We start from the raw sequence: 144179 nt of genomic DNA, 5'->3' as shown, positions 1-144179 counted from the left end.
CCAAGACTATGCTAATTGTGTCACTGAAATTCTGCTCTGTGGAGGCGTGAACAAAACTCAAATATTCTGATAAAACACAGGCTCTGCTTCCATCTCCACAAATTTGGCCTGAGTACTTGCAAGCATTTTTAGTTTTTATTTTGGATTCTTACTAGTATTTCTCTTTGATATGATAGCAAATGAGTTGTGCAAACATTTATAATATAGAAATCATCTTATAAGTTCATAAGTGATAGGAGCAGAATTAGGCCATTAGGCTCATCAAGTCTACTCTGCCATTCAAGCACGGGTGATATATCCCTCCCTCCTCACCCCACTCTCCTGCATTCTCTCCATAACCTTGACATCTGTACTAATCAAGAAACACCAGTACTAATCAGGAAATCGGGATGCATCACAGCCTGGTTTGGGAACAGCTCAATCTAGGACTGCAAGAAGCTGCAGAGCATTGTAAACTTAGCTTAGACCATCACACAAACCAAACTCCCTTCCATTGACTCCACCTACACCTCACGCTGCCTCGGCAAGGCCAGCAGCATAATCAAGGACCAGTCTCACCCCGGCCACTCCCTCTTCTCCCCTCTCCCAACAGGCAAGAGGTACAGGAGTTTGAAAGAACACACCTCCATATTCAGGAACAGTTTCTTCCCAGGTGTTACCAGGCAACTTAACAGTCCTTTCATCAGCTAATGTGCAGTCCTGACCTCCCCTGTCTACCTCATTGGAGACCTTTGAACTATCTTTAATTGCATTGTGGACGGCCTGATTGTTTTCATGTAGAGTCTTGTTATTTACTGGATAGCACGCAAACAAAAGCTTTTCACTGTACCTCGATACATGTGACAATAATAAACTAAACTAAAGTATCATTTGGTGGCTACATCTCACTTCAGGTTTTTGACTAATTCAGAGCACTACACTGAAGGAAGGACAGTAATATGTTGGTAAGGATACAGAGGGTTACGAGGATGGGTCGCAGTAGCTTAATAGAATGGATTACCAGTGATGGGTTACATGCAGTTGTTACCCCTTGGCAATCAATGTCCCCAATATTTGGAAGTATTCTTATTCAGGTACCCAAGATAAACTGCTTTCAACTGTGAAAGGAATTGTTACATTCTGAGTACAATCTGCTTAAAAAGATGTTCAGAAGGGAACTGGACTTAAACTTTAAAATAAGAGAAAGTAGACAACAGACACAAGGAATGACCAGGAGAGAGGTGCTTATTGGATGGCTCTGTCAATGGGGCAGCACTTAGTCAGTGGCTGAATGACTTCTATCTGTGCCATTAGATTGTGATTGGAAGCAAACCAGAGATTGGTTGTTAAAAGGAAAGCCAACTGCGGTAATCCCCAGTCACGAAATGTGGAGTCTGGAATGTAAATATTCTATTTAAGATTTAAGATGTTCTTATATTTCAGTAAATGGCTGTTGTTTATAATTGTTGCATGGGAAAGGAGACTTGAATTATATAACAGCTTTCACAACTCATCCGCCCAGATCAGAAATAACTCCTCGGTTTAATACCCCTCCAGAAGAACGTGCTGGTTTGGGTCTATTAGTGTCACGTGAAACGAGGTACAGTGAAAAGTTTTGGTTTGCTTGCCCTCCAAACAGGTCAGATATACCATACATGAATACGATTAAGTCAAACTCAAGTACAATCGGTAGAGCAAAGGGGAAGATATGTGTGAAGAATGTAGTTCTCAGCATTGTAGTTCCATAGACATAGAAACATAGAAATTAGGTGCAGGAGTAGGCCATTCGGCCCTTCGAGCCTGCACCGCCATTCAATATGATCATGGCTGATCATCCACTCAGTATCCCGTACCTGCCTTCTCTCCATACCCTCTGATCCCCTTAGCCACAAGGGCCACATCTAACTCTCTCTTAAATATAGCCAATGAACTGGCCTCGACTACCCTCTGTGGCAGGGAGTTCCAGAGATTCACCACTCTCTGTGTGAAAAAAGTTCTTCTCATCTCGGTTTTGAAGGATTTCCCCCTTATCCTTAAGCTGTGACCCCTTGTCCTGGACTTCCCCAACATCGGGAGCAAACTTCCTGCATCTAGCCTGTCCAACCCCTTAAGAATTTTGTAAGTTTCTATAAGATCCCCTCTCAATCTCCTAAATTCTAGAGAGTATAAACCAAGTCTATCCAGTCTTTCTTCATAAGACAGTCCTGACATCCCAGGAATCAGTCTGGTGAACCTTCTCTGCACTCCCTCTATGGCAATAATGTCCTTCCTCAGATTTGGAGACCAAAACTGTACGCAATACTCCAGGTGTGGTCTCACCAAGACCCTGTACAACTGCAGTAGAACCTCCCTGCTCCTATACTCAAATCCTTTTGCTATGAAAGCTAACATACCATTCGCTTTCTTCACTGCCTGCTGCACCTGCATGCCCACTTTCAATGACTGGTGTACCATGACACCCAGGTCTCGCTGCATCTCCACTTTTCCTAGTCTGCCACCATTTAGATAATAGTCTGCTTTCCTGTTTTTGCCACCAAAATGGATAACCTCACATTTATCCACATTATACTGCATCTGCCAAACATTTGCCCACTCACCCAGCCTATCCAAGTCACCTTGCAGTCTCCTAGCATCCTCCTCACAGCTAACACTGCCCCCCAGCTTAGTGTCATCCGCAAAATTGGAGATATTGCCTTCAATTCCCTCATCCAGATCATTAATATATTTGTAAATAGCTGGGGTCCCAGCACTGAGCCTTGCGGTACCCCACTAGTCACTGCCTGCCATTGTGAAAAGGACCCGTTTACTCCTACTCTTTGCTTCCTGTTTGCCAGCCAGTTCTCTATCCACATCAATACTGAACCCCCAATGCCGTGTGCTTTAAGTTTGTAAACTAATCTCTTATGTGGGACCTTGTCGAAAGCCTTCTGGAAGTCCAGATACACCACATCCACTGGTTCTCCCCTATCCACGCTACTAGTTACATCCTCTACTAGTTACATCAGACAAACTCTGATATCCTCAATTGGGTAGAGATGAATTAGACAGAACCCTACTTTGTGGAAGGATCATTCAGAATCCTGATGACAACACTATTTGAAGACGAACAATACTGCCTGATATCCTGGCCAGGACTTACTCCCCAATCAACATCACTGAGGCAGATTCTTGACCGTGCATTTGTTCTTGTTATAGTGTCATTGATTCATAGTCATTGATACATCGATGCAGACCTTTCAGCCCACTGAAGCTGCACTGACCGGCAGCCTCCCTTTATACCTATCCCACACTAATCCTCATTCATCCACTTTCCCAGATATGACCATTCACTGACACACCAGGGGCAATCTTAATTAGTCTACCAATAATAATGGGATCCTGTTGCATCTAAAATGGCCATGACATTTGAGGCAGCACAGTGGCGCGGTTGACAGAGCTGCTGCCCCACAACACCAGAAGAACAGGTTCGATTTGGATCTCGGGTGGTTTCTGTGCGGAGTTTGCATGTTCTCCCTGTTACAGCGTGGGTTTCCTCTGGGTGCTGAGGTTTCCTCACACACCCTAAAGACATGCAGGTTAATTGGCCGCTATAAGTTGCCCCCGGTGTGAATGGAGGGAATGCAAAAGTGGGATAATATAGAAAGAGTGTGAGCGGGTGATCGATGGTCTGCCTGGACTCAGTGGGCTGATAGACCTGTTTCCATGCTGTATCCTTCAATCAATCAATTAATTTCTGACGTGACGGTCTGAAGAAGGGTCCTGACCCTGAAACATCACCTATGTATATTCTCCAGGGATGCTGCATGACTTTTCTGAGTTACTCCAGCATCTTTAATATAAACCAGCATCTGCATCTCCTTAGATAGACGTAGAATGCTGGAGTAACAGGCAGCATATCTGGAGAGAAGGAGTGGGTGACGTCTCGGGTCGAGATCCTGCATTTCCTTGTCATCCCGTATTTAGGTATATTGGAATAAGAAAATCTAAATGTACTTATGGTGACAGCACGTCCGATGAATTAAACTTTTTAAAAAAGGCACAAAGTGCTGGAGTAACTCAGCGGATCAGACAGCATCTCTGGAGAACATGAATAGGTGACATTTTGAGTCTGGACCCTTCTTCAGAAGTGTTATGCATGGCCTTTAAGCATCCATTTCATCACGTAACTGTGAACGAGTTTGCATGGTGGCACCTTGTAGCCTTATCCATGATCTCTAGCTTCTGACCGAGGACTTGTAGGTTAGTAGCACCAAACTATGAATCATGTTACAGGCCATGCCAGTCTTTGCTGTAAACTGAAAGTATCTGCCACAGAATAAATGGAACGACGCAATTAAGAATCGTTGCACAAAGAAAACCTCTCTCAGAAGATGAAAAGCACATGCAGGAATTCCGATTTCTGTGCCCGAGCTGCTGAATCTCCCTTGGTTTGTTATTGGACCTAGTTGTCATAATTGGATTTCAGTTGGCAACATTAATTCAGTTGCTGACCACAAGTTATGCAACAACGCTGTTGACTTCTGCTCCTCCCTCACTTAGTCTGTCAGTTCCTTCAACTTTACTCTGAAAGTTAAGCGCGGATGCAACGATTCAAAGATACTTTATTGTCGTATGTACCCGTGTACATGTACAGTGAAATGCTTTGTTTTTTGCAGACAAAGTCACACAGCAGACCTCACCTAGGCAGTGCACAAGAGTCGCCACGTTTCCTTTGCCGACACAATTACGAAAAGCTCATTGAACAGCCATATCTTCTGTTTGCAACGGTGAACCAGGTCTGCCGCCACACGTGGCAGCCGGCAACTCCCCGCCGTGTCCCCCCCATCGCTTTCAGCAACACCCCTCAGGCTCTTGCAGTGCATTCCAGGGTCCATCCATTATGGTCTGGTTACACGCGCCTCCCTGAGTCAGATTATAACAATAGGATCATTACAGCACAGTGTGGGGGGGGTGGGAGGGCATCAGCTCATTTGATTGCGGTGGCTTTTTATAACCACAATCCAGCTTGCCCTATTTGTGGACTGTTTGGCCTCGGTACTGCAATGTTTTTAACATCATCTCCATTCTCAAAGCCACAATTGAATCATCTTCCCATTCCCACACTGACCTTTCTGTCCTGGGCCTCCTCCACTGTCAGAGTGAGGCCACATGCAAATTGGAGGAACAACACCTCATATTTTGCTTGGGCAGCTTACACCCCAGCGGTGTGAATATTGGCGTCTCTAACTTCAATTAACTCAAGTTGCATTGTCTCTCTCTCCGTCCCTCCCCCCACCTTAGTCATCCGAGTAGTTTCACTGTCGTCCTGCTTAGTTTCAATGTTTGGATCCACTCGTTACTCCTTTTCCACAGCCAACAATGGACCATTGTGGGCTCCACCTTTCCTTAATCATCGTTGCTGGCTTTGATTTGTTCTTTTGCATACCTTTCATTCATTTGCTCTTTGTACCTTTTCATTTCTCTAATTTCCGTCTCCCCTGACTCTCAGTTTGAAGAAGGGTCTCGACTTGAAATGTCACCTGTTCCTTTTCTCCAGAGATGCTGCCTGACCCGCTGAGTTATTCCAGCATTTTGTGTCTCGCACAATTGAATCAGTTCTCCTCTTACAGCTGTACTTACCAACTCCTGGCTTCTTGGGAAAAGCTTTGGTAGACACAAAATGCTGGAGTAACTCAGCAGGGGTGAGGCAGCATCTATGGAGAGATGTTTGGGTGACCTTTTGGGTTGAGATCCTTCTTTAGACTGATGTCAGGGGAGGGGGCGGGACAAAGTTAGAATATATTCGGAGATATGGGGGGGGGGGGGGGTTTAATGGGTGATGTGGGAGAAGAGATTGCAAGTATTTGGGATTGCCTTGTGAGCTGGCATTGACTCGATGGGCTGAATGGTCACCTATTTTGCCATAAGGAAACTTGAAATATGAAATCCAGGAGCTTCCCTGATGACAAACTGCACTACGTCCAAGCCTTTATGTTCTGGAGTGGACACCGTACCCCAGCTGTAGTGTGTGGGTTTATGCGTTATATCTTCCTTGTTTGTGTACTTTATACTTCCGCTGTGAAGCCCAAGATCCCGTTTTTTCAACCCGTACTGCCATCTTCAAAAGTTTGTCCGTACACATTGCTGAGTCTCTGTGTATCTTTAGGCTATATAGCCGCTCCTTATTCTTCGTACATGTGGGTTTGAGTCCCACCCCAGACGCAAGCACAAACTTGCGGGCAGACACGCCAATGTAGTCCTGAGATATTGCTAAGCTGTTTAAGACACCCCTTATTCATCCTACGTGTGGTGGGTGCGAGTACCATCCCAAGCAGAAGCACAAACTCGTGACTGCAATGATGTCCTGAGGGATTGCTAATCTGTTTAAAACGCCATCGTCAGGATGTAACATTAAACTAGTTGTGTAGGAAAGAAATGCGGATGCTGGTTTAAATCGAAGGTAGACACAAAATGCTGGAGTAACTCAGCGGGACAGGCAGCATCTCTGGAGAGAAGGAATGGGTGACGTTTTGCGTCGAGACCCTTCTTCAGAACATTATTCAGACCTTCTTCAGAAATTAAACCAGTTGGCTCAGTTCATGTAAAATAAGCATAGGCATAAAACACTGGAGTCATTCTGATCGCAGATCGGAGAGTAGTATCTGGTCTTGACATGAGACGTTATTTCTCTATCTCTTTCCACACTTGCTCTCTGAGCTGCTGTGCATTTCCGATATGTTGTGGGGTCAGGTTTCCAGCATTTGCGGTTATCATCATTTTGGATGTAAAAGAAGGTGTTGCTCAACTTCAAAGAAGAATGGAGAAGTTCACCCTAGCTCCCTGGCCCCTATTAATCACTCAAATCAGCATCACTAAATCAGATTAGCCTGGCAGCTTGCTATCTGCAAATTGTTTATAGTCATGGAGCCCTCTGCCCCAACTCATCCATGCTGATTATGTTATTGCGTTAATGAGCCTGTAAAACAGCAGTAAGTAAGGATCTCATTGTTCCATTGCTGATACACATGACATTTAAGCACTTTTGACTGTTATATCGACTCTCTGCGCTAGTCCCATTTGCCTGTTGGCTCAGATCCCTCCAAACCTTTCCTATCCATGTACCTATCCAAACGTTTTAAATGTACCTGTCTCTACAGCTTTCTCTGGCAGCTCGTTCCATATAGTCAACATCCTCCATGTGAAGAAGTTGCCCTTATTAAAAATTCCCCTGTCACATTTAACCAACGAGTTAAATGAGTGGTTTCTTGAAGGGCCTGTCCCACTTTCACGACCTAATTCACGACCTCTGCCGAGTTTGCCCTTGACTCATACTCGCAGCATGGTCGTAGGAGGTCGTAGGTAGGTCGTAGCAGGCCGTGATGCTAGTCGTAGGTACTCGTGGCATCAAGTAGGTCGGGGCTTTTTTTCTAGCATGATGAAAAATGTCCTTTCCGTGTTCTCCAGAGGTGCTGCCTGCCTGAATTACTCCAGCACTTTGTGTCTTTTTGTTAGCGTAAATCTTCAGACATGTTGTCGCCCTAAGTACAGTTATATTTTCTGATTCCAATATTCCTAAACCCCTTTGAATAAAATGTGATAACAAGGAACGGCAGATGTTGCTTTAAACCAAAGATAGACACAAAATTCTGAAGTAATTCAGTGGGTCAGGCTGCATCCCTGGAGAACACGGATAGGTGATGTTTAGGGTCGGGACCCTTCTGAAGAAGGGACGAAAGGAGGGTTCAGACTTGAAACCACCTGTCCAGGATTTTGTCCAGGGATGCTGCCTGACCCGCTGAGTTACTCCAGCACTTTGTGTCCCACTTTGAATAAAGGTGAGCATACGATTTGCCTTCCTAATTCACAGTTTTACCCTAGTATTGCCTCTTGGCTAAAAAAAAATAGTTCAAGGAGATGAGGAGAAATTTATTTAGTCAGAAAGTGGTGAATCTGGAATTCATTAAACTTGTGGAGGCCAAGTTAATGGATATTTTTAAAGGTGGAGATTGATAGATTCTTGATTATTACGGGTGCCAGGGGTTATGGGGGGGTAAGGCAGGAGAATGGGGTTTGGAGGGAAATATAGATCACCCATGGTTGAATGGCAGAGTAGAGTTGATGGGCCGAATGGCCTAATGCTGTTGTTGAATATCTCAAACGACAAATGTAACTATGGTTTTCCACTAATTTATTTATTGCCTGTGGTACGTCAAATTTATCGGGTCGCCGTATTCTCTCTGTGAAATACTGCCAGCTGAGAGAGAGCAAGGCAACGTGACTCACTGCCCTGAAAAATAAATAAATAATCAGCAGCATTTGGAGGAGGCCGCCTACTGCCAACACCAGCCGTCTGCTTCAGGCTTGAACTGGCTGGCTGCCAGCACACACAGTCCCAGAGTTGCAGAGTGTTCTTTTGTTTGAAGATGCCTGCGAGTCACGTAATGCCTGTGCTCTGAACGTGAGCTTGTGCAGGAAGGCCCTCCCACTGCTCCATTAATAGTGTTGCCTGCCTCACCCCCAACCATTAACTAAACCCCCCCCGCCCTCCAACTGCCCCCCTCCTCCCACCACCCCTCCCCCCCGCCCTCCAACTGCCCCCCTCCTCCCACCACCCCTCCCCTCCGCTCCGTCAAAACCCTCCTCCGGCTCTCACTCTGCCAGTACTAGCGCAGGAAGTTGCCCGGAGTGCAAAGCTTTAATTGCCCTGTGTAAGTGTGTATCCTGCCTGCTTCCTTGCAGGCTCTCGCGATCTCCTTTTATTTTTGCTGCTTCCCATCCAGCTGTTGCCTAACTGTAAAAAAAAAAGCTGCCTCGCCAGAGAAACCGCGCCCTGCACAGTCAGACCAGAGCGTGCACAGCACTTGGATTGGTAAACAAGACGGAGGGTTGGCGGGGAAATACTCCCTGTCACGCCGACAGTACGGTCATCAGCGAGGCAGATGGTCCGCCTTCAAATATTGCAGCCCACCAGTTAATTACAATGGGAGGGTCAAAGAGCAGTGGATTAGGGGAAGCACATTTTTTTTTTCGGCTTGTTTTGTTTTGAGACAGCCAAGAGGAGTTTCTGCTCTCTCTGCAGTGTTCATCGCCGGATTCATCCCGTTTTTGTAGATGATTTGATTTTTTTTTTTTCCTTCCCTTCTGCCGGGGGTTATTGCAGAATTCAACCATGAAGATCCAGGAGCCCCCAAGCCAAAGCGACGTGGCCAGATTGCCCAGGACCCCCGAGCCAGCCACAGCAGAAGGGAGCGCCCCGCTGGACATCCCACGCCTGGATCTGACTGGCTTGTCGGACGAGAAGGAGATGGGAGGTAACCTTTTAGAGTGCGGCTGCAAGCCATAGGCAGATGCTTCCTCAACAGGGGAGTCTGCAAAATCGCTCGCTCAACTGCTTTCTGGAAGTAGCAGAAACTCCAGTAATAATCCAGGGGGGCACGATTTATCTTGCGTCTTAAACCCAGCTGAACCCTCGGGCTGCTGTTCATTTCTCTGCGTCTCGTGAGTTGTCGGAGGGCTTGCTTTTATAATTGTGTAGCTAATTGAAAGGTTTGCTTAAAAATAATTGGCTGGAATTATGGAATGTCTTAGCATTCCGGGAGTACAGTAACTTACTGTGTCGGGAAGAACTGCAGATTGACACAAAATGCTGGAGTAACTCAGCGGGTCGGGCAGCATCTCTGGAGAAAAGGAATAGGTGACGTTTTGCTTCGAGACCCTTCTTCAGACAAATTTAGTAACTTACTGTTTTTTTTATAAACCATTTTTGAGTGAAATGGATGGATATTTCGGATTTACTCACCTGTAGAGTTGGATTGGGTTATCAATGCAGTGTGTGCCTTCAGGAATTCTGTACAGTGCAGGATGCACTGCTCATGTGCTTTATTTCAATGAGTCCCTAAGCTCTGATGGAGTGAAATTTAAGTGATTGTACATAACTAGATGCAGGGCAACCAGAAAAACACAGTACATAAACACGGGCAATAGAGGCAAACAGAGAACTGTACATACACGGACAGACCTACAGACTGATCACACTAAAATCGACACATATTATCAAATTCACAAAACACACTAATACACTGAATGCACATACAGATAAACACGAAGTGAGCATGCTTGGACACAGAGGTGAAGCTGCATACACTCAATGTGATACATGCAATCGATCACGTACACAAACAATCAATACAAGCTCGCTGGTAAACCCACGCACACAACCACACACACACAAAAACACAACTAAGCCAATCCCGCGCTCTCTCCTGCCCTCTTCCTGTCTCCTCTGACCTTGCTCTTTCCCTCCCTCTCTCACTAACCTCTCCCCCTCTCTCACTATTCCTTGTCCTCTCCCCCTGTCACTCCCTCTCGCTCTGCACCACCTCTCTCACCACCCTCCCCCTCTCACTATTCCTTATCCTCTCCCCCTCTCACTCTCCCCCTCTCTCCGCACCCCCTCTCTCACCACCCTCTCCCCTCTCATTAACCTCTCACTCTCTTCTGCTCCTTTCACTACTCTCTCTTCCTTTGTTATTGCTTCTCTCTCCCAATCCCTTCACTCTCACTACTCCCTCTGTTCTCTCTCCACTCCCCTCATCCTTCTCTCAATCTCATTCATATCCCTCCATCTAGCTTTTCTCCATCTGTCTATCCACACTTTTTCCTCTCTCTACATCTCTCTTGCCTCCTCTTTCATTCTCTCCCGCTCCCCTCTCCCCCCTCCCCCCTCCCCCCCTCCACTCCCTCTCTTGCAGACACAGCCCACTCTCTAACTATTTCTCACCCCCCTCCCTCACCCCATTCCCCACTCCTCGCTCTCTCCCCTCTCTCGCACTAAACTCACTTTCTCCCTCCTCCCCCTTTCTCTCTTTCCCCCTCTGCCCTACTCTCTTTCACCCCATCCATTTCTTCCTCTCCCTCTCTCCCTTCTTCTCTCTGTCTCTTTCACTCCACTCCCTTTCTCTCTCCCCTCCCCCCCCGCTCTGTCTCTCTCTTCCCCTCCCCAACCCTCTCACCCTGCCTCTCCCTCTCCCCTCCACCCCCCCCCCCCCGTGTTGTCCCTGGATGAAAGAGATGTCTGTAGGCCACGGTTTACAAGATGACCAGCAGTGGGTCATGTGCGTTCTCCCACAACAGCAGAACCTTTAGTCCTGAGATGGGTTGTTACTGTTCCAGAGCCTGTCTCGGCGTCGCCGATGTGGAAGAGCCCGGAAGCAGAGTCTGAGGAAGCTCGCCTGTCACCGCAGGCCGGGAGACTGATCCGTCAGCTGCTGGAAGAAGACTCTGACCCCATGTTGTCTCCCCGTTTCTACGCCTACAGTCAGAGCCAGCAGTTCCTCAATGACACAGAAGTGCCCCCCTCACCCCCAAATTCACATTCCTTCATGAGGTGAGTGTGGACGGAGGGAGGAAGGGATGTAGAAAGACTCTTGGACTATTTTTGACCAGACTTTACTGGCTTTACCTTGCACTAAACATTATTCCCTTATGTATCTGTACACTGTGGATGGCTCAATTGTAACCATGTATAGTCTTTCTGCTGACTGGTTAGCACGCAACAGAAATGCTTTTCACTGTACCTCAGTACATGTGACAAGAAAATAAACTAACCTCTGATGCACTTCCCTAGTGTCAACCTCTCCAAATCATTGACATTTTTGCTTCTGGACATTAATTGGTAAAGAACTGGCTTTATATAGCATCTAATACAAGAGATCTTAGACCACTTGGTAACTGGTGAGGTGCTTTAGATCTGTGGTCACGATAAGAATTTGTGCACAGCAAACTTTAATAAATAACTGTGTGCTGCTGACTACCTGGTGATAGATATTGTCCAGGACCAAGTTAACCTCTCTGTTAATTTAGAGATTTGGCATGGAAGCAGGCCCTTCGGCCCACCGGGTTCACGACATCCAATGATCACCCACCCATACAATAGACAATAGGTGCAGGAGCAGGCCATTCGGCCCTTCGAGCCAGCACCGCCATTCAATGTGATCATGGCTGATCATCCCCAATCAGTACCCCCATTCCTGCCTTCTCCCCATATGCCCTGACTGCTATCTTTAAGAGCCCTATCTAGCTCTCTCTTGAAAGTATCCAGAGAACTGGCCTCCACCGCCCTCTGAGGCAGAGAATTCCACAGACTCACAACTCTCTGTGAGAAAAAGTGTTTCCTCGTCTCCGTTCTAAATGGCTTACCCCTTATTCTTAAACTGTGGCCCCTGGTTCTGGACTCCCCCAACATCGGGAACATGTTTCCTGCCTCTAGCGTGTCCAAACCCTTAACAATCTTATAATTGTTTCAATAAGAACCCCTCTGATCCTTCTAAACTCCAGAGTGTACAAGCCCAGCCGCTCCATTCTCTCAGCATATGACAGTCCCGCCATCCCGGGAATTAGCCTTGTAAACCTACGCTGCACTCCCTCAATAGCACGAATGTCCTTCCTCAAATTAGCGGACCAAAACTGCACACAATACCAGGTGTGGTCTCACTAGGGCGCTGTACAACTGCAGAAGGACCTTTTTGCTCCTATACTCGACTCCTCTTGTTATAAAGGCCAACATGCCATTCACTTTCTTCATTGCCTGCTGTACCTGCATGCTTACTTTCATAGACTGATGAACAAGGACCCCCAGATCCCGTTGTACTTCCCCTTTTCCCAACTTGACGCCATTTAGATAGTAATCTGCCTTCCTGTTTTTGCTACCAAAGTGGATAACCTCACATTTATCCGCTTTAAACTTCATCTGCCATGCATCTGCCCACCCACACATACACTAGTTCTATCCTATAAACTAGGGACAATTTACAGAAGCCAATTAACCTACAAACCCGCATGTCTTTGGAATGTGGGAGGAAACGGAACTCCCGGAGTAAAACCCACGCGGTCGCAGGGAGAACGCACAAACTCTGTACAAACAGTGCCCATAGTGAGGATCAAACCCGGGTGTCTGGTGCTGTAATGCAGCAACTCTACCACTGTGCCACTATAAACTTTGTTCTCTGATTACTGACCCTCCAGCCAAAGGGGAAATCTTGTCCTGTTTTTCGAACCCCTTCCTCGTGACCTTTTCTGCTTCAGTGAGAGCCCTAGCCTCTCCATGTCCCTTATATAATTTCAAACAGACCTACCCCCTTAACTTTGCTTGGAGAGGGAGCAATTGTGCTGACCCAGGGCTGCCTAGGAACTGTTCCAGATCATAGATAGACATTCCACTGCGCAGCTATTTTTACCAAAGTGCAACAAACAAGCTATCTTATGATGATCAGTGAATAAACCAAAGACAAGATGTGGAGATATCTGTCTTTAACATGGCAAATTTTGATGATCTGAAATGCCCTGCACTTGGCATCAGATTCAATAGTAACGCCCAAAAGAGAATTTGATAAATGTTTAAAAAGTCATAAGAAAAGTACAGGACTTTGGGGGGGGGGGGGGGGGGGGGGGAGGATTGCGACAGGGACTGATTAAACACTTCCATTAGTGACTTAAAATCAAAAATCTGAAAACGCTACAAATCTAAAATAAAAACAGAAATTGCATGGAAACATTTAATGAGGAATGATAAATAGAATTAATGTTTAAGATTGGCATCAGATTAATTGGAATCCCTTGCCCAGAGTAGGGGAATCGAGGACCAGAGGACATAGTTTCAAGGTGAAGGGGAAAAGATTTAATAGGGATCTGAAGGGTACCTTTTTCACAGGTAGTTGAGGCTGGGACTATCCCAACATTTAAGAAACAGTTAGACGGGTACATGGATAGGACAGGTTTGGAGGGATATGGACCAAGCACAGGCAGGTGGGACTAGTGTAACTGGGACATGTTGGCCTGTGTGGGCAGGTTGGACTGAAGGGCCTGTTTCCACACTGTATCACTTTATGACTCTATAACTCTAAGATTGGCAGTTCTTCATGAGACTGAGCTTTGACCATAGCTTTGACCAAAAGCATGAGCTCTGATTTTCTTTCCACAGTCTTTCATCAGTGAGGGCTCTCAGTGCAGAAGTTGGGGCATTATGTTAAAGTTGTATAAAACATTGGTGAGGCTGCATTTGGAGTATTGTGTTCAGTTTTGATCACCCTGCTGTAGGAAGGGTACTGTTAAATGGAAAGTGTGCAGAGTAGTTTTACGAGGATGTTACTAGGTTATAGGGTTGGGCAAGGTAGGACCCTTATACCTTGGAGCACAGGAGGCTATGGGTTGATCTTATAGTGGTTATAAAATCATGAGGGGAATAGATGGGGTGAATATGCAGTCTTTTACCCAAGGTAGGGGAATCAAGAACTAGAGGATATGGCTTTAAGGTGAGAGGGAAAAGATTTAATGGGAACCTGAGTGGCAACGTATACACTCAGGGGGTGCTGGGAATATGAAATGAACTGCCAGAGGAGGTAGTTGAGGCAGATACTATATCAGCATTTAATAGATACATGGACATGGACATTGTTCCGAAAGGATTTGAATGATATGGTCGAAATGCCGGCAAATGGGACTAGCTTAGATGGGACATCTTGGTCGGCATGGACAAGTTGGGCCGAAGGGCCTGTTTCCGTGCTGTCTGACTATAACTTGTAACAGAATTTTCTGTTTTTAGTTCAATTAAAGAGCTAGCACAGGCATAGAAGGCCAAATAACCTCCTTCATGCCCTCCCAACTCTTATTTGGTGTTCCTAAATATACCTCAGTGCAAAGTTCAGTGATTATTTATTTTTCGTAAGTAGGATCCCCTGCTGTTATCAGACTACTGAACGGCCCTCTCATAAGCTAAAGGTGTAGTCACGATCTCATCCTACTCGTTGTGGCCTTTGCACTTTATTTTAATCTCGACTTTCTCTGCAGCTGTAAAACTGTACTCTGCACTCTGTTTCCTTTCACTTTGCACTTCCCTGATGTACTCATGTATGGTATGATTTGACGGGATAGAATGCAAAGCAAGTGTTATTGAGTCAAATACAGAGTGGAAACAGGCCCTGTGCCCACACTGACCAAGATGTCCCATCTACACTAGCTTTAGGCTTATATCCCTCTAAACCTGTCCTATCCACGTACCTGTCCAAATGTTTCTTAAACGGTGCGATACTACCTTTCTCAACTACCTCCTCCGGCAGCTTTTTCCATACGCCCACCATACTTTGTGTACAAAATGTTATCCCTCAGGTTCCCATTGAATCTTTCCCCCCTTAACTTATACCTATGTCCTCTGGTTCTTGATTCCCATACTCTGGGCGTCTACCCGATCTAAATGGGCTTGCCCCCTCCTACATTAAAAGTCTTCTCACCCACCACTCCACCTCCAGGTCCCTCAGATCGGCCGACTTGGGGCTGCTAAATATCCCGCGGTCTAGGCATAAGCTTAGGGGCGACCGCGCCTTTGCAGTTGCAGCTCCTAGACTGTGGAACAGCATCCCCCTTCCCATCTGAACTGCCCCCTCCATCAACTCCTTTAAGTCAAGACTAAAAACTTATCTATACTCCCAAGCCTTTCCTGACGTCCACTGAGCAAGGGCTATATGTATGTACTAGACCAAGTGCAGACCCGTTGGGTCAGTTCCCCCAACGTGCGGTTGTGGGGGGGGAGGCGGCATGCAGCGTCACACACACTAACTATCCCCCCCCGCACTCACGCTAATTACCCCCCTTGATATTATATTAATATTATTAATTTGCTCCTTTTACCCCAAAACCACCCTATCTACTGACGCATAGCCCCCAACTTGCAGTCACATCTAGAGAGGGAGGGGGGGGGGGTTAGAGAGTGAGGGCAGAGAGAGAAGGGGCAGAGACAGAGACACAGAGAGGGGCAAGAGGGATGGGGGGTGGAGAAGAGGGAGGGTGGATGAGGGGGGAAGGGAGGGGAGGAGAGTGAGGGGGAGAGGTGGGGAGCAGGGAGGGGGGAGGGAAGAGGGTAGGGGGTGTGGAGGGGAGGGTGGGGGAGGGGAGAGAGAGGAGGGAGAGAGGAGGAGGGGAGGGGGAGAGGTGGGGAGCAGGGAGGGTGGAGGGAAGGGGGTAGGGGTGTGTGGAGGGGAGGGGGGTTTAGGGGAGGGATGGTGGGGGAGGGGAGGAGGGGGGGAGAGAGGAGAGGGGGGGAGAGAGGAGAGGGGTGAGAGAGGAGAGGGGGAGAGAGAGGAGAAGGGAGAGGGGGGGAGAGGAGAGGGGGTAGAGAGGAGAGGAGGGAGGAGGGGGGAGAGAGGAGAGGGGGGTTGATGGGGAGAGAGAGGAGGGGAGAGAGACAGGGGGGGAGAGAGAGAGAAAGAGAGAGGGATGGGGAGAGAGAGGAGGGGAGAGAGAGAGAGAGAGGGTGCCTTTTTACTTCAACCCAAACAACCATTTGCAGGCAGTGCTTTTTTCTTCAAACTAACCATATTTTCCATTTTCAAACCACATTATGGGTACTCACAGCTGTTCAGTGTTATTCAGAGCTCTGATTGAGGCACACCACTTGCAGAGACTGATTGAGGCACACCACTTCCTGGTTTTATAGTCCCTCCCCCTCCCTCCAGCAGGGGCAGCAGAGAGAATGGGGAATTTTGTAAAAACATTAATATCTCTGTCATTTTTCATCGACGGGAAAAATCCTCGGCACACATGCGGCGGTGAGCGAGTTTGGCCACCTCTGAGTGAGGTGGCCAAAAATGACGGCCGCAGGTGGCGGCGTTCTCTCGGAAATCGCAGCACAGAAGGCCAAAAGCGGTCAAGAAGAGAGATTTAGTAATATAGATGTATGTAGTTTATGTTTGTTTATACTATTTTTATAACAAATGTAAAGCACTTTGGCCAACGAGAGTTGTTTTTTAAATGTGCTATATAAATAAATGTGACTTGACGACTTGATTCCTCTATTTTCTCTGTATGCTGGTACACGGGACAATGATAAGCCAATACCAATAATTAAATTTGTGGCAATAACCTTTATTTGGTGAATAGTTTAAATGCAAAGAGCCAATGCCGTGCAACTGGATCTCTTGCTATCTTATTGACAGGCCTCGGAGCTCATCCCTCGGTTCCTATGACGACGAGCGGGAGGAACTGACCCCAGCACAGATGACCCGGAGGATCCAGAATTTGAAGAAGAAAATCAGGAGGTTTGAGCAGAGATTCGAGGAAGAGAGGAGATATCGAGTAAGTCTGCCTCACGGCGCCAGAGACCCGGGTTCGATCCTGACCTCGGCTCATGATTGTATGGAGTTTGTACATTATCCCCGTGACCGTGTGGGTTTCCTCTGGGTGCTCAGGTTTCCTCTCGCATTGCAACGATGTGTGGATCGGTGGGTTAATTGGCCTCTGTAAAATTGCCCCAAGTATGCAGGGGAGTGGATGAATATAGAACTAGTGTGAACGGAAGATCGATGGTCGGTACGGACCCGGTGGGCCGAAGGGCCCGTTTCCATGCTGTATCTCTAAACTAAGTCATGTCAAAAGGGTGGCAGAGTAGTGCAGCTGATAGAGCTGCGTCCTCTCAGCACCGGCGACCCAGTTTGATCCTGACCTCGGGTGCGGTCTGTGTGGAGTTTGCACCTGTGACCTCGTGGGTTTCCTCCAGGTGCTCCATTTTCCTCCCACATCCCAAAGATGTGCGAGTTTGTAGGTAAATTGGCCTTTGTGAAATTATCCCCAGTGTGAAAGTGGGATCACATAGAACTAGTGTGGACGGGTGTAATCAGTGGGCCAAAGGGCCCGTTTCCATGCTGTATCTCGAAACAAGTCCTGTCAGAAGTCTGGAGAGAATGTGGAAGCTGTGTTAACTTTGGAGCCATGCAGCACGGAACCAGGCCCTTCAGCCCATCCCGTCCATGCCAACCATAGAGTGCCCTCTATACTAATCCTGTTCTCCAGCTGTTGGTCTGTCACCTTCCAAGGCCTACACTCCTTAGATCCTGTTATGACATGCAGCACATGTAATCAATGCACTGTTGACACGAATATAACATTGCTTCACCTCTTGCCCTATATCTTAGCAAGTGTGATAACCCACACCTGAGATTGTTTATTCGTTTACAAAATGCAGTCGGCATCTATTGTCCGTCCCTTGAGAAAGAGGTTGAACCACTGGTGAAGGTGCTGTTGCTCAGGGAGTTTCAGGATTTAGACTCGGTGATACACAGGAACAACATATCTCCAAGTCAGGACGGTGTGTGACTTGGAGGGCAACCCGCACAGAGGTGGTGTTCACATATGTCTGCCGCCCTTATTCGCAACTTTTCTATCCTAGAACTTCACAATTCACAACTCTTTATCTTTTTGGCACACGCCTGTTTTGTTTCCATCTCTGGCCTTTGTCCAACAATCTGCCTCTGTAGAAAACCCCTTGCCGATGTTCACTTACCAACACCGCACCTTGTCCTGCCCTCCTCTCTTCCAGCTTCCTTTCCGCCTCCACTGCAATCAGTCTGAATAAGGGTCCTGTCCGGAAAAACGTCACCTATCCATGTTTTCCAGCAATGCTGCCCTAACCCACTGAGTTACTCCAGCACTTTGTGTCTTTCTTTGGTATCTGCAGTTTCTTGTGTCTGAAGAACGATCCCAACCAAAAATTACACCTATCCATGTTCTCCAGAGATGCTGCCTGACTCGCTGAGTTACTCCAGCATTTTGTGTCTTTCTTTGATAATCCAGCATATGCAGTTCCTCACTTTACATTTTGTCTGCTGCCCTTGCTGTTTGAGGTGATGAAGGTTCACAGGTTTGGAGGTATTATCCTTGGTCAGTTACTGCAGTGCACTTCATAAATGCTTCACCCTGCAGCCACAGTGTAGAGGGAATAATAGTAGAAGAGGTAGACAGGATTGACCAACAATGGGCTTCTGTGTCGAGCCTTTGAATGAGTAGCATCAGATCGACCAGGTAAAGGGCATTACATCATGCTCCACACTAGCCTTGTAGTTGACAGAAAGATGTTCGGGATCAGGAGGGAAGGATAAAAGACAGGAAAGGCTGAAAAATACAAAAAATACAAACTCCTTTTGCCTTCCCAAGTTCAAGTGAGTTTATTGTCATATGTCATAGTAGGCATTGACTACAAAACAGATCAGTGTGTCCATATACCATAATATAAATATATACACACATGAATAAATAAACTGATAAAGTGCAAATTTGTAGATGGGCCCCCTGCATTTTCCAGCATCTTCTGTTGTTATTTAAAATTTCCAGCACCTGCAATATTTTGTTTTCTTCAGTCCTTGGTGCTTCAACCAAGATCAGCAGGTTCAGTGTGAGATGTCGGACCTGATGAGTACACAGGGCTTGATAAGCTGAAGCAGAAATCTGAAGATAAGTCGCAAACCAAAACGTCACCTCTCCATGGTCTCTCGAGATGATGCCTGGCCCGCTGGGTTACTCCAGCACTTTGTGGGTCTTTTCTTACCAAGCCAATCCCCTGGCTTTGTGTTTTGCTGCCGTTTCCCATTCGAACCCAGTACTGATGGAGATCTAGCTAACAGTATGGTGATATCTCTCTGATCCTGATGTTCCTACCAGCCTATCTCTAAAGCAGGATTTTGTTTCTCCATTAACTCCGCAGCCTTCGCACAGTGACAAAGCCTCAAACCCCGAAGTACTGAAATGGATGAACGAACTCGCCAAACTCCGCAAGCAATTGAAAGGTAATGTGGACTTCCAAAACTCTCTCCCTCAACCTCTCTCATTGAGTCACACAGCATGGAAACGCCCTTCAGCCCAACTTGCCCACGCCGACCAACATGTCCCACCTCCACTCGTTCCACCTGCCTGCAATTGGCCCCTATCCCTCTAAACCTGTGCCTGTCTACATGTTTCTTAAACGTTGTTATAGTACCTGCAAAACATTGCGATTGTACTTCTCTCGTCTCTCTTTCCCTCTGGAAATAGCAAGGAATGGGACTGGTGAGATCGCTCTTGACTGAGCAAGTATCGACTCAATGGGATCATTGGCCTCCCAATCCATGCTGACTCCAACATGTAGTGTTATTTGATTGAGTGAGATCCCTCCTTTTCCCTCCCCCTGCGACCCTGAGCTACAACAGAGATAAATCAGCTGATTATTTCTCCCAAGACCAAAGTTGTCCTAATTTCTCCATGTCATTGGTTTAGGTTAATTTAGAGATACAGCTTGGAAACGGGTTCTTCGGGTCACCGAGTCCACGTCAACCATTAATCACTCGTTCACATTAATTCTATGTTCTAATCAACCTACTAACCCGCACGTCTTTAGGATGTGGAAGGAAACCGGAGAGCCCAGAGGAAACCCACTTGATCACAGGTTCAAACGCCACATAAACAGCAGCTGAGGTCAAGATCAACCCCCAGGGCTGTGGCAATGTGAGGCAGCAGCTCTACCAACTGTGCCACCCACTGAGGCAGCAGCTCTCCCAGCTGTGCCACCCACTGAGGCAGCAGCTCTCCCAGCTGTGCCACGATGCCACTCACTGTGAGGCAGCAGTTCTACCAGCTGTTCCACCCACTGAGGCAGCAGCTCTCCCAGCTGTGCCACCCACTGAGGCAGCAGCTCTACCAGCTGTGCCACCCACTGAGGCAGCAGCTCTCCCAGCTGTGTCGCCGTGCCATCCACTGTGCTTGCTGCTCAGTTTGCTTCTTTCTCTTGCATTGTGCGTCTGCGGCAGACACGAAGCTGAAGGTGTCCGAGGAAGACGTCATCCCCCATGCGAGACAGCGCAGCAACACCTTGCCCAAGAGCTTTGGGTCGCAGCTGGAGCGGGGTCCCGAGAAGGAGCAGGACAAGAAGCCGGAAGCGACGGAGAAAGTGCAGAAGCCCTCGATGGAGACGACGCTCGACACCATCCTGAAAAAGCTGCAGGAGAAGCGGGCCGAGGTGAATCGACCGGAAGATATAAAGGTAACCATTGTGTGGTAACCAGCTCCACTCCGCCCCAGTCTCCGAGTGTAAGGCTGCAGTTCACTGTCTCCCTCCACGGACTTGCCTGTAAAACAGCCCAAGGAAGGTGCCTTCCTTCAGATTACACATTAAACTTCTCTCTTGGGTGGTCGTAAAACATCCACGGCTCTGCATCAATTCAAGAATTCATCCCCCTCACCCTGTCCAATACTTATCCCGTCACCAATACGTGGCAGTCTACCAGTTAAATAGAATGTAGCACTGTACAGCACAAAGACTGCACTGATTCCCTTACTCTGGGTAAAATACTTCATTTACCCTATCTATTCCCCTCACTATTTTGTACACCACCATAAGGTACATCCTCCTAAGGAATAGAGTCCTAGCCTGCTCAACCTCTCCCTATAGCTCAAGCCCTCAAGTCCTGACAACATCCTCGTAAATCTTCTCTGCACCCTTCCAGATTAAGAACCTCTTTCCTCTAACAAGATTGAACACAATACTCCAAATGCGGCCTCACTAATGTCTTGTACAACTGTAACCTTATCTCCCAACTTCTATACATGAACATAGAATGGTACAGCACAGGAACAATCCCGTCAGCCAACAATGTCCATTCTAAACATTGGGACGACAGATGGCACAATGGGCTAAGTGTTCGGCTGGCGACCGGAAGGTAGCCGGTTCGAATCCCGCTTGGAGTGCATACTGTCGTTGTGTCCTTGGGCAAGACACTTCACCCACCTTTGCCTGTGTGTGAATGTGTGTGAGTGATTGGTGGTGGTCGGAGGGGCCATAGGCGCAGATTGGCAGCCACGCTTCCATCAGTCTGCCCCAGGGCAGCTGTTGCTACAGAAGTAGCTTACCACCACCGAGTGTGACTGAGGAGTGAATGAATAATGCGATGTAAAGCGCCTTGAGTATTAGAAAGGCGCTATATAAATCCCATCCATCATTATTATTATTATAAACATGATGCCACGTTAAACTAATCTCTGCCTTCAGGTGATTCATATCGCTCCATTCCCTGCATATCCATGTGCCTATCCAGAACCTCTTAAATGCCACGATCGCATCTGTCTCCACCGCACCTGGCAACATCTTCCAGGCACCCACCAGTCTCCGTGGGGAAAAAAAGCTTGTCCCACAAATTTCCTTTCAACATTCTTCCTCTCACCTTAAAGCTGTGCCTCCAGTTTTTGACATTCCCCCCCCCCACCACCCCCCAAAATGTCCACATGCCTGTCTTCATTTTGTAAACTTCTGTTGGATTTTCCCTCAGCCTCGATGCTCCAGACCCTGTAAACCAGGCGGCATTCTGGTAAACCTCTTCTGCACCTTCTCCAAAGCCTCCACATCCTTCCTGCAATGACCTGTGTCTTTATCACTACCATTCTCCCATAGAAACAGCTGGCCAGTAATTGTAGAGCATTGCTGGCGTGTATTCACCAAGGTGTACGTCTCTCCCTGAACAGGACATGACACGAGATGAGATAGGTAACGAGAAGGTCGCCCTCCAGAAGGGGCTTCTGTACTACGAGAGCATCCACGGGAGGCCGGTAAGTGCTTTCCAAGCGTTACTTATAGCACGGAAATAGACCATGTGGCCCAATTAATCAACTCCCATGCTTATGGCCTCAGCGTTTCCTTCCAGGTCTTTTCTTGGAACTATTTCCTGACATTGTTAGAGTAATCGAGTCATATAGCATGGAAACAGGCCCTTCGGCCCAGCTTGTCCATGCCAACCAAGGTGCGCTGTCAACACCAGTCCCACTTGCCCATGTGTGACCGATATCCCTCTAAACCTTTTCTATCCAGGTACCTGTCCAAATGTCTTTTAAATGTTGCTGTAGTTCCTGCCCCAACTACCTCCTCTGGCAGAGCTCATTCCATATACCCACCACCTGCTGTGTGAAAAAGCTGCCCCTCTGATTGCGATGTGCCGATTTGCTGGAATTCTGGAAGTTTCAAAAGCATGTTGATTTTAATCTTTTGCAGGCAAACTTTGGTTAATTAAGTGATAAGGTCACGAGATAGTATTGATTTATTATTATAACATGTACCAAAATATAGTGAATAATCTTGTTTGCGTACTATGTAGTCAAATCATCCCATACAAGAATACAATCAAGGCATACACAAGTACAACTGGTAGTGCAAAGAGAAAAATACCAGAATATAGTGTCACAGCATTATAGTTTAGAGATACAATGTGGAAACTGGCCCCTCGGCTCACCGAGTCAGGCCGGCCAGTGATCCCCGTACACTAGCACTATCCTACACGCCAGGGACCATTTACAATTTTTACCAAAGCCAATTAACATACAAACTTGTAGCTCTTTGGAGTGTGGGAGAAAACCGGAGCACCGGGAGAAAGCGCATGCGGTCACCGGGAGAAGGTACAAACTCCATACAGATGGCACCCGTAGTTAGGATCAAACCCGGAACTCTGGCGCTGTAAGGTAGCAACTCTACCGCTGCACCACCATGCTGTTACATTTGCAGAAAAAGTGTAGATTTAAAAAAAGTGCAATGATCACAATGAAGTAGGTTGGGAAGTCGGGAATACACCCTTAGCTTATGAGAGCACCGTTCAGTGGTCTGATTACAGCTGGGACGAAGCTGTTCCTGAATCTAGTGGTTCGTGCTGTCAGGCTTTTGTATTGTCTGCCTTGAAGGAGAGGGGAGGAGAGGGAATGACCAGGGTGTGCATGGTTCTGCTCTATCCTGGCTGCTTTCCTGAGTTGGGGTTTATTGGGGGTGGGGAGGCTGGTTTGTGTGATAGACTAAGCAACATGCAGAACTCCCTGCAAACCCTTGCTGCCTTGGGCAGACCTGCTGCCAAACCATGCTGTGAAGCAACCCGATGGGAAGCTTTCTACGGTGCATCCGTGGAGGTTGTTAAGCGCTGGATGTCGAGCCCAGATTTAAGATGTGGGCCTTGAGGCGTGGCGGTGCTCTTGGAGCAGAAAGCTGACATCCCGACTTATTTGCAGGTGACAAAGGCGGAGAGACAGATAATGATGCCGCTTTACGACCGATACCGACTGGTGAAGCAGATTCTGTCGCGGGCAAGCACCATCCCCGTGATTGTAAGTAAGCGCGTGAGTGTAACAGGACATGGCACGGGTGGCGGGTATGGTGATTGGTCCCGGACCAGTGGATGGGGGTCTAACCTTGAGGCTAAAGCCCCCGGCACCTTGCTGGGCGAGGGGAAGGGACAGCAGGTGTGAGGCCTGGCCTCAGGAGTTGACTACAGTGGAGTCCTTGTCCATGCCAATGAGTCTAGGGGTAGACACAAAATGCTGGAGTAACACAGCGGGTCAGGCAGCAACTCTGAAGAAAAGGTTATCCTGAGGTCATCTGTTGCTGGCCCTGATTTGTTCTGGCCTTTTCTCGCCTCCAGTTTTGACCCCACCTCCACCTCTATCTTTCAGTCTGAAGAAGGGTTCCGATCTGAAAAGTCACCTATTCCTTTTCTCCAGAGATGCTGCCTGACCAGCTGAGTTACTTCAGCATTTTGTCCATCTTCGGTACAAATCAGCATCTGCAGTTCCTTCCTACACAATGTGTTTAGGAGCCTGTTTGTGTTTTTATTTTAATTGAAACTGCAACTACGAAATAAACTCAAGACTAGTTTGATGATCTAACAGGTTTTACCAATTAGTTTTGGCACAGTCACTGTGTTTTGGGTGTAACGTATTATGAGGCAGATGTTTTGATTTAGACTTCAGAGATACAGCGCGGAAACAGGCCCTTCGGCCCACCAAGTCCACGCTGACCAGTGGCCACCCTGTACGCTAGTATTATCCTACACAAGGGATAATCCACTTTTTTTTTACCAAAGCCAATTAGCCTGCAAACCTGTACGCCTTTGGAGCACCGAAGAAATCCCGGAGCACCCGGAGAAATCCCACTAGATCACAGGGAGAGCGTACAAATTCCTTAGACAGCACACATAGTCAGAATTGAACTCGGCTCGCTGTCGCTGTAAGGCAGCAACTCTACTGCTGCACTACCGCCCTGCCACTGGAACTCTGAAACAAAACATAAAATGCTGGCAAAATGTACAGGATGCCGGGCTGCTTCTGTGGAGAGAAAAACTGGTTGATAAGCTTGCAGCAGAACTGGATGATGTTGGAGACTGAATAGTTTAAAACCAATACACAGCCTGCGCACAACTGTGGTATTGCTGCCTCCCTGCACTCTTCCCCAGATCTGCTGCCTGTTGCTTTTCTGTGGTTAACCCTGGTGCCCTATACCATTGTCTCTTCTGCATTTAAGGGACAACATTGGCCTTTATTGCCAACGTTAAACGTTCAGATGCCAAGTGAATTGAATGTGTAGAGGCAGACAATACTCTCAAACATGTGTAGTGTTTAGGTTAGAGATGCAGCACAGAAATAGGCCCTTGGACCCAAGGAGTCCGTGCCGACCAGTGATCCCTGTACACTGACACCATCCTACACACGTGGACCAATTTACAATTATTACCAAAACCAATTAACCTACAAGCCTGTATGTCTTTGGAGTGTGGGAGGAAACCGGAGCACCCGGAAAAAAACCCATGCAGTCACGGAGAGAATGTCCAAACTCTGCACAGACAGCACTCGTAGTCAGGATTGAACCCGGGTCTCTGGTGCTGTGAGGCAACAACTCTACCGCTGCGCCACCATGCTGCCCCATGTGGCTAAAGATACATTTATTCCCTACCCTTCCGTGGTGTGCCTGATGTTTGCTTTAGTTATTTCCATATTACCTTGTTTCTTTATGATATAGAAGGGAACCACTCGGCCCATCGAGCTTATACTGGCTTATAATCCCATGGCCCTACTACCTTTTCCTGTAGTTTATTCTGCCCACATTCTCATCAACTTTGTGTAACTGTCTCCTGATCTTGTCACTCGCCTTTACACTAGTTGGCAATTAATCTGCCAACCCCAGACAGCTTTGGGTTGCGGTAGGAGACTGGAGCACCCGGGGGAGAACCACACCATCGCATGGAGAATGTGCAAACTCCACGCATGCAGCACCGGGGGTCACGATTAAACTAGGGTCAGTCACCGGAGCTGTGGGACCGCAGCTGCATCACTATTCACTCCTTCATCCTCCGTCTGTGCCACTTTCCTCCTCTCTACCATGAGGCAGTCCCGGTGAGGTCTCAGAGGTAGAAGCTACCTGTCTCTCCCGAGACTGCCCCGTCCGCACTATGCACGGTGCATTCAGCCGGTCGCCCTGTGATAAGCAAGCTGCAGTGGGGGACGGGACGCTAGGGGGTCTGCTGTTGGCCTGAACAAATATAACCTGCCTGTTAACACCCACCACAGGGTTCCCCTTCGAGCAACCGGCGAAGCCCTTTGCTGCAGCCAATAATCGAGGGCGAAACAGCTTCCTTCTTCGAGGATTTGAAGGTGAAACTCTCCCTCCCAACCTGCCCCGGATTGCTGACTAATCACTGATTTGCCCAGTTGCAATCCTGTTGATTTCCTTGATTGTTACCACGCTGAATGATTGTGTGTCCTGCCTGCCAGTAAATCCTGAGAATCATTAATAGCAACAAGCAGGCTCTAACCTGATCTGATTTTGTGATGGCTTCTTAATGACACCCTAATCAAAGTGCAGGCATGAAATCATGTTGATTTGGCGTTTCGTTAAAGGATGGTTTCAACTAAAATTAGACGGAAAAGGTTGTTAGCTCCAACAAGCGCCCATTCCCTCGCCATCCTTATGCCTAGAAACTTATCTCTGGTGGTCATGCTAAACGCACGTCATTACAGCAGTATATTCTGCTTGAGATATTGGTTCCATTGAAGCATATTTGGCTCGAGGACTGCCCAATAAATTTCTAGGCATTTATGTTTTCATAATAATTGGCACGATTCATAATACTAGCCTCTATGATGTCAAGCTATTATTGCTGGCATATGTCTAAACCTTTGGTTCTTTCAATTAATATCAATACTTGCTCATGGACAGTGACCTGGCTACAAGTGCTGTTGGCCAAAACAGGAGACCAGTCCTAAGGTGAGATCATCCAGGCACTACAGGACTTATAGGACATTTCAATGCACCAGTGACATACATTTCATGAAATGGAGCATCATTGATTCTCATGTTTGGCCACTCATCACTATCTTAGTCATACAGCATGGCACACCGAGTCCGCGCCGACCATCGATCACCCTTTCACACAAGTTCTATGGTTATCCCACTTTCGCATCCACTCGCTACACGTTAGTGACAATTGCGATGCGGGTGGAAGCCAGAGCACCCGGAGGAAACCCCCACACAGTCACAGGGACAATGTGCAAACTCCACACAGGCAGCAGCCGAGGTCAGGATTGAACCCGGGTCTCTGGCGCTGTGAATGGGCAGCTGGACCAACTGCACCACTGTGCCGCCATTCTCTAGCGCTCCACAGCATATTTCAAAAGATTTTTTATTTCATAGCACAAAAAAAAAAAATAAATGTTTCTTACTTGGAAAAGAATAATTCAACACATTGATTAAACATCAGAGCCTTTGGAGAACAAATGGAGAAACCATGGGTCATTAAACCTAGGCATTGCATTCCAGTAACTCGCCACTCTCTGTAAAAAAAAAAAAAAAACCTCACCCCAAACATCTCCTTTAAACTTACCCCCTCTGACCTTAACCTATGCCCTCTAGTCCTTGACATTTGCACCCTGGGGAAAAAAGGTCCTGAATGATCCACCCGATCTATTGCTATATTTGTGCAGCCAGTATTTACCCTTCTTCCCAGTCAGAAGATGCTTCCACTCGCGAGTCATGGTTCCATGGTGCTTTATTGTCATGTGTGCAACGGTGTGTCTGATGTTCAGAGTGATAAGAGCCCATTCAAAGCCATAACATCTATCAACATTTTAATCTAACCAAAGGAAATATTTATGGGATAATCACTATTAAGCCTTGAACTCTAAGCAGACAGTGCAGAGAGCCATGGACTCCAGTTAGGTAGATAGGAAACAGTCTTGGCATCGTCATTGTAGGCCCAAGAGCCTGTTCTTGAGCTAAACTGTTCTATGCTCTGTTCTATGTTCAGCTGATGTTGAGCCGTAGAAGATCATGACCCAAATCCCAATGTCACACAAGGTGATGCAGACCCATAGAAATCTCACTTAATCCACCACCGGCTCCATATACTGTAGTAGGGATCTGAACCATGTTTGCTTTGATGGAAACTTGGGGCACGATTATCACCCGACTTCTGGCTGGTTTTACCATGCATTAATAGATGTTACAAATGAAATGCAGTGGAGAATTCTGTGGCATCTGACAATTCAACCAATTTGCACACAGGTAGGTGTAAAGTGGCCTTGTTATCTTCTGATTTTTGTCGCTGTGTAAGAACTGCACTGATTGTTAATTTTTGATTTTGCGGCATTATTCCAACCTTGATATTGGAGATTGTTCATATTCCAAGAGCCTAATCAATTAGTAATTTTTGGTGGGTGGGGGGGTATATCATTAATGTTTGAGTCACCTGTGCACGAGTGTTGGTTGCATGACTCTGTGCATGCAGTGATAACACCTGCATGGTGTGCAATTGGCCAGGGAACGTTTGCCGTGGTTATCGACAGTCTACAAAGCTGATCTGCGGGCATCACAACGACTATCTGGAGATCACTGCTCTAGCCCCATGTTAGTTCTTAACGTTGGCGAGGCCGCACGTGGAGCACTGTCAAAAGACACAAAGTGCTGGAGTAACTCCGCGGCTCAGGCAGCATCTAGTTCATAAGTTCTAGGAACAGAATTAGACCATTTGGCCCATCAAATCTACTCCTCAATTCAATCGTGGTTGATGTATCTTTCCCTCTCAATTCCATTCTCCTGCCTTTTCCCCACAAACCCTGATACCCGTACTAATCTTTCTGGAGAACATGCATAGGTGATGTTTCGGGACAGAATCGCGATTCCCCCTCCCCCCCCCCCCCCCCCACACATCACCTGTGTTCACCTATTACCTGGCACGCTCTGTCCTGCCCCTCCTCTCTCCCAGATACGGGTTTACAAAATATTTTCAGATTGATTTCCGGATCTCAACCCAAAACTGGCAACTAGGTGTGAGTCCATGTGCGGCACTGGGGAAAGGGGAGAAAGGAGGGGGCGGGGATTGAGGAGGGAAGTTACCTAAAATTGGAGAATTCAATGTTCACACCAGTGGGTTGTAAGCTACCCAAGCGGACTATGAGGTGCTCTTCCTCCAATTTGCGGTGGCCTCATTCTGGCAATGGAGGAGACAGGCCCATATGGGAATGGGAATTAAAATGGTTAACGACTGGGAGATCCTGTAAGCCTTATGCCCTGTCCCACTTAGGAAACCTGAACGGAAACCTCTGGAGACTTTGCGCCCCACCCAAGGTTTCCGTGCGGTTCCCGGAAGTTGCAGGTGGTTGCCGGAGGTTGCAGGTGGTTGCCGGAGGTTGTCGGTGGAAGCAGGCAGGGAGACAGACAAAAACCTCCAGGAACCGCACGGAAACCTTGGGTGGGGCGCAAAGTCTCCAGAGATTTCCATTCAGGTTTCCTAAGTGGGACAGGGGCATTAGTGTTCGCAAGTTAGGCCGAGCACAAGTGTTCGGCGAAACGGTCGCCGAGTCTACCCTTGGACAATGCTTGAACAAAATGTAACCAAGTTAAACACAGTGAGCATTACAGTGGGTGCCGACACTCTTGGCGTGTCCCATGGCAAGGTTGTCAATGTGTACTTTGTTGCTTTGAGTCTGTTGGAGCCAAGACGTAAAGAATTGTCCTTACATTGCGAGTGTTTGGAATACTCTGTCTCAAAGAGGATTGGAGGTTTGGAGACGGGTGGATTGAACGTTTGTGAACGCTGAACAAATCGGGGGAATGTGGGAACCCAGTGGGAAAGTGGATCGGCACGGGAATATCCGTGTTGTTGAGGTTCGAGGGGTTGATTGACTTCTGCTCATCTCAGGCAAGAGTACCATTGTAACCTCACCGATCCTGCCAGTCATCCCACATAGCATTAACCCCCTTCCCCTGGTGGGGTTTTTTTGTGTTGTATTCTTCTGCTTCACGGGGTTTCTCTTTCAGAGCACTCTTCACCTCACTGGCCTTGTCCCTGTCACTGTCGTGGGTCATGGAAGACCTTTGTCATGGTGCCAGGCCCTTCAGCCCAACTCGCCTATTCCAAGATTCCCCATCTGAGTAGTTCTATTTGCCCGCATATAGGCCTTATCCTCTAAACCTTTCCTATCCATTAACCTATTCAACTGTTATTCAACCTAAACATTGTTATTGTACCTGCCTCTACTACCTCCTCTGACAGTGTGCTCCAAATACCCACCCCTCTCTGAGTGAAAAAGTTGCCCCTCTGGTTCCTATTAAATCTTTCCCTTCTCACCGTAATCCTATGTCGACTGGTTCTTGATTCCCCTACCCTGGGTAAATGAGTCTGTGCATTCATCTTATTAATTCCCCTCATGATATTATACATCTCTATAAGATCACACCTTAGCCTCCTGCACTCCAAGGAATAAAGTCCCAGATTGCCCGACTCTCCCTGTAGCTTAAACCCTCGAGTCCCAGCAACACCCTCATAAATCTCTGCACTTTTTATGACATCTTTCCTTTGCCAGGGGGACCAAAACTGAACACAGTCCTCTCGCAACAGTCTGAAGAAGGGTTTCGACCCGAAACGTTGCCTATTTCCTTCGCTCCATAGATGCTGCCTCACCCGCTGAGTTTCTCCAACATTTGTTTCTACCTCTAGCAACGGTACTGTTGTACTGTCACCAATGTCTCGTGCAACTGCAACATGACATCCCAACTCCTATGCTCAATACCCTGACTGATAAAGGCCAATGTACTGAAAGTGTTCTTGACCACCCTAGCATGGATAGGTATGTGCGATTTTGATGCTTTAGCCATTACAGAAACCTGGCTAAGAGAGGGATAGGATTGGCAGCTTAATATCCCAGGATGTCACAGGTAGATAGGATGGTAAGGTATGTGTAATTATCCAGCCATCTTCTCTGCATTCACTTGGGCCCAGGTTCAGCCTTTGGTCTCGGTCCCTTGAGCCCAGCTGGCACTCACTGCCCAGGAGCGTGGGTGACATACAGCAGTGAAGGTCTGTAGGGGAGCTCGCGGTTTTGCTGAGGAGGCCGGCGTGTGCTTCCAGACGCAATGTCCCACGGACCCCGGTGGGGCGGGCTTCCTTGCTGTGCTAACCTTGCGGCGATGTGCTTCTGCCATTCAGGAGGAGGAAGACGGCACCGAAGGCGACGGCAACCCCAAAATGGACTTCACGGTGACGGCAAAGCCGGGCTTCACCATCCGCAGCTTCCTGGACCAGCTGGACGACAGCGCGGATGGCTTCACGTCACCGGTGGACGAGAAGGCACCGACTCGATCCAGCCTCGACCTACGGCTCTCAAACCTGCACTCTGCCTCCATGTGAGTACAACGACATGGATCGGGGGGGGTGACCTACACGGAGTGTTGGATCATTTTCTCTGGAACGCCAGAGGCTGAGGGGAGACCCGATAGACGTACATAAAGTTATGGACAATAGGTGCAGGAGTAGGCCTTTGGGCCTTTCGAGCCAGCACCGCCATTCAATGTGATCATGGCTGATCATCCCCAATCAGTACCCCGTTCCTGCCTTCTCCCCATATCCCCTGACTCCGCAATCTTTAAGAGCCCTATCTAGCTCTCTCTTGAAAGTATCCAGAGAACCGCCTCCACCGCCCTCTGAGGCAGAGAATTCCACAGACTCACAACTCTCTGTGTGAAAAAGTGTTTCCTCAACTCCGTTCTAAATGGCTTACCCCTTATTCTTAAACTGTGGCCCCTGGTTCTGGCCTCCGCAGCATCGATAGGGTAGACAGTCAGAACCTTTTTCCTCATGGTGGAAATGTCAAAGACTAGGGGGCATTGCTTTGAGGCAAGTATAGAGGTTGGGTGTATAGAAGTTGGGAGTTGTACAAGACATTGGTGAGGCCACATTTAAAATATTGTGTTCAGTGTTCGGCACCATGTTATAGGAAAGATGTTGTCAAGCTGGAAAGGGTTCGGGGAAGATTTACCAAGATGTTGCCAGGATTCGCGGTCCAGAGCTATAAGAGAGAGATTGAGCAGGCCAGGGCTTTATTCCTTGGAGCGCAGGAGGATGTGGGGTGATGTTATAGAGGTGTACAAAATCATGAGAGTCTTTCACCCAGAGCCGGGGAATTGAGAACCAGAGGACATAGGTTTAAGGTCGGGGGGCGGGGGAGGGGGATGTAATGGGAACCTCAGGGGTAACCTTTTCGCACAAAGCGAGTGCTGGATGTATGGAACGAGCTGCCAGAGGAGGTTGTGGAGGCATATACTATCGCAATGTTTAAGAAATATTTAGACAGGTACATGGATAGGCTAGGTTTAGAGGGATATGGGCCAAATGCAGGCAGGTAGGACTAGTGTAGATGTGGCATGCTGGTCGGTGTGGGCAAGTTGGGCCAAAGGGCCTGTTTCCACACTGTATGACTCTATGTGAGAGGGACAGAGTTTAGAGGAGATGTGCCAACCCATGTTCCGATCTAAAAGTCTCTTAACCGCCACAATCGTCTCTGCTTCTACCACTACCCTTGGCAGCACGTTCCAGGCAACCAGTACCCTCTACAAGATTTTACACGTGGGGGGCTGATGGAGGCAAATATGGTAGTGGCATTTAAGAGGCTTTTAGATAGACACATGACCATGCAGATAGTGGGGGGGGTACGGACCAGGTGCTGGCAGAGGAGTCACAGAGTCAGACAGCATGGAAACAGGCTTTTCGGCCCAACCTGCCCACGCTGACCAACATGCCCCATCTGCACTAGTCCCACACGCACACATTTGGCACATATCCCTCGAACCCTACACTATCCATGGACCTGTCCAAATGTTTTTTAAATGTAATGATGGTACCTGCATCAACTACCTCCTCTGGCAGCTTGTTCCATACACCCACCACCCGTTCTGTTCATGCTGGAAGAATTCCCTAATTAAACAAGAAAGAGAAAACGTGGAGCTTCTTTCCGGGAGAACTTTGATTGCTAAAGCTTTCCGAGGTATTCTTTGAAATATTTTTAAAACGCCATTGAATGATGGCAAACTAAACCCCATCAATGGAAAATCAGTGGCTTTGCGATCATCATTCCAGCTGCCATTTCTTGTCAAATCCACCCTTATCTTCCGCTGAGATAGCACTGACTGCGGGCTTTGGTTGCACTCTGAGCACACGACTCGAGCTTCCGCACCTGTTCTCTACTTTCTGAACTCTCTTTGACATTGTTTACCCCAAGTCGGAGAGCCCTCCAGAGATTTGAGCACAAAACTCTCAGCTGATTTTCCAATTGCGTCTCCCTGTGGTAAAGTTGCAGCCCTTTCAACGCAAACGCAGCGTTTCTGGACTGACATTTCAACCTGTTTTTTTGCAGGCCTGAACTCCTGGAGCAGTTGCAAGAGGCAAGAGCTGACAAAAAGCGTCTTCGCAAAACCCTGAGAGACTTCGAAGACACTTTCTTTCAGGAAAACGGAAGGTTGGCTAACTTTTCACTCGAAACTTTTAGGCGAATGAAATTTACTGGATAGCAGTTGATGGTTAACACATAGAACATAGCACAGGAAGGCCCCTTCCGCCCACAATGTTTTTTGTGCCGAACATGATGCCAAGTTAAACTGATCTTATCTGCCTGTTCATGATCCATATCCCTCTATTCCCTGCACTTTTGCGTGCCTGCCCAAAAGCCTCTTAAACACCACTATTGTACCTGCCTTCACCACCATCCCTGGCAATGTGTTCCAGGTCCCCACCACTCTCTGTGCAAAATACTTGCCCTGCACATGTCCATTAAACTTTCCCCTCTCACCTTCCCCTTACAGATATGCCCTCTCGTTTTGAACATTTCCACCTTGGGGGGGAAAAAGGATCTGACCACCCTCTCTATGCCTCTCCTAATTTTATACACTTCTCTCGTCTCCCCTGAGCCTCCGACGTTCCAGAGAAAACAATCCGAGACTTTCTACTCTCTCCCTGTAGCTGAAACCATCTAATCCAGTCAGCATTCTGGTAAACTTGAGTCTGAAGAAGGGTCTCGACCCGAAACGTCACCTGTTCCTTCGCTCCATAGATGCTGCTGCACCCGGTGTGTTTCTCCAGCATTTTTATCTACCTTTAACCTTTCAGTTTAGTTTAGTTTATTATTGTCACAAGGTTCAGTGAAAAGCTTTTGTTGCTTTTGTTCAGTCAAAGAAAAGATAATACATGATTGCAATCAAGCCACCCACAGCATACAGATAAAGGTTAAATGGTGCAAAGTTTATTGCAAGACAAGCCCGGTTAAAGATGGTTCAAATCCTTTTTCTCGGATCAGACCACAACTAAATGTTCAGATATGAATTTTAGGCGCCATTCATTTCTGTGTTTCAGAAATAGACTAAGACCAAAACAATGTGGATGAATTTATGTTCATTGAACAGAATGCTTAATGAATACGTGGGAGTTCTCCAGATTTGGTGCAACAGAAACAATAAATGTATTAGGTCTCTGGGGCATCTTAGATGTTGTCAGATGCAAGTGTAGCATGTAATGGCAGGGGTGTATGAGATCACCCAGTATTGCACTTGCCTGATCAACTCCAACCCACCTCAGTGCTGCTGGTGTGAGTTTGTTTTGTTTGAATTAGCTGCAGGCGGTACAGTGACGCAGTGGTAGAGCTGCTGCCTTACAGCGCCAGAGACCCGGGTTTGATCTTGACTACGGGTGCTGTCTGTACAGAGTTTGTACGTTCTCCCTGTGACCGCGTGGGTTTGCTCCGGGTGCTCCAGTTTCCTCCCACATTCCAAAAACGTGCAGATTTGTCGGTTAATCGCCCTCTGTAAATTACGCCTAGTGTGGGATAGAATTAGTGTACGGGTGATTGCTGGTTGGTGGGACCTGGGGCCGTAGGACCTGTTTCCACGCTGTATCTCTTTCTTTTTTTTTAAACACTTTTTGTGTCGAGACTGGAGAGGTTGGGTGTGATTTTCCTGGAGTAGGTTGAGAGGGAACATGATTGAGGGATATAAAATTATGAGCGGCATCGGGAAGATAGACTGCAGGAACATTTCCCTATCAAAACTAGTTGAAACTAGAGGATATAGATTCAGAATAAAGAGATTTAGGGACGATGTGAAGGGGGCTTTTTTTAGCGGTGAATGGTATGTGGAATGCACTGCCTGCGAATGGTGGAAGTGGAGACACCAACACCATTTAGGAAATGTCTAGATCTACATTTGAATCGATTCACATGGTGGTGCAGTGATAGAGTTACTGCCTTACAGCGCCAGAGACCTGGGTACGATCCTGACCACGGGTGCTGTCTGCACAAAGTTTGTACGTTCTCCCTGTGACCGCGTGGGTTTTCTCCGGGTGCTGCGGTTTCCTCCCACGTTCCAAAGACGCACCAGTTTGTAGGTTAATTGGTTTCGGTAAAAATTGTAAAACTGTCCCTGGTGTATAGGATGACATTTTAAAACTGTCCCTAGTGTATAGGATAGGATAGTGTAGGGGGTGATCACAAGTTGGTGCAACTCAGTGAGCCGAAGAGCATGTTTGCTCACTGTATCTCTAGAGTCTAACAAAAAGACTAAAGTCTAAAACATTAGCCATAGAAGGCTACTAAACAATGACTGGAGGATAGGATTAATACAGATGGGTTAGTGTGGACATGGCGGGCTGAATGGCCTGTTACACATACCATGACTAATTTGCTTTCAGAACAATGGCCACAAAGTCCCCGTGAGTGCGAGTGTGATGGGCAATGTACAAATGTACATTGTTTTTTTACCTTTAGCATGAAAATGGAAGAGATGGGGATGGCTAGAATTACAAAATGTAAAATTCAATACCTGTGCGCTGACAATACTCTTTTGTTTCGGGTAGAAGTGTGCAGAAGGAGGATCGAACCCCCATGGCCGAGGAATATGGTGAATACAAGCACGTCAAGGCCAAACTGAGGCTACTGGAGGTGCTCATCAGCAAGCAAGACCCCTCAAAGGTCATATGAATGTGCAAGGACACCAGGGCAACTCTTCATTGCCTCTGTCATCACTTAGCGGAAGGTCCTACCGGGATGAGGAGGTGATGTGCTGGATTCTCCCTGGGTTTCTCCAGAGGCAGATGACCAGAGACGGCAAGATAGCCACACAGGAGGAACTGCCACACAACCACCACCTGTGCTTCGAAGGAGGGCTTTTTTTCCTGAAGGAACCCATCTCAACTTCATCCCTCTTGGAGTGATGGTGGGGAAGAGATGGCGAGGCGGGGTGAAGGAAAAAAAGACAATCCCTCCCCCCCCCACCCTCCCCAACCACCGATTGCCTTCTCCATTGCAACTCTGTGATCCCAGAATGAATTCCGACCTCCACATGATCACCGTGGACTGTGCCTGCGCTTGGAGGTCAAGAAAGGTCATCCGGTTGGCCACTCAGATTGGGCGTGGCCTGTGTGAAGACTGACACAGGAACCCAGGAGGCTGGGTCACAACCCAACTTTAAAAAGCATGAAAGAATTACATGCAACTGCAGGAACTGAACGACTCAAGAGATTATTATTGTACTGAATTTATCGGCAGCATTTAAAAACATCTCCATTAAACGGGGACTTTTTTTTCTTGCTCTGCGGGATGTTTTAATAATACTTACCAAAAAGACAATCGATGGAATGAATAGTAGACTGCGTCCCGATTTGTGTGTGCGACTTTTTATTGTTGGAAGAAAACGGCAGCAGAGTTGCGTGCTCTTTAGATGCCGACTGATCTTGTAAGCTTGTCGAATTATTAGAACGAAACGCCAAGGTTTGGGTGGAGACAGGAGATGCAGATTTTCGGAAGAATTATACATTTTGAAGGTCGAGGGCTTTATGTTATTAGCCCACCTTTTAGCTGCAGTTTGCTGGCGAAAGCAGGAATAATTGTGTGATCTAGCTTTATAACCCTTTACCTGCACAGTGGAAAATCCACCTCATTGCTGATTCATCTGAAAGTATAACATTTTTCTCAGCATTATTGGAGTTTCTGTCTAAATATGCTTGGTTAGGAGCAAAACTAATTTTTGAGACCATAGCCACAGCTCTGGTGATATTTTACTAACACACTAATCCTTCCAAAGGATAGGTAAAGACATGTCCATGTCTCATGGACATCAGCCTTTCTAACCAAGAGGTGCCTCGTCTCCTCCCTATGTTACCACTGGAAGCTGGAAGCTGTCCACCTTCCACACTTATCAGTAACCACAGCTCTGCAAAGAGGGCAGCTAATGTTGCATAACATTGCCTAACAAGAGCTGACTACTTTTTCGAGAGTGAAGAGTGAAGGAGAGCATGGTTCTTGGTGAACAGTATCATTTAGGGACCTGTATCCATCGTCTCCAGTAATTCTGCTTTTTGTAATGTATACATTCTGTGTTTGTAACGTCACATCCACTACACGAGGAGGTAGGGATTTGATCGTGATCACTGAATTGGAGACGCAGAGTGCCACACTTAGTCACTTTGGCTTTTGCCAAGGATAATAGACGATATTGACTTCCATCCCAGGACACTAGCAACCAACCTGGGCAGATGGAAAGACCAAGGAGAATACCAGGAAGCCCCAGTCTGAGAATATAAAGTTTAACAGGGTAGTTGTAGGAAGGTGAGTGAAACCAAATCTTTTCCCCAGGGCAGAAATGTCAAAAACTGGAGGTCATAGCTTTAAGGTAAGAGGGGCAAAGGAAAGGAGATATTTGGGGTAAGTTTGTGCACAAGGGTTGTGGGTGCCTAGAATGTGCTGTCGGGGTTGGTGTTGGTATTGGAGGCAGATTCGATTGTAACATTTAAGAGGCTTTTAGATGGGCATGTGGATATGCAGGAAATGGAGGGATATGGATCATGTACAGGAAGAAGAGATTAGTTTATCTTGGCATCGTATTCGGTACAAACATTATGTTCCTCTACTGCATTGTTGCACGTTCAAACACTAATGTGTTGAATCAGTACTCTGTTCACAGGGATTGAGGAAAGGGGTCAGCTCAGCCTTTCCTTGCCAAAATGACCAAGATGCAGCAGCAATGCCCTTGATCCTAAATGCTAATAAATCCCCATATAATCGACATTGTGTCACACCCCACTCCACCCAATCACACATTAACCTTCCCATTCAAGCGATGATCACAATATACGTTTGTGCGTAAACATCTTAGCAGGTTTTCAGATGTTAATTGTGTCATGTAACTGAAAGTTGTTGCTTTTACAATGTACCTTCAGAAGGGAGATGAGGAAGAATTTCTTCAGCCGGAGAGTGGAGATTCCTTGGAATTCATCGCCACAGATGTGGCTGTGGCGGTCAAGTCATTGGGTGGAGACTGACAGCTTCTTGGTTAGTAATGGCATCATAGGTTACAGGGAGAAGGCGGGAGAATGCGGTTGAGAGGGAAAGATGGATCAGCCATGGCAGAGTAGACACGATGGGCCAATCGCAACAAAAGCTTTTCACTGTACCTCGGTACACGTGACAATAAACAAAACTAAACTGAACAGCCTAATTCTGCTCCTCTGACTTATGAGCTTACACACGAACACACATTAATGCTCATTATCCCAGGTTTACTAAGACGTTACTAACATAATGAAAGTGCTGCAGTCAGAGAGATTGTACCTGCAGATCCTTTTAACCCCATCCTCTGACTCCACTTGGCCTTGTCCTCATTGAACTCCATCAAATTCCTCATCGGAAGCCCAGTTACATCCAAAAATCCCTGCTGTTTTCGACCTATTGATATTGTAGCTTTGTGTGATGAGCTGGGATGGTTCAGACAGTGTCAACAAAGGGCTGGGGTTCCAATCTAACAAATCCCTAAAAGTAATAAATTGTGCAAAATCTCTGGAACATCTGGATGAAGTTTCTCTTTCTGGTTTTGCTTACCCTTGGAAAAATCCATCTGCGTCTTTATTGAATTGGTAGAAAGAGGACTGTCGGACCATTCCTTGGAGCGCAGGAGGCTAAGGGGTGATCTTATAGAGGTCTATAAAATCATAAGGGGAATAGATAAGGTGAATGCACAGAGTCTTTTGCCCAGGATAGGGGAATCAATAATCAGTGTGCATCGGTTTAAGGTGCAAGGGGAAAGATGTAAAAGGAACCTGAGGAGCAACCTTTTCACTCAGTGGCCGGTGGGTATATGGAATAAGCTGTTGGGAGGCATAACAATAACAATGTTTAAAGACATTTGATAGACACATAAAGCTGGAGTAACTCAGCCGGACGGGCAGCATCTCTGGAGAGTAAGACGTTTCGGATCAAGACCCTTCTTCAGACTCCTAAAGACATTTGGACAAGTATATGGGTAGGAAACGTTCAGCGGGATGTGGGCCAATTGTGGGCAAATGTGTCTAGCTTAGATGGGGTCAGCATGGACAAGTTGGGCTGAAGGGCCTGTTTCTGTGCTGTACAACTCTAAAAGGAATTTGTGTGCTCAGTATAAACACGTTTCAGATTTAACAGATATAGAAAGGGTTTGATGATAGAAGCGGTAGCAGAGTATGGAACGTCTGCAGATGCTATATGGTCAACGCTGCCAATTCAACATTCCTGTTACTTGCACCCGCAGGTTTATCACTGCATTCTGAAAAAGCCTAACATTGTGAGACTAAAAGACCATGGTCAACCATTATTACAGCTGGCCCCATTCTGGGCAGGTCCACTGAGCTTTCGGTCACAGCTCACAATGGACAGTCATTGATAAACGAGCCAGATCTCCATTGAATTAAAGGGCAAGGAAAACACCTGGATACTGCATAAATAAATGTCAATGAACTGATGCACATCAGATATCTGCAATTTGTATTTGGGGAGATTACATTTCTACAGAGTAGCATAATTTCTCTCCTGCTGCTAATCTTGGACAGGTTTTGCGGAATTAAATGGATACAATTTAATTCACTTACAGTTACAGGATTATAATCTCTCTGGTCAGTAGAACTTTGCGGGAGGTTACCTCCGGACCAAGACAGCACAAAGCCAGGGGGACCTATTGAGAGAGCACCTGTATGCTGCAACTGGATACCAGAACAACTGTCTGGTGTGTATGCCAGGTGGAAAGTTTGACTGCGAGTGGGTGTGGGCAACGGTACACAACCCCACCCATCATCCCCACTAGGTAGGCACAATTACATATCCATTTGTTTCCCTGACTGAAGGGCATTGGCACATCCGACAATTCCAACAGAGACACGGGCAGTGACTGAGAGACATGGACAATGTTGGGTATAGTGGTGAGACATGGACAATGTCAGGCACCTGTAGTGATAAGACATGGACAATGTCAGCTATCTAGTGGTGGGGCATGGACAGAGTCAGATTTCCACAGTGGTGAGACATGCACAATGGCAGGTATCTGTAGTGGTGGGACATGGATGGTGTCAGGTTTCCACAGTGGTGGGACATGGACAATGCCAGGGAGCGCTGGTGGTGGGACATGGACAGTGTCAGGGAGCGCTGGTGGTGGGACATGCACAATGTCAGGTAGCTATAATGGTGGGACATGGATGGTGTCAGGTTACCCCAGTGGGACATGCACAATGTCGGGTAGCTATAGTGGTGGGACATGGATGGTGTCAGGTTACCCCAGTGGGACATGCACAATGTCGGGTAGCTATAGCGATCCCAGACAGAGAGACATGAATAGTGTCAGCTATCTGTTGCAGTCCTTGATGGAGAGCCACAGACAGTCAGCTTTCTGTATGTTGTTTTTTTTATCAAAAATATTTATTCAAATATTAAAACAATATATACAGTATAGTAAAAAATAAAACAGAACCCACCACCATAATACACGACAAACGATAAACTATTATACAACTATCTGACAATCCTTGTCAAGAATGCATCCAACCCCCAGCGGTCCCTTCTGTATATTGTTGACCTTGTCAGAGAGACGGGGACAGTGTCAGCTAGCTAGCGGTCCTTGAAGGAAACATAGACGGTCGGGTATCCGTAATGGTGAGAAATAGACAGTGTCAGGTATCTGTAGATTTTCTTGACTGTGTCAAGTATATTAACAGGACTTAGAGCGATATAGGTCAATGGCGGCAAATAGGACTAGCCCAGTATTCCAACATGGTCAGTGTGAACAAGGCAGGTCAAAGGGCCTGTTTTCACTCCCTACAATTCTATGACTATATTCCTGTCCCTGAAGGGGATCAATGCAATCAGACATTTATAACCATTAACTGACAGAGCGACATGGTTAACATTGTGGATGATTTTGGCTGAATTATTGACATGGCTTCCTGATGTGTACGTCTGTGTAGGGGGGTGGGCAAGAATAGTTGAAACAATATGCTACTGTGCTTCTCAGGTTTCCTCCCACATCAGTTTAGTTTATTGTCACGTGTGCCTCGGTACAGTGAAAAGCTTTTTGTTGCGTGCTATCCAGTCAGCAGAAAGACAATGCATGATTACAATCGAGCCATTTACAGTGTAGTTACATGATAAGGGGATAACGTTTAGTTATTCTTTGATCATGTATCTATATACACTGTAAACCTTTAAGAATGTCCTTGGGCAGAAAGCTTCTAAATTCTTCCAAATTCCCTTCTCACCTGATGACCCCATTATTCTGCAGTGAGCACCCTGTCTTTATTTATACAATATTGGCAATTGCAAAGATGTTTCTTCAAAAGACTTGTTACACAAATGGAATTCATTGAAATTACAGAATGATTGAACATTGAGTGAAATCTGTAACTCATTCATCGCGTAAGGAACCTGGGGAATGGGGGAACCCTATAGATCTTCCAAATGTGGATTTTCATTGAGTAAAATGACCAAGATGGAGAAATGAGAGGTGGATGGAGAAGTTATTATATATATATATAGAGGTTAGTCATGACAAGAAAGGTGAAACGGACTTCAGGAGATGAATAGTAATTTCTAATCTGAGCACAAACCTTGTGAAGACATTAAAGGCTATTGCTCTTCATATTGGGGAAACAAAAAACCTTTTCCATGCCTATATTTTCCATCCTTTTCTGCCCCCACCCCCCCTTCTAAATTCCTGTATCCATTTGTAATTGGATCTTCAGGTTGCCCGGGGTAATATTTATACCCTGTCCGTGCTTGGTGGGAGGTTGTAGTTTCAGTGTGCGTGTTTAACAAGCAGAGTTCGAGCGATACTTTGCAGTAATTGCGATTTTAATGGAAATATATTCACGAGTCAGGGTGTAAAGTGAAGCTGCAAATGGGGGAAGAGAGTCACATTTACAACTCGGTCCAGTTCTCCACCCTCCCAATTCCCATGCATTGCCACCTTGAAACGGCATGTACATTGACCCTCCCTCACAGGAGGTGCGCAGGTCTGGTGAATGCTGTTGACTGCAATAGGGAGAGGCAAACTGTGCTGGAAACGCCACTAAAAAATGCGTCCACTCAGTCTTTATCTAACCCTCAGAAGAGCTATCTGCTACCAAGCCTGAAACCTCCTCAAGTTGTAACAATTGACCCGAAACTTGCAGGGTTAAATGAGTCCCTGCAGAAATATTCAAAATAGCAGATCAAATTGAACCCTGGGCTAAAATAAACTGGAGATTCAGTGATATGTCAGTACCAGCTGGTGTTATATGTAGGGCTGCGTGGAATGTGATTGCTAGCTTCCTTGTTCTCTTCCTATCTGAATCACATTGATGGCCTCGGCACGCTTCTGCTGGTCTCTCCAGCTCAATATTGCTCTCTCACGCTGTCGTGTGTGGGTTTTTTGTCTGTGTTTATTGTGACTCATGGAAGGATTGACCAGATTTGCAAGTTGCCCTTGGCACTGTGTCAATGCGTACAGGAAGACACCTTAATAAAACAGACATTACTGTTGATAATGTAGATCTTTGAATGTAGGCACTGAGAATGGAAAATTATGGATATGTACATATCTGTACATGAAAGTGATTGTATTTTATATCAGAAAATATAATATTTTTGCTGCAAATAGCATAATTTTCCTTGTGTCTGACTCATTATCTTTATCAGTTTAGTTTAGCATTCAGCAGGCACATCGTGGGCTAAAGGGCCTGTTCCTGCACTGTATGCTCTATGTTCTAACCCACAAGCCTGTAGAACAAATCTTAGGGCAGCACAGTGGAGCAACAGTACAGTTTGCTGCCTCACAGCGCCAGAAACCCGGGTTCTATTCCTGACTACGGGTGCTGTCTGTACGGAGTTTGTACATTCTCCCTGTGACTGCGTGGGTTTTCTCCGGGTGCAGCGTTTTCCTCCCACACCCTAAAGACTTACAGGTTTGTACCTTAACTGCCTTCGGTAAGTTGTAAAATGTTCCCCTAGTGTGTGTAGGTCAGTGTACGGGGTGATCGCATGGACTTGTGGACTTGATGGGCCGAAAGGCCTGCTTCCGCGCTGTATCCCCGCGTCTAAACACTCAAGAATTTATTTTACGGTCTGCCCTTTCAGATCTTCGGTTCAACCGAAACAACATGTTTTAACCGGTGCTTTGGGGCTTTACTGATTAATTCTTTGAAAGCTTCTATTGATCCTGACTACGGGTGCTGTCTTTGTGGAGCTCATACGTTCTCCCTGAGACTGTGTGGGTTTTCTCCGGGTGCTCCAGTTTCCTCCCACATTCTAAAGACGTACAGGCTTGCAGGTTAATTGGCTTCTATAAATTGTCCCTAGTGTGTAGGATAGTGTTAGTGTCTGGAGATGGCTGGTCGGCGTGGACTCGGTGGCCAACGGGCCTGTTTCCGTGTAGTATCTCTAAATAAATCTCTAAACTAAACTAAAGAAAGGGCGTTAGACCAAAGCATTGACTGTTTTTCGGAAACTTCTACAGAAGCTGCCTGACCTACTGGGAAAATACATTCTGTCCAGGGCATCTTCCATTGCCAGAGTGAGACCACACGCTAACTGGAGTAACAGCACCTTATATCCCGCTTGGGTAGCTTACATTCCAACGGTATAAACTTTGAATTCTCCAATTTTTGATACCATCACTTTTTTTTTTAAACCCCTTCTCTTCCCTGTGCTCCAACTCTGGGGCACATCCATTTCTCCCACTATCCTGCCTCCCTTTCCCCTTACAACTGTCCCCTTCCGCCTATATCCATCCCTGGGGCTCGACATTTCAACTCTCATCACTCCTTATCTGACATCCTTTTGTCTTCCTTTCCTCTCTGGCTTTGATCCACCCATCTCCCACTCAAACCCTTCACCTACATCCACCTATCACTTGGAAGGCTTTGTTCCTCTCCTCTCCCCCCCCCCCCCATCCCCACCCTTTGTTGTAGCTTTCTTCTCTTCACCACCCCTACTGCAATCTAAAGAAGGATCAAGACCAAAAACATCACCCATCCCTTCCCTGCAGAGATGCTGCCCGACCCGTTGAGTTACGCTGCGTTACTCCAGCACAAGGAGATACATACATTCATTTCCCAGCAGAAGTCACCAGATGGGAGACCGGAGTTGAATCTTGTTGGAGCTCGCCCCTGCTGTTTTAATAAGCCGCAGCAGAGATGGACCGAAGCGTCTGTTTCTATGCCGTATGACTCTAAGGCACAGATGGGGCGGAATTTGTGACAATGTCACCTCACCAACGTATGTATTGTCTTTCCGCTGACTGTTTAGCACGCAACCAAAGCTTTTCACTGTACCCTGGTACACGTGACAATAAACTAAGCTGAACTAGTGCTCCTAGCAAACAGTAATCTAGTAAACAGTGCTCCTCCCAACCACCCACTCGAGCTGCAGCATCACTGTGGTTCTGTTGTCAATAACTCAGCCCGAAGGCAAGATCAAATCCCACAATGACAGCTCAGCTATTTCAATTCAAGTAACCAAATGCTGGCCTTTTTGTGACTGCACTTAAATTGTTGGAATTGCCTTCCAATCGGAAAAACATGCCACACAGTCTGAATGAAATTAGGGAAGGAAATAAATACAACGTTTGTCTCTTCCCAAACGCGCACACACATATACACACACACAAACAAATACACACACACACACACACACACACACACAAATACACACACACAAACACGCACGCACACGCACACACACACACACACACACAAACACGCAGTGTGGCCAAAGACGTTAAAAACACCTTAGAACGTAGCACAGGACAGGCAGCACAGGAACAGACCCCTTGGCCCTCAATGTCTGTGCCGAACATGATGCCACGATAAACTAATCACATCTGCCTTCACGTGATCCAAAGCCCTCCGACTCCTGCTTAACCATGTTCCTATCTAAAAGCCTCACAAACACCACTACCACAACTGCCTCCACCACCACCCCTGGCAGCATGTTCCAGGCACCCACCACCCTCTGTATGAAAAACTTGCACCCACATCTCCTTTCAAATTTGTAGACACAAGGAACTGCAGATGCTGCTTTACAAAAACAGATACAAAGAGCTGGGGTATCTCAGTGGGTCAGGTAGCATCTCTGGGATGGCACAGTAGCGCAGCGGTAGTGTTGCAGCCTTACAGCACCAGAGACATGCAGGTCTGATCCCGACTATCGGCGCTATCTGTATGGAGTTTGTACATTCTCGCTGTTACCGCGTGGGTTTTCTCCGGGTGTTCCGGTTCCTCCCGCACTCCAAAGACGTAGGGATTTGTAGGTTAATTGGCTTCTGTAAATTGACCCTAGTGTGTAGGATAGTACTAGTGTATGGGTGATTACGGTTAGTGGGACAAAGACCTGTTTCCACGCACTATCTCTAAACTAAGCTTGCTGAATTACTCCAGCACTTTGTATCTTCTTTTAAAGGTTGTCCCTCTCATCTTAAAGTTATGCTCTCTCGTCTTCAACATTTCCAAGCTAAGAAAAAGGTTCCGACAGACTACCCTATCTCCCATAATTTTATATACTTCTATCAGCCTCTATTCAGGGAAAGCAATCCAAGATTCTCCCACCTCTCCTTGCATCTATTACCCTCCAATCCTTGCCTATCAGGAATTCCTAAAACTTAACATCATATAAAATACAGGAAGTTCTCTCCAAAAAACACAATGATAATGGGCTAGAAACATAGAAAGTAGGTGCAGGAGAAGGCCATTCGGCCCTTCGAGCCAGCACCACCATTCATTGTGATCATGGCTGATCGTCCCCTATCAATAACCCGTGCCTGCCTTCTCCCCATTAGCCTACCCAATACTATTTCTCGCCTAATGAAAATTTCTTTCAGTTCCTCTACCCCCTTAGATCCTCTGTCCTCCAGTACATCTGGGAGATTGTTTGTATCTTCCTTAGTGAAAGACTTGGTGATTCTCAGGGATAAATATCTGTAGCAAACACAAACTGCTGGAGGAACTCAGCAGGTCAGGCAGCATCTGTGGGAGGGAATGGATAGGTGATTGTGTCAGGACCCTTCTTCAGACTGTTCAAATCTAATCAATAATCATACTTTACCTACACATTCTATTTACAGACCCACCACAACGCCTCACTGGCAGGCAACTTTAATTGCAATGTGATGTGTTTACACGAGTAGTTTCCATACTAGGATGTTGACATAGTTTTAGTTTAAAGATACAGCGTGGAAACAGGCCCTTCAGCCCCACAGAGTGGAATCTATTGCCACAGACGGCTGCGGAGGACAATCCAATAGATATTTTCAAGGCAAAGATTGGTACATACTTAATTAGTATGGGTGTCAAGGGTTTTGGGGAGAAGGAAGGAGAATGGGGTTAGGTGATAGAGCCATTGAAAGACTTGGATAGTGAATGTGGAAAGAATATTTCCACTAGTGGGAGAGTCCAGGACTAGAGGTCATGGCCTCAGAATTAATGGGCGTTCCTTTAAGAAGGAGATAAGGAGGAATTTCTTTAGTCAGAGGATGATGAAACTGTGCAATTATTTACCACAGAAGGCTGGGGAGGCCAAGTCAGTGGATATTTTTAAGGCATAGATAGATTCTTAATTAGTACGGATGTCAGGGGTTATGGGGAGAAGGCAGGAGAAAGGGGTTAAGAGGGAGAGATAGATCAGCCATGATTGAATGGCGCAGTAGACTTGATAGGCCGAATGGCCTCATTCTGCTCCTATCATTTATGACATGATTGAATGGGGGAGTAGACTTGATGGGCCAAATGGCCTAATTCTGCTCCTATCACTTATGACATGATTGAATGGGGGAGTAGACTTGATGGGCCAAATGGCCTAATTTTACTCCTATAACTTATGAACTGATGACTTTGTAGTGGGAACAGAACCACTCTCTGCATGTTCTCTGGCTAGATCGATATTTGTGCACCAGTACTCATCGGTGAAACACCTCCCAAGGAAAATAAAACTCCCAACCGGTGAAAAGTATGTACAAAACCAATCAACAAACCATTTGGCTTTATTTATCTTTTTAAAAAGTCCAGCGGCATTAAAACAAGAAAAGGATCCATAGACAGCCAGATCTAAATCATTAGCTTTATCTTGTGAAAAATCAGAGAAAGTGGAAAAGAACGCTAACCGTTCTGGCCGTTAGGTTTGGAGAAAGGTGACATTTATGACCAGGTCCTCTCAAGCCAGAAGATCTGCAACCCACACTGACCAAACTTTGCAAAGCATTCAGTGAGATCGTAGTCAGATGCCATCTCATTTTATAACAGGATAAAGAGTTCCCCACATGCTCTTAATGTAGCAGTCGGATGGTGCGCAGCAATTAAGCATCTGTTACACCATGAACACAGTAAAGGCAGCTTATAATGGCCAGATCACATACAGGTATATTCCCTTTACAATTAATTATTCCACACGCTTAGCTGAAGGCTGCACTCTAAATGCAATGGCTAGTAATCCCTTGATGTGCAGTGCGGGGCATGGAAGTGGTCGCTGGTTAACATAGTGGAGTTGGTCTGAAGAAGGGTCTCGACCTGAAACATCACCTATTCCTTCGCTCCATAGATGCTGCCTCACCCGCTGAGTTTCTCCAACATTTTTGTCTGCCTGGTCAACGTACGATGAGCGTTTGATGGCACTGGGCCTGGGGGGGGGTGGGGGGGACCTCTGAAACTTACTGAATAGTGAAAGGCTTGGATAGAGTGGATGTGGAGAGGATGCTTCCATTAGTGGGAGAGTCTGGGCCTAAACAGCATTGCCTCTGGATAAAAGAACATATCTTTAGACGGGATGAGGAGGAATTTTTTTAGCCAGATGGTGGTGAATCTGTGGAATTCATGGCCACAGACGGCTGTGGAGGCCAAGACATTGAGCATCTTTAAAGCAAAGATTGATAGTTTCTTGACTGGGAAGGGCGTCAAAGGTTTATGGGGAGACATTGGGTACAAGGTGGCGGTTGTCAGATTTTTGATTATTGAGGGTGTCAAAGGTTATGGCGGGAAGGCAGGAGAATGGGATTGGGAGGTAAAGATAGATCAGCCACGATTGAATGACGAAGTAGACTCGATACGCCAATTGGCCTAATTTTGTTCCTATAACTGATGGGGAGCAGAGGCCTGCCTCTCTTCTTTATTGCTCTGTGCCCTGGGACTGGTACAGAGGTGAGAGGCTGTGCATGCACTCCAAAACCACCAACGCCCAATTTCAGATTGTGTGTATCTACAATGAAAGCAGCAAGCACCCAATGGTTAGCCCACCATACCACAGCTATGAGGCGAGGAGGAACTTTAATGGAGAAGCATGGGTCAAGTTTTTTTTTGTTACATTGAGTGATGGGGGCCTAGAACGCACTGCCAGGGGTGGTGGTGGAGACAGATATGATCGTGGCATTTAGATAGGCACATGGAAGTGCAGGGAATAGAGGATTATGGATCATGTACTGGGTAGATGAGATCAATTCAGCTAGGCATCAGGTTTGGCACAAACACTGTGCCAAAGCGGCAGTTCCTGTGCTACATTGTACTAAATTCCTCCAAACTAAGCAGGTGAGACAAAGGTTGTCTCAATATCGGGGCAGGGATCAGGTTCCAGGGAGCCGTGCTCACTTGAGGCACTCCAGGCAGAAGCTGAATGTCGACAATGTGGTGGGGAGGTTGAGCTCAGGGATGCGAAGGTGAATATTGGTGATGGGGAGGGGTGTGGGAGGGTTCAGTGGGACTGAGAGCAGATCACTCTTCCTCCATCTCCAGTTAAGCCAAGAGACAAGCCTCTCTTTAACCAAGCTTTAGACTTTAGAGAAACAGCGCGGTAACAGGCCCACCGAGTCCACGTCGACCAGCGATCACCCCGTACACTAGCACTATCCTACACACTAGGGACAATTTATAATTTTTACCAAAGCCAATTAACCTGCAAACCTGCATGTCCTTGGAGCGTGGGAGGAAACCGGAGCACCCGAGTCACACGGTCACGTGGAGAACGTACAAATTCCACATCGACAGCACCCGAGGTCAGGATCGAACCCGTGCCTCTGTTGCTGGGAGGCAGCAACTCTACCGCTGAGCCACAATGCCACCCTTATGGGAAGCTGTTGACAGGTGTTCGCGTGGCCTCTATGATAGCTCGCAGTAGCCTCGATCCCTCCCCTCCCCAAGAAAACCCACTATTGATGAGCGAGGACCTCAAACATGCATTTAAATCCATTCACAAAGGTCCTAATCAGCACTGATTTTCAGGCAGGGGCCTTGGGCGCCTATATTGCGGCCCAAACCAATTGCACTCATGATTTGTAACAAGGATTGAGAGCCCATTACAAGCAAGCAAGTGACATCCACATTCCAGGCTATTCTTTGGTCGTGTTGCCATAGAGATTCCAGCAAGTCAAGGGAGCGTCATTAAAACCTGCAGACTGCCAAGCCAAATCTGTAATCAATTCTCCTCATTCATAAGACTGATATCAATCCAGACAAACGAACTTAATGCTGAAATATATCCCACAGCATTGGAAAAAGATGTGTTTAAAATGGACCCGATGGTTTGGACTTACTGCCAAATGATGACATTATAAAAAGAATCTTTTAAAACAGGAAGGGACGAGACTGAACTTTGTAAAATAGTCTTTGATAATAATAAAGTGCTTATTGGATCGATATATACCCTTGTACTGAAAAAGAAAATAAAAGAGTTCGTCTCATACCAAGCTAAACCCTTCATGGTGGTCTATAGCCTGGGTGAGTTTGGTGCTGAGTTTTGCTTTAGTCTGGTACTTGGGGAGATCGAGAAGGTTGTAGCAGGTGTGAGCCACCGGGAGATAGCAGTCCCCTCCTGCAGTCGGCTGTATGGTCATCTGAATGCTTGACATGCCATAAATGGGAATGCGATCACTGCCGGTCAGGAACACTACAGGGTAGAAAGTGAGAGAAAGAAAAAGGTTCAGGTTAGAATCGATCGGAAATAGCAATCGCAAAGGGCCTCCCAAAGTACATCAGCAGATAGGGCAACACAGCGGTGCAGCTGGTAGTGCCGCTGCTTCACAGCTCCCAAAGACCCGCGTTCGATCCCGACCTCAGGCACTGTCAACTTGAGGGTTCCTAAGACGCTGGAATAAATAGGCATGCCAGAAGGGACTAATTGGACAGGAAAAGTATGTTTCAGAGGGGAAATAAATTTACAGCTTCCTAACCTAAACCTTCACCAATCACCAGGCCAGTAATTTAGTGAGATGTTGAACGAACAATGAAAAAGATCAGATGTATATCAGACTTACACAAGAAAAGCTTCTTTTTTTCCAATGGAAACTCGTGGAAAACTTCCCAAAATATTTTAATAGTCGGATGTGCAGGATGGTAATCAGCTTTGTATATCGTACTCTAGTTTAAAAAAAATCAAACAAAATATTGCATGAGAAAACTGTACACCTTGGAGATTTCTCGCAAACACATGCACGCCGACCGAGAAACATATGCACTTACATAGAAACTCACACACACATATAATTGACACACACAGGTACATGAGTGCATCGCATATTAAAGTAGGTAGCAAGATGCTTGGGTTATCTGGTGTGCCTTTCTCCCAATTGGCTACATAGTCACTTCCGCTCGATATATTTTACTGTATTAAAGCTCTGCAGCCCATGAAGCTCATTATCACCCTCTAGTGCTCAGCTGATTAATACCACTCTGGAAGCTGAAGACCAAAACAGAATTAGCCCAATTGGGCTGTTTATATAAAGCCGCTTTTAACTTTTTAGCAGATGCAGTCTGTGGATTTCTAGTTACATTTTCTTTCTCCCCAAGAAGTTGTTCATCTGTCAGCAGAATGGCTACACAGGAGACTGCAGAGGCAGAAATCTTCAGCAAAATACAAAATGCTGGAGGAACTCAGCGGGTCAGGCAAGGAAATAGACAGATGATGTTTCGGGTTGAGACCCATCTTCAGACTGAAGAATTTCCCAGCACATTTCTCAATTCTCTCCAAAGATGCTGCCTGGCCTGTTGAGCTCCTCCAGCACTTGGAGTATGGCTGTAAAATGGCTGCCTCGTCCCACTCTGTGTGACTTGAGGCTTTGTTAGCGACTTTGCCCTGCCTGATCTGTTTGGACTGAGCTTGTGTTCATCTACCTCGTTCTATGTAAAGGGACAGAGTTCCTGCTTGTTTCTCAGAACAAGTTGGATCAAGCCATTTTGAAAGAAAGGACTTTCTTTGTGCTCATCTTTGACCCTTGATTATATTTCTCACGAGACCAAGCCATCGCTGTGCCCCAAAAGTAACTTTTGCATTCCGAACATGAGCTTCCTTCCAATAAAAGCTCATCTCTGCTTTCCCTCCTTCTGCTTTTGACTAAGGGTTTAGCGCAGAGAAAAGGCCAGCAAAGGGAGCTACTCTCTGTGGTCATTGAGAGTTCTTACCATCTCCAGCTCCTTCCAGTTGTAGCTGGTGTTTCCAACCACCATGGCCATCAGTTCACTGGGCTGAAAGAGCTGAAGTACCTTCCCTCCGCAGACCTTTAGGAAACCGCTGGAGAAAGCCGCGAAGAGCTCCTGGATGGAAGTGTTGAAGATGTAGTTCACGTAGGCTTGAACAAATTCCTTCCTGAGGACCAAGAGGAGAAGTGGCCGCGAGGATTAAAAGAGAAACATGGCAAATGATCGACATCAGTCAATAAACATCCTGGACTAGGGTGAAGTCTGCCCACCACGATATGTACTGTATGAAGGGGATAAATTTAAGACCTCTAATAGGTTCTGCATCTCAAATGTACATGACCTGACATCATCGTAGAATTGTTTTCTTTATTATTGTCACGTGTACCAATGTACAGTGAAGAGTTCTTATTTGCGTACTATCCAGTGAAAGAAAAGATGATGCATGTTAACAATCAAGCCGTCTCCAGTGCACAGATAAAGGATTAAGGGTATAATTTTTAACGCAAGATAAAGTCTGATAAAGTTTGATTAAAGATAGTTCAAAAGGACTCCAATGAGGTTGATGGGAGGTCTGACTGACATATCTCTTAATGATTTACCTTATCTTTTAGACTAGGCTATATCTAACCACAAAAGAGGCTATATCTAATTTTTAAAAACTGGAGGAAAAGCACCTCAAATTCCATTTGAATATGAACCAATTTTAAGCAACCGGTTACCAAAAGTATCTCCCCCTCCTTTTACCCCCCCCCCCCCCCCACCCATCCCTCTGCCCAACCTGGACTTGTAGCTATTTCTCTCCTTACCTCACCCCTTCCACCTATATACCATCCTCTGCCTTCACAATTCTCACCTCTTGCTTTCCTATCTCACACCTTTTATCTTCTCATCTTTGCCCTTTGTCCAACCATCTGCCTATCAAAAAACATCTTCACCTGTATCCACCTATTACTCAGTAGGCTTTGCCCTGTCCCCACCTCTCTTCCAGTTTTCCACACCCCGCCCGCCCAAAACAATCAATTCTGAAGAAGAGTCTCGACCAAAAATGTCACCCAAGGTGCTGGAGTAACTCTGCGGGACAGGCAGCATCTCTGGAGAGAAGGAATGGGTGATACTTCGGGTCGAGATCCTTCTTCAGACTGATGTCAGGGGAGAGGGAGACAATTAACCTACAATTTACACAACCCAATTAACCTACAAATAGTGATGTTATGTTGCAGTTGTAGAAGACGTTGACGTTGGTGAGGCTGCATTTGGAGTATTGTGTTCACTTTTGGTCACCCTGCTAAACTAAAGATGCCATTAAGCTGGAAAGAGTGCAGAGCGGGTTTATGAAGATGTTGCCAGGACTCGAGGGCCTGAGATACCGTGAGTGGTCAGTCAGCCTCAGGCTTTATTCCTTGGAGCACAGGAGACTGAGGGGTGATCTTACAGAGGTATAGGTCTTTTGTAAAATCATGAGGGGCATAGATAGGGTGAATGCAGGTCGTCTTTTTACTAGGATTGGGGGAATCAAGAACTAGAGTGCGGAGGTGTACGAGGGGAAAGATTCAACAGGAAGGTGCGGGGCAGCTTTTCCACTCAGCGAGTGGTGGGTACATGGAACGAGCTGCCATAGGAAGTGGTTGAGACAGATACAATAACAATTTTTGGAAGGGTATATGGATAGGAATTTGTTTTTCTGGCCTTATTTTCAGATACACCAACAGGTGGAAACAAGTTTTTTGTATCACTCCGATCAAGCCCCATCATAAGGTTCAAGTTTATTATTGTCACGTGTACAGAGGTACAGTGAAAAGCTGTGTTTTGCTTGTTATCCAAACAGATCCAGATAACACCATAGATACAATCAAGTCAAACTGAACCACAATGGGCAGAGCAAAGGGGAAGATACAGAGTGCAGAATGTAATTTGCAGCATTGTAGCGCATCAGTTCCACAGGGACAATTTACAATATTTACCAAAGCCAATTAACCTCCAAACCTGCACGTCTTTGTGGGACAAAACTGAAGCACCCAGAGAAAACCCATGCAGTCACAGGGAGAACGTACAAACTCCATACAGACAGCACCTGTAGTCCGGATTGAACCCGGGACTCTGGCTGTAAGGCAGCAACTCTACCAATGCACCACTCTGCTTTTATGTATGGTATCATCTGATCTGTTTGGATAATGTAATTTCCCTTTCCAGATTTTGGTTATTGATGGAGGCGTGCTATTTCACCCCTAAAAATATGAGCTCCTTCCTCCGACAGAACTCAATGAAGACAGAAGCAGACTCACCTGTTCTCCTTCTTCACGGGTAGGTTCTTACCGCCAGGGACCAATTCCTGCAGCTCCGACACGCCATAGTTTACTCGAAGAATCTGACCATTTCAATGTGGAAAAGAATTAAAAACTAGAGTAAAGAATAACAAAAGCATAGAGGGTCATCCTAGCCTGCTATCTCTCCAGTTGGTGATAGGATGGTTCAGTTGCCTGATAACAGCTGGGAAGAAACTGTGCATGAATCTGGAGGTGTGCATTTTCACACTTCAGTACCTCTTGCCTGATGGGAATGAGGAGAAGAGAGAGTGTCTGGGGTGAGGCTGGTTCATGATTATACTAGTGGTCTTGCTGAGGCAGCGTGAAGTGTAGATAGTCAATAAAAGAGAGGTTGGTTTGTGTGATGGTATGGCCTACATCCACAATTCTCTATAATTTCTTACGGTCTTGGATGGAGCTGTTCCTAAACGACTGTGGAGGGCTCATGGCCCTGACCACGGGTGAACAAAGGAGGAGGACTGTATGTTATGGCCTTCCACCACAGTGAAGAATGTTGATTCCACTGTGGTGGATGTTCATGTTGTATTCTATTGTGTATTGTGCTCTTTTTGATTGTATGGCTGCATGGTGTCAAATCCACTGCACCTTAATTGGTGCATGTGGCAATAAATGTGAACTTGAAAAAATGTGCAAACTCCACACAGACAGCACCCAGTCAAGATTGACCTGTGAGATTGGTCTCTGGCGTGTGAGGCAGCAGCTCTACCAGCTGTGCCACCGTGTGGTTGCTCTATAAAGGGTCAGTAATGCTCAATGAGTTACATCTGCAATCCCACTGGCAATTTAAAGCCAAACAGGACCTGCTTTGGAGGGCAATGATGTGGCTAGTTAAAGCATGCAGCCCCCAGTTACACTCCCACAGTTCAACTCAAGGCAAGTTGTTCAGGCAAACAGCCCTTACCGCAAACGTAAGGCAGAAGGTATCTTCAACATCATCACCAGGGTAATCCAACAGTTCTTGCAAGCTCCTGAAAGCAAAGTTCCTGAGTTGATTTGTGAAAATTGTTTGTGTAGTTTAGAGATACAGCGTGCAAACAAGCACTTTGGCCCACCGAGTTCATGCTAACCAGCTATCACCGTCCACCAGTTCTATCCTACACATTAGAGACAATTTACAGAAGCCAATTAACCTACAAACCAGCACGTCTTCGGAATATGGGAGGAAATAGGACAAAAACCACATGGTCAACGGGAGAATAAACAAACCCTGTACAGACAGCACCCGTAGTCAGGATTGAAGGCGGGACTCTGGCTAAGGCAGCAACTCTACTGCTGCGCCACTCCACGTAAACTCTGCAATTGTAACTTATGGTGCTCAGGTCCAGCAAACCGAAGGCAGAGATAACTTGGGAGTGAAATATCTTTAAAGTTGGATGTTTTGCTAACAACACTTCAGTCCCCATGCTATAATCACATGGATTACATTGTCTCAGGATATGCAGGACATTAACTAATTCAGAAATAGAAACTATACCGAATCGCAACAGGAAAACAGTATTCACTCATTGTGCCGAATCCACCATTTAATAAGCCTGTGGCGGAACTTTTACCTCAGCCCCACTTCCCTTGATTTTGTTAAATATCTATTTATAGATTTATATTTATATTCAAAAAAACCTATTGATCCTTGCCAAGTGTACTCAGTGAGTTACTCGAGCACTTTGTGTCTATCTTTGTTATAAACCAACATCTACAGTTCCTTGTTAATACAAATGTCCTCCCCTACTGAGTTACTCCAGGGCTTTGTATCTTTTTTTGTAAATCAGCATCAGCAGTTCCTTGTATCTCTCATAATATTATTACATTCAAAAGTCGGGTGCAAGTACACACATTTATGCCTACAAAATGGCAGAACTAGTTTCCTCTCTCCCTCCATTTACAATAAGTGTTCTTTGTTATCTGTCTTATGTGCTATTGATGTCATTCATTCAACACTGTGGAACCATCGCTACTATGTTGACTGTTGTGTACTTCCTGACAAAATCACCTGAACAAAAACATCTGTAAAAACAGAACACATTCATTACCCGAGGACAGTCTGTATCTGACTGCTGTGTCATGGTACCTGAAAATGCTTCCCTAGAATGTACCCAAAACCCCTGCATCAATTTTACATCACTGGCGGTATAGATAGGGAAAACCTTCTGTAGGTTTTCTGAAACATCAAAAACCAGATGTTGAAGCAACATTTTATTCAATTAAATATTTGTCTTAAAATTATGTCCAATTGTACAATAATAACATTATTAAAAAAAACGGGGCAGGTACATGGATAGGAAATGTTTAGATGGATATGTAGCAAATGCAGGTAAATGGCATCTTGGTCGGCATGGACAAGTTGGGCTGAAGGGCCTGTTTACGTGCTGTATGACTGACTGGCTAGAACGCAACAAAAAAACGTTTCACTCTGCCTCGGTACATGTGACAATAATAAACTGAACTAATTCCATTGGTTTTGGTGCATTTTTATGTCTGAGTGAAAAAAGTGAAAACCCTCTTCGCAAGATTACAAACTGCATTGAAGGGAAAATTCTCTCCCTGCCTCATAGCCACACAATGGTTTAGACGTGCGAGAATTAAACAGGACACTCACCTGCCCTCTGTGGGGGAGAGCTCTTTCAGGTTCTCCAGGGAAGGTGGGACGTCCAGCAGTTTCTTGTACAGCACCAGCGGGAACTGCAGGTCCACCACTGTGAAATTGTAAATGGCCAAGCCGCACAGGATCCCGATCAGGTGGAACCAGTTTAACTCCACGAACGTCTGGGGTTTGGGACAGGAGAGAAGGACAAGGTCAGGCAAATAAATCAGAGATCCGGCTGAGGCAAAATTACAAGACTAGCATCCGGAGGTTTCGAGATACAGCATGAAAACAGGCCCTTTGGCCCACTGAGTGCATGCCGACCAGCGATCACCCATGCACTAGCTTTCTTCTCTGCTGTAAAAATTCTATGATAGGTTTTATTGAAAAAGGGTGCCGAGGGATAAAGAGTTAAAGCTGTTAAATGTAATCAAGGCACAGATAGACAATAGACAATACATGCAGGAGTAGGCCATTCGGCCCTTTGAGCCAGTACTGCCATTCAATGTGATCAATCATGATCAGTGAATTCAATGACTGGCAGAATAGAAAAACATAGAAACAAGGAACTGAAGACACTGGTTTTCCAAGGAAAGACACAAAATGCTGGAGTAACTCAGTGAGTCAGGCAGCATCGCTGGAGAACATGGATAGGTGATCTTTGGAGTCTTCAGATGACCCATTTTCAGGCCAGTCTGAAGAAGGGTCCCGACCCAAAACATCACCTGTCCATATTCTCCAGGAATGCTGCCAGACCTGTTGAGTTACTCCAGAACTTTGTGTCTCTCAATGGCAGAATAAGTTTGTGGTTGAATGGCAGAATTAATGCGATGGGCTGACATGTTCAATCATTCCCGGTGTTCACAATGATGAGAGAAGCCCCAATGTTGTTTTGTTACCCAGCATCAGCTGACCTAGGAGGTAGGGGAGGAGAGATGGAACTCACTTTTTCCGAGAACCACAGGAGTCTGGACTGCTCGTAGTAGGTGAACATGCCGTACTTGGGATCCAGCAGTTCCTTGAGGAGCAACAGGAAGAATTCCTTGGTCACCCCTCCATCGTCCACCGCTTCCTCGCCCAGGAACACCACCTGCACCGGCAACAAGTCAGCAGAATCAGATCCACGCCACATTCCCTCTTCCTCCCATCCACTGCACAGAGATGATGTGGCACAGTGGTGCAGCGGTAGAGGTGGTGCCTTACATCTCCAGTGACCCAGTTTCGCTCCTGACTACGGGTGCTGTCTGTACAGAGTTTGTACGTTCTCCCTGTGACCGCGTGGGCTTTCTCCGTTTGCTCTGGTTTCCTCTCACATTCCAAAGGCATACAAGTTTGTACGTTAATTGGCTTCAGTAAGAATAGTTAAATTGTCCCTAGTGTGTAGGTTAGTGTACAGGGTGATCGCTGGTCGACGTGGACACGGTGGGCCAAAAGACCTGTTTCCGTGCTACATCTCCAAGGATCTGAAGTTTTAGTTTATAGAGATACAGCGTGGAAACAGGCCCTTCGGCCCACGCTGCCCAATGATCATCCGTACACTAGTTCCATCCTACACACGAGGGACAATTTACAGACGTTAATTAACCTACAAACCTTCACATGTAGGTGTGGTAGGAAACTGGAGCAAACAAACAGGGAGAACTTGCAAACTCCATACAGAGAGCATCCCTAGTCAGGATCGAACCCGGGTGTTGTGAGGCAGCAACTCCACTGCTGTGCCACCGTGCTGCTCACTGCTATATTGAGCAAAATTTACTTTAACACCCCCCCCTGACCTTTCTGGCTGTGGCCTCCCACACTGTCACATGGAGAGTGAACGGAACAGCATGTCATCTTCTGCAGGTCTCAATATTGTAACCTGCAACACTGGGTATTTGGCTCCTTCTTCCCGTCTGACCATTTCTGCCCTTCATCCGTCAGCAGGTTTACTGAGTTTTTGTCTCTCCATTAGCCCAGCTCGCTACTAGCACCACACGACACAGGCAAAGAAGCAGTATCTGCTTCCAACAGTAAATGGCTGAGCCCTGGAGAATGTGGTGGACCAGGGAGATCTAGGATCTAAACCTTATTCCCTTATCATGTCTCCATACACTGTTAACGGATTGATTGTAATCATGTATTGTCTTTCTGGTGACTGGTTAGCACACAACAAAAAGCTTTTCACTGTACCTCAGTACACATGACAATAAACTAAACTGAACTGAACGAAGAGGGTGGCATAGTGGCTCAGCGGTGAGTTGTCACTGTGCCAGAGACCCGGGTTCGATCCTGACTAAGGGTGCGGTCTGTTCAGAGATTTTACATTCTCCCTGTGACTGCATGAATTTCTCCCAGGGGAGAAGGTTCTAAAACCAGAGGGCGCAGGCTTACGGTGAGAGGAGTTTTGAGAGGGACCGAGGGTGAAACTTTTTCCACCCAGGTGGATGTCTGTATCTGGAAAGAGCTGCCAGGTGAAGCTATAGAAGTGGGTACAATTACGACTTTCAAAAGACACTCGGGCAGATATATGGATAGGAAGAGTTTGGAGGGCTATGGGCCAAACGCGGGCAAGTGGGACGAGTCCAGAATGTTCACTTAGTCAACGAGAACAAGTTGGGCCATAGGGTCTGTTATCTGGCTGTATAACTCGATGATTCTCTATAACTAGTACAGTAACACATTTGGTCTCACCCCATCAGAGATATTAGAGAGTCAATAGAAACATACAGTATGGAAACAGGCCCTTGGCCCAACTTGCTCACACTGACCATCATGTCCCATCTACACTACTCCCACCTGCCTGTGTTTGGCCCATATCCCTCTAAACCTGTTTGGTCCATGCACCTGTCTAAATGTTTCTTTTTTTCTTCTTTTTTTTCCCCCTTTTTTTCCCTTTTATATCCCTTTGATCTCTTTTTTTTCTTTTTAATATATCTTCTTTCTTTTTCTCTTTTTCTTTTTCTATGGCTTGCTTAACTCTTTTTCGAATTTTTCGTTTCTAAGGGTCTCTTTTGTATCCTATTTACACTCTACTTTTCTTAAATTAAAAAATATATATAAATTAATAAATAAATAAATGTTTCTTTTTTTCTTCTTTTTTTAAATATTTTTTTTTTAATGTACTATAATTGGGCAGTAACTTTATGTACTATAATTGGGCAGTAACTTTATGTACTATAATTGGGCAGTAAATATTAAAAATATGATTCACCTGCTGGACAAATCTGCCCAGCAGGTGGACTGGATTGTAATGGAGAGAGAGGACTGCTCTCCGTGTAATACAGGAGTGACTCTCCTCTCACCAATGAATCTGAATAACAAAAATTATAATAAAAATCCAATGATACATAGCACAATTAGAACTTGGAAACAAATAAAACAGAATCTAAAATTAAGAAATCTATCTCTTTTAATGCCAATAGTCAATAACCCGTCGTTTAAACCTTCAATTATAGATAAATCATTTACACAATGGGAAAGAATGGGAATCAAAACGCTCGGAGACTTGTATGAATTAGGAAAATTATTATCATTTCAACAATTACAACTGAAATATAATTTGAAAAATAATCAATATTTTAAATATCTTCAAATCCGTGACTATCTGAAAAAATACATAAAAGACTATCATAACATGCCCCCAGACCTATTGGATGAAGCCATGAAGACAAAGGCTGAATCAGCAAATCTAATATCATACTTATACAACATTATTTTAAATATAGAAATACCTACAACCGATATTAGAAGAGACTGGGAACAAGAACTAGCTATAAAAATTTCAAAAGAGAGCTGGGATAAACACTTACTATATGTGCATAAATGCTCGATCAACGTACGACATACTCTAATTCAATTTAAAACATTACATAGACTATATTATTCAAAAACTAAAATAAATAAACTTTTCCCTAATGTCTCACCCATTTATGATAAATGTCAGTCACAAGAAGCTACCATAGCGCACTCTTTTGTTTTTTGTATAAAAATCCAAATATTCTGGAACGAAATATTTGAAATTTTCACAAAATTAGTTAAAATAAAACTTGTACCAAAAGCAGAATGGATCATTTTTGGAATATCGGAAGGTAACCCCGAACTAAAGGCGTTTCAAAAGAACTTACTTAATTACGGGCTAATAATGGGAAAAAAGCTTATACTCAAATTTTGGAAAAATGTTCCAATACCAACAATAAAAATGTGGATTTCAAACATGTTCGAAACACTACACCTGGAAGAGATAAGACTCCTCCTAGCAGGCAAAGCAGACCACTTCCAAAAGACGTGGTCTGCATTTATGGAACTATTACAAGCATAAGGTGCAATAGTAATTTAAAATATAAATGGTACCAGGATCTGGTAACGGGGGGTATAAAATAAATTTTAAAAATAAAAATGGTATATCCTTTTTTGCAGAGTTTTGTGTTATAATAGAGCGATTGTTTTTCCTTTTTTTTTTCTTTTCTTTCTAGGGTCTTATTTCCTTTCTTTACTTCCTTCTCTAACTTCTTCCCTAAGGGGCTTTCTTTCCCCAACACTTTCCTGCACCTTCACGATTCTTGCTCACTTTCCTTACTTCTTTTATTTCTATCTTTTTTAAAGCTCGAAAAACGAAGTGGTACAACAAATGTAATAAGATATATCTGATGTGTATTATTGTAATTTACTGTACTTCTAATAAAAAATAAATAAATAAATAAATAAATAAATAAATGTTTCTTAATTGTTGCGATAGTCCCTGCTGTATATTCCCTTAGTTTTAGTCATTCCCTCCCCTCCCCATCAATGCATCCCTTCCTTATTGCCTTCAGTTCCTGATCTTACAAATATTTATTTATCTCCAACATAAACAATAGACAATAGGTGCAGGAGTAGGCCATTCGGCCCTTCGAGCCAGCACCGCCTTTCAATGTGATCATGGCTGATCATCCACAATCAGTACCCCGTTCCTGCCTTCTCCCCGTATCCACTATCTTTAAGAGCTCTATCTAACTCTCCCTTGAAAACATCGATAGAACTGGCCTCCACCACCGAAATGTTCGAAATCTTTTGGCGACCCTGATATGACGCCGGCAGTCACCGAAAAAAATCGGCAAGTGGGACAGGCCCTTTAATAATCTTATGTCTCAATAAGATTCCCTCCCATCCTTCTAAATTCCAAACTATACAAGCCCAGCTGCTGCATTTTATCAAAATATGACAGTCCCGCAATCCTGGGAATTAACCTGGTGAACCAACGCTGTACTCCCTCAATAGCAAGAATATCCTTCCTCAAATCTGGAGACCAAAACTGCACACAATACTCCAAGTGTGGTCTCCCCAGGGCCCTGTAAAACAGCAGTCGGACCTCTTTGCTCCTATACTCAACTCCTCTTGTCATGAAGGCCAACATGCCCTTAGCTTTCTTCAGTGCCTGCTGTGCCTGCATGCTTACTTTCAGTGACTGATGTACAAGGACCCCCCAGATCCAGTTGTACTTCCCCTTTTTCCAACTTGACACCATTTAGATAATAATCTGCCTTCCTGTTTTTGCCACCAAAGTGGATAACCTCACATTTATCCACATTGAACTGCATCTGCCATGCATCTGCCCACTCACCCAACCTGTCCAAGTCACCCTCATAGCATCCTCTTCACAGTTCACACTGCCACCCAGCTTTGTGTCATCTGCAAATTTGCTAATGTTACTTTTAATCCCTGCATCTAGATCATTAATGTATATTGTAAATAGCTGCGGTCCCAGTACCGGGTCTTGCGGTACCCCACTAGTCACTGCCTGCCATTCTGAAAGGGACCCGTTAATCCTAACTCTTTGTTTTCTGTCTGCCAACCAATTTTCTATCCATGTCAGCACTCTACCCCCAATACCATGTGCTCTAATTTTGCCCACTAATCTCCTATGTGGGACTTTATCAAATGCTTTCTGAAAGTCCAGGTACACTGCATCCACTGGCTCTCCCTTCTCCATTTTCCTAGTTACATCCTCAAAAAATTCCAGAAGATTAGTCAAGCATGATTTCCCCTTCGTAAATCCATGCTGACTCGGACCGATCCTGTTACTGCTATTCTAATGTACCGCTATTTCATCTTTTATAATTGACTCCAGCGTCTTCCCCACCACCGATGTCAGGCTAACTGGTCTATAATTCCCCGTTTTCTCTCTCCCACCTTTCTTAAAAAGTGGGATAACATTAGCTACCCTCCAATCCACAGGAACTGATCCTGAATCTATAGAACATTGGAAAATGATCACCAATGCATCCACGATTCCAGCGCCACCTCCGTAAGTACCCTGGGATGCAGACCATCAGGCCCTGGGGATTTATCAGTCTTCAGTCCCATCAGTCTACCCAAAACCATTTCCTGCCTAACGTGCATTTCCTTCAGTTCCTCCGTCACCCAAACATTCTGAATCTAATAATACCTCCTCAAACACTTCCTCTTGCAAATTGTTCCACACACAAACTACCCACTGAATGAAAAAGTTACCCCTCAGGTCTTGATTAAATCTTTCTCTTCTCACCTTATACCCATGTCCTCTGGTTCTTGATTTTCCAATCCTGGGAAAAAGACTCTGTCACCCTATCTATTCCCCTCATGATTTTATACACCTCTATAAGATCACCCGCTCAGATTCCTGGGCTCCAAGGAATAAAGTCCCAGCCGGCCCAACCTCTTCCTTCAGTAAGTGAGTTTGGTATTCTGAAAAACGCAAGGAATTATGGGATTTGTCAAAGGTCACTCGCTACAAAGAAAATGCGCTGGCTGCAAAAACTATGTATAAATTCTTATCTTTGTTCATGATTTATGTGTAAAAATGTATTTAATCTGAGGAACAGGGGGAGCGGGGTGTAACGGCGAGAGAGAGGGCAGATGCGAGTGGGAGACAGGGGGGAAGATTGAACCGGCGGAGAGACATTCTCAGCAGCCCGACGCACACTGACCCGTGCCTCATCCGCAGCCAGGATTGAACCCGGGTCCCCTGCGCCGTAAGCGCTGCCGAACCGCCACTGGACCGTCCACCCACTCCCCCTCCTTCGAGTGTTCCATCCCCATCCGAGGGGTGGCCGGAGACATCCGGAGCGACCCCAGACTGATGGGACAGCAGCCCCAGGCCCACAGCCAGCACGGAGAAGCACCAACTCCAGCCCAACCCCACTCCAACTCCCGAGGACCCCGCTCCCAGACGGTCCGGGGACTGCGAGCCGCACCCCCTGCCTCACCTAGCGGTCTCTGGCCAACCCCGCCGGCGCCTGCGAAAGGCAACTCAGTGGGACAGGCAGCATCCCCGTAGAAAAGGAATGGGTGACGTTTCAGATGAAGACCCTTCTCCAGAGATGTTGCCTGACCCGCTGAGCCACCGCGGCACCCCGTGTGCATCCCCGCTGGTGACCGGCGCTCGGCCCCCGCTGACACCGAGGGGGCTAACCGACAGCCAATGGACAAGGCGTGAGGCGCAGCCGACGGTCCCTGGCCCGCCGGGGAATGGGACCCCCGGGAGCCGGGGCCGAGCCAGCACCCCCCCGCGCCGACTGCAAGTTCGGGGCCGCCACCGACCGCCCAGCCCAGGGCTAACCCGGACACCTCCGGACAATGACGGGACACCCGGGCGGGGACGGGGACCGCCCAGCAGCAAGTCAACAGCGCCCGCAATGCCAGAGACACGGGGCCGACCCCGACCACAGACGAAATGCAGGCCTGCCCTCAATGTAGCACCACAGCTGCTGAGAATGTTTATAGTGAGTAACCTATGACCTGGGCATGCACAGTCAGAATACCGAACTCATTTATTCAGTCCGAGTCCTGGCAACATCCTCTGCATTGTTTCCTGCCCTTTATAGCAGCATGACCAAAACTGAACACAATACTACATGTGTGGCCTCGCCAACAATTACAATGCTAATGAATAAAGCTGCCAACAGGACACAAAGGAGCTGGTAAATCACGTACCTACCTCTCCTGGCTGCTTCAAAAATAATGTAATATACAGTAATCTGACCCAGTGCTGACCCTGATCTGGCCCAGTAATCCTCTTACCTTCAAAGGCTTTTTCAAATCCACGTCTGAATGAATGCTGAGCTCTCTCAGTGTATCGCTGACGAGGTTGGCCCGCTGAACGTGCAGGACAAGGAAGGGACTGGTGGTGAGGAATGGCCCCAGAGTGAGCATCATGAAGATATTCTCCAGACTGGTCCTGTTCACAGCTACCTGTAACAAGAGGCATAGTTAGCATCCTTGCCATGGACCACCTGAACTCTCCACAGGTCTTCTAAAGCACCTCATGACCCTTTCTCCATAGATTCTCTTTCAGTTTAGTTTATTGTCACTTCTACTGAGGTACAGTGAAAAGCTTTTGTTGCATGCTAACCAACCAGCGGAAAGGCAATACATGATTACAATTGAACCATCCACAGTGTACAGATACATGATAAGGGAATAACGTTTAGTGCAAGGTGAAGCCCGCAACGTCCGATCAAAGAGAGTTCAGGGGTTCCGATGTGATAGACAGTAGTTCAGGGCCGCTCTCTGGTTGGCCATGAAGGCCCATTGTTGGATATGAATGTGAGGAATGGCAATGGATACGTCAGAGAGCAGTGTAGAAAGCTGTAGGAAATATGTTGATAAGCAGAAATGGTTGCAGAGAAGATTTACGAGGATGCTGTCAAGGATGAGGACCTGAGCTGCAGGGAGAGATTGGCAGACTGGGACTTTATTCCTTGGAGTGCACGATTATATTCATGTATGGGCTTTTGACTGGATAGCACGCAAACAAAAGTGTTTTACTGAAGCTCGGTACACATGACAATAATAAACAAGTGGGCGGCGCGACCGACGTCGCAGCGGCCTCTGCAGTCTGTCTGTGTATTTTTTATTTTTTTGTCCCGTTGAGTGTTTAGTTTGTAGCGGGTTTTTAAATGTGTATATGTGGGGGGTGGGGGGTGTGTGGGGGAAACTTTTAAATCTCTTCCCTGCATGGAGACCCGACCTTTTCCCTGTCGGGTCTCCGTTGCCGTTGGGGCCTAGCCCCGTGGAGCGTCCTCCAACCGGAATGACCTGGAGGCTCAAGTCATGGAGCCTGTGGAGCCTGTGGAGCTGTGGAGCTACCTCCGTGGAGCTAGCCAGCTTCGGAGTGTGGAGAGCTGCGGTGGCGCGCTGCTGCGACCCGACTCCGGTGGATGGTGACACCGGGAGCTCGCGGGTCCCCGGTGGGAGACTGCTTTACGGGGCACCGGCAACGGCGACTTCTCCCGCTCGAATTGCGAGGTTCAGAGTGACCTGGAGCGGGGCCTTACAACGCCCGGCGAGGCTTTAAATCGCCGCGGACTTGCTAGCGCCCGTCGGGGGCTCCAACATCAAGACCCGGGGCAGGGCCTTATATCGCCCGGCGTGGCTTTGAGTGGCCGCGGACTTGCTAGCGCCCGCCGGGGTCTTTGACCTCGACTTCGGGAGAGGAATGGAGAGCAGGGGAGTGACAAGACTTTGCCTTCCATCACAGTGAGGAGGAGACTCACTGTGATGGATGTTTGTGTGAATTGTGTTGGTGTGTGTCTTGGTTCTTTTCTTGTATGGCTGCAGAAACCAAATTTTGTTTGAACCTCATGTGAGGTTCAAATGACAAATAAAAGGTATTGTATTGTATTGTATTGTAAACTCAATTCAATTTTTTCCTTTAATGTAACCCGCACCAAAACCAACAATCCTGTATTTGCTATTAAAGTCATGGAGTCATACAGCACGGAAACAGGACTTTCGGCCCAACTTGCCCACACCGACCATGATGACCTAGTCTCACCTGCCTGCGATCCCATAACTCTCTAAACCTGTCCTTTCCAAGTGCTTGACCAAATGCCTTTTAAATGTCATAGTACCCACCTCAACTACGTTCTGTATGAAAAGGTTGCCCCTCAGGTTCCTGTTCATTCTTTCCCCTCTCACCTTAGTATGTCCTCTCGTTCTTGATTACCCTCCTCTGTACATTCACCCTATCTATTATCCTCATGATTTTATTACATCTCTATAAAGATCACCACTTAGCCTCCTGTGCTCCAAGGAATAAACTCCTCGTCTGCCCAATCTCTCTAGAGGTCAGGCCCTCTAGTCCTGACAACATCCTCGTAAATCTACTCTGCACTCTTTCCAGCTTATCAACATCCTATAGCGTTCTACATTGCTTTCTGACATATTCATTTAAACATTCACATTCATATCCACCAGCGGCTCTTAAACTCCAAATTAAGACTAATTTGAAGTATATTTGAAATTTGAGCTATGCAAAATGTTGCCGGAATCATGGCAACTCTTGTACAATACAATACCTTTTATTTGTCATTTGAACCTCACATGAGGTTCAAACGAAATTTGGTTTCTGCAGCCATACAAGAAAAGAACCAAGACACACACCAACACAATTTACACAAACATCCATCACAGTGAGTCTGCTCCTCACTGTGATGGAAAGCAAAGTCTTGTCTCTCCCCTGCTCTCTATTCCTCTCCCGAAGTCGAGGTCAAAGCCCCCGGCGGGCGCTAGCAAGTCCCCGGCCACTCAATGCCACGCCGGGCGATGTAAGGCCCTGCCCCGGGTCTTGGTGTTGGAGCCCCCGGTGGGCGCTAGCAAGTCCGCGGCAAATTAAAGCCACGCCGGGCGTTGTAAGGCCCCGCTCCAGGTCACTCTCAACCCCGCAATTCGGGCGGGAGAAGTCGCCGTTGCCGGTGCCCCGCAAAGCAGTCTCCCACCGGGGACCCGCGAGCTCCCGGTGTCACCATCCACCGGAGTCGGGTCGCAGCAGCGCGCCACCGCAGCTCTCCACGCTCCGAAGCTGGCTAGCTCCACGAAGGTAGGTCCGCAGCTCCGCAGCTCCACAGCTCCACAGGCTCCGTGACTTGAGCCTCCAGGTCGTTCCGGTTGGAGGCCGCTCCACGGCGCTAGGCCCCAACGGCAACGGAGACCCGACAGGGAAAAGGTCGGGTCTCCATGCAGGGAAGAGATTTAAAAGTTTCCCCCACCCACCGCCCACATATACACATTTAAAAACCCGCTACAAACTAAACCCTCAACAGGACAAAAAAATAAAAAATACACAGGCAGACTGCAGAGGCCGCTGCGACGTCGGTCGCGCCGCCCACTGTGTACTCTCAGTGCAATCTAGTATTCGTGTGTGTGTGTGTGTGTGTGTGTGTGTGTGTGTGTGTGTGTGTGTGTGTGTGTGCGCATAGTAAGATTGAAGACGTTTAAAGGAGACATGCTGAGCTTCCTTGGTCTCCTGCGGGAGTAGTGGCATTGATAATGGAGTTAAAGCAAAATTTGGACGCAAAATAGCGAGCATACATGGGGTGTAGGAAGGGAGGATAACACATCCTCGCGGGGCACTGGTGTTGAGAGTTATTGTGAAGGATCAAGAACCAGCAAGTGAGGGCAAGTTTAGCCCATCCCTATACATGTCCCAGTCCAAATGACTTTTAAATGTTGTTATAGCACCTGCCTCAGGTACCTCCTCTGGTTGCTCATTCCATATTCCCACCACTCTCTGCGTGAAAAAGATGCCCCTCATATTCCTATTAAAACAGTCCCCTCTCACCTTAACCTATGTCCCCTGGTTCTGGATTCTTCTACTCTGGGTAGAAGACTGTGCATTTACCCTATCTATTCCTCTCATGGTTTTATACACCTCCATCAGATCATTAGGGGATATCTTTGTTCATCTGTGTTCTAAATAGTTGATCCCTTATTTTGTAAACAGTGATTTCCAATTCTAGAATCTCCCAATAGAGGAAACATCCTTTCCATATATACCTGGTCTAGATCTTATACCTGTTAATTAAGTCATCACCTTGCATTCTTATAAACTCCAGGAGACCTGTCACACTTTCCTAATACATCAGCCACCATCTCAGATGCCAGAGCAAGGCTCCAAACTCAGGCCAGGCAGTATTCCCTGCAGACGGTGCTCCAGCACTTTGTGTTTTGCTCAGGATTCCAGCATCAGCAGTTCAATGTGTATCCATCTCAGATTCCAGGCTTGGAGAGCCGATGCCACCTCTTGGTATACAATTTCAAGGATCAGGTTCTGGAAGTTGAAGAGGAGTTAAATAATCCAGGTACAAAGGCTTGTTCTCAAACCATTAACCAGATCATCTCCAATTCGCTTTCCTGCTGTTTTATTAATTTTTATCTCATGTACGATTACAACATAGTCACAGCAAGCTTGTGGAACAGTACATCCACTGGTCTTTTCTTGCCTCCAGACCTTCACCTCCCACCTACCCCCACCCCCCACTTTGAGTCTAAAAAAGGGTGCGGACCCAATACATCCCCCATCCCTTTTCTCCAAAGATGTTCCCTGACCCACCGAGTTACTCCAGCACTTTGTGTCTATCTTTGGTATAAACCAGCATCTGCATTCCTTTGTTTCTCTATCTCCTTTTGGCTACAGATTTCCAAAATTAGGAAGGGTAATAGACAGGAAAGAGAGTTGGAAAGGTTTCCCGATAGCAGAGATGTTTAAAACTTGAGGATATAGGATTAGAGTCAGAAGTAAAAAAGTTTAGAGCAGATTGAAAAAAAGAGGTTTTTCCACTCAAAGGGTGGTTGGAATCTGGAACACAGAGTGAAGTTGTTGGAGGCAGAGAGAGACCCTTGCAACATGTGAGGTGGCACAGTTATAGAGTTGCTGCCTTACAGCGCCAGAGGCCCGGGTTTGATCCTGACTACAACTGCTGTATGGAGTTTGTACATTCTTCCTGTGATCGCGTGGGTTTCATCCAGGTGCTCCGGTTTCCTCACATATCCCAAAGAGGTGCAGGTTTGTTGGCAAATTGACCTCTGTGTATTGCCCCTAATGTATAGGAAGTGGATGAAAAAGAGGGATAACATAGAACTGGGAGACTGTTCGATTCATCTGTTCTAGCACATTGACGACATTAGACTTTGTCTGAGGAATTGATTGCTACAATGCTGAGAGCTATATTCTGCATTCTGTATCTTCCTCTTTTCTCTATCTATTGTACTTGAGTATGAACTGATTGCATCTTTGTATAATATTATCTGATCTGTTTGGATCTCGTGCCAAACAAAGTTTTTCTCTGGACCTCAGTACACGTGACGATCATCCATGTCCTCCAGAGATACTGCCTGACCTGCTGAGTTACTCCAGTGCTGTGTCCAGTTTTGTAAAGCAGCTTCTGCAGTTCCTTGATTCGACATTAAATTATTTTAAGGAGAAATTAAAAGTATCTGTTGGAATGGGTTTTACACTGAAATATGTATTGTGCTGGCTCAACATGCCTGAGCGAGTTACAGGCTGTGGAAGAGATGGAATAAAATGAGGTGGCAACAAAGCAAGTGTTTGAGGAAGACAAGAGTCCCGACCCAAAACGTCGCCCATCCACTCCCTCCTCAGATGCTGCCTGATACACTGAGTTTCTCCAGCACTTTATGATTTGTTGGGGAAGACATTTCTGGCTGGTAAAAGTCATCATAAAAAGAGTTAGCCATTTGGACTCAAAGCAATAAACCAATTTGTCACAGGAGGCCATTTGGCCCATCAGGTCTCTGGCTGCACATGGAGTAATCCGATTCCCCCACTAATTCTCCCTTTAATAGACTCCTCCCCCCTCCCCCACTCCCCCCCAACATTAATTCTGTCACCAACTACACAAGGGGCTATTTGCAATGGTCTATTAACCTATCAAACTGAACATCTTTGGGATGTGGGAGGAGACCAGCGCATCCAGAGGAAAAATGTGCAAACTCCACACAGATAGCACCAGAGGCCAGGATTGAAACGGGATGACTCGACCTGTGAGGCAGCAGTTCTACCAATTGCACCACCCCCTGACTGAGCAAAAACAGAATTGAAGGTTTGCAATGGTTTACAGATCTGTGACAATAAGTGGTAGATGTGACATGTTGTATCTGGATGCAATATCCCATTACATTATAGCACTAATCTCCATACAACGTACCTGCATCTGTAAGGAAGCATCAGTCTGTAACATCTTTGTTTTTGCCTGGGCGTTCAAAACAAAGGGGTAGGTGCAGAAAGCAACAGGGACCTGGAACAGATCAGGTAACACATCTTAAGACCAAACAGCAACCCTACAAATAACACATGTAACTGGCCTGAGAATCGGAGAAACACGAGTCTCAGCTTTGGTGCAGTGGTGCCAATCTCCATTTTGGATTTGAATTCACAGGATCAAAACCCTATTTTACAGAACATAGAACTGTACAACAAATGAAACGGCCCGTCGGCCTACAATGTCAGTGCCAAACATGATGCCAAGTTAAACTGATCCCATCAGCCTGACTAAGATCCACAACCCTCTATTCCCTGCACGTCCATGTACCTACATATAGCCTCTTAAGCACCACTATCGTATCTGTCATCCCTGGCAATGCGTTCTAGGCCCCCACCACTCTCTATGTAAAATATTTGTCCTGCACATCCCCGTTCAACTTACCCCCTCTCAGCTTGTAGCTACAGCCTCAAGTGTTGGATATTTCCACCCTGGGAAAAATGTTCTGACTGTCTACTATCTATACCTCTCATAATTTGATACATTTCCCCTCAACCTCCAACCTTCCAGAGAAAACAATCCAAGTTTATCCAACTTCTCCCTGTAGCTAATACCCCCTCATCCAGGTTTCTTATCATGTGTGCCGAAGTACAGCGAAAAACATTTTTTGTTTATCTACCTAGGCCTCAGAATGTTATACACAATATTTGTCCCATTGTCCAACCTGATGCCTCACTTTATGTGCAGAGATGTTAAAGTGCGGCCAAGACATGACCTCTCGGGTGAAAGCAAACAACACCCGGGCGTATGACATGGTCATCGCAGTACTTATGTTAACAGGTCACAGTCAGGGACCAATGATCCAAAGGTGAGAGCTTGAATCCCAACATGTCAGATTGGAATTTTAAATCCATGTAATTAAATTAATCTGGAATTAGTTTAGAGATACAGCTCGGAAACAGGCCCTTTGGCCCACCAGGTCCATGCCGACCAGCAATCCCTACTATCTCGGATCAACACTATCCTATACCCACTAGGGACAAATTTTTAAAACATTTATACCAAGATAAATAACCTACAAACCCGTATGCCTTTGGAGTTTGGGAGGAAACCGATGAACACGGAGAAAACCCACGCAGGTCACGGGGAGAACGTGCAAACTCCGCACAGACAGCACTCGTAGTCGGGATCGAACCCAGGTTTCGGGCGCTGCATTCGCTGTAAGGCAGCAACTCTACCGTTGGGTCACCGTGCTTGTATCATTCAGGAGAATGAAGAAACTATTCATTATTGATAATAACCCATCTGGTTCATGACTGTCCTTCAGGAGGAGAAAGCTACTTCCCTTACGTAGACTGGTATACAGGTAACTCCAGTCTCAGCAAGAAGATGGATTCCTCAGTTCAGCAGTGATTAGCAAAGGGGACTAAATCCTGGCAATGTCATAGAGTCATACAGCGTGGAAAGAGGCCATTCGGCCCAACTTGCCCGCATCAACCAACATATCCCATATACACCAGTCCTACCTGCCTGCGATTGGCTCATATCACTCTAAAGCTGTCCTACCCATGTGCCTGTCTAAATGTTACTTAAAAGTTGCATTATGCCTGCCTCAACTACCTCCTCCAACAGCTCATTCCACATACCCACCACCCTTTGTGTAATAAATTTCCCCCTCAGGTTCCCATTAAATCTTTCCTCCCTCACCTCAAACCTACTCGGGGCAAAAGACTCTGCTTACCTGATCTATTCCTCTCACGATTTTGTACACTTCTAGAAGATCACCCCTCATCCTCCTGGGTTACAAGGAATAAAACCCTAGCCTGCTCAACCTCTCCCTATAGCTCAGTCCGTCGAGTCCTGAGAACATCTTAGTAAATCTTCTCTGAAACTTTTCAAGCTTGACAACATCTTTTCTTCAACACGCCAGTGAAGATTCACGTTACTTAAAGCAGTGAAAATTAACAAGAACCTCTCACTTGGACTAACCACTGAACAAAGGTTGGGCATTCACATGGGATCGTGCTCTTCCCAAGCTTACCTGTGCAAGTTTGTTGTGCTGCAAATACATTGTCACAACCTGTGGATGTTTTGTTCAGAGATACAGCGTGGAAACAGGCCCTTTGCCCCACCCCACCGAGTCCGCACCGACCTATAATCACCCGTACACTAGTTCTATGTTATCCCAGTATTGCATCCAAACATACTAGGGGCAATTTACAGAAGCCAATTAACCTACAAACCTGCACATCTTTGGAATGAGGAAGACCTGCTTAGTTTAGAGATACAGCATTGAAGCAGGCCCTTCGGCCCACTGAGTCTGCGCCGACCAGTGATCACCCATACACTAGTTCTATCCTACACACTAGGGAGAATTTACAGAAGCCAATTAAACAACAAGTCTTTGGAATGTGGGAGAAAACCGGAGCACCCGAAGGAAACCCACACGGTCACAGTGAGGACGTGCAAACCCCGCACAGACAGCGCCGGCAGTCAGGATCAAACATGGGTCTCAGGGGCTGTGAAGCAGCAACTCTACCGCTGCGCCACTGTGCCGCCCGTGATTTGATAGGGTAATTTATACAACAGGTCATTGCCCAACTAAATTGACCAACATTTAAAAAAAAAAAAATGTTTTAAAGGTGTTGCCTACCTCTGCAATAGCTGGTTGTAGTTTCTGCAAAATAAAAGCACATGTTAATTACAGAGAAGTGGAGAAGAGAAGTAAGAGCCCACGCCAATTTACAAAACTGTAAAAGATTTAAAGGGGTGCACTTACCACTCCAGCATGTTGGGACGCCCAGTAAAGATAATCAGATTCAATGTTGACCAAGTTGTTGAGTTCATGGATGTAAAACATATCATAGTCAACATGGTTAGCGATTGTATTCACCTGTGCCATGATGAGGAAGGAAAGACTAGTTCAGTGGTGGCACTCTCATTTCCAGGTAAAAAAAATAAGAATCACAGGATCAAACTCCTGCCTTGGTTCATACGAGGAGTGCTGCAACACTCATGCAAGGAGTTAGCAACCACGAGGAGTTGTGAGCACCGTTTGTAGTTACGCCAAAATTAAAATCCTATAAGTAACAATTTTTAACCCAACACATCCAAACTGATGGGCAATTGAGATCACCTGAATTTGCAGCCGATTGAGTATTATTTTCTGTTGAAATGTCCCGACCCAAAACGTCGCCTATCCATTTCTTCCGCAGATGCTGCTTGATCCGCTAAGTTACTCCAGCACTTTGGGTTTTACTGAAGATTCCAGCATTTCAGGTTTTACTGAAGGCTCCTTGTGCCTCTGGCTGTCATTTTCATCTGCTTCCTTGAGCAGATGACCGAGACACCCTTACAAAGCCAACAGAGACCTACACTCCAGTCAGGTTTAGAGATTAGATTAGATTCAACTTTATTGTCATTGCACAAGTACAAGTACAGGTACAACGAAATGCAGTTTTGCATCTAACCAGAGTGCAAAGTAGTAAAATGCTGATTAAAACAATATATACAAATGAGGATATATTGGTGTATGTACATAGGCATATACATATATGCAGATAGTTGTTAAGGTGCCAAAGATTGACGTGCTATATTCTGGTGAATAGAGCTTAACTGTAAAATTATAAAAACTATAAATAATACTGATGAGAAGGGGGGGAGGGGGCTAGCACCGGGCCTGTGAGTTCAGCGGGGTAATAGTGTTTTGGAAGAAGCTGTTCCTTAGCCTGCTGGTGCGAGACCGGAGGCTCCTGTACCGCCTCCCTGGTGAGAGGAGGGCAAACAGTCCATGGTTGGGGTGTGAGGGGTCCTTAATGATTTTGCCAGCCCGTCTCAGACACCGTGTGTGGTGAAGGGCAGCCATGGCAGGTATTCAGACCCCGCTGCACTTTAGTACATAGCAACAAGGAACTGTAGATGCTGGTTTATAAAAAAAAAACACAAAGCATTGGAGTAACTCAGCGGGTGGGTCAGGCAGCATCTCTGGAGAACATGGATAGGTGGCGTAGAGGTGACAATATATTTCTGTCATAGAGATACAAAGATTGAAATACAGTGCGGAAACAGGCGCTTCAGTCCGCGCCGAACAGCGTTCACTAACCTACACGCACAAGAGACAATTTTTACAACTTGCCAATTAAGCTATAAACCTGTACGCCTTTGTGGGAGGGAACCGGAGAAAACCCACACAGTCACAGGAGAACGTACAAATTCCAACCAGACAGCGGCCGCAGTCAGGATCAATCCAGGGCCTCTGGCGCTGTAAAGCAGCAACTCTACTGTGCCGCGCATCAACCAATCCTAACAGGTACCTTGTGCAGCTTTTCCAAAACTTGAAGAGCATCCTTGATGTAATGGCTAAAGACAGGAGCCAACAGCACGGTTCTCATTCTGGTCAGCAGGTACACAACTGCATGTTTATAGAGCTCCACCAATCGGCCAAAGTAGCTCGCACCCACCCAACACCACCAGTTATCTGCAAGAAGAAAAGAAGGAAAGAAACGCATGTTTATCCACGAGTTTGGCCACATAATATCAGGAAACTGCAGTGTGATCTGGTAGAGTTAGCGTCATCCAATGTAGCACCGATCCACCCATCCCTACTCTCACTCACTGACCCCTCATCCACTATTCCTCTCAGTCCCCCCGGTTTCAAGTCTGCCCTTTTTAAATTGCTCCCTCACTCCAAAACATCATCCATTCATTCTCGCCGGTGATGCTGCCTGTCCCGCTGAGTTACTCCAGCATTTTGTGTCTAACCTCATTCTAAATACTTTTACCCCAATGGATCCCATTAAACTTTCCTACTTCTCTTGGGCTTCTGTGTCCAAGTGTCTCATGACAGAGCCATCTCTGACCACATCTCACCCACCACTCAGAATCTGCTTGCAAATGCCTTCTGCAGCCACACTTAGAAAAAAACTCCAGACACATTTTAAGCCCCCATCTGCCACAGGCCACTGCCTAGTGAGTCGTGTTCAGGTTTAGTTTAGTTTAGAGATACATCATATAAACAGCCCTTCAACTCACCGTCCATGCCAGCCATCAATCACCTTTTCACACTGGTTCTATGTTATCCCACTTCCTCATTCACTCCCTACACTCTAGGGGCAGTTTTACAGAAGCCAATTAACCTACACATCTGCGTGTCTTTGGGATGTGGGAGGAAACCGGAGCACCTGAAGGAAACACATGGTCACAGGGGAAAATGTGCAAACTCCACACAAACAGCATCCGAGGTCAGAATCGAACCTGCGTCTCCAGCACTGTTAGGCAGTGGCTCTACAGGCTGCGCCACTGTGCCGCTATGTGCTCACCATGATACTTATGCGATGATCAACTCAAGCCAAGAGTCAATTCAACTCATTTCCATAGTCAATATTCATTGCCTTTGGTTTTAGCCCATTCCCCAACTATTGTTTTTGGTTGAGTTGGACTGCTTGCAACTTTCCCATCCTATCCAGCCGACATAATTTCCTTCCATCACTAAAGAGTCCCTTTCCACAATATGGGCGGCACAGCCACGCAACGGTAGAGCAGCTGCCTTATAACGCCAGAGGCCCAGGTTGCTGTCTGTGTGGAGTTTGCATATTCTCCCTGTGACCGCGTGGGTTTTCTTCCCACACTCCAAAGACGTACTGGTTTGTAGGTTAATTGGCTTCTGTAAATTGCCCCTAGGGTGTAGGATGCAAAACCGGGATAACATGTTTTTGAAGATGTAACTAGGTAAATGGACAAGGGAGAGCCAGAGGATGTAGTGTACCTGGACTTTCAGAAAGCCTTGCATAAGGTCCCACATAGGAGATTAGTGGGCACAATTAGGGCACATAGTATTGGGGGTCGAGTGCTGACATGGATAGAGAAGTGGTTGGCAGACAGGAAACAAAGAGTAGGGATTAACAGGTCCCTTTCAGAATGGCAGGCAGTGACTAGTGGGGTACCGCAAGACTCGGTGCTGGAACCGCAGCTATTTACAATATACATCAATGATTTGGATGAAGGGATTCAAAGTAACATTAGCATATTTGCAGATGACACAAAGCTGGGTGGCAGTGTGAACTGTGAGGAGGATGCTATGAGAATGCAGGGTGACTTAGACAGGTTTGGGGAGTGGGCAGATGCATGGCAGATGAAGTTTAATGCGGATAAATGTGAGGTTATCCACTTTGGTAGCAAAAACAGAAAGACTATCTAAATGGCGTCAAGTTGAGAAAAGGGGAAGTGCAACGGGATCTGGGGGTCCTTGTACATCAGTCTATAAAAGTAGGCATGCAGGTACAGCAGGCAGTGAAGAAAGCAAATGGCATGTTGGCCTTTATAACAAGAGGAATCAAATATAGGAGCAAAGAGGTTCTTCTGCAGTTGTACAGAGCCCTAGTGAGACCACACCTGGAGTATTGTGTGCAGTTTTGGTCCCCTAATTTGAGGAAGGACATTCTTGCTATTGAGGGAGTGCAGCGTAGGTTTACAAGGTTAATTCCCGGGATGGCGGGAATGTCATATGCTGAGAGAATGGAGCAGCTGGGCTTGTACACTCTGGAGTTTAGAGGGATGAGAAGGCATCTAATTGAAACATATAAGATTGTTGAGGGCTTGGACACACTAGAGGCAGGAAACATGTTCCCGATGTTGGGGGAGTCGAGAACCAGGGGCCACAGTTTAAGAATAAGGAGTAAGCCATTTAGAATGGGGACGAGGAAACACATTTTCTCACAGAGTGGTGAGTCTGTGGAATTCTCTGCCTCAGAGGGCGGTGGATGCTTTCAAGAGAGAGCTAGATAGGGCTCTTAAAAATAGTGGAGTCAGGGGATATCGGGAGAAAGCAGGAACGGGGTACTGATTGGGGATGATTAGCCATGATCACATTGAATGGCGGTGCTGGCTCGAAGGGCCAAATGGCCTACTCCTGCACCTATTGTCTCTTGTCATAGTGCTTGCGTACAGGTACGATTGCTGGTCAGCGCAAACTCGGTGGGCTGAAGGGCCCGTTTCCACGCTATATCTCTAAACTAAATGAAATGAAGGGTAAGTTGCTCTTTATGATCAGTATGGATTTGGTGGGCCGAATGGCCCCTTGCCAAGCTGAGTGACGCAATCATCTCCAGACATGCTCAATACCTACCCAACACTTTGCTTGGGTTGACGTCCAGGTGGAGAATGGCAGCGGCAAAAGGAAGTGCAAAGGTCAAATAACTCTTGGAGTCTTGGAAAAGAGGAAACGCTGGTAATATCAAGAAGGCTCTCATCGCCTCAACGTCAGGAGGCGAAGTTGGCAACTGGGAGAGGAGGCGATTCTCCACCGTCACAGACACCTGTAGAAGGGAAAGAAGCCCCAGAGGGATGTCAATGGGGTTGCATTGGTGAAGCTCAGCTGAGGAGCACAAATCCAAACGCCACAGCAGCAGAATTAAGGGGGGCATCACTTCAGACTGAGATGGGGAGATACTTCTTCACTTTGAGAGAAGCAGATCTTTGGAAGTCTCTGCCCTAGAGAGCCCGTAGGGACCCAGTTTTGAATGAACTTTGTGACTCATAGCCATAGTCAAACAGCCTAGAAACAGGTATTCGGCCTAACTTGCCCACGCCAACCAACATGCCTCATTTACACCAGTTCCACCTGCCTGCATTTGGCCCATATCCCTCCATATCCTATCCACGTACCTGTTCAAATGTCCCTTTTGATAGTTTATTTTATTTGTGTGGTTGTATAGCAACTCAAATTTCACTGCACCAATTGGTGTAAGTGACAATAAATGTAACTTGAACTTGACGAACTACCTGCCTCAATTATCTCGTCCGGCATCTCGTTCCATTCACCTACCACACATTTTTGTAAAAAAGGTTTACCCACAGGTTCCTCCAAAATCTCCCCCCCCCCCACCCCCCACCTTACATTAGACCCATGTCTTCTGCTTCTCAATCCCCAACGTGGGTAAAAGACTCAACAGATTTAATATATAAAAAAGAACTGCAGATGCTGGTAAATCAAAGGTAGACACAAAATGCTGGAGTAACTCAACGGATGAGGCAGCATCTATGGAGAGAAGGAATTGGCGACGTTTCCGGTCTCAACCCGAAACGTCACCAATTCCTTCTCTCCATAGATGCTGCCTCACTCGCTGAGTTACTTCACCATTTTGTATCTACCAACAGATTTGATAGGAACCTGAGGGGAAACCTCTTCACTCAGAGGGTGGTGGGTATATAGATCGAGCTGCCAGAATAGGTAGTAGAGACAGGTACCTGCAATAGCATTTAAAAGAAAGGGACGACTTGGGCCAAAAGGCATGTTTCTGTGCTGTATGACTATAATCCTGTCTCCACTTCTAGATATTAATACATCCCAGAGATCAGTGGGTAAAGCAGGAGAATGGTGATGTGATGGAAGAACGGCCGCGACGATTGGCAGAGCAGAGCACCTGCTGCCTTACTTCAACCGGGAACCGTCTCAATCAACCCAAACATTGGGGAGAAAATTATAAATTTGTGTGGGTTTTTTTTTTTACACCCGATGGGCAACAGCTGATAGAGCTGATGCCCTAAAGCAGTGGTTCCCAACCTTTTTTAGCTCATGGCCCCCTTGGGATATTTTAATTTTTCTGTGCTTCCCCCCCTGACATTATAAGCGGAAAAAAGTACTTCAATATTATACCTTCCATAAAAATATCAGTGTCTATTAATTGCACATATATTCTCTTTTATTCTATTCCACAAACATCAAAAATATTTAAACTACATAGATTTAAATTTATTAGAACTGAAATTTAGGAGGCAACAGGGTGGTAGCTCTGTGGCCCCCTTCATTGAACCTGTGGCCCCCTAAATCCCAAAGTTTTTCTGTGGCTCCCCTGAAATTTGCCATGGGGGGCCGTATGGCCAGAGGTTAGGAATCACTGCCCTAAAGCATCAGGGACCCGGGTTGATGCCGGACTTCAAAGCTGTCTGTGTAGTTTGCACATTCTCCCTGTGACCATGTGGGTTTCCTCCGGGTGCTCCGGTTTCCACCCACATCCCAAAGGTGTGCAGGTTTGTAGGTTAATTGGCCTCTGTAAAATAAAAAAAAGCCCCTAATGTAAAGGGAGTGGACGGGAAAGTGGGAAAACAGAACTAGTGTGAACGGGTGATAGATGGTCGGCATGGATTCGGTGGGCCGAAGGGCCTGTTTCCCCCGCTGTATCTTTAAAACAAAAATCTGAACTAAAAACTAAACTAAATTTAAATAACCCTATAAATTATATCAATTTTCATTGTTCATTTTTAGTGTAAACATTTAAACAAAAGAATCTTTTTTAATTATTAAAAACCATGTTAACAATTAAAAATAGGAGAAGTTCTACCCATTTACTACAGATCTATGATATGGGACTATGGGCAGCACAGAGGTAGAGTTGCTGCCTCACAGCATGTAATAAGAGTATAGCAGATAGCGCTGTGGCCGGTAGCGCTATATTTAAAGCTTCGCGCGCCAAATCTGCGGCCGGGACGGCTTCGGGAAGTTGTAAAATTGTCCCTGGTGTGTAGGATTGTGTTAGTGTAGGTCGGTGCAGATTCAGTGGGCCGAAGAGCCTGTCTCTGCTCTGTATCTCTAAAGCCTAAACACTTACCATATTTCCCAGCAATTAAGACGCACCTGCGTCGAAGACGCACCCCCATTTAGAGTTCCTAAATTTTGAAAAAAAGCCTGTCGGAACAGGATCAAGGGTTTGGTTTAGCACCCAGGTCGGTTGCCAGGACTGGCTGTAGCACCCAGGTCAGCTCGCTTGCCCCAGGTCTGGCCTTGGCACCCAGGTCAGCTGTGTGCCCCTGGACTGGCTGCAGTTCCCAGGTCGTGAAAACTACCGGTAATTGAAAAAAAATACGCCTGCGGGCCGGATGAGTTTGGGTTAGGGTTGCCACCTGTGTTAGGCCTCATTGTGCCCCCCATGTTATAAAAGCGATTTGGCCCAAGTCTATCTTTCTTGGCTAACAATCTAACCTTCGGCCCCCAAGACGCAGGTACATTTTCGGGCCTTATTTTAGGGTAAAAAATGGTGTCTTCATTGCCGGGAAATACAGTAAGTCAAGTAAGTAGGTCAGCCTAAAGTAAAGTTCATACATCAGCCCGGAGATAATCCCAAGTGTAAAAGGGCGACTTGCCCACTCCCTCAACCAGAAGCAAAGCATAGCAAAGCGAGCGAGCTCCAAGCCCTGCAATGTTAACAGTTTACCTGCTGGAGTAACTTGCAATATGGAGACTTCACCATGTTCTCAAAAAATAATCGGATTGCATTCAAGTCAATGCCTGGGTTCCGAGGACTGGTTTTGAAATGCTCATCATTCCTGCAGCAAAAACAAGTAGATTTTACTCATCACCGATCCATTCTGTTGCAATCGGTGCTTTGCTCTCATAAAATAAATCAATATTTTGGGTTCCTATCATTTATAGACATAGCAGCAAATAATTTGACAATAGTTAATATTTACATCTTTATAATAACACAGATCCAACTCCGAACTTATTCAATGGATGATACTTACAGTAATTGTCACATGTTTCGAGGTGCAGGGAAATGCTTTGTTTTGCATACAAGCCGGTAAAATGATGTCGCAGACCTCACCTAGGCTGTACACAAGAGTCACCATGTTTTGGTGCCGACAAAGTTACAACAGTTCATCGAAAATCGGTGGTAGACCTTGACTTGTAAAACCCTTTGGAACTACCAGAGGCTGTGACAGGCTCGATATGAAAGCAACCCTATGGGGTTATGATCAGGCTGCAGCCTAATTACAAGATTGCTTTACCATTCTCAAATGGAATATCTGATAAATAGGCAGTATCGGACACTAAGCAGCTAGGAAAATCCATGGGCAACACACATTTCCCCATGTTGCAGTTGTGACTACATTTCTGAAGTGCAGGCCCACCCCCGATTTTCCAGCAACTGGTGTCCAGCACCTCCTTTAAACCAGACAACATTAGGAGAGCGTATTTGAAATCCTCCCTGAAGTCCCCCTGAACATATGGCGCCTAGACCTGATGAGGCAGCCGATCTCAACCTCATTGGGACTTCTGTAGCCAATCGGTGGGTCAAATTTGCTGCCTGTGGCCGGGGCTCTGGAACTCGGGCCCGGCCGGAAACGGCAGATCCGTTCCCATTGCCGACTTCTGATGCCGACTTTGTGGGCCGGTATCTCGGCACCCCGAGGCCGTGACCTCTGTTGGTCCGGCAAAACTAATAAAATGGCAAGGTTCTGGAATCAAGGGTGCCGGAAAATCGGTGGTGGTGGATCTGTACTTGCCCTTTGGAATAACCAGAGTCTGTGACAGGCTCGATAGAAAAGCAAGCCCTATTTACTACTCACATTAAAAGTAACTGTACTTACTGATGGTTAAGAAAACTGCCATTTAAACACCCAGGTGAAGAAAAGATCACGTTCAATTCACTGCAAAATAAAAATGTGGAAAAGTGAAAAAACAAAACAAAAAAAACAGGTAAATCAGTTGAATATCTATATTACTAAATCTCTGTTCTTGACCGCTTTTGGCCTTCTGTGCTGCGATTTCCAAGAGAACGCCGCCACCTACGGCCGTCATTTTTGGCCAACTCGCTCAGAGCCCCCCTCCGCCGCATCTGTGCCGAGGATTTTTCCCGTCGATGAAAAATGACAGATATTAATATTTTTACAAAATTCCCCATTCTCTCTGCTGCCCCTGCTGGAGGGAGGGGGAGGGACTATAAAACCAGGAAGTGGTGTGCCTCAATCAGTCTCTGCAAGTGGTGTGCCTCAATCAGTCTCTGCAAGTGGTGTGCCTCAATCAGAGCTCTGAATAACACTGAACAAATGTCTCCACAGCTGTGAGTACCCATAATGTGGTCTAAAAATGAAAATATGGTTAGTTTGAGGAAAAAAGCACTGCCTGCAAAAGGTTGTTTGGGTTAAAGTAAAAAGGCACCCTCTCTCTCTCTCTCTCCCCCCTCCTCTCTCTCCCCACCCCTCTCTCTCCCCACCCCTCTCTTTCTCTCTCCTCCTGTCTCTCTCCCTGTCTCTCTCTCCCTCCTCTCTCCCCCCCTCTCCCCATCACACCCCCTCTCCTCTCCCTCTCCCCCTCCCCCCCCCCCCCCCTCTTCCCCCCCCCCCCTCTTCCCCCCCCCCCCCCCCCCCCTCTTTCCCCCCCCCCCTCTTTCCCCCCCCCCCCTCCCCCCCCCCCTCTTCCCCCCCCCCCTCTCCCCCCCCCCCTCTTCCCCCCCCCCCTCTTCCCCCCCCCCCCCCCCCCCCTCCCCCTCCCCCCCCCCCCTCCCCCCCCTCCCCCCCCCCTCCCCCCCCCCCCCTCCCCCCCCTCCCCCCCCCCCTCCCCCCCCCTCTTCCCCCCCCCCTCTCTCTTCCCCCCCCCTCTCTCTTCCCTCTCCCTTCCCCCTCCCTCTCCTCTCCCCCCCACTCCTCTCCCCCCCCCCTTCTCCTCTCCTCCCCCCCCTTCTCCTCTCCCCCCCCCCTTCTCCTCTCCCCCCCTCTCTCTTTCCCTTCCTCTCCCCCCCTCTCCTCTCTCCCCCCCTCCTCTCCTCCCATGTGACGCTGCATGCCGCATCCCTCCCCCCCCCCCACAACCGCACGTTGGGGGATAAGACCCAACGGGTCTGCACTTGGTCTAGTACATAATAAAGTCTGGCCACTGGCCTTCCTTAAATTCAGAGATGAATGAAATTCTATGTTCAACTAAATTATAAACCCAACCTGAACTTGGATATAATGGAATAAATATAGACAATGCTGGAAACACTCAGCAGGTCAGGCAGCATCTGGGGAGGGAGAATTTGAATTAATGTTTCCGATCAAAGAACCACTTGAGACCGTGCAAACCTGAAACATTAACTCGGTCTCTCCTTTTACAGTATTTTCTGCTTCTATTTCAAATTTCCAACAATTCATCACCAATGTCAACCTTAGCTGAGAGACATCCCTTAGGATTTAGAAAGTAGTTCATATTCATGTCACAGAGCAGCACATTGGCGCAGCGGTAGAGTTGCTGCCTCACAGCGCCAGAGACTCGGGTTCAATCCTGACTACGGGTAGTGTCTGTACGGTGTTTGTACGTTCTCCCCGTGACCGCTTGGGCTTTCTCCAGGAGCTACTATTTCCTCCCACATTCCAAAGACGGGTTTGTACGTTAATTGGATTCGGTAAAATTGTAAATTGTCCCTAGTGTGTAGGATAGTGATAGAGTACAGAGATCATGGGTCGGCGTGGACTCAGGGGGCTGATGAGCCTGTTTCTGCGCTGTATTCCTAAAGTCTGAAAGCCTGAAATTTCACCGGGATTTTGTTGCAGTCCAGTGTAGTACAGCAGGGACATATTGGTGAAGGATCATTGTTTTGTGGATGTTCAGTATAAGCACAATCCTCTTCGGTGAAAGCACCAACAATTGTTTGGAGGGTTTCGACCCAAAACGTCACCCATTTCTTCGCTCCAGAGATGCTGTTGGTCCCGTTGAGTTACTCCAGCATCTTTTGTCCATCTTTGGTGTAAACCAGCATCTGCATTTCCTTCCTACTCCAAATGTTTAGTTTAGGTTTGTTTAGAGGTACAGCATGGAAACATGCCCTTCGACTCTGAGTCAACACCAATCATCGATCACCCGTTCTATGTTATGCCATTTTCACACCAAGGCATTTAACAGTCAATTAACCTGCAAACCCACACATCTTTGGGATGTGGGAGGAAACCAAGGTACACGGATGAAACACGCACGGTCACAGGGAGAACATGCAAATTTCACACAGACACAGCACCCGAGGTCAGGACTGAACTTGGGTCTCTGGGAGCTGTGAGGCAACAGCTCTACCAGCTGCACCACTGTGCTGTCCACAATGCGTAAACACACGACTCAAATGTGAAGGGTGATGCTCAAAGCAAGTAAATGAAGGACAGAACATTGATTAAGCAATGGAGATTAATTTCCAAAGCAACTTATCATTGATGTAACCAAAGATCCTATAGCGGAGCAAGATAGACCACTCCTTCTAAATGCAATGGGCTGACGTGTAGTACGCAACGGAGCGGAACTTGGATTTTTTTTCATCCATTTCAGTAACCCGACCCGACCCGCAGTGTAATCAACGTTGCGGGGAAACAGTTTGTGTTAATAAATCATAATTCTGAAAATGAGAAGATTTTTCCCAAAGAAGTTTTACTTTTACGAGGATGTTTCTGTAACCGGCTTCCGTCTCCGCACTAGTATCTTTGCTCCACTATGGGATCTTTGGTGCGGAGACGGAAGCCGGTTACGGAAATGGGACCAAAAATTACCCATGAATCTGCCTATGACCGTACTACGTCTTTTTCGTCGAGTGATCTATCTTGCTCGCTATAGGATCTTCTGGATGTAACAGGGTGCAAGACAATTCGTGTGCGAGGCAATTGTCAGATAAACAGCAGCTCATTCTGTTTGTGTCAGTGGGAACAAGGCCAATAATGAATAAATCATAAGATGGATGATTAAAATGACAAAGGGCAAGATTCCTCAGGAGATTGTTAGTTGCCATGTGAGATCAAAGGAAAAAAAAATTATAAATGTATTATCAAAAAGGTGGACAAAAAATGCTGGAGTAACTCAGCGGGGTAGGCAGCATCTCTGGAGAGAAGGAATTGGTGACGTTTCGGGTCGAGACCCTTCTTCAGACTGATGTCAGGGGAGTGGGCGGGACAGAGATAGAATGACAGAGATATTCGTACCAATGACTTTTTGTCAACAAAACATGCACAATGGTAATTGAGAGGGGATCTTATAGAAACGTATAAAATTATAAAAGGACAGGGCAAGCTAGATGCAGGAAAAATGTTCCCAATGATGGGGGAGTCCAGAACCAGGGGCCACAGTCTAAGAATAAAGGGGAAGCCATTTAAGACTGAGATGAGAAAAAACGTTTTCACTCAGAGAGTTGTGAATTTGTGGAATTCTCTGCCACAGAAGGCAGTGGAGAGCAATTCACTGGATGTTTTCAAGAGAGAGTTAGATAGAGCTCTAGAGGCTAGCGGAATCAAGTGATATGGGTCGAAGGCAGGCACGGGTTACTGATTGTGGACGATCAGCCATGATCACAATGAATAGCAGTGCAGGCTCGAAGGGCCAAATGGCCTCCTCCAGCACCTATTTTCTATGTAATGTGCAGCAGTAGAATTGCTGCCTTACAGCGCCAGAGACCGGGTTCAATCCAGACTATGGGTGCTGTCTGTATGGAGTTTGCGTGACTGCGTGGGTTTCCTCCAGGTGTTTCGGTTTCCTCCCACATTCCAAAGACGTACAGATTTGTAGGTTAATTGGGTTCTGTAAATTGCCTTTAGTGTGTAGGATAGAACTAGCGCACGGGCATCCGTGATCGGTGGACTGAGGGGCCTATTTCCACGGTGCATCTCTAAACTATAAGCAATTTACTGCATCGGCAGTAGTCTGTAAAAGTCCTGCACACGTTCCTCGAGTTGGATAAACTGAAAATTGAAAGAAGCAAAAAAAAACAATTGGCGAGGACGCGTGCAATACTGGCCTTCATCTCCTGTGAGTGCCCCAAGTGTCCACTGCAACAGAACTTTAGCCCTGGCAGGGCCTGGGTCGAAGGGGATCTTAGTCAGGGGAGTAATATAGAAAAACTGAATAAAGGGCAGGCCGATAGGTACGACTTGGAAGTGGTTCACTGTGGGAAACATGCTGTCCTCTTGGGCATTTGATATCAATGAGTGAAAACAAAGTCTGGGGCGGCACGGTGGCGCAGCTGCCTTAGTGCACCAGAGACCCAGGTTCAATCCTGACTACGGGTGCTGTCTGTACAGAGTTTGCACATTTTCCCCTGACCACGTGGGTTTTCTCCGGGTGCTCCCGGATCCTCCCACATTCCAAAGACATGCAGGTTTGCAGGTTAATTTGTTTCAGTAAACTGTCCCTAATATGTAGGATTGTGCTAGCGTGCGGCGCGATCGCTGGTCGGCACGGACTCGGTGGGCCGAACAGCCTGCTTCTGTAATGTATCTCTAAAGTCTGAAGTAAAGTCTAAAGGCTACTTGTCAATCGTAATCAAAGCTGGATCCATAACTTACTTCAGCACATCCTTCCCTGAAAGGCTGAGCAGCCACATGTTATTGCTGTTGTTAATGATCCTGACCCGCCTGACAGGATCCATGCAGCGGAAGTCATCAGGGACTTGCGAGTTCTGTGAAAGAGACATACAGCACGTTAAGCGATGGTTTGGGGTGAAGTGCCAGATGGCTGGAATGACTGGTGCTTTGAATGGGGCAGAAACCACCTGCTGCTTCATTGTGAATGTACTTGTTGTCTAACAGAGGACAACAAGGCAAAATAAAGAGTTTTAACAAAACTCAAATCATTCACAAGGAGGGGGACTGACTCCCCCCCTCCCCACCCCCCCCCCCCTCAATCTTTGCACATCCCCCAAGCCTTTCCACTCGTCACTTTAATTTCATGTTTCATGTATTTGATGTGGTTTTCTTTATGACAGTTGGTAGATCCATTTCCCTCCTGGGATAAATAAAGTTCCATCGTATCGTATCGTTGACAGTACGTGAGGGTGTTGGCAAAAGGGAGAGGTTGGGCAGCCTTGGAATTTTTCCTTGAAACGCAGAAGGATGAGGGATGATCTTATAGATCTCTATAAAATCATGAGGGGAATAGGTCGTCTAAATGCACAGAATCTTTTCCCCGCATAGGGGAATCTAGAAGCAAAGAACATGGGTTTATTGTGCCTATTCATCACAAGGTCCAGCATTAATTTTGCAAGTTAAATATGAGGGTTATTGAGATTTGCAGCTTTTGGAGATTCATGTGCTTCAGGGCCTGTTCCACTTGGGCGTAAAGTGCACATCATTTACGCGACATGATTTACGCGTCACGACGCGACATCGTTTACGCATCACACGCATGTCGTGACGCGAATGTGACGCACGCATGGCGTGCATGGCAGGTGGTGAGATGTGGTGATGTAGGCAGTGACACGCGGCGCCCAGGATTTTGGGATTCGCAAAATCTTCGCGCGCCACCTGCACAACGTGTAAATCACGCCCAAGTGGGACAGCCCCTTTACTATTATGCTGCTAAATATTCCCCATGTCCATGGTCCCATCTTAACTACTGGGCAGGGTGAGGGGTGGAGTGGGTCGTGTCACACTAACTCCCCATCACTCAGCACACTACCCCAAATAACTCCCTGTGCGGCACAGCTTGGTAAATAGACAAATAGGACACAGGTTTATCTTGCTCCTTTCATTCATAAAGATAGCCTAAAACATCTCGCATCTAACACAATACTTTCTAAAAAATAAATGTGGTCACTATTATTATCTGAATGAGAACTGGATATTAAACTCATCTGCCTGCTTGCGATCCATATCCTTCCATTCCCTGCATATCCATGTGCCTTTCTAAAAGCCTCAAACGCTACTAATGTACCCGTCTCCACTACCACCCCTGGTAGCGTGTCCCAAATACCCACGTGTCGCACAGATCTCCTTCAAACATCAACTCTCTCACCTTAAAACTATGCCCTCAAGTCTTTGACATTTCCACCCTGGGGAAAAGGTTTTGACTATCTAATCCTCTCATAATTTTCGATACTTTTATCAGGTCTACCCTCAATCTCCAGCGTTCCAGATAAAACAATCCACGTTTGTCCAACCTCTCCTTGTTGCTAACACCCTTTAATCCAGGGAACATTCTGCTAATCCTCTGTTGCACTCCCACCAAAGCCTCCACATGCTTGCTGGAATGGGGCACCCAGCACTGCATACAATACTCCAAATGCAAGTCTTATAGAGGTGCATCATGACTTCCTGATTCTTATACTCAATGCTCCAATCAATGAAGGCGCGCAATCTGTGCACAGCGAGATCCCAGGAGCAAATCAGGGAAATTAAAACCTGTTGGTGTTTCACTATTCGATGAAGTTTCAATGAAGCCGTCCCCCTCATCCTACTAAATAAACTCCAGTGGCCCAGTGCCATTTAACGCTCTGGTCAAAGGGACTTTGATGTGAATCACTGACTGCGACTTTTATTCACCGTGCTCCCACGTTCCCCGGCAGCACCCCGGACTTTACGTCACGGAGCAGCAACACGGTTGTTGCGTTGCCAGAGGATGCCTTCCCCGGGTCCGGCCTCACCTCTTGATGGAAGAAGAGGGCAAAGCTCTGATCGCCTCCACAAGAGACCTGTTTCAGCACGCGGTAACTCGACTGGTCTGCCGGAAGAACAAAGCAAGTCTCAGTACACAATAGTGGCGGTGGTCTACTCACACTCACACTCACGCTCACGCACACACTTCTCCGCTTATGGCGCCAACAGTCTGCTGACTTTGTGCAGGAAGGATGCTCGTGCAGATGCTGGTTTACATCGAAGATCGACACAAAGTGCTGGAGTAACTCAGCGAGTCAGGCAGCATCTCTGCAGAAAAAGGATGATGGGGTGATGTTTTGGGTCGGGACTCTTCTTCGGGGTCCTGACCCGCTGAGTTTCTCCAGCACTCTGTGTCTAGTTCGCCGACTTTAATCCTCTCACTCACAAATGCCACCCACCAACAGGGCACTTCAATAGCTACAAAAGATCCATTTGCCATAGTTATGGGACATTGTGAAAGCCAAGAGTACATTAGAAGGAGCAATAAAATGGATACACAGGGAACAGTAGATGCTGGTTTACAAAAAAAGACACAAAGCACTGGAGCAACTCAATGGGTCAGTTAGCAATTCTGGAGAACATTGAGTGGTGATGTTTCGGGTCAGGACCCATCGTCAGACTGCACACCAGAGCTAAAATTATTCTATTGTTGGGTTTGTTTCTACCCTGTACTGAATGGAGGAGATTAATCTTGGCAAAAGACTAGGTCCTTTCTTAGAAACAATAATCAGGCATCATTTGCCAGTTGAAGAGCCAGTAGTTCTAATTACTTATTGCACACATATTAAAATTCACACGGGATTGCATCTTGGACAATACACGGCATAGTGGCGCAGCGGTAGAGTTGCTGCTTTACAGCCACAGGGACCCGGGTTCGATCCTGACTACAGGTGCTGCCTGTACGGAGATTACACGGTTTCCCTGTGTCTGCGTGGGTTTTCTCCGGGTACTCTGGTTTCTTCCCATATTCCAAAGACGTTCAGGTTTGTAGGTTACAGTCGCTTCTGTAAATTGTCCCTAGTGTGTAGGATAGAATTAGTGGACGTGTTGGTCAACGTGGACTCAGTGGGCCAGAGGGCCTGTTTCCACGCTGTATCACTTAACTACCCAAACAGAATATTGTAACTTTCCACATTAAGTCAAAGGCATGAACTATAGGGAGAGGTTGGGCAAGCTCGGACTTTACTTCTTGGAGTGCAGAAGACGAAAGGGTGATCTTATAAGGGTGTATAAAATAATGAGGGGACTTAATATGGTGAATGCACAGAGCCTTTTACCCAGGGTAGGGAAATCAAGGACCGGAGGACATAGGTTTAAGGTGAGGAGAAAGAATTAACAGGAACCCGAGGGGTAATTTGTTCACTCAGAGTGTCGTGGATTGATGAGACAAGGTGCCAGACACAGGTACGACAACATGGTTTTAAAGTTTGCAGAAGTACATGCATAGGAAAGGTTTAGATAAATATTGGGCAAATGAGACTAGCTGAAATGGCTAATTGATCAGCATAGATGCATTAAACCGAGGGACCCGTTTCCATGCTTCATGACTATGACTCGGTGATTCAGTCAACCCAACACACTGCACAGCTAAATGGGAACATTTTTAAGAAACGTCTGAAGAAGAGCCACCGCCCGAAACATCACCTACCCCTCTTCTCTGGAGATGGTGCCTGACCCGCCGAGTTAGCCCAGCACTTTGTGTCCACATTTTAAAGCATTGTCACTGCTCTTAAATGAGCTGAGAACTAATCCTTTCTTCATTTGCTGAGGAATTGCCATTTCCAACAATCCCCCCCCCCCCCCCCCAACCCACCCCACTCGAACGTCTCCCATCTCCAAAAGTCTTCTCACTTAACAAGACACCCTTAACACCTCCAGTCATCTCTTCACAGAGGCAAAGGTGGCGAGAGATCCTGACTCCAACGCTCGCGTTCCCATGGCAAGCGGGTCCCATGTCCAACATACGCATCCCTTCCCCATGACCATGCCTCCTTAGGCTGAAACCTCACAGCAATGTCAAGTGAGGGAGCTGTACTGGAAGGTGCCTACGACACCATGGTTTAGTGACTGAAACCAAACACTCGAGTAGCAAAACACTTAAACCAAAAAGTAACGTTTTGGGACGGCACAGTGGCGTGTCGGGAGACTTGCTGCCTTGCAGCACCAGAGATCCAGGATCGATCCAAACCACGGGCGCTGACTGTATGGAATTTGTATGTTCTCCGTGTGGCCCGCAATGGCCGCCTCGCCAACAGTCTGTCTCGTCCCTTCCTCCTTCGTTGTTTTTTAGTATGTGTTAAATGTATGTTTTAGTGTTCTTTAGCTTGTTTTATGTGGGGCGTGGGTTTGATGGGGTGAAACTTTGTTTAATCTCCTACCTCGACAGAGATGCGTTTTTTTCCGTATCGTATCTCCGTCCGCACTGCGGCCTAACATCATGGAGTTGGCGGCCTCTGCTGGAGACCGACTTTGGGAGCTCCAACTGCAGGAGCCTGCAGGACTTATCACCGCGGAGCCGGCGATCCCTGTCAGGGATCGACCTTGGAGCTCCAACTGTCAGAGTCTGCGGACTTAACAACGTGGAGCTCACGATCCCTGGTTAGAGACCGACGTTGGGAGCTCCAAGCCACAGGAGTTTGACCATCCCGATCGCGGGAGCTTCGATCGCCCCAACGCAGGAGCTTTGATCGTGGGAGAATAAAGAGGAAGAAGATAAGACTTCATTGCCTTCCATCACAGCGAAGAATGTAGGGAATCCGCTGTGGTGGATGTTTATGTTAACTTTTATGTAGTTGTGTGTCTTGTTGCTTTTTTTTTTTTAAGTATGATTGTATGGTAATCCAAGTTTCACTGTACCTCAATTGGGGCATGTGACAATAAACAAACCTTTGACCATGTGGATTCTCTCAGGGTGCTTCAGTTTCCTCCCACACTCCAGGTTTGTAGGTTTAATTGGCCTCCGCAAACTGTAAATTGTCCCCAATTTGTGGGATAGTATCAGTGTACGGGGATCGCTGCTCGGTGACTCGCGTCATCGGTGGGCCCGTTTACGCACTGTATCCGCAAACTAAAATTGAAGTGATGACTGAAAGGAGAAATGGCTCTTACTAAAATTAGGCCAAAAATGAATCAGACTCACTGTTTGGGCACAGACTGCACTCAAACATAAAACAATCTTAGAGAGGCAGGCTTGCTGGTTTATACTTACCAGTGGGGTGTGCCTTGTGCTTGTGAGTTACCCAGTTTCCAGCCACTCTGTATGGGACCTGAGCATTAACCATGTGTCCAGACCCCAGCTGACCTCTGTTGCCACGTCCAAAAGCATAGACCAGTCCAGAGGAAGGGACAAAAGCAACTGTGTGCTGCCTGGAAGCAAAAGCAAGTCAAATATTTATCGTTGAGTTTCATGTGACCTGTAATATAACAGAATTTCAATCTATAACTTCTGCAACTTGTTCTAAACAACTACCTCCATCTTGGTAGATTCTTGGTTGAGCTATCCATGTTCTCCAGAGATATCCCTTGGCTCGCTGAGTTACTGCAGCACTTTGCATCCTCTTGTTTAAACCAGCATCTGCAGTTCCTTGCTTCTACATTATAACTAAAGCCATCCCACTTCTTTGAAGTCCAGGAGGCTGAGGGATGATCTGATAGATCCAGACAAATTGCACCTCTGAACATGAAGTTGAAGGCCTGAACTATAGGGATGGTGAAAATGTGACAAGAATGGGGGTTGGGGTCAAAGGGGTGTTGAGGGAAGGAAGGAGTTTTAGGCGAGGGATTGGTTGAAGTCTGAAAAGGGTTTCCGACCCGAAATGTCACCTATTCCTTTTCTCCAGAGACGCTGCCTGAACCACTGAGCATTTTGTGCTAAGAATGACTCTCTCGCTCTTCGAGATTGTTTTGGAAAGTAACTAGGGACAGGAGACATCCACTCAGCCCTCCTAGTCTAATCTATACTTGACTGCGTCTCTCAAACTTCACTCTCACTCCTTTGAATCCATAATTAAAGAATATTAGGAATTTCAGCTCTGTTTACAATAACAGTCATTTTGGGAAGGGATTTCAAGTTACACTTGTGAATGGAAGGGTGGCGCAGTGGTAGAGTTGCTGCCTCACAGCCAGAGACCCAGGTTCCATCCCGACTACAGGCACTTTCACGTTCTCCCTGTAACCATGTAGGTTTTCTCCGGGTGCTCCGGTTTCCTCCGACATCCCAAAAAGTAGCGCAGTGTAACAGCATCATTGGTGTCTGTAAATTGCCCCTAGTGTGTAGGATAGTGCTAGTGTATGGGGATTTGGTAGTCGGCATGTACTCAGTGTATCTATAAAGTTTAAAGAAAACATGGTTGCTGGGATCCTTGATCAATTTTGTGATGATGTTCTCTTGTTTGGCATTCACTTGCGAGATCTTTTCCCTGCCCCATCTCCCAAATCCCTTCGACACACTGAACATTCATTACCATTCTAAATCCAAAGCTGTACAAGCCAGATCGAGCAACCTCATGATTTCCAAGAACGAATTTCACTCTCTCTCTCTCTCTCTCTCTCTCTCTCTCTCTCACACAGGAGAGCTTCAGACTTGCAATGACAATTTTTTTTCCTCAGGATTTTCAAATGCATAATGTCACATTGTTTATTAGAGCATCAATGCACACGAGTCATGGAAGCAACTGCTTGTCAATTTCAATGAATGCCCACAGGGTGGCGTATGATTACTGCAGGGAAGTTGCGTGGAAACTGGGTCCCCCCCCCCCCCAAGATGATTTCCCCTGCTTATTAATTAGCAAAACATTTATTGTGGTTCTCTCCCTATCGAAATAGTATTATGACCAATTCAACCTGCATAACACAGATTGTGTTCCTCTAATCCATCAGTCACGTTACATTCAATTAGTGTTATGGAAACACGTTACATCCGTATCCACCTGTATCAGATATCTCACACAGCATTTAACCAACATGTGAGGCATCAGGCCTGAAATCTTCCAGCTCCTTAGATAGACTGAGTGGAAGGATGAGGAGGGACCTCATTGAAACTTAACAAATAGCAAAAGGCCTAGATAGAGTGGATGTGGAGAGGATATTTCCACATTAGTTTTGATATACAGAGCGGAAACAGGCCCTTCGCCACACCGAGTCCGCACCGACCAGCGATCCCGGCACAGTTACACTATCCTACACACACTAGGGACAATTTTACAATTATAGCAAGTCAATTAACCTACAAACCTGTATGTCTTTGGAGCGTGGGAGGAAACCGGAGATCCCGGAGAATACCCACGCAGGTCACGGGGAGAACGTATAAACTCCATACAGACAGCACCCATACAGGATCAAAGTCGGGTCTCAGGCACTGTAAGGCAGCAACTCTACCACTGACACCACCTTGTGGGAGAGTCTAAGACCAGAGGGCACAGCCTTAGATTAAAAGTATATACCTTTAGAATGTACCTTTAAGAATAAGGGATAAGCCATTTAGAACAGAGACGAGGAAACACTTTTTCTCACAGAGAGTTGTGAGTGTGTGGAATTCTCTGCCTCAGAGGGCGGTGGTGGCAGGTTCTCTGGATGCTTTCAAGAGAGAGCTGGATAGGGCTCTTAAAGATAGCGGAGTCACGGGATATGGGGAGAAGGAACGGGGTACTGATTGGGGATGATCAGCCATGATCACATTGAATGGCGGTGCTGGCTCGAAGGGCAGAATGGCCTACTCCTGCACCTGTTGTCTATTGTGATGAGGAGGAATTTATTTAGCAGGAGGATGGTGAATTTGTGGAATTCATTGGTACCGATGGCTGTGGAAGCCAAGTCATTGGGTATTATAAGGTGCAAATTGACAGATTCTTGATGTGTGTCAGGGGTTATGAGGAGAAGGCAGGAGATTAGGGTTGAGAGGGAAAGATAGATCAGCCATGAATGAATGAGTGTAGACTTGATGGGCCGAATGGCCTAATTCTGCTCCCACGACCTATAAACCTATGACTGATTAGAGCTCCATTCATATTTGCAATATCTGCTCAGGTTTGTCCACACCAACACACTGTGAACCTGTTGGCACCAGATACAGGGTCGTGTGGATCCCATCAGCCGTGTCTCCAACGGCAGCTCACTCACCTGCCGCAGCTTATTTGGGAGACTTCGCTTCCCATCAGCTCCTGGACCCTGCGGGGGTTGACCTCATTGTTTCTGAAGTTGTGGCCCAGTTGTCCGCACAGTCCAGCCCCGAACGTAAACACGCCTCCGCTCTGGGGAAAGGATGCACACCGCACAGTATGAGAGGTCCACATAGGGTAAGACCCTCACCCCCCTCCGCAATCCACGGCAGCCCAGGAACTGCAACTCCAGCTGATGTGGAGAAAGGAACTGCAGATGCTGGTTTACACCAAAGGCAGACACAAAATGCTGGAGTAACTTGGCGGGCCATGCAGCATCTCTGGACAGAAGGAATAGGCAATGTTTTGGGTCGAAACTCTTCTTCAGACGGAGTCAGGGTAAAGGGAAACTAGGGGTATGAAAAGGTTCAGAACAAATCGGAGCAAACACCGATGACCAAGGAAAAGGGTAGTCCACAATGGTCCATTGTTGGCTGTGGAAGAGGCAGTAACGAAGGGATGCGAACAGTGGAACTGGCAGGATAACTAGGGTGGGGGAGGGGCAAAGAGAGAGGGAATGCAAGGGTTACAAGAAATTAGAGAAATCAAAAGTCAGACCGTTGGGTTGAAAGCTGCCCAAGCAAAATCCCATCTCCCGGCTATGATACCACAGTTCTGCATGTTTTATAGAATGTCGAAAAGTACAGGCCAGGAACAGTCCCTTCAGCCCACCCAGTCTGTGTCACCATGATAAACTAATCTCCTCTGCCAAACATGGTCCATGTCCCTCCACACCCTGCTTATCTTCAAGCCTCTTGTACACGACTGTCGTATCTGTCCCCAACCACCCCTGCCAGCACGTTCCAGGCACTCACCACCAAAAATATTAACTGCACCTTATTTCCTTTGAACTTCGCCCTCTAGTCTTTGACATTTCCATGCTGGGAAAAAGGTTCCGACTGTCCATTCTAACTATGCCTCATATTTTTCCATATGCTTCTATCAGGTCTCCCCTCTACTTCCCACAATCCAGGGACAACAATCCAAGTCTGTCCAACCTCTCATTGCGAATACCCCCTAATCCACACAGCAATCTAGAGAACCTCTTCCGCACCCTCTCCAAACCACCACAGGGCACATCCTGATTGCAGAGATCTCCGTCTAAAACATAGAAAAAACATAGGAAAATTGGTGCAGGAGTAGGCCAATTGGCCCTCCGTGCCAGCACCGCCATTCAATGGCTGATCATTTAAAATCCATACCCCATACCTGCTTTTCACCATATCCCATGATTCCTTTAGCCCTAAGAGCTAAATCTAACTCGTATTAGCCAGGTAAGCATCATATTAGACGGTAAACGTCATACATCCCTTTACCTCCAATTAGGGTGGCTCGGTGGTGCAGCGGTAGAGTTGCTGCCTCACAGCACCGGAGACCCGGGTTCGAACCCGACTACAGGTGCTGTCTGTACGGTTGAAAGCTGCCCAAGCAAAATCCCATCTCCCGGCTATGATACCACAGTTCTGCATGTTTTATAGAATGTCGAAAAGTACAGGCCAGGAACAGGCCCTTCAGCCCACCCAGTCTGTGCCACCATGATAAACTAATCTCCTCTGCCAAACATGGTCCATGTCCCTCCACACCCTGCATTACCATGTGCTTATCTTCAAGCCTCTTGTACACGACTGTCGTATCTGTCCCCAACCACCCCTGTCAGCACGTTCCAGGCACTCACCACCAAAAATATTAACTGCACCTTATTTCCTTTGAACTTCGCCCTCTAGTCTTTGACATTTCCATGCTGGGAAAAAGGTTCTGACTGTCCATTCTAACTATGCCTCATATTTTTCCATATGCTTCTATCAGGTCTCCCCTCTACTTCCCACAATCCAGGGACAACAATCCAAGTCTGTCCAACCTCTCATTGCGAATACCCCCTAATCCACACAGCAATCTAGAGAACCTCTTCCGCACCCTCTCCAAACCACCACAGGGCACATTCCTGATTGCAGAGATCTCCGTCTAAAACATAGAAAAAACATAGGAAAATAGGTGCAGGAGTAGGCCAATCGGCCCTCCGTGCCAGCACCGCCATTCAATGGCTGATCATTTAAAATCCATACCCCATACCTGCTTTTCACCATATCCCATGATTCCTTTAGCCCTAAGAGCTAAATCTAACTCGTATTAGCCAGGTAAGCATCATATTAGATGGTAAACGTCATACATCCCTTTACCTCCAATTAGGGTGGCTCGGTGGTGCAGCAGTAGAGTTACTGCCTCACAGCACCGGAGACCCGGGTTCGAACCTGACTACAGGTGCTGTCTGTACAGAGTTTGTGCGTTCTTCGGTAAAAATTGTAAATGATCCCTAGTGTACGGGATGATCGCTGGTCAGGCCAGAAAAGTTCAGGCCAGGAACAGGCCTTTCAGCCCACGGCCCTGTTTCTGTGCTGTATCTCTAAAATCTTAAGTCCAAAGTGATGCTGCCTCACCCGATGACTTCCTCTGCTTTTTGGCAGTAACATTTTGTGATAATTGCGGCTGAAATTAAAGCAATGTAAAAAGCAGAGATAACTTGACTCTTGAGAAGCAAGGGGTGAAAGATTAACGAGCGTGGGCATAAATGCAGAGGTGAGCTTACAATCACATCAGCCACCATCTCATGAAAAGGATGAACAGACACAACAGACCACATTTGTGTGTTGACAGGAATACCTTTTCCAATAAGTCCACCTCGGGCAACTTATGTTTGATGGAGCTTAAATTCTGATCATTTAATGACCTGGATGCAAAATACCTTCAATTATTTCCTCAAGCCAAATAGCAGAATGTAGCAATGTTACAAAATTTTGAGATTTTAAAAATCAAGTCTGCAATTTATCTCATCAGATAAAGCATAAAAAGAAGTTTAATTTGACACCTAATTCACTTTCATATCTCAAGTATTTAAAAAGTTATGGCCATTTTCATACTCGGAAATTAGCATCTTGTTCCCTATTGATTTTCTATGGACATAACAAAAAAGCTGTGATCGTGGACAGTCAAAAGCCCATAACCTTCTTAAAAATTAAGAGAACTGAATGAAATTTTCAGTTATCATAGATTGAACCATTCTGAAACAAATATTAAACAATCTTACTTGGATGACCTGAAATTAAAGCATATAATTAGTTAGTTACCCAATTGTAGCTAATTTCAAACTTCAATTCCTAGATCTAAACATCTATCCATTTTTTAATAAATGATTAACATTTTTAAATAGCCTAAGTGTCCAAATAATATTCACAAATAATTCACAATAAAACATGATTTTTAAATCTCATTTACATTAATTTATAGGCCAAATGGAAGGAATTTAGTGTTCAATTGCTGTAAATTAAAGTCCATTTAAATCAGCTTTCTAGGGGGATCCTGTGAACGCGCTGGTTTAGAACGTTCACATTGCGGTAGATTTGTGCCCTCAAATGCCCAGAAAAATACTGCGGGATATAATGGGCCCAAAATTAGCTACTCGCAACATTAAACTTTGTATAAAGGGATCTTAAGAAGCCCTTTTTAATGTAAAAATAAACAGCCTACCTTCTATTGTCCCCTGTATGAGATCCGGCCGGTTGCCGGCGGTCGGGGGTTTAGAGGTTAATTTTTAAACTGCTATAACAATTTGGTAAAGCCCTTAAAACTATTAATAGCTCAAGCGACGGAATCTGCCAGCGAATTTTCGTTAATAATTAACTAGGCTGAACATCCTCGATTTGAACAGCCTAGAGAAAATCGCATTTTAAACCCGCCCCCCTCTAAACGGCGCCAAAATCGCGCACACGGGCTGGGACAGATTTTCAGCGACGCTTCAGGTACGCTTTGCAACATACCTACAGAATGTGCAAGCTACTGGCAAGAATCCCAACATCAAAGTGATCTATAGGAGGTATTGCCTGAAAAACGAAGCTAGTATCATCAAAGAACCACACCACCCAAGCCACGCTTACATTTCTTTAGACTTTAGTGGTACAGTACAGAATAGCCCCTTTGGACACTAAGCCCAAGCCGACCGGCAATCAGTTCACCCCGTGCATTAACCCTATCCTACACACTAGGGACAATTTACAGAAGCCAATTAACCTACAAACATGCACGCCTTTGAAGTGTGGGAGGAAACCGGAGCACCGGGAGAATGTACAAACTCCATACTGACAGCACCCATAGTCAGGATGGAACCCAGGTCTCTGGTGCTGTAAGGCAGCAACTCTACCGCAGCACCACTGTGCTGCCCCACTCCTGCCATCATGAAGAATGTACAGGAGTCTGAAAACATTAAGTCCAGGTTCAAGAATAGCTTCTTCCCAACTGTGAGGCTCTTGAACACTGCACAACAATAACCTCAACTATGAACTTACAGTATGGTCAGTCTTGGGTGCACTAATATCACAGTTAGTAATTTCATTGTATTTTTGTTCATCACAAATTATCTATGTCTATTGTGTTTACAGACAATTTACATTCATATACTATCTATGTCTGTTATGTTTACAAGCCTGTTATGCTGCTGCAAGAATGTCATTGTTCTGTGATCGGAAATGACAATTAAACACTCCTGATTTTTGAAATATTATTACCTTGGTTAGTGCAGCAGTGTGCTCTTCGCCACAACTAATGTACACTATTTTCTGGCTCCTCAGGAACTTCACGTGATTGGGGACATCTCGATCTACAAATACAAATGGGGACCATCAGCAGCAGCTCCCAATATTGTGCACAACCCCTCACTGATAGTTTAGTTTAGTTTAGTTTAGAGATACGGCATCTAAACAGGCCCTTCGGCCCACTGGGTCCGCGCCGACCAGCGATCCCCGCACATTAACACTATCCTACACCCACTAGGGACAATTTTTACATTTACCAAGCCAATTAACCGACAAACCTGTACGTCTTTGGAGTGTTTGAGGAAACCGAAGATCTCGGAGCAAAAACACGCAGGTCACGGAGAGAACACGGAAACTCCGTACAGACAGTACCCGTATTCAAGATCGAACTTGGGTCTCTGGCGCTGCATTCGCTGTAAGGCAGCAACTCTACTGTTGCGCCACCGTGACCAGTCAAATACAAAAGGCTTTAGACTTTAGAGATACAGCGTGGAAACAGGCCCTTTGGTCCACCCAATCAGCGCCGACCAGTAATCACTCCGTACACTAGCACTATCCTACACACTAGGGATAATTTACAATTTTACCAAAGTCAATTAATATGCAAACCTGTACGTCTTTGGAGTGTGAGAGGAAACCAGAGCACCCGGAGAAAACCCACGCAGACACAGGGTGCACATGCAAACTCCATAGTCAGGATCTAATAAGGGTCTCTGGCACTGTGAGGCAGCAAGAATACTATGTGATCCTTTTGATTGTCTGAGAAGTATGGAGAGGAATTTTCCAGTGATTTTTACTCCCCTTTTAATCTGCTTTTTTTTTTTACCCAGTTTGAAAGTGGAGAGGTTGGGAGCGTCTGATTTTATATTCCAGACATCAGGGGTGAGGGGGGGTGAGGGGAGGGCGAAGGAGCAGTCAGGTTTGGTGGGCTGGAGAAGCTCTTCCCGAGTCGGTTGTCATGTAGACACGGGCCAAGCTGCCTTGAATCAACTGCCTCATCAAAGTCTGGTCCCCAACCTCCTCTGCACACAAGGTAGACACAAAATGGCAGAGTAATTCAGCGGGTCAGGCAGCATCTCTGGAGAGAAGGAATAGCCGATGTTTCGGGTCGAGACCCTGCTTCAGACTGACCCCAACACTTTGCACACACCTTCACGAGAGAGCGCGCGCCCTTGTTCATTGTCTACCTTTGTCGTCGCTGAGTCCAAGCTGACCACAGTTGTTCCTGCCCCAGGCAAACACAGCGCCCGAGAGCGACAGAGTGAAGCTGTGCGTTCCTCCCGTGGTGATCTGAGCCAGAGGAATCCCGGAGAGAGAGTTCACACACTGGGGACTGGACTGGGAGGGAACACCCTTCCCCAGACCCAGCTGTCCATGGGAGTTCTGGCCCCAGGAAAACAGGCGACTGTCTGGAAAAGAAAAAGAAAACAAATTCAGCAACTCCATGGAGCTTCTTAGTTGTTTAACCAGAGGCTATGAAGCAACATAAGCGACAAGAGGGGGGGGGGGGGGGGGGGGGAGAGATAATTAAATTGCTTCTGTCATAAGGTCATGTCATAACTTCATAGAAACATAGAAAATAGGTGCAGGAGTAGGCCATTCGGCCCTTCGAGCCTGCACCGCCATTCAATATGATCATAGCTGATCTATCTCTCCCTTCTGACCCCATTCTCCTGCCCTCTTCCCATAATCCCTGACACCTGTACTAATCAAGATAAGGAAAGTACTAACCCGTACTTTCCTTATATCGACTGTCAAAGTTAAGCCATATAATGCAATTCCAATCAAACCACGTCAACCAAATTGGAGGTACTCGATCTCCCTGAACTGTTACTTTTAGGAGATGTACAAATGGTGAATTATTTTTCCTTTAGTAAATTGGAGAGATTGTCTTAAGTCATCTTCCATTAACTTCAACAGAAACGAGAAGGTGTTCATCAAACGGCAGAGCTGACACCAAATACACTGAGCACACCAAGATGGTGGCAGAATGGTACAATATAGAGTTTACGAAAAGGTTCTGTGAAGAACCGCTGGCCACACTTTCCACCGGAACCACTTACGCATCAGAATGAGGATTGTACCCTTATTACAAGTCTATCTAATCATGCATAAATAAAACCTGCAATCTCCGGCAACCACCTGCAACCTCCGGGAACCGCACGGTTCCTTGGGTGGGGCGCAAAGTCTCCAGAGGTTTCCGTTCAGGTTTCCTAAGTGGGACAGGGGCATTACAGCGCCAGAGTGCCGGGTTCAAGCCTCACTACGGGTACTGTCTTTACAGACTCTCCGTGACCGTGTGGGTTTTCTCCGGGTGCTCCAGTTTCCTCCCACACTCCAGAGACATACAGGTTTGTAGGTTAATTAGCTTTGGTAGAAATTGTAAATTGTCTCTAGAGTGTGTGCGCAGATTAGTGTTAGTGAATGGGAATCGCTGGTCGGCGTGGACTCGGTGGGCCGAAGGACCTATTTATACGATGTACTTATAAACATGTTCAGGTTATGAATTAGTAATACCTTTGGTAAGAGCCAGACAGTGCCAGCTTCCACAGGTGACCTGTACGACAACGTCTCCACTCAGTGTCCGGACCAACCTGCAAGACCAAAACTCAGGTCAGAAAGGGAAAGAGGGAGTGAACAAAATATCACAAATTTGCCCACATACTCAAACAAAAATTGGAGCGAAACGAAGAGAACATATTGCTGTCATGGAGTACATCAGGTTCCCCCAGGGTCTAACGAGTCTCCCGGTTGTCAACAATTTTATGCCACTTCCCTTTCCCACATTGATGTTTTTGTCCTGGGCCTCCTCCATTGCCAGTGAAGCCACATACAAACTGGAGGAACAGCACTTCACATTTACTTTGAGTAGCTTACAACCCAACTGTATGAAATATTGATTTCTCCAATTTTAAGCAAGCTCCACCCTCCCTCTATCCTTCCCCTTTTTCCCCACCCACCCATTCCCTCTCCGTGCCCCACCTTGACTCCCAGCTATTTTCCCCTTCCTCCTTTATTCCTTCCTCTGGCTTCACAATTTGCAAATCTTCCATCCTGTCTCCCACCCTCTATTTTCTTCTCTAGCCTTTGTTCTAGCCCTCCCCCTCCCTCACCTATTACCTTTCTGTCTCCCTATTACCTTTGTCCTGGCCCTGCATTCTTCCAGCTTTCTCCCCCCACAATCAGTCTGAAGAAAGGTCCCAACCCAAAAGTCACCTATCCATGTTTTCCAGAGACCTGACCCACTGAGTTACTCCAGAACTTTGTGTCCGTTTGTATAAACCTGCATCTGCATTTCCTTGTGTTTTTTTTCCAAAACGCATCCAGTTAAACACGGAATTCCACTATCTCCTGTCCACTCTGTATTTGCTCTTCCAAAGCTGTGATATGCCTGCAGCCCTCAAGAATAATGTTAATAAATTAAGTAAGTGAACTTGTGTTACTTGCTCACTCAAGAGGCAGAAAATGTAACAAGTAGAACGGATAAGGGATGTGGTGCATCTGCTTTCAAAAAGCTTTTGGCAAGTTCCCACAAAATAGATTAGTGTACAAAATTAGAGCACATGGTATTAGGGGTAGGGTATTGACATAGATAGAAAACTTGTTGGCAGACAGGAAGCAAAGAGTAAGAATTAACAGGTCTTTTTCAGAATGGCAGGCAGTAACTAGTGGGGTGCTGCAAGGCTCAGTGCTGGGACCCCAGTTATTTACAATATATACTAACGATTTAGACAATGGAATTAAATGTACCATTTCTAAGTCTGCGGATGACACAATGCTGGGTGGCAGCATGAGCTGCGAGGAGGATGCTATGAGGCTACAGGGCGACTTGGATAGATTGGGTGAATGGGCAGAAGCATGGCAGATGCAGTATAATGTGGATAAATGTGAGGTTATCCACTTTGGTGGTAAGAACAGGAAGGCAGATTATTATCTGAATGGTGTAGCAAAGAAATGCAGATGCTGGTTTAAATCGAAGGTAGACACAAAATGCTGGAGTAACTCAGCGGGACAGGCAGCATCTCTGGAGGGAAGGAATGGGAGACGTTTCGGATCGTGACCCTTCTTCAGATTATTATCTGAATGGTGTCTGATTAGGAGAAGGGGAGGTGCAACAAGATCTGGGTGTACATCAGTCACTGAAAGTAAGCATGCAGGTACAGCAGGAAGTGAAGTCAATGCCATGTTGGCCTTCATTGCGAGAGGATTTAAGTTCAGGAGCAAGGAGGTCCTTCTGAAGTTGTACAGGGCCCTGGTGAGACTCGTGCACATGTTTTCTATGTTTCTAAAACATACGGCCTTGTCTTGTCTTAAAATTTTAATTGTCAAGCTGGAAAAGGTGCATCGAAGATTTACGAGGATGTTGCCAGGACCTGGACTATATGGAGAGGTTGAGCAGGCTAGGAATCCATTCCTTGTAGCACAAGAGGCTGTGTGGTGATCTTATAAAGGTGTACAAAACCATGAGAGGAATAGATCGGCCAGATGCACAGTCTCTTGCCCAGTGTAGGGGAAATCGATGACCAGAGGACATATCTTTAAAGGGGAGAAAGATTTAATAACAACCTAAGGGTAACTTTTTCACACAAAGGGTGGTGGGTGTATGGAACGGGCTTCCAGAGGAGGTAGTTGAGGCAGGTACTATCACAACATTTAAGAAACATTTAGACAGGTTCATGGAGCGAGGGATAGTTTAGAGGGATATACACCAAACACAGGCTGGTGTAACTAGTGTGTTTGTGGCAAGTTGGTTGGTGTGGGCAAGTTGGCCAAAGGGCCTATTTCCATACTGTATTACTCTATGAAACCTCACAGTTCATATATTTCCATTCCTTTGGATTTTAATTATTCATAGATCTTAGTTTAGTTCAGAGATACAGCATGGAAACAAGCCCTTCACCCCTAGTTTTATGTAATCCCACTTTCTCATCCATTCCCTACATATTCAGAGTAAATTTAAAGAGCCCAATTAATCTACAAACCTGCGCACCATTTTTGGGATGTAGGAGAAAGCCAAAAAACTTGGAGGTCACCCACGAGGGAGAACGTGCAAACTCCACACAAACAGCACAGGCACGACCAAAACGAGGTCACCAGCAGCCTGTTCATAAGTTGCAGGAGCAGAATTCGGCCATTCGGCCCATCAAGTCTACTCCGCCATTCAATCATGGCTGATCTATCTTTCCCTCTCAAACCCATTCTCATGCCTTCTCCTCATAACCCCCGACATCCGTACTAATCAAGAGTTGAGTTTATTGACATGTGTACAGAGGTACAGCGAAAAGCTTTCGTTGCGTGCTAACCAGTTAGCGGAAGGACAACACATGGTTACAATCAAGCCATGCATGGTGTACAGATACATAATAATGGGAATAATAGCATCTCCAATAGCATCTCCCCGAACCAGGATGAAGAGGCAACAGGCATGGGACCTCTAGGATTCCTTACAGGTCACGCTGCCTGGAAAATATCTCACTGCCCCTTCACTTTCTGTGGTTCTAGACCCTGGAACTCTCCTGTAAACCATGCAGTGGGAGACCCACTCTGGGGACAGTTACGGATGGGTAAAAAAAAAAAAAACGACCTGATCAGTAACACTGACATTCCCATTCATTCCCATTTAATGCAGCATTAAACACGCCACAGGTCAAAGGCAGCAGAGTGGCGCAGGTGGTAGAGCTGCTGCCTCACAACGCCAGAGACCCGGGTTCGATCCTGACCTCGGGTGCTCTCTGTGCGGAGTTTGCAAGTTCACTCTGTGCGCGTGTGGGTTTCCTCTGGGTGCTCTGGTTTCCTCCCACATCCCAAAGACATGGGGGTTTGTAGCTTAATTGACCTCTATAAATTGCCACTAATGTGTAGGGAGTGGATGAGAAAGCGGGATAACTGGAACCAGTGCGCGCAGGCGATCGGCGATCGCCGCTCGGCGTGGACTCAGTGGGCAGAAGGGCCCGCTTCCATGCTGCTTCTCTCTAGCTACAGGAAGGTTTCAAAGTCTGTAAAATTCCAGTTTACCTCGGTATCCTGACCATCTCTTCTGTGGAATCAATCCCGAGCTGGCCATCTTTTCCCGCTCCCCAAGCGAAGACCTGGCCCTGGTCATTGATGGCCACAGTGTGGGCCTCTCCACAAGCGGTGTGGATTATCGTCTGGGCATCCAGAGCCGTAACCTGTTCTAATCAACAATGAAGAAAGGGTCGAAAGTGTGAACGCCGCAGCTCAATATCAGCGAGGATCTGTTGAACCTTTCACATTTCCCACCCCGGGAAAAAAAGACTCTTGACTATCTAGATGCAAGGAAATTCAGATGCTGGTGTACAAGTAAAGACATAAAGACTACTGCAGTTGGTGTTCCCGATGTACATTGACGAGGCCCAGCTTAGACTCGGCCACAGTTGTGGTGAACACTTGCGACCAGTCCGCCAAGGCCGACTGGACCTCCTGGTTGCAAACCACTATCTCCTTTTTCCATTCCAATGCTGGCCTCCCTGTGCTGGGCCTCCTCCTATACTAGAAGACGACCAAACTGGAGGAACAATACCTCATACCCCCCCCTCCCCAACCACCTCCATTCTTACCCCAAATCATACCACCCTTATTTCTACCCACCTCTCCCCTATGATCACCACCACCCCCCCCCCCCCCCCCCCCCCTCTATTTCTCCCCTTCCACCTACATTCCTTCCTCTAGCTTCACAACTCACAATTCTTCAATCCTTTCGTCTCACACCTTCTGCCTTTTCACCTCTGGTCTTTGTCAATCATCTGCCTATCAACCTGCACCCCTCTCACATGTATCAGGCTATTACCTGCCAGGTTTTGTCCTGCACCCCCCCCCCCCTCCTCTTCTCTTTCACCTTTCTTCCCCCTCCCCCATCGCAATCAGTCTGAAAAAGGCCCCCCCCCCGACCCAAAACGTCACCTATACATGTTCTCCAGAGATGCTGCGTGACCCGCTGAGTTACTCCGCACTTTGCGTCTGACTCTATCTCTACCTCTATACACCAGCATGGTTGCACAGTGTAATGTTAATTATTTCATTCCCTTACCTTCCAAACTGGGGCATGAGGTAAAGATACAGTCAGTGAGAGTATGTGGGTGCTGTAGTTTGCAAAGACCGAGAGAAAGAGTCATGGAATCGTACAACATGGAAACTGGTCCTTCGGCCCAACTCACCCATGCCGACCAACATGACCCATCCAAGCTCGTCTCATTTGTCCCCATTTGGCCCATAACCCTCTCAACCTTCCCTATCCATGTACCTGCCCAAGTGTCTTTTAAATGTTTTTATGGTACCTGCCTCAACTACCTCCTCTGGCAACTCGTTCCAAACACCCACCATCCTCCGAGTGAAAAAGTTGCCTCTCAGGTTCCTATTAAATCTTCCCCCTCTCATCTTAAAACTATGTCCCCTGGTTCTTGATTCCTCCACCCAGGGTAAAGGACTCTGTGCATTCACCCTATCTATTCCCCTCATGCCTCTACAAGATCACCCCTCACCCTCCTGCGCTCCAAGGAATAAAGTCTTAAACTGCCCAACCCTGGAGCTGTGGCTCTCAAGCCCAGGCAACATCCTCGTCAATGTTCACTGCACTCTCTCCAGCTTGACAACATCCTTCGTGTAACAGAGTGATCAAAACTGAACACAATCCTCCAAATGTGGCCTCACCAACGCCATGTGCAACAGTAACATTGTCACCGTCCTTACCTGGGATGTATCCGGACTTGTCGTGGCCCAGCTGTCCCCAGATGTTGGAGCCACATGTGTAGACGCTTCCGTCCTGCAGAACAAAGGCCGTGTGGTATCGTCCACAGGCAACCTCCCGCACGGCTTTGCTGCTGAAGAACGAGGAGATCCTGGGGTGGACCACTATGTTTTCGTGTCCCTCGCCCAAACCAAGCTGCCCCAAATTGGCATGGCCCCAACACAGCAACTGGACTTTGGACGCCATGGAGTTTTTTTAAGCAATACTCCTGCAATGGAGAGAAAAAGGAAGAGGAAAGTTAGACGTACATGTATTTGTAAAGCACACAGTGAGTTTTGTAATCAAATTTAAGCCAAGGCTGGGATCAGGCTCTGGGGCATAATTCCACATACAGTCTTTCATTGATAACCAGCCCTGTATGAAACAGAGAGATTGCATAAAGGTGGTACAGTGGTGCAGCAGTAGAATTGCTGCCTTGCATCACGAGTGACCCGGATTCGATCCTGACTACGGGGCTGTCTGTACGGCTGGGTTTTTTTCCGGGTGCTCCGGTTTTCTCCCACTCTCCAAAGACTTTCAGGCTTGTAGGTTAATTGGCTTGGTATTATTGTAAATTGTCCCAAGTGTGTAGGATAGAACAAGTGTACAGGGTGATCGCTGGTCGGCGCAGACTCGAGGAGCCAAAGGGCCTGTTTCCATACTGTATCTCTAAACTAAACTTCATGAGTTCAAGAATGTTTATGCACCGGAAATGAAGAAATGAAATTCTTACTTGCCGCAACTTCACACCAAGGTGAGGAGCTAACCCCCAACAATGGCATTTCCAATACAAAAGGTGGCAAGGTGGTTTGCCAGTTAGATCCATGATCCTCCCTTCCTAGAAACAATTCCTAATTTTAGTTTTACAGATACTGCATAGAAATGAGCCCCTCAGCCTACAGAGTCCACGCCAACCATCAATCACCCGTTGACACTAGTTACTCCAGCACTTTGTCACTTTTTTTTCCTACGTTATCTACTTTTACAACCTCTTCCTACACACTAGGGGAAGTTGACAGGGGCTAATTAACCTACAAACCCGTATGTCTTTGAGATGTGGGTGGAAGCTGGAGCACCCGGAGGTGTCACACGCAATCACAGGAAGAACGTGCAAACTCCACACAGACAGCACCCGAGGTCAGGATTGAACCGCGCTGTGAGGTAGTGGAACTACCAGCTGCACCACTGCGCTGCCCAAAAGCACTCTTCCCAATGGTAGCTAAAGCGCTCACACTAATCTTCTGCGTCACCCTTCCAAAATGCGGAATATAACAGACACAAAGCGTTGGAGTAACTCAGTAAATCAAGCAGCATCTGTAGACAACATCGATAGGTGACGTTTGGGGTTGGATGTTTGTCTGGAAGATACGACACAGCACTGCAGGCTCTTAGTGGGTGTTACCATGATACTGATGCAACTAACCTGGTGGGGTGCGATTGGGGAGAAGTGGGGAGAAGGTGTTATTTGTAAACCTTAAAAATCATTTTTAAATATCTTCTTTGGATCACTGTATTAAACAGAATGTGTACCTGATTCAATGATCTGGGCTATTTCCACAAATCAGAGAGCATTCTGTTCAGATTGCGTAGACATAAGGAACGGCAGATGCAGGTTTACCAAAAATGAGACAAAGTGCGAGAGTAACTCAGCGGGTCAGATAACACCTCTGGAGGACATCATCTCCAGAGATGTTGCCTGACCCGCTACATTACTCACAGGATGGAAACTGTAGTGCAGCGGTAGACATGCTGCCTCACAGCGCTAGAGACCCGGGTTCGATCCCGACTACAGTTGCTGTCTGTGTGGAGTTTGTACGTTCTCACTGTAACCGTGTGGGTTTTCCCCAGGTGCTCCGGTTTCCTCACACATCCCAAAGGCGTGTTGGTTTGTAGGTTAATTGCCTTCTGTAAATTGTCCCTAGTGTCTAGGATAGAATTAGTGTATGGGTGATCACTGGTCAGTGCAGACTCAATGGGCCGAAAGGCCAGTTTCCGTGCTGTATCTCTAAACTAAACGGGTCCTATTGGGTCCAACTCGCCCATGCCGACCAAGAGATTCCATCTACACTATTCCGACTAGCCCACATTTGGCCCATATCCCACTAAATCCTTCCTATTCATCTGCCAATCCAAATGGGTAGGAAGGAACTGCAGATGATGGCTTAAAGTTTAAACCGAAGACAAGACACAAAATGCTGGAGTAACTCAGTGGGACAGGCAGCATCTTTGGAGAGACGGAATGGGTGATGTTTCAAACCAAACCAAATTCCCTTCAAACCAAATGTTTTTTAAATGTTATTCTAGCACTTGCCTCAGCTACCTTCTCTGGCAGCTCGCTCCTTATACCCACCACCCTCTGTGTGAAGATTTCTGTTCAGATTGTGTGTCAGCTGTGTTCCAATGAGTCACACGGTTGCATCTTGATTCAGGAGGGTGTGGGTGTATCCTTGGGTAAGACTCCAGAGAACTGAACACATGGGACTAGGCCAACACTGCAGTGCAGTGCTGGGGATGCATCCTCCAGGTAAAACACTCAGACAAGTCTGCGTGCTGTCTCAGGATTACAAAAATGATCCCTTGGCAGTGGGCAGCACAGTGGCGCAGCTGGTAGAGCTGCTGCCTCACAGCGCCAGAGAATCCTGGTTCGATCCTGACCTCAGGTGCTATCTGAGTGGAGTTTGTACATTCTCCCTGTGACCATGTGGGTCTCCTCCAGATGCTGCAGTTTTCTCCCACATCCCAGACGTGCAGGTTTGTAGGTTAAATGGTCTCGGTAAATTGCCCTTAGTGCTCAGGGAGTGGATGAGAAAGTAAGATAACACAGAGCTACTGTGAACGGGAGATCGATGGTCGGCGTGGACTCGGCTGATTGAAGGGCCTGTTCTCCTGCTGTACCTTTAAACTAATCTAAACGTTACCAATCAGCTTTCCCCACAGCCTTGGCCATTACTGATCCCTCCAACCATATTACAGAACATGTACATAATCTGGTCAACATCACATTGCTATTTAGGAGAGCTTCCCATGTCCAAATTATTAACTGTTGAGTTTCATCTATTACAACATGAATATTCTTCAAAAGGTACTTTGGGACATCCTAAAGTAAAAACATTTGGGTTTGTAGTTCAATTGGTCTCTGTAAATTACCCCTAATATGTAGAGGGTAAATGAGAAAGTGGGATAACATAGAACTAGTGTGAATGGGTGATCGATGGTCAGTGTGGACTCAATGGTCCCGTTTCCATGCTGTATCTCTATATTAAACTAAACATCCAGGCGCTATATACATGAAAGTTTTTAACTCGGCCAGTGTAGTGGGTCACTCTCACTCCAATAGTTGCACTACAAATGGTGATGTGTTAACTGAGTCTTTTCCACCAGTAGGAGTCTAGGACTAGAGGGTGCAGTCTCAGAATAAAAGGACGCACCTTTAGAATGGAGATGAGGAGGCGTTTTTTAGCAAGAGGGTGGTAAGTCATTGGGTAATTTTGAAGTGGAGATTGACCGATTTTTGATTAGTAAGGGGCGTTAAAAGTTACGGGGAGAAACAGGAGCGGGGATTGAGAGGGAAAAATATATCAGCCATGATGGAATGGTGGAGCTTACTCGATGGGCCGAATGGCCTGATACTGCTCCTATGTTTTAGGAAATTATGAATTAAACACAACTTCAAGCGGTGAGGCTAAAAAGAATAATGTAATGGGCAGCAGGAGTGTTTATGCTACAGAACTGGACACTTAGCATTCAATTGCCACCATGCCACCCAGGAAAGTAAAATTCAATTAAATAAATCTGGATTAAAAGTCTAGTGTCAACAATGGCGACTGTGACACTGCCAGCTGTTGTGAAGTCACATCTAGTTCACCACTGACCCTCGAGGATGGAACTCGCCATACTTCTTTGCATCTAGCCTTTAGGTGAAGCCAGGCACACAATTATGTAGTTGATCCACTTACTCCATGGAGAGGGTGCAGAACGCTGAAGAGAGACATAAAAAGCTGGAGTAACTCAGCGGGTCAGACAGCATCTCTGGAGAAAAGGAATAGGTGACGTTTCGGGCCGAGACCCTTCCTCAGACCTGCCTGGATTAGAGTATTAGCTATGAGGAGAGGCTTGGATTGTTTTCTCTGGAGCGTCAGAGGGGCATCTTGATAGAAGTGTATATGAAATTATGAGAGTATAGATAGGATAGACAGTCGGAACCTTCCCCCCCCCCCCCTCCCCCACCGGGTAGAAATGTTAAAGACTAGAGTGCACAGTTTAGTTTAGTTTTGGGATACAGCACAGAAACAGGCCCTTCTGCCCACCGAGTTTGTGTCGACCAGCGATCACCCCGTAAACTAGCACGATCCTACACGATAGGAACATTTTACAATCTTGACCGAAGCCAATTATCCTACAAACCTGTACAACTTGAGAGTGGGAGGAAACCAGAGGAGAAGAAAACCCTCACGGTCACGGGGAGAACATACAAACTCCATACAGGCAGCGCCCGTAGTCAGGATCGAACCTGGGTCTCTGGCACTGCAAGGCAGCAACTCTACCGCTGCGCCACCGTGCCGCCCCACAACTTAAAAGTCAAAGGGGCAAAGTTTAAAGGAAATGTGAGGGACGTTTTTTTTTTGTTTTTTTTACACTCAGGTGGGTGATGGGTGCCTGGAACGAACTGCCACAGGTGGTGGTGGAGGCAGATTCAATGGTGGAAGTTAAGAGGCTTTTAGATAGACGCATGGATATGCAGGGAATGGAGGGGGGTGGATCAAGTGCAGGCAGAGAAGATTAGTTTAACTAGGCATCATGTTTGGTACAGACACTGTTGTCTGAAGGGCTTGTTCCTGTGCTGTACAGTTCTGTATTCCATGTTCCAAGCCAAACTAAAACACACACTGGCCCTTCCAGCAAACACTCACTTCACGTGAAGGAACATGTAAAAATATGGGTGAGGCTCAGATGGTCTGTCGCTTGTTCCTAGCTGATGTACAGCAAACTTCAGGCAAATCTATCCTGTATTTGTTGCTATAGTCCTGACAGGGCTTCGATATCAGATGTTTGCCTCAAATGCTTTAATTCAATCTCTGTTGACAATACTATTCTGGTCAAACCTGCATTACCCAATATGTGACACAGGACAATGCAATGAGACGTGTTTTTACATGTTACCTCACAACTTCAGGATATAAGAATTTAAGAAACAGGAGTAAGCCCAAACGGCCCTTGACCTGCACTGTGATGTAATTATCATCTATCATCTATCATTATGATCAGCATCAGTCATCAGGGATCAGATGACATAGGTTTAAGGCGAGGGGGGAAAGATTTAATGGGAACCCGAGAGGTAACAAAGGGTGGTGGGCGTACGGAACAAGCTGCCGGAGCAGAAAGTTGAGGCAGGTACTATAGCAACATTTCAGAGACATTAGACTACTTGGATAGGACAGGTTTAGAGGGATACGAGCCAAAAGCAGGCAGGTGGGACTAGTGTAGATGGGCATGTTGGTCAGCGTGGGCACTTTGGGCTGAAGGACCCATTTCCACACTGTATGACTATGATCTCCTCCATCTGGGCCCTGCTCTTTTCTCTCTGCTAGCATCGGACTGAAGGAACCGAAGCCCCAAGTCCCACACCACTAGGTTCAGGAACCGTTACTCTCCAACATGCATCAGGTTCTTGAACCGACCGGTACACTTTCTTGTCTCCGTTTAGTTTTGTTTCAGTTTTAGAGATACAGCAGGGAAACAGGCCCACCAATCAATGCTGACCATCAATCACCCATTCACACTAGTTCGATGTTATCCCACTTTCTCACTCCCTATACACTTGGGGCAATTTAATGAGGTTAATTAACCTACAAACCCTAATCCTACCTTGCCAAATGAAACACTGAACCACGTCTTGCACAACCTAGGACTTGTTTTCTAATTGTATTTTACACAAATGTCTTGTTTTTAGCACAGTCTCTTTCATGTAAAATGTATGCATAAACTGTGTATAATTTATGTCTGTGTGTTATTGGAGTTTATGTGCCTGTGATGCTGATTCCAGCAAGATTTTCATTGTAACTGTACCTCGCAGTACTTATGGCAATAATATCCACTTCTTCTTCTTAGCGAGTCCACACACAAGATAGAAGTTGTTCAGCCAGAACAGAACAAACTTCTCAGCATCTGCATACAATGGTGTCTGTCTTGCGCTTCTTGTGCGTGGAGGTGGAAAGATTGGTGAAACCAGGGCCACGACATGAACGCTCTTTCCTTGACTCCAATATCCACTTGACTTGCTCCAACATTCAAGGAGATCATGTGGAAACAAGATCTGGTTTACAAAAAAGGACACAAAGTGCTGGAGTACCAGCGGACTGCATCTCTGGAGAACATGGTAAAGGTGACGTTTCAGGTTAGCACTCTTCTTCAGTCTGACTTGAAATGTCACTGACCCATGTTCTCCTGACCTGCTAAGTTTCTCCAGTGCTTTGGATCGTCTACAGATGCACCATAGAAAGTTTTTTATCGGGATGCATCACAGTATGATTTGGGAACAGCTCCATCCAAGACAGCCCAGACCATCGCACAAACCAACCTCGCTTCCGTTGACACCTCACGCTGCCAAGGCAAGGCCACCAGCATAATCAAAGACGAGTTACACCCCGGGCACACCCTCTCCCATTAAGCAAAAGGTACCGAAGTGTGAAAATGCACACCTCCATATTCCGGGGCAGTTTCTTCCCAGCTGCTATCAGGCAACTGAACCATCCTACCAACAACTAGAGAGCTACTATTTACCTCTTTCGAGACCCTCAGACCATCTTTGATTGGACTTACTGAACTTTACCTTCTACTAAACGCAATTTAAGTCATACCCTTTATCATGTATCTGTACACTGTGGAAGGATCGGTTGTAATCATGTATTGTCTTTCCACTGACTGATTAGCACGCTGCAAAAGCTTTCAACTGTACCTCAGTGCCTGTGACAATAAACTAAACTCAAACTATTTTCATGGAGATCAGGGTTTCTCTTTTTTCTCATCACCACTTTTCTCCCCTATTCCCATATCTAATTATTTTTTATATGTGGAGAAGTCCATGAATCAGTTTTGAATATAATCAATGATTGAGCCTCCACACTCCCCCAGAGGTAGAGAATTCCAACTACACTCCACACTTGAATGAAGAAATTTCTCCCAGTTAAATAGTCTATATTTTGCCACCATGACCGCTGGTTCTAAACTTCTCAAAGCGAGGAAAACACCCTCCCCATATCTCACGTTCATACGTTCTAGGGGCAGGTTTAGGCCATGCAGCCCTTCAAGTCTACTCCACCATTCAGACTGATCGATCTTTCCCTCTCAACCCCACAACTCCTGACATCCTTACTAATCAAGAATCTAACAATCTCCGCCTTAATAATATCCATTGACGGCCTCTACATATTCACCACCCTCTGACTAAAGGCATTTGTTTTTATTTCCTTTCTAAAGGCACGTGCTTTTATTCTAAGGCTGTGGCCTCTGGTCCTAGACTCTCCCACTGGTGGAAACATTCTCTCCACATCCACTCTATCCAAGCCTTTCACTATTCGGTAACTTTCAATGAGGTGTCCCCTCATCCTTCTAAACTCCAGCAAGTACTGGCTCAGTGCCCTCAAACGCTCATCATATATCTACCCTGAGGAGCCCATGAACAATATTCAGTGAGGTCACCTCATTTTTCTACACTCAAAACAGGGCGATCCTCTTCAATTCTTCTGCGTATGACAAGCGTCAGAAACCAGTCTGGTGAATGTTTGCCACACCCCCACCGTATAAAGTAATAGTCAAAAATACCTCGAGATTGAGTCTACCATGGCTCCTTATAATAGTGGTATGTCTTTTTAATGGTGCTCTCGTATTTTCTGGAAATACAGGCCAACATTGAGTCAGAGTTATGCAGCATGGAAGCAAGGCTTTCCAGCCAAGGTTGATAGTGGTCAAGAAGGCTTTTGGTACATTGGTCTTCATCTATCAGGGTATTGAGTAAAGAAGTGGGATGTTATGTTACAATTGTACAAGATGTAGCTGAGGCCCCATTTGGAGTATTGTGTTCATTGTTGGTCACCCTGCGATAGGAAAGATGTTAGGTACACAAAAAAGTTGGAGACACTCAGCGGGTGCAGCAGCATCTATGGAGCGAAGGAAATAGGCAACGTTTCGGGCCGAAACCCTTCTTCAGACTGATGGGGGGCGGGGAGAAGAAAGGAAAAATGAGGAGGAGGAGCCCGAGATGTTGTTAAGCTGGAAAGAGTGCAGCTAATACTTACGATGATATTGCAAGGACTTAAGGGCCTGAGCTATTGGGAGAGGTTGGGTAGGCAAGGACTTTAATCCTTGGTGTACAGGAGGATGAGGGGTGGTCCCATTGATGTGTATAAGATCATGAAGGGAATAGAGTAAATGCAGTCTTTTATCCAGAGTAGGAGAGTCAAGAACCAGGGGACATAGGTTTAAGATGAGAGGAAAAATATTTAACAGGAATCCAAGAGGCAACCTTTTCCACACAGAGGTTGGTGGGCATATGGAATGAACTGCTGGATGAGGTATTTGAGGCAGGTACTATAACATTAAGAAACATTTATAAGAACTGCAAATGCTGGTCTACACTGCAGATAGACACAAAATGCTGGAATAACTCAGCAGGACAGGCAGCATCTTTGGATAGAAATAATTGGTGGCGTTTCAGGTCGAGACCTTTCTTCAGACTGAGTCAGGGGAGTAGGAAACACAGACATATGGAAGGGCAAGGTGTGAAAACAAGACATCAAAGGGGATGCAGTTCAACGAAAATGTAGGTCAGTGTTAGCTAGGGGAAGGTGACAATGAATCACACAAAGATAACATTTAATTTGGAGGACAATCAGACAGGTCGAAGAATTAGGAAGGGGAGGGATGGAGAGAGGGAAAGCAAGGGTTATTTGAAGTTAGAGAAGTTAATGTTCATACCACTGGGGTGTAAGCTGCCCAAGCTCTAATTTGTGCTGGGCCTCACTCTGACAGTGGAGGAGGCTCAGGACAGAAAGGCAGTATGGGAATGGGAGGGGGAGTTAAAGCATTTAGCAACCCAGAGATCATGTAGGTTTAAGCAGACTGAGTGGAGGTGTTCAGCGAAACGATCGCCGAGCCTGCACTGTAGGAGTCTACATCTAGAACAGTGGATACAGTAGATGAGGTTGGAGGAGATGCAAGTGAACCTCTGCCTCGCCTGGAAGGACTGTCGGGGTCCTTGGACAGAGTTGAAGGGGAGGGTATAGAGACAGGTGTTGCATCTCCTGCAGTTACTGGGGAAAGTACCTGGGGAGGGGGTGGTTTGGGTGGAAAGGGACGAGTTAACCAGGGAGTTGCAAAGGGAACGGTCTCTGCAGAGAGTGGTGGAGATGTGGCTAGTGGTGGGATCCTGTCGGAGGTGACATTTTTGCTCGCTCCAACAGGAACCCACCACTAGCCACATCTGTCGCCCGATATTTCACTTGGGCAACAGCACCTCATATTTCACTGGGGCAGCTTACAACCCAGTGGTATGAATATTGGCTTCTCTAACTTCAAGTAACCCTTGCTTTCCCTCTCTCCCACTCCCTCATCCTGGTTCTCCAACCATTCTGACTGTCCTCCTGATTAAATTGTATCTGTTTGCTCCGTTGTCACCTTCCCCTAGCTAACAATGATATTTTCTACATTTTCCTTGAAATTTGTTCCCTTTGATGTCTCGTTTTCACACCTTACCATTCCATACCCCTCCCCTGACTGAAGAAGGGTTTCGGCCCGAAACGTTGCCTATTTCCTTCGCTCCATAGATGCTGCCGCACCCACTGAGTTTCTCCAGCAATTTTGTCCCCCTCCCCTGACTCTCAGTCTGAAGGGTCTCGACCCGAAACGTCACCCACTCCTCTCCAGAGATGCTGCCTGACCCGCTGAGTTATACAAAATGACAGCATTTTGTGTCTATCTTCAGTGTAAACCAGCAGCGGCAGTTCCTTCCTGCTATCTCCGCAATGCTTTGGCTGTCTCAACCCGTATCCTGCAACTGTTGTCTAGAGGGCTCATCCCGATTCCATGATCTTGCCACTCCGGGAGTGTTCACACTCATAACCTTCCATGAGATAGGGGGCTCCCGAGTGAGGCTGGGCTCGGTACCCCATTCCCGCTGTATGTTTTGCAGAATGAACCAGCAGAATGCGTTGTTGTTTGCTGTTCCGCCCCCAATATCACAGCAAACACACACAAAAGGTCCAATGACAAGCTGGGAGCAGCTGGAAGAGGAAGGGAGAGCAGGAAGTGCATTGCTACAAAGTTACCTGAATGTTGCTGTTTGCTTGCTGGCGGGTTGTTAGGAGCCCGGGGGTGTTTACAAACACTGCGTTGGTTCGGAGAGGGAACCCTCCCCCTAGTTGAACATCGATGGAGGGGGAGTCGCCGCCGCCAGGGGGGCGCTCGCCGCCTTTGATCCCCTCACCGACTCACCCGCCTTCACCCTCCGGACGGCCCGGTCTAGTCCCGGGCAGCTTTCCCCTTCCAGGTTGGTGGCCTGGGAAGCCTGACAGGCAACCCATTGCGCCAATTGCAGCCAGCGCTCGCTGCACGGCGCCCAGGCAACGCGGATGTAAGACAGGACGTAGACCTTTAAATGGGCATCCACCCAAAAACGCAAGCCGGAGCAATGCATTCTCTTAAAAGGGCTATGTAACTTCCGTGGACGTGCAACACTCATGCATTCGCGCCCACCTTCAATGGCAGAAGCAGCGAGTGGTTTTAGAACCGCATGCACTCACCACAGTGAAGAACAAGTGCCTTAAAAATAAAAATAAAAATAAAAGACACAAAGGGCTGGAGTCACTCAGCGTGACCCGCTGACATGCAAGGAACTGCGAGGAAGGATCCCGACCCGAAACGTCAACTATCCATGCTCTCCAGGGATGCCGTCTGACCAGCTGAGTTACTCCAGCACTTTGGGTCTTTTTTTGGTAAACCAGCATCTACAGTTCTTTGTTTCAACAAGGAATTGGAGATGCTGTTTTACAAAAAAAACATACAAAGTGCTGGACGTTTGAGTTTAGTTTATTGTCACGGTACCGAGGTGCAGTGAAAAGCTTGTGTTGCGTGTTAACCAGTTAGCGGAAAGACTACACTTGATTACAATCGAGCCATCCACAATGTACAGATACATGATAATGGGAATACCATTGAATGCAAGGTAAAGTCCGATCAAAGATAGTTCGATGGTCTCCAATGAGCTAGATTGTAGCTCAGGACTGCTCTCTAGTTGTTGATGGGATGGTTCAGTTACCTGACATAGAGACTGTTCCCAAATCTGGAGGTGTGTGTTTTCACACTTCTATATCTCTTGCCTGATGGGAGAAGGGGGAAGAGGTTTGGGGTGAGACTCATCTTTGTGTCTCTTCCTTTATAAACCAACATCTGCAGTTCTTTGTTTTAGTTCGTTGTTACAAGGAACTGCAGATGCTGTTTTACAAAACAAAAGGCACAAAGTGCTGGACATACATTCATCTTGACTGAGCAGAAGCAATGCTTTGGAGACACAAGCAACTACAGCTGCAGGAATCTTGAACAAAACGTAAAGTGTTGGAGGAACTCAGTGAGAACGGCAGCATCTGTGGAGGGAATGGACAGACAAGGTTTTGCATGTGGTCCAGATTGTGTGGAGAAAGCTGGAAAAGAGAGGTGAGCTGGGGAAAAGGCTGGAGAGTGACAGGTGGATACAGGTGATGGGTGATTGGCAGATGGGTGGAGTAAATTCCAAAGACTAGAGATGAAAAAGGGACAAAAGTGTGGCAGGTAAAGAAAGAAGAGGAGGAGTGAAATGTAAAGCCGAAGGGTGAAATGGGACTGGGAGTAGAGGATATAAAGTAATAGGGAACTTGGAAATGGAGGAGGAAAGTATGGAGGAAGAAAAAGCAGCGGGTTGGTTGGAGGAATGGATGGGGCAAGGGAAAAAGAGGAGGGTTTAGTGGGGGTATGACTTGACATCAGAGAATACAATGTTCATACCATTGGGTTGTAAGTGGAATATGAGATGCTGTTCTTCAAGTTTGTATGTGGCCTCACTCTGGCATTGGGGGGAGGCCAAGGACAGAAAGGTCACCACTGGAATGGGAAGGGAAGTTAAAATGATCGCAACTGGGAGATCCATCAGACCTTGGCATACAGAATTCAGCAAAACAGTCAATTGTCTCGCTAATGTAAAGGAGGTCGCATCGGGAGTACCAAATACAGTCGATAAGGTTGGAACCTCTTGTCTCACCTGAACGGGCTGCTCGGGTCTTGCATGGAAGCGAGAGAAGTGTAGGGACAGTTGTTACATCTTAAGACTCAACAGTGTTTTTTATTGTCATATGACCCAAACAGAACAATGAAATTCTTACTTACAGCCCCACAGTACTGTGTAAACAATATATTAAATGTTTTAAAAAAGTTCAGAGCATATATATATATGTGTGTGTGTGTGTGTGTGTGTGTGTGTGTGTGTGTGTGTGTGTGTGTGTGTGTGTGTGTGTGTGTGTGTGTGTGTGTGTGTGTGTGTGCGTGTTATATCTATATTACTAAAACTCTTTGTGCCGGCAATGTGTCACTCTGCTCTACTTTTTCCTATCTTCTTCCAAATACTACGCCGCAACATTCCCATTTTCACAAATTCTACTCACATTTTTCCCGTCGAAGCAATAAACAACTTCCCATCACATTCCGACTTGTATTTCCGAAGTTATTCACGATTTATAGTTTCAAAAAAAGCCAAAACCGCTTTCTCAGAGAGCATCCAGTGATGATGTTCGGGCAGGTCGGGCAGGGAATAGGAGTGATGGGAGGAAGATGACGGAAATGAAGAGGAGGGAAATGGGGTAGGGTCTCGACCCCCTCCCTCTCTGCCTCTCTCCCTCCCTAACCCCTTCCCCCTCCCTCTACCCTCCCTCTACCCTCCCTCTCTAGTCCCCTCCCTCTCCCTCTCTACCCCTTCTGCCTCCCCCTCCCTTTCTACCCCCTCCCCCTCTACCCCCTCCCTCTTTACCCCCTCCCTCTCTACCCCCTCCCCTCTACCTCCCCTCCCTCTCTAGCCCCCCCCCCACAACATTGGAGGACGGGGCCCAACGGGTCCCCCTTGGTCTAGTATACATATAAATGTGTGTGTGTGTAGATATACATATATGTATGTGTATATATATATTTATATTAATATATATATATATGTGTGTGTGTGTGTGTGTGTGTACATATATATGTGTGTATGTATATAAATAAAGAATAAAAACAAACAATGTTAGTGCAAAAACACAAAACCAATGCCCCCAAGTCTATGTGGATCAGAGCTTATTTAGAGGTTTCAGTGTTTAATAGCCCAATGGCTGTAGGGAAGAAACTGTTCTTGACACTGGATATTACAGTTTTCAGACTCCTATATCTTCTTCCCGATGGCAGGAGTGAAATGAGTGTGTGGCCATGGTGGTGAGGGTCTCTGACGATGTTGGCTGCCTTCTTGAGGCAGGATCTCCAGTAAATTTCTTCAATGGTGGGGAGGTCAAAACCGGTGATGGACTGGGCAATTTTCACCACTTTTTGCAGTCTTCTTACCTCGTATGTGCTCAAGTTGCCGATCCAGGCCTTGGTGTGATCTTCTGGGGTTTCTGGGGGAAATTACTGGATAAGGGGTGGGTTGGGTGGGAAGGAATGAAGGAACTAAGCAGTTGCAGAGAGTGGTCTCCAGCGGAAGGTGTGGAAATGGGAAGATGTGACTTGTGGTGGGATCACGTTGAAGATGGTGGAAATGTCGGAGAATGATGTGTTGGATGCGGAGGCTTGTGTAGTCCAGTGATCCTGAGAGCTATGCCAGATGGCGTTTCATATCCCTGGCAGGTTCAACCAAACTGCACAAGTCTCGGGTAAGGAGGCAGACGAAGCAGTCCTTTGTCCTCCAGGTTGGGGGTTGGGCGTGGGGTTAACTACCGCACCCTGGAAAAAAAGTGTGAGTGACAGAAACATTGATGAATGAAAACCAAATTACACACTTGGTTCAAGAAGGTGCCCCAACTATGGGGAACATGGCGCCTCCCAACCAAACCCGCAAGGGCACTGGGAAGCTGACACACCTTCTGACGCAAAATAAATCCATCCTTGTGGTGACATGGAACATCCGAACCATGTTCCAGGCTGGCAAGGCTGCCACAATTGCCAACAAAGTGGTGTGCTACAATCTCTTAGTCCTGGGCTTGGCTGAAACAAGATGGACATAGTCAGGGGAGATAAAATTGGTCAGCGGGCAGTCCATTATCTACTCCGGACAGGAAGAAGAGGGAGCGAAGCATAGAGAGGGAGTGGCCATCATGATGATGAAGGATGCTAGAAAGGCTCTAACAGCATGGGAACCCATCAGCTCTCACCTCATCTCCCCAACCTTCAAAACCAACAACAAGAGAGTGAAAGCCCACATAATCCAATGTTATGCACCCACCAACGATGCAGAGGATGAGGTCAACAGCAGGTTCTATGACAGCTTGACACCTACTTGGTAGTATTGGAGGCAGAGACCTCATTATCCTGATGGGTGACTTCATCACTAAGGTTGGAGGCCAAAACAAGGGATATGAGGCCATAATGGGAAAGCATGGAGTGGGCAAAATGAATGAAAATGGCAAGATGTTTGCTGACGTCGGTGTTAACAATAACCTGGTGATTGGGGGAAGTGTATTCCCTCATAAACCAATCTACAAAACAACTTGGGTGTCATCAGATCATGTCACAGAAAATCAAATTGACCACATTTGTATCTGTAAAAGGTACAGAAGGTTGATGGAAGATGTCAGAACAAGAAGAGGAGCTGACGCAGCTTCAGACCACCACCTCCTAGTAGGGAAATTCAAGCTATGGCTGAAGAGTCACTACCAGGCCAAAAGCCAAAGAGATAAATACAACATTGAATACCTTAGTAGTGCTCAAGTGGTGAAGAAGGTCAAGGATACCCTCTCAAAGCTACAGCAGAGGAGGAAGGAAAGATGGACAATAAATGAGGAGTGGGAACACCTAAAAGCTGCTTGGAGCTCAACCTGTTAAGAGGCCCTAGGGAGAAGGACACAAAACAGTGGATAACACCAGAAACCCTCAACACAATCCAACAGAGGAGAACAAGAACAAGAGCTGAAAGGGCTTTGGCCCAAAAGGACTACAACAGATGCCACAAAGAAGAACATCAGGAGGGACAAGAGCCAAAGTGGCAGAAATTGCAGTGACTCAAAGGAACATGAGAGAGTTATTTACCAACACAAGGAAATTGTCCGGGACATATCTGCAGAGTAATAAACCAATTACAGACTAGAACGGTCAACTTTTTCAACCCAGGAGGCGCAGCACAACAGATGGGTAGAACATTTCGAAGAAGTCCTAAACAGGCCTCCACTGGCTGTACAGCCACACATTCCCAAAGCCAGGATACCACTACAAAGTAGGTGGGACAGACCAACAAAATCAGAAATAAAGGCTGCAATCAAGCAACAGCAAACTGGCAAGGCTGCTGGCCCTGAAAATATTCCACCTGAAGCCCTGAAAGTAGATATAGACTGTTTCTCACAGAGTGTTATTTATATAGAACGTTTAAATCAACTCGCGTTGAAACCAAAATGCTTTACATAAAATAAATAATAAAATAAATAATAAAGTTTCCGTACATCCATAGAAAAACTAAAAATATAGAAAAATGACACAACACATTATAGAATTCAACATGAACATCCCCCCACAACAGAATCAAAATGTTCCACTGTGGGGAAAGGCATCAAAAAGAGAGTGGTGAGTCTGTGGAATTCTCTGCCTCAGAGGGCAGTGGAGGCGGGTTCTCTGGATGCTTTCAAGAGAGAGCTAGATAGGGCTCTTAAAAATAGCGGAGTCAGGGGATATGGGGAGAAGGCAGGAATGGGGTTCTGATTGGGGATGATCAGCCATGATCACATTGAATGGTGGTGCTGGCTTGAAGGGCCAAATGGCCTACTCCTGCACCTATTGTCTATTGACTCATAAACAGACATGCTCTATGGCTTCTTTGGGAGGATTTGGGAAGAGGAAAAGACACCCACAGAATGGGCAGAGGGCTACATCGTGAAACTGCCAAAAAAAGGTGACCTAAGAAAATGTGACAACTACCGAAGGATCACCCTACTTTCTGCTCCCAGTAAAATTCTCAACCGGGTCATCCTCAACCGTCTTCAGGAAGCTGCAGACAAGAGGCTACAGGACCAGCAAGCAGGATTCAGGAAGGATCGCTCATGCACAGACCACAGCATCGTTATCATTGAGCAATCTATTGAATGGAACACGTCCCTGCACATCAACTTCATCGACTTTGAGAAAGCGTTTGGCAGCTTAGACAGGACAACACTATGGCGCCTAATGGACCACTATGGAATTCCCACCAAGATCATAAACAATCAATAACTCATATGATGGAACCTCATGCAAAATTATGCATGCAGGCCAGCTCTCTCAGAGCTTTAGTGTCAGGACGGGTGTCAAGCAGGGATGTCTATTGTCACCATTCCTGTTCCTCCTGGCAATTGACTGAACCATGATGGAAACAACTGAAGGGAAAATAAATGGAATTCAGTGGACAATGTGGGAGCATTTAAAAAAAAATAAAAAATTATTTATTAGTAGTAAGTACAATACAGTGGTACCTTTTTACAGGTACCCAACATTATGTTAACATATTACATTCTCTATACAACTTCCTTTTTTTTTTTTAAAGAGAAAAGTAAGAAGAGAAAAAAGAAAAAGTAGTAGTAGAGAGTGAAGAATAGGCTAGTGTGTGAGAGTAAACGGCAGATAAAGGAAATAGTGATGAAAAGAAATAAGTGAGGAGGGAATCAATCGCCACAAGGAGATGATTTTTTATGTTCTAGATTGTCGTTCACCCATACCTGAAACTTAAAATGTTCACAATACTGTTGCACCACGTGAATCCAAGAGATCAATAAATGGGGACCAACTCATTAAGAATTGGTCTTGTTTGTCTATTAGGAGGAGTCTCATTTCTTCCAAATGTGCTGTGTCCAGCATATTACTGATCCACATTTTAAATGTTGGTATATTAGCATTTTTCCAAAATTTAAGTATGAGTGTTTTTGCTATTATTAACACATAATTGAAGAATGAGTTTTGGCGGGTATTTAATTTGTTCCCGTCTCCACGTACTCCAATATAATCATTTCAGTATTAGGTTCCATTTTTATCTTAAATAGCTTTGTGAATATATCAAATATGTCACACCAAAATTTATGTTTTCTACAAGAAACAAATGAGTGTGTAATATTGGCATTTTGAGAAAGACATTTATCACAGATGGGAAAAATATTTGGATAAAATTTATTCAGCCTAGTTTTTGAATAATATAATCTATGTAATATTTTAAATTGAATTAAATTATGTCTAGCGTTGATCGAACATTTATGTATATATATCAAATACTTTTCCCATGTTCCTTTTGAGATTTTTGTCATTAATTATTTTTCCCAGTCTTCTCTAAGTGCCTCTGTTGATGGTAATTATATGTTTAAAATACTGTTATATAGGTATGATGTTAATTTTTTTTACTCTGCCGGGGAGCAGTTAGATGGTCTTGACTTTGCAGACGACATAGCTCTCCTTTCACACACACAGATACAAATGCAGGAGAAGACGGACAGACTCTCACAAGCTGCAACAAAACTTGGTCTTACACCCAATACAGCAAAGACACAGGTGATGAGGATCCACTCCAAAATCAGCAACCCTAACCTTATGCACAGCACTGCTCTAGAGAAGGTAGAAACATCTCTCTTGAAAGCATCCAGAGAACCTGCCTCCACCGCCCTCTGAGGCAGAGAATTCCACAGACTCACCACTCTCTGTGAGAAAAAGTGTTTCCTCATCTCCGTTCTAAATTGCTTACTCCTTATTCTTAAACTGTGGCCCCTGGTTCTGGACTCCCCCAACATCGGGAAGATGTTTCCTGCCTCTAGCATGCCCAAGCCCTTAACAATTTTATATGTTTTAATGAGATACCCTCTCATCCTTCTGAACTCCAGTGTACAAGCCTAGCTGCTCCATTCTCTCAGCATATGACAGTCCCGCCATCCCGGGAATTAACCTTTTAAACCTACGCTGCACTCCCTCAATAGCAAGAATGTCCTTCCTCAAATTAGAGGACCAAAACTGCACACAATACTCCAGGCGTGGTCTCACTAGGGCTCTTTCTTCACTTCCTGCTGTGCCTGCATGCTTACTTTCATAGACTAATGTACAAGGACCCCCAGATCCCATTGTACTTCCCCTTTTCCCAACTTGATGCCATTTAGATAGTAATCTGCCTTCCTGTTTTTGCTACCAAAGTGGATAATCTCACGTTTATCCGCATTAAACTTCATCTGCCATGCATCTGCCCACTCCCCCAACCTGTCCAAGTCACCCTGCATTCTCACAGCATCCTCCTCACAGTTCACGCTGCCACCCAGCTTTGTGTCATCTGCAAATTTGCTAATGTACTGCCTTAGGAGAATACTTAACATCTGGTGGAGAGACAAAGTAAGCAATGTGGACCTGTGGAAAAGAACAAGCCAGGAGCCCATTGACTAACAAATTCGAAGGAGAAAATGGAGTTGGATTGGACACACCCTCAGGAAACCTGCCACAAACATCACCCAGCAAGCCCTGAAATGGAACCCCCAAGGAAAAAGGAAAAGAGGTCGCCCCAGGAACAGCTGGAGAAGAGGTGTCCAGACAGAAATGTCTGAGAGTGGGCTCAACTGGGGAGATCTCGAAAGAACTGCCAACAAACCGAGTGAGGTGGAGGACATTTGTCAATGACCAATGCTCCCTAGAGAAGCAAAGGGCTTAAGAAGTAAAAAGATACCGAGATACAGTGACAAACTTTGTTCGCCTGCTATCCAGTTAAATTATACCATACATGAGTATAATCAACCTATACAAGTACAACGGGTAGTGCAGAGAAAAATAACCATAGTGCATAATTTAGTGTTACAGCTGAAGAGAAAGTTCAGATTTCTTTTATAAATGCAAGGACCACTGCATCCCTTTCCCTTAATTCATTGACCAGCTCCTTCATTTGTTGGCATTGAGGGAGAGGTTGGCTTAACACCATGATACTGAGTGCTCTATCTCTATCATGAACTCCGTTTTGTCATTGCTTAAAACCCATCCCACAATAGTGGTATCATCTGCAAATGGGGTTAGAGCAGATTTTGGTCACACAGTCATGAGTGTACAGGGAGTACAGGAGGCAGAGTAAACAGCCTTTCTGGGCACCAGTGATGAGAGTCATGGAGGTGGTGTTGTCACCTGCCGTTACTGATTACAGTCTGTTGTTCAGGAAGTTGGGGATGCAGTTGCAAACAAGTACAGAGTAATTAGTGGGTGGCACAGCGGCGTAGAGGTAGAGTTGCTGCATTGCAGCGCCAGAAACTCGGGTTCGATCCTCACTACGGGTGTTGTCTGCGCGGAATTTTATCGTTCTTCCTGTGACTGCGTGGATCTTCCCCGGGTGCTCCAGTTTCCTCCCACAGTCCAATGACATACAGGATTGTAGGTTAATTGCCTGAAAATGTGTCTTTCATATGTCGGATAGAATGGGTGTATGAGCAGGGCTGCCAACTCTCACGCTTTGAGCGTGAGAATCACGACCTCAGGCAAACTCTCACACCCTCACGCTGATCAGAAATTTCTCACGCTCTGTGGTGAGAACTTCTGTGATCAACGAAAATTTCAAAACTCAGATACCCTGCATGGTCTGCGGGTGTTGGAGAGCCGGGGCTGAGGGAGGGATGGGAGCAGCGGGAGGGGACATATGCAGGGGGCCGGGGCTGGTGAGTGTTTGCGGGGTTGACGAGTCGCTCGCTGCAGCTCTGGCCATAGAGCAATGCAAGTCGGAAGTGTTACGCCGCTGCCGTGAGAGTCTCTGTGCCGAAGGGACAGACTCTCAAAGGGAGGTGGAGAGAGAAAGAGGGGAAGGAGACAGTGGGGAGAGAGAGGGGCGAGAGAGAGAGAGGGGGAGAGAGAGAGAGAGGGGGATAGAGAGAGAGAGGGGGATAGAGAGGCAGGGCTGCCAACTCCCATGCATTGAGCGTGAGAATCACGCATTTCGCCAAATTCTCACGCTGATCACAAATTTCTCTCACTCTGTTGTGAGAAATTCTGTGATCAACGAAAATTTAAAAACTCATATCAACTGCATGGGCCATGGGTGTTGGAAGCGGAAGCAGCGGCGGGGACAGATGCGGACGGGGAGCGGGGCTGGCGAGTGTTTGCCGGGCTGGCGAGTCGCTCACTGCAGCTCCGGCCATGGAGCAGCCTCAGTGCAAGGCGTCGGAAGCATTGCGCCGCTGCCGTGAGAGTCTCTGTGCCAAATTCGCCCAGGTGTCCGGCATGGATCGGGCTGCGGCTCGGTGCATCCTGGAGGACAACCAGTGGCTGCTGAAAGTAAGTAACAAGCACTGGGTAGATACGGTGGAAGATAGTGGACTTCAAATGGGGGTGGTTGGTGAAAGCATCCTGCTTGCCTGCTAGATTTTCACTTACTGTAACTGCAGGAAAAATGTTCCCGATGTTGGAGTTCAGAACCAGTTTAAGAATAAAGGGGGGGGGGGGGGGGGAGGTTAGGACTGAGATGAGGACAAACTTTCTTCACACAGAGAGTTGTGAATCTGTGGAATTCTCTGCCACAGAAGGTAGTGCAGTGCAATTCACTGGATGTTTTCAAGAGAGAGTTACATTTAGTTCTTGGGGCTAACAAAATCAAGGGATATGGGGAAAAAACAGGAAAGATTTTAGATGAATAGCTACGATCATATGGAATGGCAGTGCTGGCTCGAAGGGCCGGTGGCCTATTCCTGCACCTATTTTCTATGTTTCTATGCTTGAGTATACGGCAATAAAACTCGATCACTTGATTTTGAAGCATTCATGCATGAGGGAGGTATAATGTAGTCATAGAGTGATACAGTGTGAAAACAGGCCCTTCGGCGCAACTTGCCCACAACCGCCAACATGTCCCAGCTACGCTACCTGCTTTTGGTCCATACCTCCAAACCTGTCCAATCCATGTATCAGTCTAAGTTTTTCTTAAATGTCGGGATCCCTGCCTCACCCACCACCCTTTGGATAAAGTTACCCCTTAAAAAGTTACCTCTTAAAAATACTTCATACAAAAAACGTTGAAATCATACTTCTATAATGCACTAAAATATGATTTGAATACATCAAATTTCAAAATGTTCTTACCCTGGGAGGGGGGACACCCTTCTTCCACACCCTCTCCCCACTCGGTTGCTCCACTCCCTCACCGGGTACCCCCAAAGCCAGTGATCAGTGATTGCTCAGCCTCCCCCCTTTCAAAAACGCTCCACGGAGAACACTGCCAGATGTGAGCGGGGAACTGAGGCCAGTTATCCGTGATGTCTGGATCCCAATGCTCAACGCTTCATGTTTCGGAGTTGGCTAATGTTATTGATTGTAATTAGCCTGATTTGTAATTAGTTGACAAAACCTTAATTTATTAATCCGGAATATCCAGGGGAATAGAAACATAGAAAATAGGTGCAGGAGTAGGCCATTCGGCCCTTCGAGCCTGCACCGCCATTCAATATGATCATGGCTGATCATCCAACTCAGTATCCCATACCTGCCTTCTCTCCATAACCCCTGATCCTTTTAGCCACAAGGGCCACATCTAACTCCCTCGTAAATATAGCCAATGAACTGGCCTCAACTACCTTCTGTGGCAGAGAATTCCACAGATTCACCCCTCTCTGTGTAAAAAATGATTTTCTTATCTCGTTCCTAAAAGACTTCCCTCTTATCCTTAAACTGTGACCCCTTGTTCTGGACTTCCCCAACATCGGGAATAATCTTCCTGCATCTAGCCTGTCCAACCCCTTAAGAATTTTGTAAGTTTCTATAAGATCCCCCCTCAATCTTCTAAATTCTAGTGAGTACAAGCCAAGTCTATCCAGTCTTTCTTCACATGAAAGTCCTGCCATCCCAGGAATCAGTCTGGTGAACCTTCGCTGTACTCCCTCTATGGCAACAATGTCTTTCCTCAGATTAGGAGCCCAAAACCGTACGCAATACTCCAGGTGTGATCTCACCAAGACCCTGTACAACTGCAGTAGAACCTCCCTGCTCTTATACTCAAATCCTTTTGCTATGAATGCTAACATACCATTCGCTTTCTTCACTGCCTGGTGCACCTGCATGCCTAACTTTAATGACTGGTGTACCATGACACCCAGGTCTCGTTGCATCTCTCCTTTTCCTAATCGGCCGCCATTCAGATAATAGTCTACTTTCCTGTTTTTGCTACCAAAGTGGATAACCTCACATAATTTGGTCTGGGAAGTGCCCCATAAAAGATTATTGCATTAGATAAGCACCTGTGGACTTGAACATAATAGGTTAAGTCCAGGGGGTCAGGTATGGGGCTTTATGTGTGGGCCAGATATATTGTCAGTGCAAAGAGGCTAGGAGCAAAACCAAGTGTGCATCTAGAGTCAAGGTCTGGAATAGTACTAGATGTGCAGTCATCTGGTACTATTCCAGGTGGGACCAGGGGTGTGTTCAGCACTGGAAACCTAAGCAGGTAAGCAGCTATGATCAGGGTAGAATAGGGGGCCAGGTGTAAGGCTGGACTCAGGGTCAGGAATGAGAGAAGGTATGCAACTGGAGTCAGGGCCAGGAGTAATACCAGGTGTGCAGTGAGACCCAGGTTGGTCAACATAAGTGTTTGATTATAATCTGATTTCCATACATGAATACCCTAAGATCATTCATGTGCTGCACCTGTTGATCAGAGCCTGGGCTCTACAGTGGAATGTAATTAGGAATGTAATTTACTCTAACCTTAATCCAAATTAAAGCATATATATTGCATTCAAGTGTAGGTTAAAAGACTCGCTACACTATGCACCATATTGCACTATTTCAAGCTGAAAAAATGCAAAAGTTCTGTACTAATGGGAGAGGGGATCCTCCTCCTCCTCCTCCTCCTCCTCCTCCTCCTCCTCCTCCTCCTCCTCCTCCTCCTCCTCCTCCTCCTCCTCCTCCTCCTCCTCCTCCTCCTCCACTCTCACCCAAAGTTGGCAGCCCTGGTATGAGTGATCGCTGGTCGGTGCGGACTCGGTGGGCTGAAGGCCCTGTTCCCATGCCGTATAAAAACAAAATTAAACTGATGTTCTCAAATGTCCAGCAATTTGAATTGCCGACCAACATGCTCTACACTAATCCCACCTGCCTATGTTTGGCCCATATCCCTCTAAACCTTTCCAATCCATGTATTTGCCTAAATGTCTTTCAAATGTTGTTAGAGAACCTACCTCAACTACCTGCTCTGGCAGCTCTTTCCGTAAACCCACCACCCTCTGTGTGAAAAAGTTACCCCTCAGGTTCCTGTGAATTGTGAAATGTTTCCCCTCTCACCTTAAATCTATGTCCTCTGGTTCCTGATTGCTTCCACTCTGGATAAAGGACTGTGTGCATTTACTCTCTCTATTCCCCTCATGATCTTATACACCTCTATAAGATCACCCCTTAGCCTCCCGTGCTCCAAGGAATAAAGTCCTAGCCTGGAATAAAGTTCTAGAATATAGCGCTAGAATAAACTAGTTGAAACTGTTCAACAGCTAAAGTCCAGTACCTGCTGTCTTGATCTGCTGCCCACAAGCTTCTTTAAAAATATTTTTAACAGTGTTGCACCAGAAGTACTGAACATAGTAAACACTTCCCTTCAATCGGGGCATTTTCCCGAAGCCTTAAAAACAGCAATGATCAAGCCCCTATTGAAGAAGCCTAATTTGGATGCCTCAGCTATGAGCAACTACAGGCCCATATCTAATTTAGCATTTTTGGCAAAGATTATTGAAAGGGTAGTTTACCAACAAATTTACTGCTTTATGACCCAAAACAATATTTTTAATGTTTTCCAGTCGGGATTTCGGCCACATCACAGTACCGAGACTGCACTCACTAAGGTCCTAAACGACATACATCTAAACAGTGATGCATCAAAAGCTTCAGTTTTGGTACTTCTAGATCTCAGTGCTGCTTTTGATACGGTGGACCACAACATACTGCTTGACAGACTGGAGAAGTGGGTGGACTCTCTGGTTCTGTGCTGGACTGGTTCAAATCTTACTTGAAAGATCGGGATTATTTTATTTCCCTTGGTAATTTTGAATCAGAACGTACAAAACTCACATGTGGGGTTCCTCAGGGCTCCATTCTTGGACCCATTTTGTTCAACATTTATATGCTTCCCCTAGCTCAGATCATAGAGCATTTTAACATATCCTACCACACTTATGCCGATGACACACAACTATATATCGCAGTGTCACCACATGACCATAGTCCCCTACACTCACTGAGCCAGTGTGTCAAACATATCAATGAGTGGATGAACCAGAACTTCCTCCAGCTCAATGCAAATAAGACAGAAATTATTGTCTTTGGTCCCAAAAAAAAAAACAAGGCTAGAGGTGAGTGCTCAACTCAACTCAATTGCACTGAAAACCACAGACAAAGCCAGAAACCTTGGTGTGGTTATGGACTCGGATTTGAATTTTAACAGCCATATAAAGACCATTACCAGATCTGCCTATTACCATCTAAAAAATATTGCAAGAATTAAGGGATTTCTGTCCAAAGAAGACACTGAAAAACTTGTTCATGCATATATTTTTAGTAGGTTAGATTATTGTAATAGCATCTTTACAGGTCTCAATAAAAAATCAATTAAACAACTGCAGCTTATCCAAAATGCCGCTGCCAGAGTCTTGACCAACACCAAGAAAATGGACCACATTACACCTGTCCTTAAATCTTTGCACTGGCTCCCTGTGTGTAAGAGGATAGATTTTAAAATTCTGTTACTGACCTACAAGGCACTGAATGGTCTAGGTCCAAAGTACATCTCTGACCTACTTTATCAAAGTACATCTCTGACCTACCAGTCTGAAGAAGGGTTTCGGCCCGAAACGTCGCCTATTTCCTTCGCTCCATAGATGCTGCTGCACCCGCTGAGTTCCTCCAGCAATTTTGTGTACCCTCTCTGACCTACTTGTTGTATATGAGGCGCCTAGACTCCTCAGGTCTTCAGGGACAGGTTTACTCTGTGTTCCCAGGGTCAGAACTATAAAGGCTGAAGCAGCATTGGGTTTTTATGCTCCACACCTGTGGAACAAGCTCCCTGAACACCTGAGGTAAGCGCATTTAAATCAGGCCTAAAAACACTGTTGTTTACTATAGCTTTTCCATAACCCGACATGCAGGTAATCTTAACCGTCTAATTTTAACCCTTTTATGTGCTTTTTAAAATTGTTTTATTGTTTCATTGACGTTGTTTTATTATTCATACATTTGTCGTATTAACATCTTTATTTTGCAATTTTTAATTATTGACTATTTTATTTTTTCTTTCCTGTAAAGCACCTTGAATTGCTGTTTGCACGAATGGTGCTATACACATAAATTTGCCTTGCCTTTGCCTTGCCTCTAGCTCAGCCCCACATTTCCAAAGCAACAACCCTCATCAATCTGATCTGCATTTGGGTGAGTGGTCAATGTTGCGTTGGGGGAACGGGTTGTGTTGGTGGACCAGGCTTCCCATGAGACAGGGACCCAACTGGTGAGTGGTGGAATCTTACGTTGGGGAACAAGTTGCGTTGGGGGACCAGGCCTCCCATCGGGGCTATGGGTGAGTGGTGGAATATTGCGTTGGGGGAACGGGTTACGTTGGCGGAACGGGTGAGTGGTGGAAACGGGTTGCTTTGGGGGAATGGGTGAGTGGTGGAAACGGGTTACGTTGGCGGAACGGGTGAGTGGTGGAAACGGGTTGCGTTGGGGGAACAGGTGAGTGGTGGATTATTGCGTTGGAGGAACGGGGCACACATGGTCTAGTTATCCACTAAAATCCTTCAATCCTTAACTTGTGTATGATTGTACTCCTGGTGTGATTTGACTAGATTACCCACAAAACAAAGCTTTTCGCTGTACTTTGGTTCACGTGCCAATACTAAAGTAAATTGATTTAAAGTAAACTACAAGTTTGGTCTCGCCAAAGACTTGTACAGCTGCAAACAAAGGCTTATCACTGTGCATTGATACATGTGACAATAATAAACTTAAACCTAAACATTATCCAAAAGATGGTCCTTCTGGCTGTGTGGCGGCGTTTCTGTCGGGACTGCATTGGTGTCAGTTCAATTTGAGTCCAAGAGTGGGATTTGAACTGACGGACTTGTGACCCAGAGGCAAGGGTGTGCCACTGTGCATCATCTGTGACTCATTTCCTTTCCAATGTGACAGCTTGGTTTCCATTTCCAATCATTATGGCTGGAGTTCAGCAAGAATGATGAAAGGAAACTGAAACTGAAACTGAAAGCATGAGAGGAATGGAGAAAAACACTGGGTGGAATCAGAAACAAAACTCAATTACAGAGCAGGTCAACTCGAAGAGGAAATACTGAAATTTAATATTTTGTTCGATTAGAGATAGAATCATAGTCATACAATGTGGAAACAGGCCCATTGGCCCAACTTGACCATGCCGACCAACATGTCCCAGCTCTCTGTTTTTGGCCCATATCCCTCTAAACCAAACTTATTTATGTACTATCTTATCAAATGTTGTTATAGTACCTGCCTCAACTACCTGATCTGGCAGCTCTTTCCATATACCCACTGTGTGAAAAAGTTACCCCCATGGTTCCTGTGAATGTTTCCCCTTTCACCTTAAACCTATGTCATCTGGTTCTTGATTCCAACCACTCTGGGCAAAGGGATGTGCACATTTACTCTCTCTATTCCCCTCATGATCTTATGCACCTCTATATGATCGCCCCCTCTAGCCTCCCGTGCTCCAAGGAATAAAGTCCTAGCCTCCCCACCCTCTCCCTCTAGCTCAGCCCCACATTTCTGAAGCAACATCCCTCATAAATCTGATCTGCATTCTTTCCAGCTTAACAACATCATTCCACAACAGGGCGACCAAAACTGAACACTGCTCCAAATCCAGCCTCACCAACATCCTGTGCAACTGTAATATCTTGTACAACTGTAACATTACATAACAACTTCTATACTCAATACCCTGACTGATGAAGGTCAATGTTCCAAAAGCCTTCTGAACCATCCAGTTTTTAACACCTGCCTTGTCCATTTCTGGTGCTTGATGATACAACTTTGGATAAGTTTGGGTAACCTCTAACTATAAGGCTCTGTGTACTTTTGTCTTCATTCTGACAGATAGGAAATAAAACAACGTTTATGCTGCTTTCATAACTAATATTAAAGCTCAATTAAGTAAAGCTTGGTAAAACTGATGAATAACATTTTAATAGTTTGCAAATGTTTAAATATATCAACAGATATAAAAAGAGGTGAGTTTTAACATCTCAGAGAGCTGCGTTCTCACCCTATTCATTTCTTATTTCTTTCAGCATTGATGGTCATTTTACCTTTCATAAAACCTGGTCTGCTTGTGAAACTACCGGACAAATGTTTTTGTCTGAAGAAGGGTCGTAACCCAAAATGTCACGTATCCATATCCTCAGGAGATGCTGCTGGTCCTGCAGAGTTACTCCAGCACTTTCTGGGGTTTTTTCGTTTACCGGCATCTGCAGTTCCTTGCATCAAAAAGCTTTATCAAACAGTAGCTTTAGAATCATAATTATTTCAAAACCTAATCTCTCAAAATGCCTCAAAAAGCATCACAGGCATTGACTCAAACACACCCAAAAACATAAATGAGTGCAGGTGTCAGAGGTTATGGGGAGAAGGCAGGAGAATGGGATTTGGAGGGAAAGATAGATCAGCCATGATTGAATGGCGAAGTAGACGATGCGCCAAATGGCCTAATTCTACTCCTATGACTTATCATGATAAACGATGCATAAAATAATAACAGCTCAACTGCACTTCCTTCAATATTTACTGGAGCTGATGGAAGCCAAATTTTGCAATGCCTTAAGTTTCTATAAGTCCAGAGCAAAATTGTCAGGCTTTAAAATTATGTCTTAGTCCCAATCTCCCAACCTACATCAGTGGAGCACTTAAGGGCCTGTCCCACGAGCATGCAACTGCATGCGGCAAGCGCGACCTAACGTGGTCGCTTGAGCCGTAGGGCCTCGCGGGGCCGGTCCCACTTCGATCGCCTGAGCCGTATGGAGTCGTGCAGAGGTGGTCCCGACATCGCGCACGGCTCCGAAAAACTGACACTGTCCAAAAATTACACGCGGCAATGGCCTGCCGGCCCGCAGCCACATTGATGCCGTACGCACCTCCTCGACGGGCGTGCGCAGCGTCCGACGCCGTATGCAGCGTCTTGACGGCGTACGCCTAGCGCGAACTTCCCGCGGACTTCGCTCGAACTTCACGTCAACTCGTATGGGATCATTCGACCTCCGCACGGTCCCCGCGCGGCCCCCGCTTCCGGTTTGGTCGCGCTTCCCGCATGCAGTCGCATGCTCGTGGGACAGGCCCTTTAGAATTTTTTTCCTGCACTTCCTCTGTAACTGTAACACTATAAAGACATAACACTATATTCTCAAACTTGTATATCAGGATTTAAATTCACAGTTCTATTAATACAAGTGTCTTGTTTATTCATCTGATAAAATCAAATTGATTATTGTGCTATGCACATTACAGTGAGGTACAATGAAAATCTTGCATGCAGCAGCTTCACAGGCTCACACACAAAAACATAAATTATACATAAAATAATAACAGCAAAACTGCACTTCCTTAAATATCCACGAGCTAACGGAAACCAAATTTTGCAGTGCATTAAGTTTCCCTAAGTCCATAAACTATCTCTGGCGCTGCACGGCAGCATTTCTACTGCTGTGCCACCGTGCGAAGGAGATGGCAAAATTTCCAAGTCATTGATGGGATAATTCTCAATATCATTTATGTCTGACTTGATCTTTGAACAGAATTCAGAGTCAGGTGAATTAATGGAACTAAGATATCATTGGAATAAGAGACGAGAGAAGATAGTAGAACATCTAATGGCACATGGCGTGCAATGAAAAACAAAGGCGATGGCCCAGATAACTGAAAGGTCTACAATCCCCACTCACTCACAGATAGATTACCCACACATACACACATAATACCACACAACACATTGGAGAGGCAAGTTTGCATGCCAAAGATCTGGCCATTTTCACACTGATTATCTTTCTGTACCATGTCACCATTTTGACCACATATCCTAGTGGTTGCCACATGAGCACCCACCAGATACATTAAAAAAAATTCAAAATATACTTTATTCGAGAATTACAGTGGCTTGCAAAAGTATTCATACCCCTTGAACTTTTCCACATTTTGTCACGTTACAACCACAAACGTAAATGTATTTTATTGGGATTTTATGTGATAGAGCAACACAAAGTGGTGCATAATTGTGAAGTGGAAGGAAAATGATACATGGTTTTCAAATTTTTTTACAAATAAAAAACTGAAAAGTGTGGCGTGCAAAAGTATTCAGCCCCCCTGAGTCAATACTTTGTAGAACCACCTTTTGCTGCAATTACAGCTGCAAGTCTTTTGGGGTATGTCTCTACCAGCTTTGCACATCTAGAGACTGAAATTTTTGCCCATTCTTCTTTGCAAAATAGCTCAAGCTCAGTCAGATTGGATGGAGAGCGTCTGTGAACAGCAATTTTCAAGTCTTGCCAGAGATTCTCAATTGGATTTAGATCTGGACTTTGACTGGGCCATTCTAACACATGAATATGCTTTGATCTAAACCATTCCATTGTAGCTCTGGCTGTATGTTTAGGGTCGTTGTCCTGCTGGAAGGCGAACCTCCGCCCCAGTCTCAAGTCTTTTGCAGACTCTTAACAGGTTTTCTTCCAAGATTGCCCTGTATTTGGCTCCATTCATCTTCCCATCAACTCTGACCAGCTTCCCTGTCCCTGCTGAAGAAAAGCATCCCCACAGCATGATGCTGCCACCACCACGTTTCACAGTGGGGATGGTGTGTTCAGGGTGATGTGCAGTGTTAGTTTTCCGCCACACATAGCGTTTTGCATTTAGGTCAAAAACTTCAATTTTGGTCTCATCTGACCAGAGCACCTTCCTCCACATGTTTGCTGTGTCCCCCACATGACTTGTGGCAAACTGTAAATGGGACTTCTTATGGCTTTTTTTCAACAATGGCTTTCTTCTTGCCACTCTTCCATAAAGGCTCGATTTGTGGAGTGCACGACTAATAGTTGTCCTGTGGACAGATTCTCCCACCTGAGTTGTGGATCTCTGCAGCTCCTCCAAAGTTACCATGGGCCTCTTGGCTGCTTCTCTGATCAATGCTCTCCTTGCCCGGACTGTCAGTTTAGGTGAACGGCCATGTCTTGGTAGGTTTGCAGTTGTGCCATACTCTTTCCATTTTCGGATGATGGATTAAACAGTGCTCCGTGAGATGTTCAAAGCTTGGGGTATTTTTTTATAACCTAACCCTGCTTTAAACTTCTCCACAACTTTATCCCTGACCTGTCTGGTATGTTCCTTGGGCTTCATGATGCTGTTTGTTCACTAATGTTCTCTAACAAACCTCTGAGGCCTTCACAGAACAGCTGTATTTATACTGAGATTAGATTACACACAAGTGGACTCTATTTACTAATTCGGTGACTTCTGAAGGCAATTGGTTGCACTAGATTTTATTTAGGGGTATCAGAGTAAAGGGGGCTGAATACTTTTGCACGCCATACTTTTCAGTTTTTTATTTGTAAAAAAATTTGAAAACCATGTATCAATTTCCTTCCACTTCACAATTATGCGCCACTTTGTGTTGGTCTATCACATAAAATCCCAATAAAATACATTTAAGTTTGTGGTTGTAACGTGACAAAATGTGGAAAAGTTCAAGGGGTATGAATACTTTTGCAAGCCACTGTAAATATGGATCCTTACAAAAACTCCATCCGACATTCTCGGAGGCCATACCTACATTCAATACTGTATACAAAATTTACACAAATTTATCCCCCACCCTTGCCATTTACGTGGCCCACTGGCGTGGAATCCCTTCCCTTATTTTTGAGGGGCGTCTCCACCACACCCTGCCCCCCATGTGCAGCAGCTGAAGGACCCGAGACTGTGGTCCTCCCCCACAGAGGCTAGGCGTTGGCTGCACCAAGCTTCAGTGCGTTCCTCAGCACATATGATGAGCACGTATGCCATTCTACATGATGACGTCGGTCACAGTGCTCACCAACTGCGGCTCTGAGTCCGAGCCCTTCACTGTGGAAACGGGGGTCAAACAGGGATGCATCATCACACCCACCATGTTTGTCATCTTCATTGCTGCCATACTTCACCTCATTGGTGAAGAGCTGCCACAGGGGACCCCGATCCTCTACAGAACTGACGGTGGGCTCTTCAACCTTAATAGGTTGAAGGCCAAGAGCAAAGTCAGTAACACTGCCATCATGGAGCTTCAGTACGCAGACAACTGCGCCATTGCAGCACACACTACAGAAGACCTACAGGGCATCATGAATGCCTTTGCCAAGGCATACAGAGCCATGGGCCTAGCCTTAAATATCACAAAGACCCAGGTCCTACATCAACCTCCACCCAACCAGCCATCTACCCAGCCCACTATAAAAGTGGACGACACCACTCTTGAAAATGTTGACCACTTCCCCAACCTTGGCAGCATTCTTTCCTCAAAAGCTGACATCGACTCTGATGTAAACCGTCGCCTGTGTTGTGCCAGCGGAGCCTACGCCAGACTCAGGAAAAATGTCTTTGAAGACCGAGACCTAAAGGCTCAAACATAATGCAACACAATCTTCGATGGATTGGCCATGTCATCCGCATGTCCAACACACGTCTCCCTAAACAAATCCTGTACTCTCAATTGAAGGAAGGTCGGCGAGCGCCCGGCGGGCCAAAGAAAAGCTTCAAGGACAACATCAAGTACAATCTGAAGAAATTCCACATCACATCAAGCAACTGGGAGCACATTGCACTGGACAGGCGCTCCTGGAGGAAATCCGTGTAGGAAGGAGCTGCACATCATGAAATGGACCTACACTTTGTGGCAGAGACAAAGCGACAGCACCATAAGGAGAGAGAGAAGGGGGCTTGATGACTACCAACCAAGGCCAGTCTCCACTGCCCACGTTGCACCAAGGTGTGTGGATCGCGGATCGGCCTCTACAGACATCTGCAGACCCTATGGAGAGGAGAGGACAGTCATACTTGTTTTGAGTGACCACCGATGATGATGACTCTTGCCGTCTGCAGCGGGCCAGTCAGCAACATTTCCCGACGGACATCTCGCTCCGTTGGGAGGTCAACAAAGCTCGGGCTGATGAAAGAGCGTCTTTCACCGAGTTGATGACCATCCAGCAGCAGTTGAAGTCAGTCTCTGAATGCGTCCCTGGGAACAATCCGTAAATCAAAGAGTCCTCTGTGACAGAGCTGTTTGGAATAAATAGTGACAGGGACCCTTGCAAACCTCTCCAGACTTTCTTTACAAATCCACACTCTGCAAAGAGGTGGGCAACCATCTCCTCTCCATCGCAGCTGTCCCAAGGGCAGCGTGCGCTGCTAGTGAGGTTCCGACTGTGCAGGAAGGATCTAATTGGAGGGCTCCCCTCACCGCCAGCCAAGCCAGGTCTTGGTGCTTGGTGGTTAGTTCTGGCAATGAGGCATTTCGCCAGACAAGCTGGGCAGTCTGCTCTGGGAACCACACCACAGGATCCATGGAGTCATTTATCTGCAGTGCCTGCAGGACGTTCCATTCTAACCACTGCCCAATGGACGTGTGGTCAAAGGTGTTGACCGGAAGAACCTTTCCAAGAATGACAGATGGTGCGGCAATATCCAGCTGGCTGGCACATTGCGTGGCATCTGCGCCAGGCCCATCCTTCGCAACACTGGGGACAGGTAGAACCTCAGCAGGTAGTGACACTTGTTGCCCATGTGCCTGATGCAGCCACACACGAAGGTGGCCATCAGGGTGAGGGTGACGTTGGGCACGCTTTTACCCCCATTGTCTCCCGACTTGTGCATTGTGGCCCATCGCACCCAGTCTATCCTCAACCTCGAGAAGAACTGGAAGACAGCCCAGGTGATCCCTGTGGCGTGGAGGGAGGGACAGGCCACACTTGCGCCAAGTACAGCAGCCTCGAGAGCACCTCGCACCCGATGACCATTTCCCCCCCGTTATAGAGAGGGAGCACTGCTTCCACAGCTCCAGCTTCTTCCCCACCTTGGCTATCCGCTCCAGCCAATTCTTGTCACACACCTCATCTCCCCTGAACCAGATCCCCAGTATCCTCAAGAAGTCAGGCTTGATGGTGAAGGGGACGGAAGATCAGTTGGGCCAGTTGCCAAAGAGCATGGCCTCGCTCTTCCTGTGGTTCATCCTGGCTCCCGAGGCTGACCCAAACTGGTCGCAGATGCTAATCAATCTGCGGACTGACCCTGGATCCGAGCAGAAGACGGCGACATCGTCCATGTACAGGGAGGTTGACCCATGCTCCCACTGCCTGGCAATGTCACTCTTATGCTCACGTTCTTCCTGATGGACTCCGCAAAAGGTTTAATACAACAGATGAACAAGACAGGGGAGACAGGGCAACCCTGCCTGACTCCCGACCTGATGGGGAAGCTGTCTGATTCCCACCCATTGATTTGGACTGCACTACAGATATCGATGTAGAGCAGTTGGATCCAATTTCTGATTCCATCCCCAAAGCCCATGTTGGAGAGCACGTCCCTCATGTACGTGTGCGATATCCTGTCGAAGGCCTTCTCCTGGTCCAAGCTGACTAGGCAGGCATCCACCCGTCTGTCCTGCACGTAGGCAATGGTATCTCTCAGCAGCGCCAGGCTGTCTGAGATTTTCCTGCCAGGTACAGCACAGATTTGGTTCAGGTGGATCACCCATCCCTGAGCAGACTCCATTGCACAAGGAGCAGAAAGAACACACCAGCTCAACAACTATCCATCCACCCCCACAGGCAACTCCCGTCGCATCTATGACAGAGTCTGCAGTTCCCCTACTGGACTATTGGCTGGCGCAGCAGTACAGTTGCTGCCTCACAGTGCGGACTCGATGGGCTGAAGGGCCTGTTTCCACGCTGCATCTCTAGACTAAACTAAAAGAGGTTCTCCTGAATTAGAGTGTAAGAAGAGGCTGGACAAACTGTTGCTGCTTAACAGCGCCAGAGACGCGGGTTCGGTCCTGACTACGGGTGTTGTCTGTACATAGTTTGCACGTTCTCCCCGTGACCCCATGGTGGTTGACACCTTTCACCCACATCCCAAAGACGTGCAGGTTTGTAGGTTAATTGGGTTCTGTAAATTGTCCCTACTGTGTCGGATAGAACTAGTTGTACGGGGTGATTGTTGGTCATGCAGTTTCTCTAAACTAATAGTAAAAGATAGAGAAGGTTGTCTGAGTCCTGAGTCCTGAGGCCGATTACCAGAAAGTTAACACCCCTCCCCCAGACAACGCCACCCTTCCTGACGAGCTAAACCATTTCTATGCTCGCTTTGACCGGGACAACAAAACCCCAGCCATCAAAGTTGCTCCACCCCCGAATGAACAACGCCTCAGTCTCTCCACCTCTGCTGTACAAGATGCACTGAGAAAGGTGAATGAGCACAAAGCTGCCGGCCCCGATGGCATCCCTGGCCGGGTGCTTAGGGCATGTGCTGGACAACTATCCCCAGTCTTCACCGACATTTCCAATCTCTCACTGGCCCAGGGTGTTGTCCCCACTTGCCTCAAGACATCAACCATCGTGCCAGTGCCCAAACAGTCAGCCACAGGGAGTCTCAACGATTTCCGCCCAGTGGCACTCACCCCTGTCATTGCTAAGTGCTTTGAGCGGCTGATCATGGCTCACCTCAAAGCCAGCCTCCCCCCCACACTGGACCCCCATCAGTTTGCCTACCGGGCCAACAGGTCTACAGAGGACGCCATATCGGCGGCTCTACACTCTGCCCTGACCCACCTGGACAACAACAACTCCTACATCAGGTTGCTGTTCATTGATTTCAGCTCTGCCTTTAATACTGTCATCCCCGCCAGCTTGATCACCAAACTCAGCGGACTTGGCATCTCCACCTCCCTCTGCAACTGGACACTGGATTTCCTCACCAACAGACCACAGTCTGTTAGGGTCAACAACCTCACCTCCTCCACTATAACACTGAACTGTTAAGCAGCAGCGTGCCACAGGGCTGTGTGCTCAGCCCTCTCCTCTACTCCCTCTTCACCCACGACTGCATCCCTAAGTACGGATCCAACGCCATCATTAAGTTTGCTGACGACACCACGGTGGTAGGACTGATCAGTGACAACGATGAGTCAGCCTACAGAGAGGAGGTCCAGCACCTGACAACCTGGTGTGCCAACAATAACCTCGTCCTCAACTCCAAGAAGACGAAGGAAATTATTGTCGACTTCAGGAAGGTCAGAGGAGGCAGTCATACCCCCATTCATATAAACGGGACTGAGGTGGAGCGCGTCTCCAGCTACAAATTCCTCGGGGTACATATCTCGGAGGATTTGTCCTGGTCCCTCAACACCTCCAAGCTGATCAAAAAGGCACAGCAGCGCCTTTACTTCCTGAGGAGGCTCAAGAAAGCCCACCTGTCCCCCCAGATCCTGACCAACTTCTACCGCTGTACCATCGAGAGCATCCTGACCACCTGCTTCACGGTATGGTACAGCAGCTGCACTGTGGCGGACAGGAAGGCACTACAACGGGTGGTGAAAACCGCGCAGCACATCATCGGTGACCCGCTCCCTGCCATGGATGCCCTCCACCGAAAACGGTGTCTGAGACGGGCTGGGAAGATCATTAAAGACCCCTCCCACCCCAACCATGGACTGTTTGCCCTCCTCCCATCAGGGAGGCGGTACAGGAGCCTCAGGTCTCGTACCAGTAGGATGAGGCACAGCTTCTACAATTATACCATCACATTGCTGAACTCGGAGTCCCGCCGATAGATTTCTCCGGTCCCTCCGTCCCCATTGTTTAATTATTCTGTATTTTTGATTATTCTGTATCTTCTTTTTTTAAATTTCTATATGCACTACTACTACGGACTGACGCAAAACTGCATTTCGTTGTACCCATACTCAGTATTTGTGCAATGACATTAAAGTTGAATTGAATTGAATTGAATTGAATTTTCCCTGAGTGGAAATGTCAAATACTTCAGCTGAGAGGGAGGATATTTAAAGGAGACGTGCAGGACGAGTTTATTTTTAAAAAGGAGTGACAGAGTTGATGAGCAGAAGGAGCAGGGAGAGTGATGGGTAGAATTAGCAGACGGGCAGTGGGTGATTGGTGACAGTGGGCACGGAGGGAGGCACTAGCAAGGCGGAGAGGTGGGGCGATGGGAGGGGCAAGATCCGATACTTCTGGTCATGACACAGGTGCGTTGCCCAGAGACGGAGTGAGAGGGAGCAGGAACTAGAGGCGAGGATGCTGTGCTGGGGCGAGGGAGCGTCTGTTCGGGAAGCGCTGCTGGGCAGCGGGGATAACCGAGACATCTCTGAACCCACCGAGCTGGGATGTCTACGGGACCGACCGGTGAAGGAGGTTTCGTGCGGGGCCGGACACTGCGTGTTGCTTCACACCGACGGCACGGTGTACACTTGCGGAGAGAACGATAGCGGGCAGCTCGGGAGGAAAGCGGGCAAGTGTGCCTTGGGTAAGCATTGCCACTGATCCTCATTCACAGTGGGAGAGCGAGGCGAGAGATCTGGCATCTTCGTGGAGTTTCAATGATTTCAGATCCAACAGATGCTCAGATTGAACTCTCCAAAGCCGCTGGAGTGACTGGATGGGTCAGGCAGCATCTGTGGAGGATGTTTCGGGTCAGGCTTATTGTCGTGGGGGAGAGAAGGCTGCAAGAGGGAAGGGGCGGTGAGATAAAGTCTGGCGGCGACAGGTGGATACAGGTGAGGGGGTGGGGGGAGCTTACTAACATACCTCGCT

The 144179-nt window shown here is 46.5% G+C and overlaps 3 protein-coding genes and 1 pseudogene across 4 annotated transcripts in view; 3 read left to right on the top strand and 1 right to left on the bottom strand.

Annotated features, from left to right (window-relative positions):
• Positions 1–38707, top strand: part of fam13a (family with sequence similarity 13 member A) — a 207912-nt gene extending 169205 nt beyond the window's left edge. Inside the window, exons 14-24 of one of the 2 annotated variants that reach the window (XM_033022299.1) lie at positions 9119–9269; positions 11131–11344; positions 16944–17082; positions 19484–19565; positions 20562–20794; positions 22270–22353; positions 23791–23886; positions 26122–26205; positions 31038–31234; positions 33241–33342; positions 35727–38707. In XM_033022299.1, coding sequence (XP_032878190.1) covers positions 9119–9269; positions 11131–11344; positions 16944–17082; positions 19484–19565; positions 20562–20794; positions 22270–22353; positions 23791–23886; positions 26122–26205; positions 31038–31234; positions 33241–33342; positions 35727–35850 — 1506 coding nt within the window. In that variant the 3' untranslated portion in view covers positions 35851–38707. The remainder of the gene's footprint in view (positions 1–9118; positions 9270–11130; positions 11345–16943; positions 17083–19483; positions 19566–20561; positions 20795–22269; positions 22354–23790; positions 23887–26121; positions 26206–31037; positions 31235–33240; positions 33343–35726) is intronic. The other variant, XM_033022305.1, reaches the window with a different exon arrangement.
• Positions 38708–49099: 10392 nt separating this feature from the next.
• On the bottom strand, positions 49100–117712 carry herc3 (HECT and RLD domain containing E3 ubiquitin protein ligase 3). The gene is made up of 25 exons (XM_033022288.1): positions 117450–117712; positions 107091–107356; positions 105399–105558; positions 101901–101977; positions 100571–100792; positions 99357–99448; positions 94763–94893; positions 91854–92011; positions 88633–88709; positions 86558–86670; positions 81857–81916; positions 80701–80812; positions 77616–77805; positions 74806–74969; positions 73272–73385; positions 73146–73169; positions 70439–70528; positions 64512–64682; positions 57442–57585; positions 56511–56677; positions 54819–54885; positions 53876–53958; positions 51576–51759; positions 50432–50534; positions 49100–50064 (listed from the first exon to the last, which is right to left on the bottom strand). The coding sequence occupies exons 2-25, from the start codon at positions 107332–107334 to the stop codon at positions 49856–49858; spliced, it is 3156 nt and encodes a 1051-aa protein (XP_032878179.1). The 5' UTR covers positions 107335–107356; positions 117450–117712; the 3' UTR covers positions 49100–49855.
• Positions 117713–121202: 3490 nt separating this feature from the next.
• LOC116978632 lies at positions 121203–123754 on the top strand (annotated as a pseudogene).
• Positions 123755–143637: 19883 nt separating this feature from the next.
• LOC116974119 (probable E3 ubiquitin-protein ligase HERC3) overlaps positions 143638–144179 on the top strand; it is a 12483-nt gene continuing 11941 nt past the window's right edge. Inside the window, exon 1 of the mRNA XM_033022275.1 lies at positions 143638–143892. Within this exon, the coding sequence (XP_032878166.1) occupies positions 143664–143892 (229 nt within the window). The 5' untranslated portion in view covers positions 143638–143663. The remainder of the gene's footprint in view (positions 143893–144179) is intronic.

The sequence above is a fragment of the Amblyraja radiata genome, chromosome 1 (assembly GCF_010909765.2).
Source record: "Amblyraja radiata isolate CabotCenter1 chromosome 1, sAmbRad1.1.pri, whole genome shotgun sequence".
NCBI classification, from domain to species: domain Eukaryota; kingdom Metazoa; phylum Chordata; class Chondrichthyes; order Rajiformes; family Rajidae; genus Amblyraja; species Amblyraja radiata.
The sequence above is the reverse complement of the archived record's forward strand: the minus strand, read 5'-3'. Positions and strand labels throughout refer to the sequence as shown.

Bases quoted from the DNA above. Each gene is read 5' to 3' on its own strand.
- herc3 (XM_033022288.1), bottom strand. From the start codon at position 107,334: ATGGCGTCCAAAGTCCAGTTGCTGTGTTGGGGCCATGCCAATTTGGGG. The intron at 100,793-101,900 runs GTATTACTAATT...TTTCTTTTCCAG, and splicing joins CTGTCTGGCTCTTACCAAAG to ACAGTCGCCTGTTTTCCTGG. The intron at 57,586-64,511 runs GTAAGAGGATTA...TTGCCGGTGCAG, and splicing joins ATTTGAAAAAGCCTTTGAAG to GTGGTGTTCCTGGGCGAGGA.